This window comes from Zalophus californianus, chromosome 9, assembly GCF_009762305.2.
Source record: "Zalophus californianus isolate mZalCal1 chromosome 9, mZalCal1.pri.v2, whole genome shotgun sequence".
Lineage (NCBI taxonomy): Eukaryota > Metazoa > Chordata > Mammalia > Carnivora > Otariidae > Zalophus > Zalophus californianus.
The window spans coordinates 76,021,812-76,165,990 of record NC_045603.1 but is presented as its reverse complement, the minus strand read 5'-3'; the positions used below and the strand labels follow the sequence as shown (position 1 = coordinate 76,165,990).

Below are 144,179 nucleotides of genomic sequence, written 5' to 3'. Positions count from 1 at the left end.
GAAGCAAGATCTTGGTGTCAACCTCAGAAACGACCAAACATCTCCCTCTCCTGGCTGACATGTGCAACTGCTACTTCTTTATCAACCACAATGTTGGCCTCATCCCACTCCTGCCACCTCCTCGTTAAAAATCAAGATACTCAATCATCAAAGAATCCCCACTTTCTGACAGCACCCAATCCAGAGCAATCTTTACTCTACTGAACCATCCCCCATATCATCTAACAGAAGCCCGAATCCTAATATAAGCCCCTCCTAACTCCCTCTTATCTAGTTACTGCTAGGTTCCCAAGGTTTATAGTTACCTTTGCTACAGCAAGTAATAAACCCTACTTTATGTGACTACAGGTGTGAACCTGGTGGGCTGGTGGGCTTTAGCACAAGCCCGTAGTTCCCTAAGGGCACGGATTTAATGTTTCCCTGGGCTCCACCTGGTGGTTATATCTTGTAATGGCAGGAGCTTTTGCCCGGTCTGGTTCTGGAAAGGCTACCTCTTGGGTTGCTTGCTTCTTTCTGCTTAACACCCCCCCTCTCCTCTTTTTCTTCTTCTTAACCATCCCTCCACCACCCCCACCCCCCACCTTCTTCTCCTTCAAATTCCTCTGGAAAAGGCTTTATTTCCTTTGGGATACTGGAAATGGTTTACCATACTGAAGAGGTCTAACTTGGTTATCTTCAACTCACTTTTGCCAGCTGGGGAACCCAAAGTCTCCCTGCAGTTTCTTGACACACCAGAAAATGGAGGAGAGGTGTCAACAGAGACCTCTGTTGGTACCTTCAGATTCCATCTGTTGAATAGGAGACTCCAGAAGCATCTCTTCCCAGTTTACTTCTTAAGTTACATTTGGGGCCTTGAGATGAAGGAGTTAAATTATTGTTCTTACTAATACTCCCAAACACTAATCACAAGAGTCACAAAAAAATTTTGTGTAATGGGCAGAACATTGGCTCTAAATTAAAAGTTTTACTTTTGTTGAAACTTTCTTTTATTATCTATAGATAATGTCCTAGAGGGGCACCTTGGTGGCTTAGTCGGTTAAGCATCTGCCTTTGGCTCAGGTCATGATCCCAGGGTCCTGGGATTGGGTCTAGCTTTGCATTGGGCTCCCTGTTCAGTGGGGAGTCTGCTTCTCCCTCTGCCCCTCCCCCTGCTTGTGCACACTCTTTTTCTCTCAAATAAATAAAATCTTTAAAAAAATAAAAAGATAATGTCCTACATAAGAACACTCAGCTGTGGCCCCAACAAAATAATGACATATCTAGAACACTTTGTGTCACATAAATATAAGTTTATGATGTGGAAACTCAAATATACATGGTGTGACCATGGCAGAATAAAGACCATACCCACTCTATTCTGCAGCATGGTGATGAAAATGGATAACATTGTCATGTACTCGACTTCCATTACAATTACACTACATAAGATTTCTGAAATGTGATTGAGTACATTAATGCAGGTCTCTATGACACTGCTTTAGGTATTTCCTAAAGTAATAATCTCTTATGGTAAAATCAATATGATTTTTAATCACATTTGTATTTTTTCTAGATATTTTCAGGTTATTTTAGAAAATACAAAACCTATAGTATGTAATGAAATGATGGGTATTTTTAGTATATGATGTGATGTTTTCTAACAGGGCTTCAATGACCATTCATACCTGCACATCACTTTTAAAGTTCCGCAAATAATTCATTGATAAATACATTCTCATAAAAAAACTAAAATTCAGAAATATACAGAGTAAACAGTGAAAGTCACCCATCATTCTGGACCCCTCCCCCCAAAATCTCACTTCCCTAAAATAACCACTATTTCTATTTTTTTTTTTAAGATTTTATTTATTCATTTGAGAGAGAGCATGAGAGGGGGGAGGGTCCGAGGGAGAAGCAGACTCCCCGCCGAGCAGGGAGGCCGATGCGGGACCCGATCCCGGGACTCCAGGATCATGACCTGAGCCGAAGGCAGTCGCTCAACCAACTGAGCCACCCAGGCGCCCAGAATAACCACTATTTCTAGTTTTGTGAGCTTCCTTCCAGATCACTTGTTTTGCATGTATATCATGTATATGCACATGTTCAGTAGATAATAGTAAACATTTCTTCTGCACTGATATGTTTCAGATACATTGTTATCTTATTTAATCCATGCAGGGGAGGCAAAAATTTACCTCTCACCTCTAAGAGTTTTCCTCTGGGCCTGAGAATTAACTTGGCAAAGAGAGATTAACAGGAGAAAAGCACACATTTAACATAATTTTTATGTGACATGAGAGCCCTTATAAGGAAATGAAGAACCAAAGAAGTGGCAAAACCTAAATGCCTTTATACCAAGTTGAACAAAAAAGAAGCAGTTGTGAAAAAGCAACTAAATATACGGGGAGGCTAAATGAAGATAAGAATTATTTGGATGAGGTCTGTTTGTACAGAATTCTCTTGCCTTCAACTTCCTGCCTTTGATGATAAGAAGGTCGCTTTCATTTTGGTCTGGGTAGAGCATCTTCTATACAGGGTTTTTATCTTCTGCCATTAGGAAGAAAAAGGGGAGAGAGTGCTCTTCTTGTACCTACCTTGTTTTTAACGTGCTTTTAGCTCAGAATAACCCATATGCCAAAGTGGCCTATGTTGGGGTGACATATATGCCACCCTGCATCTTCATAACACCCTCCATCTTCACAACAACCGCGAAGCTGGTGCCATTATTTATCCATGGACAGATGACGAACTGGAGTCATAGAGGAGGTAACTACACTGTTCAAGTGGTACCACCGTAAATAATGAAACCAGATTTTGAACTAAGCTGTCTGTTCAGTGTCACAATCTCTCAACCACTACACTGTACTGTCTCCCAGTGGCAAGTTCAGTATCACCCAGCTGCTTTATGGTTTGCTAGCCACAGGAGTTGAGTTGGCCACATGTGTGTTCTGCGTAGATATTCAGTGCACAGATGATAACTGGGCAATTTTGAACCAGAGCTGAACCAGAGCTGAACCAGAGCTATTGGGATGCTTCCCTATAGTAACAAACACAAGAGGAACACAGTTAAAAATGTCGCTAGCTATAATTGCATCAAAAGGAATAACATTCCGAGGAATAAACTTAACCTAAGAGGTGAAAGATCTGTATTCTGAAAACGATAAAACTTTAATGAAAGAAATTGAAGGAGACACAAACAAATGGAAAGACATTCCATGCTCATGGATTGGAAGGACAAATATTGTTAAAATGTCTACACTCCCCAAAGCATTCTACATATTTAATGCAATCCCTATCAAAATACCATTTTCACAGAGCTAAAACAAACAATCCCAAAATTCACATGGAACCACAAAAGACCCCAAATAGCCAAAGCAATCCTGAAAAAGAAAAACAAAACTGGAGGCATCACAATTCCAGACTTCAAGTTATATCACAAAGCTGTAGCAACCAAAACAGTGTGGTACTGGAACAAAAATAAACACATAGATCAGTGGAACATAATAGAAAGTCCAGAAATAAACCCACAAATATATGGTCAATTAATCTTTGACAAAGGAGGCAAGAATATACGATGGGAAAAAGAAGTCTCTTCAACAAATGGTGTTGGGCACACTGGACAGCTGCATGCAAAATAATGAAACTGGACCACTTTCTTATACCATACACAAAAATAAACTCAATGTATTAAGGACTTAAATGTGAGACCTGAAACCATAAAAATGCTAGAAGAGAGCACAAGCAGTAATTTCTCTGACATTGGCCATAGCAATATTTTTCTATGTCTGTCTCCTGAGGCAAGGGAAACAAAAGCAAAAGTAAACTATTGGGGCTACATCAAAATAAAAGGCTTCTGCACAGCAAAGGAAACAACCAGTAAAACTGAAAGACAACCTATGGAATGGGAGAAGATATTTGCAAATGACATATCTGATAAAGGGGTAGTATCCAAAATATATAAAGAACTAATACTACTCAACACCAAAAAAACAAATAAGCCAATTAAAAATGGGCAGAAGGCATGAACAGACATTTCTCCAAAAAAGACATCCAGATGGCCAAAAGACACATGAAAAGATGCTCAACATCACTACTCATCAGGGAAATGCAAATCAAAACCACAATGAGACAGCACCTCACACCTGTCAGAATATCTAAAATAAAAAAGAAACAAGTGTTGGTGAGGATGTGGAGAAAAAGGAACTCTCATGCACTGTTGGTGGGAATGCAAACTGGTGGGGCCACTGTAGAAGGCAGTAGGGAGGTTATGATCCAGTAATCACACTATTGGATATTTACCTAAAGAATACAAAATGATCTTATGATCCAGTAATCACACTATTGGATATTTTATGATCCAGTAATCACACTATTGGATATTTACCTAAAGAATACAAAATGCTAATTCGATGGGATACATTTACTTCTATATTTATAGCAGCATTATTACAGTAGCCAAATTATGGAAATAACCCAAGTGCCTATCAATAGATGAATAGATAAAGAAGGTGAATACTATTCAACCATAAAAAAGAATGAAATTTGCCATTTGTAATGATGTGGATGTAGCTAGAGAGTATTATGTTAAGAGAAAAAAGTCAGTCAGAGAAAGACAAGTACCATATGATTTCACTCATGTATGGAATTTAAGAAACAAAACAAATGAACAAGGGAGGGGGAAAAAAGAGACAAACCAAAAAACAAACTTTAACTATAGAAAACAAACAGAGGGTTATTGGAGGGGAAGTGGGTGGGGGGATGGGTGAAATAGGTGATGGAAATTGGGAGTATACTTGTCTTTTTTTTTTTTTTAAAGATTTTATTTATTTATTTGAGAGAGAGAGAGCACGAGTCAGGGGGAGTGGGAGAGGGAGAAGCAGGGAGCCCAATGTGAGGCTCGATCCCAGGACCCTGGGATCATGACCTGAGCTGAAGGCAGACACTTAACCGACTGAGACACCCAGGCACCCTGGGAGTATACTTGTCTTGATAAGCACTGCGTAATATATGGCACTGTTGAACTGCTATGTTGTACACCTGAAACTAATGTAGTGCCGTATATTAATGATACTGGAATTAAAATATTACTCCTACTAACGTGCTGCCACTTGAAGCTACAAGTGCAGCCAGTCAAAGCCTTATGTGTTGTCAAAAACTGGGGTAGACTTCTCAATAAAATGGCAAGATTTCTTTTTTTTTAAAAAGATTTTATTTATTTGAGAGAGAGAGAATGAGAGAGAGACAGCACATGAGAGGGGGGAGGGTCAGAGGGAGAAGCAGACTCCCCACCGAGCAGGGAGCCTGATGTGGGACTCGATCCCGGGACTCCAGGATCATGACCTGAGCCGAAGGCAGTCGCTTAACCAACTGAGCCACCCAGGCGCCCAAAATGGCAAGATTTCTTTAGCTGTCATAGTTTGTTGGTTGGGTAAAATTAAATTTGGGAATATTTCATCACAACCACGTTCTTGCCACATTCCTGACTCCCAACTGGGTTCTTCCGATACTGTTCCAATTTATCAAGAGTGGGAAGAGTAAATTTATCCTTGAATTCCATTTTATACCCCCATCTCAGTTTCATCTATGTAATGAGGATAATCCTGGTCCTGTTCCTTCAGAAAATTGTGAGGATGATATTAGAGGACATTTAATCGAAGGCACTATACCAACCAGAAAGGTCTCGAAGTGACGACATCTGACTTGTGCCCCATAAATTCCTCTTGGGGCCGTGAAGGTGGATGAATTAGCTCTGTGCTTCAATTATTAAGAAACAATGAATGAGGGGCGCCTGGGTGGCTCAGTCGTTAGGCGTCTGCCTTTGGCTCACGTCATGATCCCAGGGTCCTGGGATTGAGTCCCACATCGGGCTCCTTGCTCAGCAAGGAGCCTGCTTCTCCCTCTCCCACTCCCCCTGCTTGTGTTCCTTCTCTCACTGTCTCTCTCTCTGTCAAATAAATAAATAAAATTAAAAAAAAAAAGAAACAGTGAATGAAAGCGATCAGACATGATTAGTGCTTTCCACAGAACATTCAAACAACACAGACTACCTCTGTAACTTCTTGTTATGAATAGCTGGCTGAAAAACCATAATGGTGGAATGCTATTCTTCTCTGCTACTGTAAGTGCATTCCCTCCTAGGGAGTACAGAGCAACAACAACAACAAAGCTGCATTAGGTACTTGGCACACAGTAAGCATTCAACTATCTATTCAAAGAATAAAAAGGAAATGCTAGTTCCAATCCCGCCCCAGTACATGGTGAGACATTTAAATTTATCAGTTTCCATAGCCATCAGTTTTTCTCACCTGAGAGGGAGAAAATAACATCTGTCATCTTTTTAGCCTCTCAGAGACGTCATGAGACGAAGATTATATATAAAGTATTTTATCTCAACGTATAGATTTAAGATATATACGTATGTTTTTCCCATTAAGGCGCACACAGGTGAGGTGAGTTATCAGCATGAGTGTGTCGCCCTGGCCATCAATGGGACCTGGCAGTCCTCAGGTCTAATGGTTAAGCAGGGAGGACCAAGCTCCCTAGCAGTATGTAGGGCAGGGAAATGTGTGTGAGAAGTGTGAAAAGGAACAACCCTGACGGGGAAGAGCATTCAGACCTGGGAGGACTCAGAAAGCGAATGGGAACTAGTTCATAAACACTGGAAAGAGGATCAGAGGCAAAGGACTCTTCAAAAGGTCAGCCTCAGCTGGAGGCAGGAGCCTGGCAATCAGTGGGAGCGAGGTGGCAAACAAGCTACTGCTGTTAGTCCTGGTGCAGGACTTAGCCACCCTTGTCCTGATTTACTGTTCCTCTCCAGCTTTTCTTGGAATGGTTTTGCTGACACGTGGAGATGAGGGTTAATGTCAGCCCTTAAGGGTGGTTACCATCAAATCATTCAGGGTTGCTTGTAGTTGTTGCCATGTTATTGTGTGTATTTATGGCCCTATCTGCTGCTGACAGGGAGTCATCCTTACAAATAAAGTAAATATTAACATGTTTATGTACATGGTATACCTTATGCAAATCCTATGAGTGGTGTCATAGAGATAACACATCTGGGAAGCGAAATAAATGCTTAAGTTGGCAATTTCTACCTGTGGTTCGGGTAGTGCCACTAGAGATCTCCATGTTACATTACTCAAATACTAATGTTCATTCATGGTTCTTCAGTGTTTGACTCTTCCCTATAGGCTACAGTTCTTTGTAATACTATTAAACTTAATGTCTATTAATTATTAAGTTTGTGTCAGATATAGGGGCGCTTGGGTGGCTCAGTCGGTTAAGCGGCCAACTCTTGATTTCGGCTCAGGTTATGATCTCAGGGTCCTGGGATTGAACCTGAGTTACAGGTCTCCATGCTCAGCAGGGACTCTACTTCAGGATTCTCTCTTCCTCTGCTCCTCCCCCCTCCTCTTTCTCTCACATAAATAAATAAACCTTAAAAAAGTTTTGTGCCAGATATCCATAACAATGAATAAAGAGTAGGAAGAATGTTGGCAGTATTTTAAGAACTTAAGGTTTCTGAATTCCTGGGAACTCTGATTTCTCATTCCTGAATCCCAAAGACAGTATCTGTCAGGAATTTGGAAACATTATTCTAGTTTAATGTTCTTTGTTACGTATAGGAAGGTTAAGGCTTTGCAACTGTGGAGATGCAAGAACCCACAGAGATTTCTAGGTTCTAACTGTAACGTGGTTGGAAGACTAAAGGTGAGAATGGTGGGGTGAGGGGAAGTAGGGTCAGTGTTCTTTGTCTATGGAGAGTGGTTTATAATTAAAATATTCTTCCAGTTTAAGTAAAATCTTACATAGATTAAAATGCTTATGTAGGTTAAAATGTTTTTGACAATGTCACAAGGAGGTAAAAGTTTTATTTAACTTCTCTCTGTTACTAGCAACTTTACAGAATCCGAGTAGGGGGCCTAGCCAGCTCAGTCAGAAGAGCAAGTGACTCTTGATCTTGGGGTCATGAGTTCAAGCCCCACGTTGGATGTAGAGATTATTAAAAAAATAAATAAATAAACTTTAAAAAAGTCACTAGAAATTTTACAGAATCCAAAAAGGTAGAATTGAAACAGAAAGATGAAACTGATATTATTGAAAATTCCTTTGTTGAGAAATAACGATTAATGACTGTGGCAAAGTCAGTTCCGAACCATTTCATGTTCCTTTTGAGCTCTGAGGAAGACTACATTTCCCAGCACCACTTGCATAAAATACCTCTCACAATCTTTCAGGCTGGCTTTCTTTCCATGTGCCCATGTGCATGGCTTGGAAGTGAAGGTTCCAGGATGACAGAGGTACATGATAGAAGGAGCACCAATCCCTGATATGCTGTTCAGAGAACAACTGCCTGCTGAACCCTCTGACCAGGAACACCACCATGCATGAGGAGCAAACTTTTATAGTGTTACGACCCTGAGAGTTCAGGGATATACAGTATGGTAAGTGACTATAAAATAAGGCACATTCATATGGTAGTATATATGGGATATTATAGGAAAATGTATTCCCCATACCTGGAAATAATGTACCCACTGGGAAATCAACCAACAAAGCTCACATTTAATAGATTAGGCTGCCATCTGTTAAAATAACTTCAATAACCCGACTTTAATGGCCCAAGAGCTCTTTCCATTAAACCGTGTGCCTCATTACTCCTATGCCCCCGTTGTTCATTATGATTTAATAAATGGCAACTTACTGTTTGTTGTGCAACAATCTCTTGGGAGCGTGGAAGTATAAGACTCACTCATCATGCCCTGCCAAAGTTGATTTTTGGATTGTTTGGCAAGAAGGACAAGACCCTGGAATGTGAGGTCCCCACCAGCTTTCTGCTCCGAGGAAGCCCTCCTTTAGCAGCCAGCTAGGCCCACCAGCCACAGTTTCTCATATAGGCCAGTTGTTGTTTTAAGTGGTTTAAAGTAACTTAGGGCTTAAGAAAGCAGATAGTCAGCAAGAGGAAACAGCCGAAAGGGAAAAGCATACTATTGAACAGCATTAATGAAAGAAAAGGGGGCCCCATACCCATCGTGCTGCAACAGTACATATCTTCACGACCAGCAGAGCCATGGAAACTGAGTGGGGCTGGATGGCTGCCATTTCCTTGGCTGGGAAGTTTGGTTTGGTCTAAAATCTGCCTCCCGTCTTGACATGAATAGCACTTACTCAGATAAATGTAAGTGCAACCGTTTATCTTATGTATTCATTTACTTATTTACTTATTTATTTGAAAGAGAGCATGCAGGAGCAGGGGGAGGGTCAGAGGGAGAGGGAGAAGCAGACTCCCGCCTGAGCTTGGAGCCCAAATGGGGCTTGATCCCAGGATTCCAGGATCATGACCTGAGCAGAAGTCAGATGCTTAACCAGCTGATCCACCCAGGCGCCCCCCGCCCCTCACCGTTTATCTAATTTAAACACATAAAAATCTAGGGTCAGATTCTTAGATTTGGTGTTTCAGAGTTCAAAAGATAAGATTATTTCCTCGGGCAGATAAAAGCCACAGGGCCACGCCAGAACTGGCATAATTCTACAGGCTCTTGAGAAAATGGAGCCTCTGTTACCCCCAAGACTACATTTAAAAACACGTGTACAAGGTATCTTAGTGACACAGTGAAAACCCAATTACATCCTGAATCTCTGGCAGTCTCTAGGTTACAAATGCTAGTCACAGCTGAATGAATGCATTAAAGAGCAGGTTGGTGTTTTCCTTCTACAACCGCCCTGGAAACGGCCCTTCCCCACTCCTAGCGCTTATTGCCAGGCAGTTATGAGCTGATGGCGCCCCCTGGTGGCCAGCGAGGGAAACCACAGGCACACATGCTTCTTGTTTTGTGCTTGCCGTCTCTTTCCTCTTGTACCTATGTACAGAATTTCTTTTTTTTTTTAAAGATCTTATTTATTTATTTATTTATTTGCTTGTTTGAAAGAGACAGAACCAAAATGGGTAGTCGAATTCTTTCTTTTTTTAAAGATTTTATTTATTTATTTGACAGAGAGAGACACAGCGAGAGAGGGAACACAAGTAGGGGGAGTGAGAGAGGGAGAAGCGGGCTTCCTGCCGAACAGGGAGCCCGATGCGGGGCTCGATCCCAGGACCCTGAGATCATGACCTGAGCCGAAGGCAGACGCTTAACGACTGAGCCACCCAGGCGCCCCGGGTAGTCGAATTCTTAATTTTATTTCACAGTCTTTAAATATATATTTCTAATAGTTGCCACATATTCTTTACTTTTCTTCTTTTCCTTCACAGGTGGATCAGTGGACATTTGATTGAGACTTAGGATTTGTTCCTTTGAAAGTCCTCTCTGTCTCAATTGTGTTCTACTTATGTAGTTTAGTATTTTCTTTATTTTTAAATGTTCTCACATTTTAAAGATTTTTTTCACATTTTAAAAATTAAAATAAGGGAAAACAAAACAGGGTATTAAATCACATGACAAACAGCATCAAAGAAAGATGGCATACTGTACTGTTGGCTGGCAGAAACCTCTGTAGAGTTGAAGTTGGCTTTGGTTCCAATATTTACCATGTAATGGTGCAGGTTTGAAATGTGCAGTGGTTGAAATTATGGAAGTCAAGAACTGCTGCAATGTATATATATTTTTTCTTTTTGGAGCCTCTAGCCTGCCCTTATTTCTGAATGCAGACTTAATTCCATTCCAGACAGTTTTTTCCTCCCACCTGTATACACATAGTTTTAAGGAAAATAGAACTTCTTTTGGTCCTCTTCTGTCTCCTTTAATTCCATGTACAGGTGCAAAACCACTTCTTCTTTTCTTTTTCTTTTTTTTAAAGATTTATTTATTTGAGAGAGAGAGAGAGTGAGGGCATGGGGGTGGGACAGGGCAGACAGGGGTGGGGGCAGAGTATCCCAAGCTGACTCCCTGCTGAGTGGGGAGTCCAAGGAGGGGGAGGGAGGCTCAATCTCAGGACCCTGAGATTATGACCTGAGCTGAAACCAAGAGCAGGATGCTTAACCGACTACACCACCCAGGTGCCCCGCAAAACTGCTTCTAATAGCAGCTGAAAACAAAAACCATATAAGTAGTGAATAAAATAAGACTTTCTAAAAGCTAGAGTGTCAACCTCTAAAACCTTTCAAGTACTCAGATGCTTCTCTTCCTCTTGTCAAAAATTTCTATATTCCTTTTCATCCTTTTAAAACTTTACCCTGTTTTTTTTTCAAGTGCCAACTTTCAAGATAAAGAAAAAGCTACTGATTATATTTTTAATCACCGTTCCATTTATTTTCTGTTATTACAATAGAATAGTCTTAAATTTGTTTTTAAAGTACAAACATGCAAGTCTTAAGTGATAGCATGGCATAACGAGCCTTTTGTTTGAAGGCCTGGGAACCAAGCATCATCTATTACAATGTTTCTGTGTAAAGATATACTCCAACTCCTGAAATAACAAACGGACGAGGACTTTCTGTGCTGAGTTTATAAAAATTCTAGCTGACTGATTCATGCAGGAATATAATGCTTATCGGTAGTTTAAATAATAATAATTACTATAAACATTTATTGAATGTTTCCTATGGTCAGGCCTTGCTTTAAGAAGCTTGTATGCATTGACTCATTTTTTTTTTAAGATTTTTTTATTTAGTTGAGAGCGAGAGAGCACAAGCTGGGTTGGGGGGGTGGAGAAGGGGTAAAGGGAGAGGGACAGGCAGGCTCCCCACTGATGGGGGAGCCGGGTACAGGGCTCCATCCCAGGACCCTGAGATCATGACCTGAGCCAAAGTCAGACACTTAACCAACTGAGCCACCCAGGCGCCCCTGCATTGACTCATTTAATCCTCACCACGACCCTATGACACAGGTACCTCTCACTCTCTCGCTTTATAGACAAGCACGTTGAAGCAGAGAGAGGCTAAGTTACTTCATCAAGCTCATAGAGCTAAGTGGTGGAAGAGTTTGACCTTAGAGCCACTGTGCTCTGCTCTTTTACAGAATTTATTTTGGAACATAGGCATATTTCAAAATCTCACTTTACTTCTGGGATTCCTATTAACGGTCCTTGAAGGCAGAGACCGAGTCTTACCCATTTTCGTTTCTCCTCCAGCCTCTACCCCTAGTAGATTCTCAGTAGAGTGTTGTTGACAACTGAGCTGGTTGGGGAGATCTCTCTAATGGTTATCATTCGCCGTCATACACAAGGTTTCTGTGCTTGCAGTATGCCCCCGAGGGACATGCCCGAGGAAATGTGAAAAACGTCAGTGCCATACGTGTTCATATAATCAAAGAAGCACTGGCACTGTCCCCAGCCCTCAGCCTCTGAGGATCACTGAGGGCTGAGGGTTGGGGACAGACTCTGTGAAAAGCTGCCTCCGAAGCAGACATGGCTCAACAGCAAGGCAGGACGCTAGAGTCCAGCAACTCTAATGATCTTCAGATGTTGTAGAAAAAATTGAGCCTCAGTGTGGGTGACATGAAAGTTTCTTTTCTGTTCCAACAGCCTAAGATTCCAGAACTGAGCATCATGTTCCTCTTCTGAACAGGCTGCTGCATAGATTAAAGGAAATACTTTCTGTAAAGGACATGAAGTGAAGTAACACGGGAGATACTAGGTCATGATTGTATCATCACTGCTAACAATGGCTGATTATGGACTTGTACATCTGAGTCTGCCTTTTGCAGACAGGGAAAGTTGGTGAGGATACCTGGCTGGCTTTCCATTTTTTTTTGTAACGCATAATTAAAATACAGAGTCCGTTTTTGCTCGGTGATGAGAACGCTTTTCCTTCACCTTCCCGATGGTCCTTATTTCGTGTACTTTATTTTCAGAGGCCATTAACATGTTGACAGGTACTAAACTGCCATCCTCATTTTGTTGCTCCTCTGATCACACGCCTACCAGGACTCTCAATTAAAATTCCTAATGGAATCCAAGCTTCTAAGTCCGGCCATTGAGACCCTCCACCAGCTGGCCCCCACCTTATCCTAATTTCATCTCCCACTCTCTGGCACCCGCGAATGCGCTTTATTCTCTCCAGAAAAAAGCATGTAAATTCTTGCCTTTCACTTTGTGCTTGAAATATCTTTCTCCTTTCTCATTACCAAGTCTAAATCCTGGAAGGCTAAGGGAATAAATCCTGGCGCACAGCTTTCTACGGGCACAGCTCCAGAACCAGACTGCCTGGGTTTGTCATCCCCGCTCCCCTGCCAATTATCGATGAGCCTCGAGCCTGCTACTTAGCTTCCCCATGCCTCCACGTCATTACCTTGAAAACAGAAGTCACAAGAGTTCCTACATTCTAGACTTATTCTGATGCTTAAAGGAGATGATTTAAGTAAAGAACTTAGAGCATTATCTGGTGGGTAGTGTGACCAAAGCATGTCCGCTCAGCTGGTATTGTTCATGTTGCCTTCTCGGACCTGAGCCTTTTCACAATAACAACTCCTTTTCCTAAATTCACATATTGTCTCTGCTCCTTCTTTGCCACATATTCACTCATTACACAAATATTTGTTGGGTGCCTGTTATGGGCCATGCAACGTTCTCAGTGTTGTAAACAAAACAGAGTCCCTGTCTTCGTGGAGCTTATATTCTAGTGTGGGAACACAAGCAGTGGGCAATTAAATAAGGAAGGCATATGGTTTGTCAGATGGTAATGAATACGATGGGGCAAAATTAGGGGAGGGACTGGGAATGCTGGGTGGGCATGGCGGTGTTACTTCATGTAGCGCGGTCGAGAAGACCCCGTGACAAGGGGACCCGTGAGCAGAGCTCTGATGGAAGCAAGGGGGAGTCTCGGCCGTCGGGGGTGGGGAGCGAATGGGCAGTGGGAATGCTTGCTTAGCTCATGGGGAGAGCAGGAGGCAGCCAAGGTGACTACATCGTCAACAGGGCAAGAGAAAGAGAGTTGGGGAGGTGACCTCAGAGTGAGGGCCTTAAAACCCATTGTAAAGACTTAGGCTTTTTTCTGTGGAGAAAATCGATTGGCACATACATGTCTTTTTCCCCCTGGTAACTATTTCCATCAGGTAACTCCTGTAACATCAGCTTTTCTGTCTGTACTGTTCTTCATTTTCCTCAATTTAAAACAAACTAAAGTGCAGTTACAAATTTAAGGATTTTGTCCGCTGGTTTGTGTCCCTCATCCAGCGTTCACACTAGTTTTCACCTTCCATTTCCACAGCAAGGACCTTGAAAACTTACGGTAAAATGCTTCCCGGGTCTTCCTGCAGCAGGATGGCCTCCCACCCAGCTCTAGTCGCTGCCCTGGTCAAGATCATCATCAGACACTTTAAAACATTTCTGTTCCTTGGCCTCTCTGCAGCATTTGGAACTGTTATTCTCCTTCTCCTTAGTTTCTAGGACACGACTCTGATTTTGTGCTTACTTCTCTCTCCTTCCTTTTCCATCCTGTGTCACTTACGACATATTTCCTCAGGGACATCATTTTACCAGTGAGGCCTTCCCTGACCCTTCTTATAAAACATTATTGTACCTCAACTCATTTTTCTCTAATCCTTTTATTCTGCTTTTTTCTTAGAAATTATCAGTAGCTGACATATATGCCTTTATGTCTTTATTATCTGTCTCCTCCATGAGAAGGAAGACTCCATTAGGACAAGGGTTTTGTTCTCAAAACAGGTGCCAAGATTGACCACAGGTAACTGAAACCACGGAAAATGAAATCCTGGATAAGGGGGGACCACTGTTATTCAAAAAATATATACTACAACAAATGGTAAGGGAGTTAAAAGGGGTACACCAGAAAATATCTACTTTACACACAGGAAGACAGTAATGGGAGAATGAAAGAGCAAAAGGGACATGAGACAGAAAACAAGTAGCAAAATGGAAGAAGTCCTTCCTTATCAGTATATATAAAATGTGAATGTATTTAAACTCCAATTAGAAGGCAGAGATGAGCAGAATGGATTTAAAAAAACCCATGATCTAAGTATATCCTGTCTGCAAGAGACTCACTTTAGATTCAAAGACATAAATCAGTTGAAAGGAAAGAATGGAAAATTATATTCCATGAAAAGAGTAAACAGAAGAGAGCTGGAGCAGCTAAAACAGTATGAGACAAAACAGACAGTTAAGACAAAAAGAGTTATGAGAAACAAAGAAGGACATTATATGATGACAAAAGGGTCAATCCATCAAGAATGTATTACAATTATATACACACTTAACAATGAAGCCACAAAATACATAAAGCAAAAACTGACAGAATTGAAAGGAGGTATAGAAAATATAATAAATGGAGATTTTATTAACCCACTTTCAGTAATAGAACAACTAGATGGGAGATAAAGAAGGAAACAGAAGACTTAAATGACACTATAAACCAACTAGATCTAACAGCTAGTGATAGAACACTATATCCAACAACAGCAGAAGACATGTTCTTCTCAAGTACACGTGGAACATTCTCCAGGATAGACAATATGCTAAGTAAAAAAACAAGTCTCAATAGGTTTAAAAGTTATTAAAATCATACAAAATATGTTCTCTAATCAAGTCCAAAAGATAAGTTGGGGCAACCGGATGGCTCAGTTGGTTGAACGTCCAACTCTTGATTTCGGCTTGGGTTGTGATCTCAGGATCATGAGATGGAGCCCCATGTTGGGCTCTGCATTCGTTATGCATGGAGTCTGCTGGAGATTCTCTCTCTCCCTCTCCCTCTGCCCCTCCCCCTACTCACACTTGGGAGCTCTAAATAAATAAATAAATAAAATCTTTTTTTTTTTGAGATTGTATTCATTTATTTGAGAGAGAGAGAGCTGGAGCTGGGGGCATGGGGGAGGAGGGGTGGAGGGGGAGGGAGAAGGAGAGGGAGAAGCAGATTCCTGGCTGAGCAAGGAGCCTGATGGGGGGCTTGATCCCAGGACCCTGGGATAATGACCTGAGCCAAAAGCAGATGCTTAACCAACTGAGCCACCCACGTGCCCCAATAAATAAAATCTTAAAAAAAAGATAAACCACGAGAATCCCTTCATAACTTTCATCCCAGAGACTTGGCATATTGAAAAGCCTATCGATGTTAAGACTGTTCTCGAACAGTACCAGGAGGAACTTTATCAGAAACGGAAGATGTCATGAAGGAGATCATTTTTCCAATAGCCTCAGACTACACAGTAGGTGGCTAGACAGGAGCAGCTTCTACACAAGACCATGGAAACAGGGCCTAGGCATACCAGGAGACATTGACTTGCACACCCTTCTTTTTCTCTTTTTCCTCCTTTTCTTGGCTTTATTTTCCGTTAGTTTTTTTTTTTTTTTGTAGGCTCCATGCCCCAGTGTGGAGCCCAACATAGGGCTTGAATTCACAACCCTGAGATCAAGACCTGAGCTAGGTCAAGAGTCAGGCACTTAAGGGACTGAGCCACCCAGGCACCCCTAGTTTAAAGCTTTTATTGCTAAAATCAAATAAAGTTTCCTTCCCTAATATTTGATACTTTGGGTAAATAAGGAGGATGAGCAAAGTGTTACACAAAACTGTTAATATCAAATTTCATTTCTCTACAGGCTTAGGACATGGATGAGATTTGTTTTCTCTCTTAACCCCAGGTGGGCCAGCTCAGAATTAACAGAATACCATAGACTGGGTGCCTTAGACAACAAACACATGTTTCTCACAGTTCTGGAGACTGGAAGGCTAAGATTGGGGTGTCACGTGATTGGCCTTTTGGTGAAGTATCTCTTCCTGCTTTACACATGGCCACCTTCACATGGTGGTGAGCAGAAAGAGAAGCAAACTCTCTTCTGTCTCTTCTTATAAGGGCACCAATTCCATTATGAGGGCTCTGCCCTGATGCCATAATTACCTCCCACAGGCCCCATCTCCAAATACCATCAACATGGGGAATTAGGGTTTCAACATATGAATTGGGTGGGGGGATAGAAACATGCAGATCGTAAGAGCCAGTATTAACAGGACTTAGAGGCACTGTTCAAGACCTTCAGATGAATCTCATGCTAATACTGTCTCCACAGTCATTCTCTATATTCTCCATTGTCCTACCACTCACTTGACAAATGACTGGAATTTAACCACAAAGGTAAAAAATCTTGGAGAGCCTTGATACTCATTCTTTTTTTTTTTTTTTTAAGATTTTATTTATTTATTTGACAGAGAGAGACACAGCGAGAGAGGGAACACAAGCAGGGGGAGTGGGAGAGGGAGAAGCAGGCCTCCCGCTGAGCAGGGAGCCTGATGTGGGGCTCGATCCCAGGACCCTGGGATCATGACCTGAGCCGAAGGCAGACGCTTAACGACTGAGCCACCCAGGCGCCCCAGCCTTGATACTTATTCTTACCAGAGTCCGAGATAGCAGTCTTCAGGAGTGATGTAGATCTAGTGAGCTAAAAAAAACCAAGACGGCCAAACCAAGATACGAAACTCGGGATCTCTGTTGACCAAGATGAGAGATTTTGAGACCCTAAAGACTAGACGTTTTCCCTTGAGGACCTGGCAGGTGTCTGTCCTGTGGCTCTTCTGCCTCACCGCTCTTGCACCGGTCTTCAGCCCCATCTGCTCCTCTCCATCACTCTAGGTAAAATCCAGATTGCTCAAGGTATGGCTGCTAAGCCTCCGAACAATTCCTTTAATCCAAAAACAGGCTGAACTTTGACAAACTCCTTTTGCTGAAGACATATAAAGCATTCCACTCTTTCCCTCTGAAGTGACAGCTCCTCTTGAGATTTCTCATGCCAGGCATTCTCTAATAAAAGCTCATGTTAAAATCTTGGGCTATTTTTTTTCCCCCTACATAAACAATAATTACACTTTCTAAACTGCCCTCTGGGGGAATGCCTGAGTTGCTTTTTGAAACACCACCGGAAAGTCTGATTAAGGGACAGATAAAGAAACAGAGCAGCTTATCAGGACCTAGAGGAGATAATTCAGAGGTTAACAGTGATGTCACGTGAATGAAAGAATGAAGAAATCTGAGAGCTGGAGCACAGAACAGAGTGGTTTCAGAATTATGGTTGAGGTCCACTGTCTGCCAGACTGTTGGGCTCCTGGTCATGCGTGTCTCTTGTAAAATAGACAGATTCCTGGGTTCCACCCCAAACCAGCTAAGTCAGCATCTCCAGGCCAGGGTCTGGGAAGTGGAATTTTTTAAGTGGCTCAGGTGGGTCTTCTCATCAGGGGAGTTTGGAATACATTGTTCTGGAATTGTGTTTGTAAATAGCACTGGCTCTGGGAGCTTTAAAAATGACAGCTCGCCGATTCCAGCCCGAGGATTCTGCACCTAAATGTATAACAAGGAGAGTGCATGCGTAATTTAAAACTCTTTTCCGGTGATCCCCGCTGATGGCACTGCCTTCCTGGGGTGCTTGTTGGAAATGCAGACTTTCAGGTACCTCCACGACCGGAACCAGAATCTGACCTTTAACAAGACTCCTAGCTGGTTGGTATGCATATCAAGGTTTGAGAAGCCCTGCCTTGGGGTACTCAGAGGTGTGGCTATTGTCACTCCCAACTTTATGTGGGACCAGGACAGGCCTCCTTCTGGAGGGGAGGCACCAGACCACCTGGGAGAAGGAGCCCACCACCCTCTCTAGGTTTTGGGGAATATTTCATTTAAACACTGATTTTGCTGATGAGAACATTGGAAATAGGCCAAGGCTCAGGATGCTGTGGAAGGAGAACTGAAGTGGGAGCAAGCGAAGTTTGGGGTTCAGAGTGTAGGGACTATGATATTGATGTAGGAAAGATAACCTTAGAGTTCAAAGCCGACGGCCAAGAAAGAATTCTTGAGAAGTCTTTGGTACGAAAAGGTGGTTTTATGAAAGCACAGGGGACAGGACCCGTGGGCAGAAAGAGCTGCACTGGGGTCAGGAGGAGCGGCCCGTTATATACTTTCAAGTTGGGAGGGGGTTAGGGATCGCGGAAATCTCTAAGGAATTTTGGAAGCAAGGTTTCCAGGACCTTGAGGGGGCTAGCTATTGTTGGGGAAGAGGTCATTTATTACCGTCCAATAAAACCTTAGTCATGAGACCGGGCAGACGTATATCGGTGGGCGATATGCTTGGGGGATGATTGCCAACACGTATCTTGGGGGGAGAGGGTTTAGAGATAAAGGAAGTTTCCAAAGGAATTTTTATATGTTAAAGTGGGCTTAACAGGGAATGGGGGTGGGGGGTCAGGCTAGGATTGCCTTTTGCCCTTAGCAAAGTGTCAACATCAAGGCAGTTGAGTCCCTAGAGGAATGTCACTCTGCCTGTTTCAAGGACTTGTCAATGGGCTGTAGGTAGTAAGGAAATTTAATACTTTTTCTTCTGCCTTTGTTTCCCACATCAATATGGCTAGAAGGAATGTTGGGGGAAGTCTCAAAACTGTAGTTGCAAACTGTTTCTCCTGAGGGCATATGCTAATGCGGGGCTGCCAGAAGGGGTTCCTGGCTGAGAACACTCAAGTTAGCCTTGGGGTCCCCACTGCTCTTAGGAAGACCCCTTTAGATCCCTAAGATCTGAACTTTAACCTCGGTAAGCAACGAGGACTTTGGCAAGGTACCAGTTCCTTTCAGCTTTATGATTTGGAAACTGGGAAGAAGAGACATTCTTTTCCTGTACTGAACATTAAAAACAAGTTCATTTTTAGTGTTTCATTTGTTTAAAACAAAAAAATGGCCTCAGAATGCAACACTCTTGTTTGCTGTCCTAAAGCTTTTCTGTATGATTTCATATCAGTCTGGGGTTTGGGGCTTCAGGGGGAAGGAAGACAATTCACAGGGAACTGGGAAGAACAAATGTTTGGTAAATAAATGTTCACCATGCCATGCAGAGAAGTCTTTCTGATGGAAAAATCCCTCTCTGGGAATAGCTCTCTTCCCAGTACAGGCCCCCTATCTAAATTCTTTTAGGCAGTTAAGGGAGAGGTCAAAAGCTCTTTTTGAGTCTGTTGGGCCTTGGTTGTCTTCAGCTGGAAATAATCTACACGGCAAACTGGGTACATTCTGGGGCGGCCTGCCCTGAACCCCATCACCTACCCTAGAGTCTAGCAATTCCACTCCTAGGTAACCTGAGAAATGTAAACATGTATCCACGAGAAGAGTCCTACAAGAATGTTCAAGCAGCTTCACAGCTTTGTCTATAATGACCCCAAACTGGAAACAACACGAATGTCAATAAGCAGAAAAAGAGATAAAGTCTGTTCACGCAGTGGAACACTACTACCGAATGACAGAAAGAGTGAAGTATCGCTGGCAGCAAGGGCATGGCGAATCTCAAAAACATTACCCTAAGAGTACATACTGTGTAATTCCATTTGTGTGGAACTCTAGAACAGGTAATACTAACCTCTGGTGAATAGACATCGAAACAGTGGTTGCCTAGAGGTGGGTGGGTGGACAGATGAGACTGGCCGACAAGGGGCAGGAGGAACTTGCTGGGGCAATGGGAATGTTCCGTATCTTGACAGGTGTGGGTCACATGCATGCATACATTTATCAGAACTCTCAGCAGGGCCACCTGGCTGGCTCAGTCGGTAGAGCATTTGAGTCTTGATCTTGGGGTTGTAAGTTCAAGCCCTACGTTGGGTGTGGAGATTCCTTAAAAATAAAATCTTAAAAAAAAACCCCAACACCTCTCATCAGACTAATTTGCTTGAGATTTGTGCATTTCAGTATATATGAATTAGAATTTCCCTTAATTAGAGGGAAAAAGAAAAAATGAAACAAATCCCTGTCCTTACCGCTAGTCCCTCTCCTCATCTTAGTTCAATAAGCAAAATAAGTGATGAATGCCTATGGAGCAAAGCCAAGCAGGGAAAGCAATTTTAAGTACAGTGGTCAGACCTTGTGGAGATAGTAGCATCTGAGGAGACTTAAAAGAGAGGAGGGCTTAAAAATCTGCAACAAGGGGCACCTGGGTGGCTCAGATGGTTAAGCATCTGCCTTGGGCTCGGGTCACAATCCCAGGGTCCTGGGATCGAGCCCCAGCATCGGGCTCCCTGCTCAGCGAGGAGCCTGCTTCTCCCTTGCCCTCTGCTTGTGCTCTCTCACTCTCTCTGTCAAATAAATAAGTAAAATCTTAAAAAAAAAAAAATCTGCAACAAAATACCAGAGAACTAATTGCAGCGGCATAGTGAGAGGATTATACACCAGGACTAAGTGGGATTTACCCCTGGAATGCAAGGATGATTCAACATACAAAAATTGATCACTGTAATATGCCACATTAACAGAATGAAAGGGGAGAACCACTTGATCATCTTAAGTGATGCAGAAAAACATTTGACAAAATTAAGGGAAATGAGGGGGGTTAGTGGTGCTCCTTGTCTGAGGGAAGACCATTCCAGGCTGGTGATGCAGCAAGTGTAAAGACCCTGAGGCAGGAAACAGCAAATGTGTTTGCAAACAGCAAGATGGCAGCAAGATGGTGGGTCTGGCATGTTGGAAAAGGTGTTGTTGAAGGGGCAAGTAGAAGGAGGGGGAGCCAGAGAAGGGTCCAGGCTTATGTGTGGGTTGAGGGGCTACTAGAGGGTATTCAGTGGGGCAGTGACATGACCTGACTTCCATTCCTTTTTTTTTTTTAAGAAAAGATATTTTTTCTTTTCTTTTCAAGATTTTATTTATCTGAGAGAGAGAGCAAACGAGAGAGAGCAGGTGGAGTGGCAGAGGGAGAAGCAGACTCCCCACTGAGCAGGGAGCCCGACATGGGATTCGATCCCAGAACCCTGGGATCACGACCCAAGCCTAAGGCGGACACCCAGCTGACTGAGCCATCCAGGCGCCCTTGACTTCCTGTTCAAAGGGGGGTTCTGCCTTTTCTATTGGGAACAGACCACAAGGAGCAAGGGTGGAATTGGAGGGGTTAGTTAGGAGGCTACTGCAATAATCCAGGTGACAGGTGATGGCAGCTTAGAGTAGAGCAGCAGTGCAGGTGGTGAGGAGTGCTCAGATGCTGGGTATATTTTGAAGGTATCGCTTATAGGATTTGCTGGTAGATTAGTTGTGGAGTGCGTGTGTGAGAGAGAGGCAGAGGGTGTCATGGATGACACCAACATTTTTTTTTTTTTTTGTAAGTAGGCTCCATGCCCAGCATGGAGCCCAACGTGGGGCTTGAAACTGAGCCCTGAGATCAAGACCTGAGCTGAGATCAAGAGTTGGACGCTTAACCAACTGAGTCACCCAGGAGCCCCAGCACAGAGTCTTTCTTAAACTTTAGACTTTATTACCAGGAATGAGTATTTCCACCGTATTTTACTACTGAACAAGCATGCCAGTGTGTGGTAACATTGTGGGTGAGAATCTGCTCTTTATCCAGAATTAAGTCTATTTCACAGTTTCAGGGTTTTTTGGGTTTCGTTTTGGTTTTTTGCTTTCACCATTTTAACTGACACACCTGGCCGATATTAAGCTAAATTATCACTAGATGGCACTGTAGCTTTAGTTGGCTGAAGATTGGCCAGCTCTGTAACAGCTCAATCCCTTTTATAGTAAACTGGTTTTAAAGGGCCTGCTGTCAGGATTTTTAGGCATGACTTAGTGACCTGGACAAGTTTGCCTCCTGAAGGAGCAGCAACTGCAAATCTCAGAGGAGGAACTGAAAAGAGGAAACCTACACATTCACAAAGACATGGTGCTACAGAATGGTTGCAAGGGTAGCTTGGTGGAGAGAAGCTAGAAGGAAGCTTAAGCTCTAGAAAACCCCAAACTTCATATTTCATTCAAAAGTGTGGGAAGAAACACATTCTGAGGTGGCAGAGGCAAATCTCACTTCCTTGGGTGCATTTTTTTTTTTTTTAAAGTAAAAAAATACCCAATGTGGGCCTTGAACTCACGACCCTGATATCAAGAGTCGCATGCTCTACAGACTGAGCCAGCCAGGCACCCCTCGTTAGGGGCAATTTATATGTTCTTTGCCTCTCAAGGCTGATTTTAATTAATTAATTAATTAATTAATTTTTTAAAAAAGTTTTTATTTATTTGACAGAAAAAGACCGAGAGGGGACACAAGCAGGGGGAGTGCGGGAGGGAGAAGCAGGCTTCCCGCCGAGCAGGGAGCCCGACCCCAGGGTCCCAGGATCATGACCTGAGCCACCCAGGCACACCTCAAGGCTGATTTTAAAACAAAAGTGAAGTGTCAATATTTTATTAGAAATATATTTACAAACTTATGTAATTTATATTGATAAACACTTAAAAATTATGTTATATTTATAAACAATCTCCTAAAGTGGCAAAAGAAGTTATGTTTTTCTCATCATTCCAGATAATTCCATTAACTTTGTTGAATTGTTCTTCCGGCACCGAGGAAAAACAAAGATACAAAGCCCCTATTTTTAGTGTGCCTGAATTGTGTAAGAACAGAAAAACAGTGCAGCAATTTGGATTTAAAGAGATACAATTTGAATAGAAGATGCATGGATGGCAAAGAAGCACATGAAAAGATGCTCAAACAACATGGATGAATCTCAAAATAAGCATGTTGAGTGAAAAACCAAGACAAAAAAAAGAGTACGTACTGTATAATTGCATTTATATAGAAATCTAGAAATTGCAAACTAATCTATAGTGACAGAGACCTGACCAGTGACTGCCTGGGGATGGAGGGGGGATGTGGGCAAGGACAGGAAGGAGGGGTAATACGGGGGGGGCGGGGGAGGGGGCACTGAATATGCTCACCCTCTTGATTTTGGTCATGGTTTCATGAGTGTATATATACATATCAAAACATCAGATTGGGGCCCCTGGGTGGCTCAGTCGGTTAAGCGCCTGCCTTCGGCCCAGGTCATGATCCCGGGGTCCTGGGATCGAGCCCGCGTCGGGCTCCCTGCTCAGTGGGGAGCCTGCTTCTCCCTCCCCCTGCTGCTCCCCCTGCTTGTGCGCTCTCTCGGACAAATACACATACAAAATCTTAAAAAAAACAAAACCCAAAAAACCCCCATCAGATTGTACACTTTAAATATGTGAAATTTATTGCATGTTAATTATACCTCAATAAAATTGTTAAAAATGAAATTTAAAAATGAGACACTAATACGTAATGTTTGTTAATTTACTCATTTATTTGCTTTTTCTTTCATTTAACAGAGTTTATTGAGTGTCTTAATTGTGCCAGAAGATAAAAGAGGAAAGAGATGGTCTGCTTCTACGTCTAGTAGAGGAGCCAGGCAATGGCAGCTCTGCATGATATTCTCGTTGGATGTACGCATAGGAAGCTGAGAAACTGTCAAGATTAGTGTGTGTGTTGGGGAAGGCTTTTCAGAGGGCCTTGACCCTGAGCTGAGTTCTGAAGGTTGAGGAGGGAGGATGGGTTGTTTATGTGGCAAAGGCTGCACCTTGCTGTCTTAACCAAGGCCTAGGGGAGAGAACAGGCCCTGAGGCAAAAATCATAAAGCTCAATTGATAGCTCAATTGTTATCAGACAGTTCACAAGTCTGCTTGGTACATGGGGGTCAAGTTTAATAAAAGCAAGACAGGTCTTTCTTTTAATTAAGAAAAAACAATACATCAACACCAAGCAACGACAGGAAAGAAAATCCAGGTCTATTTTTCATGGATTATCTGGTTTATCTTATAGGAATGTAAGGCCTTTTCTAGACTATAGAAATATAAAGTCCAGAAAACAACAACAACAACACATTTAAGTTGTACTGTAGAGAATGAGAGAGGAAGGTAGGATTGGAGAGAGACTAGTTAAAGGAATTCAGGGAAAGGATCATAGGGCAATAGCAGAAGGAACAGAAAGTGGATCGATTTTAAAATTATTAAAGTGGGGAGAGGACATTCAGCAGTCCCTTTAGCCTAGTTCCAAGTTTAGGTCAAGGTGTCTTCACTTTTTTGTCTTCTGCTGGAGTCCAGCTCCAGCAGGAAAGGGTTTCTTGAAGGAAAGGACGGCGTCGGCGAGTGAGGAGACACGGACACAGGATCAGGTTATAAGCATCTCCTCCTGATAGCCTCGGAGGGACTTTATTTATTCATTAGAATATCTCCTTGCTTTTCCATTCTTTCGTAACATGTGATTTTGTTTTTTACATTTTATCGCAACCATTTCGGATTTAAAAACAAAGGTGCTAAACAGAGCGTGACAGTGCGAGACAAAGCGTGACCTATCTGCTATTGTGCGCTAAAGCGAAAAAGTTATATTTTTACTCTTGCTCAAAGGTTTATCTAAAGTTTATTCTTTCTCCAAAGGCAGCTTACAATGTGTGCACCCTATCTTATCAAAGTACTTATTCCATTTCTATATGTTTTCGTCTCTTGTCCTTGCTCCATAGACACCACGGAGGATTACTCCTCTTAATCTTTACCCAGAGGCTGACAGATGATGCCTGCACCCTTTTTTCCTTTAATCTTATACCATTTGTTCATGTCCTCATTATCAACTCCATTATAAGGAATGGGAGGAGTAGGGGAAAGGAAGTTAATCCTACTCCAGGGCTTGCCTCGAGGGGCATACCAAAGGTGGCCTCCTATTTTGTATGCAACATAGGGAGGTCCCTGTACTGTGGGAATGACAAGAGATTTTCCTTTCCTAGAATCCTGATGTTTCAGAGGTGCCTGAGGAATCTCATTAATAGGAATTTTTACTGGGCCTGGATCCAACAACTCCCTTACAGATTGGAGGACATTGGGTATTTTTACTTCTTGGCCCATCGTCAGCCTTTTTGGAATCAGTTTCATTATGATTGCTTGCATAGGCATAACTAAATTTATAAATCATTTTATCATGAAACCCCAGAAAAAAATCCCATGATTATAAAGATTGCCGCAAATAAAATGAAAGGAAGTAGCAGGAGCCAGCTGTGGAGTCTCCTGATTTTTAGGATTGTCCCCCATACTTGGACTTTGTCAAACAGCATGAGTAGCTTGGCTCGCACCAGTCTTCGCATTATTAAATGCATCTTCAATGATGAGCACTTAGATTTTTACTGGAAACCCTCTTTTGTAAAAATGTTAGGCTTACCTCCTCTCCCTGGTGTCTTGGGCAATAACCGGGATGTTCTTGCTATTCACAGGGATAGAACACAGAAGCTAGTTAAAAACAACTCTTTGACAAATTGATCTTGAACATGGATTAAGGTTTATTGCTAGTAAGAGAATTGGAGTGTGCGGAAACGAGAAGTTATAGTTGAGAAAACAAAGGTTTACATAAGCAGCTAATTTTTTAAAAAAGTAGCCAGTTAATAAATACTGTTTTATTCACAGTCATATTAGTTTTTATAGAGGAAATCTAGGGCAGAGTGACTCAGAGATGGTAGGTGTGTATCCTACCTATCTAAAATAAGTAGTCATTCATGCAAGGAGCAAATGAGCAGGATGCATCTGGGGTTGTTAACTGGAATAACAAAGTTTCATTCCCTTCTAGTAGTTCCTAGAGGTTCCAGTTTACAGGGAAAATGGGAAACCCTGTAAATCCGAGGGCTGAAACGGAGAACATAAGCAACAAGCTCTAATTTTGAACAGGTGGCTGTCAGATCATTCCCCAAACTGCAGACTAAGATGCAGAAACATGATTTGCCTGTTTCTTAGTTCGGGTCAATTTTCTTTTTTCCCTTTGGCACACCTGAGCGGGTTTTAATTGTTGTCAGGTGGGGTGATGAGTCAATGTTGGAGATGTTGAGGGTTGGAAGATGGACATATGGGTCCAGAACTTGAGCGATATAGATTGCAAATAGATTTATATTGTACATTTATGAAAGTTATAAAAGAGAGGACATACATTATGATTTAAGTTCAGCTGAAGTTTAAATGTCATTAAGGGCTTATACTGTGTCTATTTTGCTCACCACTCTCTGCCCAGTGCCTAGAAGTGTGTGTAGGGGTTCTGAAGGAATTGCCCCAAGATGTGCCACTTTGGCCTGTGGATTATTTCTGAACTGAAAACAATCAAGGTACCAAACACTCAGGAAGAAACTGACCTCCCCCCCAACTGCCTGGAAGAATATAAATAGAGGACCTGCTCCAGAAGAAGTCTATCACCATAGACAACTACAGCATAATATGAACTAGGCGTGATAGGGAGGAATTTAGCAAAGTCTGTTTGTTACAATTCCTCTGTCCCATTGTTTCTGTGTGGCCCAGCAAACATTTACTCCTTTCATCTTCTGTGAATTACTTTCCTTCCCTTTGAAGTCCCAAACTCCCTTCTCTTTAGTTCAGGACGACATATAAACCTTTCTGTTTTTGCATCTCTTCTACACCTGGCATTCCCATAGGTACAAGGTTCAATTTGGTTTTCTCCTGTTGATGTGTTTCATGTCAATTTAATTCCAAGGTCAGCTGGAAGAAGCTTTGAAAGGCGGAGGAAGGGAAGGGAAACATTTTTCCTCTCCAACAAGTGACTGGCACAAAGCAAACCCTCCACAGTTTCACTGGATTTCGCAGAAATCAGTTTGACGGTCCCACGCTTCCAGAAAGAGGTCTAGGTGCCGCCTCCTTCGGAGGCCCTGCCCCTTTAAGGTAGGAAAAGGCCGACGGAGGCTGCTGGGAAGGAGGGCGGGGCGCGCGGTCTGGGCTCTGCATCCGGTAGGCGCGCGCCTGCCTGCCCGCGGGGGTCGGCGCGCCAGGTGCGGTTCTAAAGAATGCCGGGAAAGACGCACAAAGGCGAGTGCTTAGCTTCCCTGGGCGCTGTTAGCCCACCCTGGTGAGGACAAAAGGAGGCCTGTGCCTGCCCCTTTAAGACCGAGTCCCGTTCTCCTCGGAGGGAAATAACGTGGTCACGAACACTTTTGGAACTTACCTTTTTAACCCCTCTTCCTTCCTTGACAATTGATAACAGGTACCGAGTGCCCACCGCATGGTCCCATGTTCATAAAGGATGCTTCTTTGGTGTTGGGGTGAGAGGGGGAGGCGCCGGTCTAGACAACACGGTGTTCCAAACCAAAATCCTCTCATATTTGCTCTGCTGTATTTATAAGCTTGTGCGATTCAAGGGCTGACCCAACACTTCCTAAAGGAATTAGTCCAGGGAGAAGTGAGGCTGTTAAAGACCCTGGGATCCCGAGGGCACGATGGGGAGATGACACCCACTGAAAGCCTATCCTGAGTTCGCACGCAAGTGGCCTGACAGGCATTTTAGCCTGCCCTGTGTTTTGATATTTTAATTGATCACTTGCGTTTACAAGTGGGGGTTTTTGTGTGAATATCTGGATTATCTTGAGAAACTGGAAGATCTGGCAGCGTGTTCTTACCTGGAAGCAGTTTGCTGGCCCCTTTGCACTGCTCAGAAACAGAATCCAGGTCGCCACAGCCCCTCTGCTATAACCAGCGGCATCACTCATGGATCACCAGTCTGGCCCCTACTCTAAATATTTGGGTGGATGGATATAGGACTGTTTAAAACATTTATGCAGAACAGGTCAGAGGTCCCAAGTAACTGTGCATATTGTTTGTGTTTAAACTGCTGTTTCTTATTCTTTCTTGTTCTTATCAAGGTGTTTTTCTGTTGGAACAAGCCTTTTCGGCCCAGGCTTGGTAAAGATGAGTCATCAGAGATAATTTAGAGCAAGATATTTGCGAGTTGATATTTTTTATGACAATTAAATCCATAAAGTTTTAAGAAAAAATCTGAAGCTTGATTACACTGATGTGTACTCAGTATAATTTGTATGCCTTTGTCTACAGTTATAGTTTGGTAACCTCCACAACTCTTGGCAAGACTTCATAAAGGCCAGAACCGTGTTTGCCCTGGTAATAGCTCTACCTCACTGCTAGAGTCTAAGCTTCCCAAAGATGGAGACTTATTTTGTTCACAGTGCCTGCTTAAAGGTAAGTGGTTTACTAAATGTGTTAAAGAACTTTATTTTGTGTGTGTGTGTGTGTGAAAGAACTTTAAAGGTAAACCTTATTTCATGTAATAGGCATGTTCCCGAGGTTTTCTGTCAAAATCAAATGCGTGTATATTTGCTGTTCTAAGTTATTAAAAGGCTTTTGTTGTGAAAAGACTTCCTTTAAAAGGTTGGATTTTCCTAAGTTGATGCACCAACACTTCCATCTGAAATGGAAGCACTTGTGAATCATCTGCTACAGAGCTTACACTGTAATATTTTCTTCCTATGTAATGGGATTTGGAAGTGTGAGTGAACCTTGGAATTTTCAGTATTATTTGTTTTTAGAGACCCACGGATTCCAGTTGAGATCACCTTGGCAGCCGGGCCCTTCCTTCCTCACAAGGAGCAGCAGCTTTTATCAACAGCAACATTGACAGAACCTGTGTTTTGGACAAGGACCGATGGCTTCGAGCCTAGGTTGGAGAGCATGTGCACCATTTCCCATGAACCACTGTGGTGTCTTTCTGAAAGCTGTGAGAAGCAATGGCCTTTCCTTGTTTCCCTGGGGCCATTCCCCCTGGAGAGGAACTAGAAGCTTTTTGGACCCTGAGATGAAAGCTTTCCTGGAGGAGAACACTGAAGTCACCACCAGTGGCAGCCTCACCCCTGAAATCCAGTTGCGGCTTCTGACGCCCAGATGCAAGTTCTGGTGGCAAAAAGCTGACCTGTGGCCCTACAGTGAACCTTACTGGGCAATCTACTGGCCAGGAGGCCAGGCCCTGTCTAGGTATTGCCCTAACTGAAATGGGAAGCTTTAAGGCCCATACAGATCCTGTTTTCTGCAGATTCTTTTTTCAGCCCCTTCCAACTCTGTATTCTCCCTGCTCCTCACAAAAAACCAGAGTTAAATCCCCAAATTCTTGTTTTCTTAATTTGGAGCAGTTTATCAGTGTATTTCCCCAAATACAGTTCTCTCTCCAAAAGAAACCCTAGGATCACCTGTCATACTATGAATGATCTGGAAATTTCACAATATTCTCTGGTTCATGGTTCATAAGGTATGGCCAGTGCAGAGTTTCTAGATGGAACCTAAAGCCCTGGTCCTTTAGCTCTCCTAGTTTGATCTAGTAAATGTTGCTCCTCGAGCCTCACCCTCCGTCCCTCCCTGGAGCCTCACTTCTCTCAATTTCCCAAAGAATAAGATATGTGAGTGAGTGGGCCCCACAAGGATTCCCTCTTCTCCAGTGGCTTACTGACATCTCAGGTGAACTCTGGACTTGAATCTGTATTTTTTTAAAATTTTTTTTTTTCAAGTAAGCTCTATGCCCATTGTGGGGCTTGAACTCACAACCCTGAGATCAAGAGTTGCATGCTGTACCGACTGAGCCAGCCAGGTGTCCCGAATCTGCATTTTTAAGGTCTCCTCTTCCACCCCCTCCCCCGCCCTCACACAGCAAAAGTGTTCTTTAGGACATTCTCTCACACATTCATGCTATGCTTTTCATTAAAACACAGCTGCTGAGACAAAGGCAAGAGCTTTCAGCATTTCAGTCTGGTTTTTGCTCTTAGATTGGTAAATGATTAAACCTGCTTATACCTTAAGGGTATAGACTTCTGAAATGAAAAGGATAAGGACTTCTCGTTGGCAGGAATGGGATGGCCTAACAGAATTCATGGTGTATATAGTTTTATTTATTTATTTATTTTTTTTAACATATATTTTTTTAAAGATTTATTTATTTATTTATTTGAGAGAGAGAGAGATTGAGAGACAAACAGCATGAGAAGGGAAGGGCAGAGGGAGAGGTAGGCTCCCCGCAGAGCCGGGAGCCTGATGCGGGACTCGATCCCGGGACTCCGGGATCACGACCTGAGCCGAAGGCAGCCGCTTAACCACTGAGCCACCCAGGCGCCCCTATTGTATATAGTTTTAAATGCAAAAGAAATAAATGCATATGTAGAGCTTTTCAGAGAATCCTGAAGATTGGAAAGCTTTCTAAGTGTTATCAAACAATTCTGATTTTCTGGTTGTTGTTGCCAAATTTTCAAGCTTTATTCACTTACATCATACCTTAAAAATATTGACATTTTCAGTGACGTCTATTAAAGTGATTGTTTATCAACTTCAAATATAAATACAATCACAAGTACAATCACCCGCAGATGTGTTTTGTTGGGCCTTTATTTGTAAACTGAAAAAATCAGTTGCTAACATTTAAAACTTGGGACATTTCAAAAAAATAAAAATAAAACTTGGGAAATTTCATGTAAAGATGTCTGATTTTGAAAAACAGGAAAATCTGATAACAGGATTTCTGCATGGCAATAGTGAGCTGAAGATGGGTAGCAGCTTTCACTTTAGATGGGCCATGTACACCCCTACTTTGCCATAGTCCCGGATAGTCTTCACTTTCCAGTGGTAAGGTCAAGTGTCAGGGTTTATTATTTATTTCAGGGTTTCTCATCCGTCTTCAGTGTTTGATAACTATTTAGTCCTGGTCCAAATTGTTTGGTTGAACTGGACTTTGTACTTTACCAGAGAGGTCATTATAACAACATAAGCAGTAGGTAAAACCACTCTATGATGCACAATCAATCAGAAGGAGACAGTGAATTTTGGATCTAGTTTACTGAATCCTTATTATAGCAGTAATTTGTCAGTAAATATTCTTGGTGTGTGACCGTTTCTGGATCATAGTAAGTGCTCAGTATTTTAAAAAGACTTTTTTTTTGAAGTCTGCCTGGTTGGCTCAGTCATTAGAGGTTGTTCAACCCCTATGTTGGGTGTAGAGCTTAAAAAAAAAAGATGACTTTTTTTAATACCTCTTACTGACCTTCTCCCATCTCAGTGTTTCTTTGCTTTCTTTCCAAATTAGATATCTTCTGGATAATCCTGGTGTGGTTGGAGGGAAGTCTGTGTTAGATATTGGGAGCGGATGTGGAGCTGCAGCTATCGCTGCCAAGATGAGCGGGGCATCAAGGGTCCTGGCCAACGACATAGACCCTAGTAAGGATTTCATATTTAAAAATACTTAAAGCTCATCTTTATTTTCTTCCAGGATAAATATCTATAGATGCCTCAACATGATAGCTTATTTCCATGTATATTTTGTCATCTGATATTGTGAACTTCTGTTCAGTAGGACATTATCTGTGAGGAGCCTGTGAGGCCTGAATTGAAGTGCGTGTTTCTCCAGAGGATTTGTATTTATGTCTGTCGGATGTCCCAAAGTGTACCAAGCTGGGAGCACTTACTGTTAATTTCTGGGCGAGGGATTTCCTGAAATATGTAGGTTGTGTGTATTTGACCAAAACCCAAGTGAGGAGAGAGGCCTTGTGTTTTGTGGGAGAGTTTATTCCATTAAAACTTAAGGTGGGACAGGTCAGTTTTAATTTTTTCTGATTTTCTTTTAGTTTTCAATTTTACTGAGGATCTAGCTTTTATCCTTATTTTTTTGGGGGGGTGGAGAGGGGTAGAGGAAGAGGGAGAGAGAGAATCTTAAGTAGGCTCCACGCCCAGCATGTGAGCCCGATGCAGGGCTTGATTTCACAACTCTGAGATCATGACCTGAGCCAAAATCAAGTCAGAAGCTTAACGGACTGAGCCACCCAGCTGCCCTGAGATCCTTATTTTATACAGGGGTCTCAGTTCTAACTTGCCCGGTTGCTCAAGCCCAAGGCTTGTTTCCCTGGACAGCTATAATAAACCAAACCTCTTGGTTATTAGATCAGCAAATGTTCCTTAAAACCTCCACATTTCTAGGCATTTTGTATTATTTGTTTTGTTTTCAGGATATCCATTCATGCATTTGAAAATTGCAGTAAATAGTTTATATTGGTAGATACTTCTTTACCTAAAAAACAACTTTCAACAAAAGGGAAAAAATAGTTAGATTTTCTAAATTACTTAATCAATAGGGGATTAAAACTGCCTAGCATAAACCAGTTCATTATGTGCTTCTTAAAGTTGCAGGAATGGCTATCACACTGAATTGCGAGTTGAACCAACTGGATCCTTTTCCCATTTTAACCAAAAATATTTTGGATTTGGAACAAGATAAGTGGGACCTTATTGTGCTTGGAGATATGTTTTACGAAGAAGACCTTGCAGACAGTCTTCATCAATGGCTGAAGAATTGCTTTTGGACCCACAGAACTCGAGTCCTGATTGGTGACCCTGGACGACCCCAGTTCAGTGGACATAGCATTCAACATCAATTGCACAAAGTGGTAGAATATTCACTTCCAGAGCCTACTAGGAAGGAAAACAATGGACTGACAACAAGCACAGTATGGGATTTTCAGCCTTGAGTTGTCCAAGTGCTTCCAAGTGTGAATATAGTTATGTTTGGGTTTAACCCTAAAAGACCCTCCAGTTTAAAGCATGTAGTATCTTGTTTCCAAAAGCTGAAGTCTTAAAGTTTTGTCAGCCTTCGTCATGTAACTCGTTCTGCATTATGCCAAATATACAAATCTCTACCTGCAGTTTTCTGGTTTTGCTGCTGTAGGAATAGAATTCTAGAAGGCAACACCAAAATGGAAGCAACATGTAATTTAAGTAGTGGAGAGGAATGAGAAAGAAAATGAGAAAGCGAAGTCTGTTTCTGTAGTTGAGGACAACTCTATGATGGATCTTCAAATTAGACACAATACAAAATATAGAAGAGTAGTGTATTTCAAAAAATGACCTGTAAAGGTGAGAGCTGCCTGCATTTAGTGTGGTACAGAGTACATGGGCTTGGAGTCAGGCAACTATGTCACTTTCTAGTTGGGACTTTAGGCTAGTTAAGCTCTCTGAGCTTTAATTTCCTCCTCTATAAAACTGTAACAAACTTAATAAACCTCACCTCCAGGCTATTTTATTAAATGAAAGTATAAAGTGCCTCATACAGTATTTAGTACATAATAGGACCTCAAATGACAGTCATGGATAAAGATAAAGATTTTAGAATTTCCTATATACCGTGACACTTTCTGATGCCTCTTTATGGTTCACTAAGGTTAGCTAGAAATTGGTAATGCTACTATATGGCCCAGGTTGTCAGGATCTTATATATCAATAAAAACCCTACGAGATAAATGAGAATGTGAAGAAGAATATGTATAGTATACCACTATTTATAGATGAATGTATGAAAAGATGTATGTATGTACCTACATATGTATATACATATACATGTTTGCTTGCAACATATATAGCATATCCCTGAAAAGATAAACAAGTAACTGCTAATATGGTTGCCTTCTGAGAGGGTACCAGATAGCTGGTAGACTGGGGTGGGAGGGAGGCTTAGGTTTTACCTTTGGGTCTTATAATTCTGTACTGTAGATTTTCTATTCTCTAATTCAAAACTAAACACCAGCATTGTATGTGTTACAAGTGAAATATAAAATGCAGCCTTCCTAATGTACTCTTATGTTCTTATACACTGCTTAGGAATTGTTATAACATGTGCTTTATATATAAACTTTCTAATAATACACGCATGCTGTTGGGATTATGGTACCAGGGAAATGTGATCAGAGTTACAGTCATACAGCAGAAATGTGGATAAAGCAGTTAACGGGCAAGTTGTTGCTCAGATAGGAAAATAGGATACTTCGATGGGAGTCTGGGAGCTGGGGCTGCAGAGGATTTGGTGATTCTTGAACTTGGAAGTCAGAGTTTATTTCAGCCCAGTGAAACAACTCTTGTGCATCTAATTTCCGTTGGTCTGTTGGGTCTTAAACATTATCAACCTAAATTTTGATTCAGACTTGGTTAAGATTAATAGAAATTAAAGGTTACAATGGCACTGGATGATATTTGAGAGGAGAGTTTTTTTGACAATATCCTTTGAAAATTCAGAGTACTCTGCTGGTTATTGCCCTTCCCAGCAAGATAAGAAAGAGTAAATTATACTCGGGAGCACTGTGGAAATCAACTTGATGACACAAAGAGAAGATTTAAGTTTAAATATCTACAGACCCTGTTTCTGTTATCCTCTCTTGATGATTTATTAGGTGGGCACAAGGTCTCTGAGATATCCAAATGTTACTTAAGATATTTTAAAATCTCCCATGTATATAATGGTGAGTCTTGAATGACTTCATAGTTTAACAAACAGGTTTGTATTAAGACCATTCACATTTAAAGGGATTATTGATATAGCTGGATTAATTTCTACCGTATTTATAACTTTTCTATTTGTTGCCCTAGTTCCTTGTTTCTTTTTTGGTGTTCCACTCTTTTCCTGCCTTCTTTGGTTTTAGTTGAGCATTTTACATGCTTCCATTTTCTCTCCTCTCTTAGGATATTATACATGTTTAAAAAATTGTGTTTAGTGGTTGCCCTAGTATACACTTACAACTAGTCCAAGTCCACTTTCAAGTAATACTGTATCACTTCATGATTTTCAGTTTGTTCAGCTTTTATCTTATGAGGACGGGAGTGATGACTTCTAATCACTTTATAACATTAGACCGGAAACTGGAAGTACGGGCATTATTTTTCTTTATTTATTTTTCTCCTTTATTTATTTTTTTTGTGTTCATTCATTCAACAGATATTGGATGCTTGTTATGTACCAGATACTGTTCTAGGCACTGGGGAAGAAAAGACAAAAATTCCTGTCTTTATGAAGCTTATATTCTAGAGAGAGAGATAATAAAAACAGACAAGATGCCAGATGGTGATAGACGGTAAGGAGAAAAATAAAGAGGTCCAAGTGTGAGGTGAGGATGGTAGAGATGGGTAGGAATGGAGTACTGAAATTTTAAACAGAGATAGCTAATACAACCAGCAATCTAAAAGGGCAAGAATATTAAACTGCAAAGTGCTTTTAGGAAGATAATTCTTTACAGACCCTAAAAAGCTGACACTCTAGATCTTGAAAAGCTTGTTTCCCAAAAAGGGGGAAAAGCTACTGACTGTTTGACATTTACTATTAAATTTTATTGAATTTGTCTTTAGAAAAATTTCATAGGTGGAACAGGCCTTAGCCATGGTTTACATATATACCTATGTCTTACCTTTGAGGCCAATATATATATCTATACTATACATACACCGCATTTATAAAGTAATTAGTAGTGAGGTCAAGAAATAGAGTTGAATGTATAAACATTCTTCTAAACATGTAGAAGAAATTTACCATACCATACTTCCCTTCTTCTGTACTACATCGGAGTTAAAATAGGAAATCTTTAAAAAAGTCCCCCTGAGACAGGCTCATGGTACAGGCAATATACTGAATTTGGGATGGTTTAAGCATAGTATATATACTTAAGCATAGTATATATAACTGTGATTATAAAAGAGTAATGCAGTTCATTTGAAAACTAAGGTCCGTGTTTAGTTCACAATATGAAACTGACAGAGCTTTAGGAAACAGCCTCTATAATGATATTTTATATTTACTCATTCTTACACGTTCCTGAATGCAGTTGTTAAGGAGGAAATTTCATAGATGAATAGCATGTATTTGGGAAAAGTAGCCATGAAAATCAAGTAAGTGGCTGGGCAAGGGCCTCAGTAACATTCATATGCTAAATGGCTAAGGTGTATGATGTCCTGGGTTTATGACATTAAACTATTCTATTTCTTTGTTTTACTGAAATATTAAATTCTGTGAGGATTTACAGGCCTGATGTTCAGCTTTGCTTTTGGCCAATGAGCATTTAAATACTTAAGGAAGGTAGGGCCCAGAAAATAGCTAGGAAGGTAATTATGCTTTTAGAGACACTAAGAATTCTCCTAATGGTTATTCATGCTGGTAAATTTATCTTATGGCAGCTCAAATAGGTAGGTAGGAGAAGGAAATCTCCAGGAAAAACTGGTAATTTAAAACTTTGCTATTTAAGAAACAAACACAGTACTCCTCTCCCGCCCCTCCCCCCCATACATCAGAGGGCATGCTAGGCTTACCATGTCAAAAACAATGACTCCGCAAACAAACAGGATAATAGCACTATTACATGTTTAACGGTCTGTTAACTTCAAAGCAACAAGCACATTATCGGAGAGCCAATCTCTAAAACCATTGTTTCCTGGGAATGTAGTATGATCATTGCTTTGATAAGCTTTAATAAGCATTAGTAAACAGTCCATGTCACTTGCTTTAGTTTGTTGGGGCCTACTAATTGCTCCAGGACTTCTCGTGAATGATCTACAAAAGAAAACAATGATAATACATTAATTCACAATAATCAAAGATATTTAATATGTCCTCATGTATAAACTAGGGATGATAACCATGATACCTCATAGGGTTATTGAAAAGGTTAAAGGGGATGATATATAAAGAACTGCAACTAAAAACATTTAACTAGTGGTAACCCTCATTATGAGCTGCAATACACATACCACAGTAATACTTGTAAAAAAAAATAGGCATTCATTGTTTTCTCTGTAATTTAGTCTCAATTTCACCAGCCAGAGATTAAAGGTATAATTTCACCATTAACCTGTGTATGAACTCTCTCAGGGTCCTGGCAGGCAACAGACGTACTAACGTGGTGTGCCTGAACAGGGTTTAACACAGCGACTATGTACAACGGAGTGAGCAGGATTAAAGAAAGCCAGTAGGTGTGGTAAGACACTCTGGGAAGCTGCAACATGCCCAAAATGGTGAGGGCAGGGAGCAATTACTAGAATAGGACAACTTGACCTGGAGGTAAACATTTTCCATGTCACACAATACTATTATAAAGCATGATTTTTAATAGATAACTATTATATGAATTCATTATAATTTAACCAATGTATATTATTGGACATTTAGTGATTGCATTGAATCTGCAATCAATTTAGGGAGTATTGTCATGTTAATATTATCTTCTGATCTATGAACACAGACAGATGTCTTTCCATTTATTTAGATCTTGAATTTCTTTCAACAATTATTCTCAGTAGTGATTTTTAATATGGTTTAATATTTCTTTTGCCAAGTCAATTTTATAATGTCTTTTAAAAAATACGAGTTAAAGCAAAAATACTGATAAAATGTTACTACTTTAAAAATTATTCATAAGTTTACCAAGCTTGTTTAATAGATACAGACTATGTTGTATAAACAACAGCTCTTCAAATAGTCTTGGAATTTTCTAGTTTAGTGGTTGTTGGAGTTACAGATTTCACAAACCAATAGAAAAAAAGTGGGCCCAATATATGGTTTCTAAATTTTATTTTTATTTTTTAATTTTTTAAAAAATATTTATTTGAGAGAGATTGAGAGTGCAAGCACAAGCAGGGGGAGGCATCCAGGGCAGAGGGCAGAGGGAGAAGGAGACTCCCTGCTGAGCAGGGAACCTGATGTGGGACTCTGATCCCAGGACCCCGGGATCATGACCTGAGCTGAAGGCAGACACTTAATTGACTGAGCCACCCAGGCACCCTCTAAATTTTATTTTAAGCAAAACAAAAATAAGCCCAAACACCAAAACTTACTGTAAGCAGGAGAACCAGAGTGTATGGAAATGAAAAGCAATTATACTTCAAAAAACAAAGGTTTACATCAGCTAATTTTCAAAAATAGCAGCTCATAAGAGAACAAATACAGTCTTATTGTCAAAAATATCATTTATTACAGAGGAAATCCATTATATAGGAAATCTAGATTAAAGACAGATTTCAAATAAGTTGAAAGTAAAAGCGTGGACAAATGTCTATCATGGAAACCGTAACTATAACACAGGTGGAGTGGCTTTGCTAATAGCAGGTATAGGGGAATATTTCCCAACTCACTCTGTGAGACCAGTGTTACCCTGATGCTAAAGCCAAATAAAGACATCACACACATACTAAGCTACAGACCAATATCTCTTATGAATATGTACTCAAAAATCCTCAACAATACACTAGCAAATCAAATCTAGCAATATATAAAAAAACTTGTATGCCACGATCAACTGGGATTCGTCCCAGGAATGAAAGGTTGGTTTAACATCTGAAAATAAATTAATGTTAATACACTTTATTAGTTTCCTATTGGTACTGTGATAAATTACTACAACCTTATTGGATTAAAGCAACACAAATTTATTATTGTATAGTTTGGAGGTCAGAATTCCAACTTAGGCCTCATTGGGCTAAACTGAATCAGCACTCCTTTTTGGAGGCTCAAAGGGAAAGAATTCACCTCCTTGACTTTTCCAGCTTTTAGAGGCCACCACATTCCTTGCATGCCTCCATATTCAAAATGAACAACAGTAGACAGAGTCCTTCTCATGCTGCCAACTCTATGATTCTCCTTCTGCCTGCCTCTTCCCCTTATAAAGACCCTTATGATTACCCTGGACCCACCTGGATAATCCAGGATAATCTCCCTATTTTAAAGTCAACTGATTAGTTCCATTTGCAACCTTATGGAATATAACATATTCAGGTTCTAGGCATTAAAACGTGGAATCTTTGGGGTATTGTTCTGCCTATGACATATACCATATCAATAGAATAAAGGACAAAAACACATGATCATCTCAGTTGACACAGAAAATGCATTTGACAACACTCGTGGTAAAAACATTCAACAAACTAGGACTAGAAGGAAATTTCTTCAACCTAATAGTGTCTATGAAAGAACTAAAGTTTTAACATCATATTTCATGATGAAAGACTAATGTTTTCCCCCTACGATGAGAAACAAGGCAAGGATGTCTGCTCTTCCCACTTTTTTTTAAGATTATTTATTAGAGAGCATGCATATGTGCGCACAAGCTGGGAGGGTAGGGCAGAGGGAGAGGGAGAAGCAGATTCCCCACTGAGCAGGGACCCAGATCCCAGGACCCTGGGATCATGACCTGAGCTCAAGGCAGCTGCTTAACTGGCTGAGACACCCAGGCGCCCCTGTTCTTCCCCCCTTCTATTCAGCATTGCGTTGGAGGTTCCAGCCAAGGAAATGTGGGAAGAAAAAGAAATAAAAGGTATTCATGATGGAAGGAAAGAAGTGAAACTATCTTTATTTGTACATTATGTAATACATATAGAATGTCCTGTATAATTACAGAATGTCCTAGGGGATCCACTAAAAAATGAAAACTAGTAAGTGAGTTCAGCAAGGTTGCACAATACAGGATCAATATACAAAAGTCAAATGTATTTGTATACACTAGCAAAGAACAATCCAAAAATGAAATTAAGAAAAGAATTCCATTTACATTACCATCAAAAAGAATAAAATACTTAGGGATAAATTTACCAAGAGAAGTGAAAAACTTAGTCTGAAAACTACAAAACATTGTTGAAAGAAATTCAAGATCTAAATAAATGGAAAGACATCTGTCTGTGTTCATAGATCAGAAGATAATATTAACATGACAATACTCCCTAAATTGATTGCAGATTCAATGCAATCACTCCCAGAATCCCAGCTGTCTCTCTTTTTTTTCTTTAGAAATTGACAAGATAATCCTAATATGTATATGGGAATTCAAGAGACCCAGAATAACCAATACAATTTTAAAAAAGAAAAATAAAATCGGAAACTTATACTGCCCAATTTCATTTTAGTTGGTGTTTTTAGGATTATCTGGCATTTTTACTAATTATGAACATGTTATCAAACATACATACATATTTATTTTCTGACTGCATTTGTGTCATCCTTCTGTAGAAATTTATTATTGCACATAAAGAGGATGACATTTTTTCCTCCAGTAAACCATACAGTATATTTTTAGGTAATTTTAAAATTTTGATGCTAGATGGCAGTATTACATTACTCAAAGTCTCCTCAGGCACCTTTTTCTGGAGAAAATAGAGTATTTAGGATGGTGACTTTGAATAGTAGGAATAATCAATGCCTGTGAGTTTATAAAGAGAAACTGTGGGTTCTCTAAGTATTTAGTGATCCCTTTCCAGAACACTGTAGAAACTGTAGGGGAGGAAAAATAATTTTCCTTCTATCCTGAGTTCTTGGCTGAGACCCCACTATAATAAAAGACAGTTTATCAATATGCATGCTTCATGTATGCCTGAGAGATACCCAGGGAAAATGAGTAAACTCCCTGAGATGGCCCTAGCCACCACTTTACATACCATCTTCATCTAAAGACAAAAGAAAGATATTGGGGTGGGGCAGGGTGGGAAGGCATCAAATTATAGGAGGTTATTAGAAAAAGCACAGTAAAAAGTAAAGGTAAGGTTTGCTATACAGATTTTTGTTGGTGTAGTCTCCATTGACAAGATTCTCTTGTGATTTAGTCACCCTTTTCTTCCAAGTATAGAGAGGGAGATACTTACAAATGGAGATTTTTTCTTTATAAATGCAAATTTCTCTTACAAAAGGGTAACTCTGTTCCATATTCAGAGCTTCTCTAGTGTCTGCTGTTTCTCAAAAATAATCAACTCAACAAAGTCCTTATCCTGAAGAAGCATATTGGGGTGGCATATTCTGCCACCCTTCTAAACACAGACTCTGAAAAAGACTCAAAAAATCATCAGTACCAATCACACTGCTGTTGCTTGATGTCACTCTCCTATTTCCCTCCCTTTTCTAGTAACAGTTAAGCCACTAACACCAACAGTTCTAGGAAATTGCTCTGCTGGGGAAAGAATTAGAGATTGTGGATCAGATGACTTAGGTTTTTACTTCCAGTTCTATCAAGTATTTCCACTTAAGGTCATTCTCTGTTCCCTTATCCTTAAAACAAGGGTGTTGTGTAGATGAAGTCTAAGGAAGATTTTACCATCTCTCAAAATCCATGATTAATATAGATGGAGACCACTTTTTTAAAGAGATACATGGCAGGGCTTTTAGAGCACCAAGAAAAAGAAACTGTGGGAAACAGAAATTAACAAATTTTTTCAAATGATCAATTACATTTGTAATTTAGATATTTTTGTAGACTACACAGTGAAAAAAGTAATTTTTTCACTGTGTAGTCTACACAGATTTTTACAAAGAATGGTCAAAGTTCTAATGCTTCATTACAGTGTCTGGAATAAAGAAGTTCTGTGGCACGGAATTGATAATGAATAAATAATAATGAGGAAACAATAATATAGGATTTAGAAAAAGTAAAATACAAAATAATAAAAGAGTTGTCCTTTAAGCAAAGAATCAACTTTAATTAAAGGAAACTCAGAAGCAAACCACTTGGGTCTTAAAATAATGTTTGTTTTGGGTTCTAGGTGGTAAATCTTGACATATTTATCTTGACATATCTTGACAAATCTAGGAATCTAAGTAAAGAACTTCCTTGTGTAGTAATCAGGCTGAAACAAATCCTCACATATGCCTAAAATTTGGGTCAATTCAATCAAAAGTAGCAGATTTCCTGTTGGTTTTTCCTGCCTTTCAGTGTAAAACATAAATTAATTTAGTGCTGTCTTATTGCTTTATTGCCCTTTTAAAATCTAAACCTCCACGCCTGCAAATACTGTGAAACATGTTTAGATAATTATGAGAAACTGAAATGCCTGTCTGTTGTAGATTAGTAAAGGTGTGTGAGCTGAACTTACTGATAATCACTGCAGACATAACTGATTTAAAAAGAATTTAATAAGTTGTAAAATTATTTTTCTGCTTCTATAACATCTAGAAAAAGTACATTATGTCAAAGAACAAAATTCAGCCAAGTAAATTATAGGCTTTATTAATTGATTCATGAATCAGGCAGCATCCCATCTAGCAAGTAGAGGGAAGCTCTAAGGAGTTGTACAAAATAGATTTTTATAGGAAGGAGAGTAGGGCAAGAAGTTATTAGCAAAAGAAAAGTAGGGATTGGTTCAAACAAGGTCACCTTCTCATAGGGGGAAAGGCAAAGGGTCCTATTAGGTGGATTACCTCACCTTTCTTTGGCGGGATGAAGAGGGCCCATGTGATAGATTACCTTATTGGTCCTGAACAGAAAATTTTACATTGATTTTGGCGGGATGAAGAGGGCCCATGTGATAGATTACCTTATTGGTCCTGAACAGAAAATTTTACATTGATTGTCTTAAAATTTCACTCCTTGGAGAAACCAAAACTGCAGTTAAGTCTAAGTTTGCTCTACTGGGGCAAGTGGCTCTACTTTGGACCTGCAGTTTTCTTTCTAAAAAATTATAATTTACAATATTTTTAATAGCAGTTTAGTTTTTTTTTTTTCCCAAGATCTTATTTATTTGACACAGAGAGAGCACAAGCAGAGGGGAGTAGCAGGCAGAGGGAGAGGGATAAGGGGGCTCCCCGCCGGATGTGGGACTTGATCCCAGGACTCTAGGATCATGACCTGAGCCGAAGGCAGACGCTTAACCATCTGAGCCACCCACGTGCCCAATAGCAGTTTAGTTTTTATTTTCTTTTCTGCAGAAATAAAATCAGGTGTTTCAAACAGTTTCAACACCTGATTTATAATGTGGAGTTCTGTTTATAGTCTGACTTTAAGGTTAAGAAATTTAAAAAATACTTAGAATTATAGTAGAGAAGATAAACCTATTAATTTAGGGAATTTGAGGGGAAACTATAGTGACACTGTCAATTTGGGGGTGAGACTGCTTTGGGGATAACATTATAACTGAACATACTTATGTACATATATTTTTATGGAAAATAAATCATATTGTCTTATATAGTCATATATAAGCAACCACATAAATATATAAGCATGAGGAAAAATGTTATATAAGGTATCATGAAACAAGAAAAAACTTGCATTTACCGGGCCAACCTTGTAAATGAAATCATTTACCTTCTTTGGAGAAAAAAATAAATAAAAATTAAATATAAGGTGAATATATTATCCCATTTTATTTTCATTTAATGATGGTAGCAAAAATATACCATGGTAGTAGTGCTGACAGGAAAGGGGGAAGAGTAGAAATGATCTGGGTAGTTGAAAAACTTCAGCTTCTTCTCTTTATGAACCTTTTTTAATAAAGCAATGGTATATGAACTCTTCTGCATTATTATCAGATCTCTCTATTTTATGATTGACAATTACACACAAGGGCAAGTTGAGGTCCATAATAGTGTTCTGTGCTAAAGAAATTTTGGGAAGGGCGCCTGGGTGGCTCAGCTGGTTAAGCCACTGCCTTCGGCTCAGGTCATGATCCTGGAGTCCCGGGATCGAGTCCCGCATTGGACTCCCTGCTCAGCGGGGAGTCTGCTTCTCCCTCCGACCCTATCCCCTCTCATGTGCTCGCTCTCTCTCTCAAATAAATAAATAAAATCTTTAAAAAAAAAAAGAAATTTTGGGAAATGCTTGGAATAAGATAGTTAAACAAGTTTCTTAGCTATAGTATTTCTCAGACCCTTTGATAAATTAACATTCATTATAGTGGTATGCTGCATTTCCCAAACTTTTTGGACACACAAACGCTTTTAGTTCTGGGGTGTCTGGGTGGCTCAGTCGGTTAAGCATCCAACTCTTGGTTTCAGCTCAGGTCATGATCTCAGGGTCAGGAGATTGAGCCCTGCACTGGGCTTTGAACTCAGCATGGAGTCAGCTTGAGATTCTCTCCATCTCCCCCTCCCTCTGCCCCTCCCCCTGCTCATGCATGCTCTCTCTCTCTAAAATAAATAAATAAATAAAATCTAAAAAAAAAAAGCCACTTTTAGTTCTATGCTATTGTTGGGGAAGAAAAATATCCCTCTACCCTTTAAGATTCTTCTGGCTGCTGTCTGAATTAAACAGGAGATAGATTAACAGGAGAAAATCAAATTTAATTTGCATGTATGGAGGTGTCATAAATATGGGACCTAAGAAGTGACCAAGACAGACAGCTTTTATACTTTTTAGATGGAGAAACAAATTTTTTATGAACTGACAGGACAAAGAAAATTTATGTTTGGGAGCTTTAATTAATAAGGAATCCTAAACAGAATTGAGGCTGGGGTAGTAAATTAGTAAAAGTAACAAGGTTTGTTTATATAGACTTCCCCATCTCTGATGATAAGGATGTCTTTCTAGCTCCTGGTGCAGGGAGGGTACCTTTCACATAGGAGATTTGTTTCCTACTTTTGGGAGACAAAAGGTCAGAGTGTTCTTGCATTGGCTGTTTCTTAAGTAACTTTAATTCAAAATAATAAATATACTCCATAGCATATTTTGGGATGGCCTGCCCTAAGCTCCAACACTATACCTATGGTATTTTCTAGAACATGATAACATGTCACTGTAGTTAAGGGATTTCAGGGCAGATCAAGGAAAAAGATATGACCACAAGGTGGCAGTAGGACACAATAAGCTTCATTTAGGCTGCGCTTTGACAGATTTGCTTTCAGAAGTCCCTCACAACATGAGATCTTCCAAAGACAGCAATGTGTGTGTGTGTGTGTGTGTGTGTGTGTGTGTGTGTGTGTGTGTGTGTGTGTGTGTGTGTCTGGTGGGGGCACTACTGAGAAGGAAGGAGGGTAAAGGAATTCCCAGAGGACTGGAGAGGAGGTTTGTGTGTCATGATGTTGCTCAGCATCAAGATAAGGGAGTCTCTGGGTCAGAGAGCTCCAAAGGGCAAGAGTGGCTTGAGTGCAGTTTTCCAGGGTATGCAAAGCAGGCAGGCTCTAGATGCTAAAAATCTGCTTCTTTAGGCTGTATTTAAAATCATTGAATGAATAAAGATTTGATGCTGGTGGCTTTTTGAACAATAGTCCCAATCTGCTATGAAGAAATAAACTATGTAGGGGTGCCTGGATGGCTTAGCTGGTTAGGCATCTGCCTTCAGTTCAGGTCATGATCCTGGGGTCCTGGGATCAAGCCCCGCATTGGGCTCCTTGCTCAGCGGGGAGCCTGCTTCTCCCTCTCCTCTGTGGCTCCCCTGGCTTATGCTCTCTCTCTCTCAAATAAATAAAATCTTTAAAAAAGAAAAAAAAAGAAACTACATAGAGGCCATCTTTGGTTCATTTACATAGCAGTAACAGTTGGTAAATGCTGGCCTAGATAATCTTCTAGGTCAAAACTACTGTTATTCTATTCCAAGGATTTCAAACTCCTGTCATTTTAATGTGTACTTTCACTTCTAGTAAACCCACATGAAAACATAAGAAGTGATTTGAAAGGGATATTGTGTTCCTGCTCCAACTGCTAAAGTTAACTGATAATTATTCTTTACGGTAAAGCAATGGTTCTCAAAGTGTGGTCTGTAGATCCTATAGTCTGAGACCCTTTTAGGGTTGTGAGCTAAGATAGTCACTTTATTCATGGAACATCGTTTTTACTTGAAAGAACAGCTGACAACCTAAGGTTCTTCAGACTTGGGTACTTGTCAGACTGTTTTTTTAAAATTTAAAATAAATTAATTAACATATTGTGTATTATTAGTTTCAGAGGTAGAGTTTAGTGATTCATCAGTTGCATGTAACATCCACTGCGCATTACATCAAGTGCCCTCCTTAATGCCCATCACCAGTTACCCTGTCCCCCCACCCACCTCCCAGCCAGCACAGATTATTTCTTGAAAAAGAGCAAAATAAGCCTGTCACTTCAAAGAAAACAAATGTCAGAGTTTGTTGCCAATGATAAAATTTTAGCTTTCAAATGGATTTTGGAAAATTTGTATCTATCATTATGATCTTGACAACTACCCAATGGTGATATTAACAAATGTGATTGTTTTGCTATAATAAAATGTGTCGACATTGGAAAATCTATATTACTAAGAGAACCAATATTTTCCAAACTGCCAATGCATGACATTACAAAATCACGTATGGGTAAAAGATCCAATCAAAATACAAGACAGGCCAATGGATTGTAATGTGAGTGTATAAAAAGTTCATTGATATATTTTCGTCTTCCACACTGCAACTAACCTTTAAGAAATGACCGCTTACTGAGTTTGGGGGTAATATCAAAGAAGAGTGTCCACAGGGTAACCAGAAAGATAATGAAGGTAAAATTAGTAAAGGTTGATTTTTTTTTTTTTTTTTTTTTTTTAAAGATTTTATTTATTTATTCATGAAAGACAGAGAGAGAGAGAGAGAGAGGCAGAGGGAGAAGCAGGCTCCCAAGGAGCAGGGAGCCCGATGCGGGACTCGATCCCAGGACCCTGGGATCATGACCTGAGCTGAAGGCAGATGCTTAACCATCTGAGCCACCCAGGCACCCCAGTAAAGGTTGATTTTATAATATGTTGCCTAGTCAAGTTATCCGGAGACAAATATAATAGAACATTAAAATAGAACTATTTCAGCTAAGGTTCCAGGACTAGAGGTACCAGCTACTCTCTCATTCCAGTGAGATTCCAGACCTATATATGACTTGCAAATGCTTGGCTGAGATCTGATTTTGGAATCCATGGCACTTCATCCATTCAAAGATACAAAAGTGTTAAAGTGAGAAGGGATGGAGAGTTGGAAATTGAAGAAAGGATTTCTCTGAAAACAGCGGTGATTGGAGTTCTGGAATGAGGGCTGGAGGTGCTTGTTTTTCCATTCAAGCCCAGTGAAAGGAAACTCTAAGGAGATTGGTTGGAGAGTCTGATATGTCTCTTGGGCTTGGAGGACACAGGACACTAATATCAGATCCACATCTGAGAAAACTAAAGGGCAAAAGGCTATGGCGAGAGTCTCTGTAGCTAAAGAGAAGACTGAGGTTGGGATGTATCTGCACCCTTATTGCTTAAAGTATGTGTTTCCTGTGGAGGGATGAGGGCTCCCATGGGTTTGCCTTATATTTTGCTCATGAAAGGAACCCAACTAAGTTAGGAAACCTGAGCAGAAAGAGACTGAAGGTATATTGCTGGATGCCTGGGGAGAGGAGAAAATAGGAGCTACTAACCAGAAGAGACATGCTGGCTTGAATCAAGAGAACTGCAGATAGGAGATATATGCAATGATGAGGGGCTGGTAGGAAGTGGGCCCTGAAGAACCCCAAAAGTGCCCCACTTTTGGGAAAGGATGGATCATCTCACCCACAGGGCCTGGAGTGCTGAGCCTTGATCACACTAGCACTGGTCAAGTAAGACTTTTCCTTCCCTTACTTCTGTGCTTGCTTATCCCAGTCCCGCCCTGTACTAACATTGGTGGGATCAGAAACCATGGTGGGCAAGCTGGGGAAGGAAGAAGAGAAGTGAGGGATGGTAAAATACAGAAACCAACAATGTCCCCTTACCCACTGCAGCCAACTCTTAGCTGACTGGAGGAGCAAAAGCTTTAGCTTGAACTTGTTTGGACTACTGCATGGACCTAAGACATTTTAATTACTGAAACGAGAAGTTTCAGGGATACAGAATGGCAAGACATTTTAACTATCTGAGAATGGTAAGTCAATGGCACCTGAGATTTCATCTGGCAGTAGGGAAAAATTAGCCTCTTTAGAGCAGATTTGCAATAAAGTAGTGTGAAGAAAATAGAATCACTTTACGAGTACCCCTTGCTTGTTCAATATATTGATCAAACATAGCTCAGTGGATAGATTTACACAACTTGATTGGTATTCTGGAAAGATTATCAAAGATTGCTGTTATACAATCCATATACTGTGGTCTCCTCCAGCTTAAAATAAGAGCCTATTGGTTAGAATACAATTTTCTGCCTTGTTTGATGACCAGAAAACCTCTGCTTGCCTTCTCACAAACCCCACGAAAATATATGCCAGTACCAATCCCCTGCACTCAGTCCCATGAGTTTTTCTTGTTCTAAGTGATTTTTTAAAGATTATTATTACTAATTTTTATAGATAAAACCACTCACATGATAAAAATTCAAAAGGTACAAAGGGTGTATAATGCAGGATTTTCCTACTCTTGTCCCTCCACAATTTTCCCTGGAGGTAAGCACTGTTAACAGTTTCTTTATTTTTAAATAGGAGTTAACAGTTTCTAATGTCCTTTTTGACTTTAGTTTTTTGAGAAATGTCTTGGCCCAAAAGATTTAGTCTTCATTATAGATGCCACTGATACAAAATACAACCCGTTGAACACTTGGTTTACATTGACAGTCCATACATAAGAAAGAACAGAGGTTGTTAAGAGGATTTCTAGGATCATAACTCAACCTAGAGAGTAACTGTTTAGACTGTAATTAGAGAAATGAGCTGGAAGGACTGGACATCAGTGCTGACTTACAAGTCAGGTACAGGTTATACTGTGGTACGTGGCCCATTGCAGGTGTAATGCAAAAGGGTTGAGGTACTGTGGTTTCAGGACACAGTCATATATAGTATCATGGCTCTTTTTTCCCCACAATAATATAGTATCTTATTCATTATTTTATATAAATTGTGACACCAAAATGATATTTTTGCAATTTTAAAATTTATGTTCTTATATATCACTATTAGCTCTATTAGATTTTGTAAGTAAAATATTCTTTTAAAGATTATATTTTTATTTATTTGAAAGAGAGAGAGAGAGAGAGAGAGCATGAGTGGGGGAGGGGCAAAGAGAGAGGGAGAAGCAGACCCCCCAGTGAGCAAGGAGCCTGGCGTGGGGCTCGATCCCAGGACCCCGGGATCATGACCTGAGCTGAAGGCAGACGCTTAACCAACTGAGCCACCCAGGTGCCCCCTAAGTAATAACATATTTTTAAAGGTAAAATCTTTATGTTTTACTATCTTTAGTAGTCTTTTTTTTTTTAAAGTAGGCTCCACACTCCCATACCCAGCATGAAGCCCAACATGGGCTTGAATGCTTGAACTCACAACCTGAGGTGAAGACCTGAGCTGACATCAAAAGTTGGATGCTTAACCAACTGAGCGACCCAGGCGCCCCTCTTTTTTCTTTAAAAAAAGTTTTTTTTTTTTATTGGAGTACAGTTGACACACAATATTACATTAGTTTCAGGTGTACAACATAGTGTTTAACATCTCTCTATGTTATGCTATCCTCACCACAAATATAGCTACCATCTGTCACCATACAACATATCACTGGTTATATTCCCTATGCTGCACCTTTTATTTCAAGTATCATGGCTCTTACACAGACCACATGGGCTGTGACTACTTTGTTCTCCTTCAGCGAAGTATCACATTAGCCTAAGAATCTAAATTGTCCTGAATACGTTATGCTATGCTCACCACAAATGTAGCTACCATCTGTTACCATACAATATCATTGGCTATATTCCCTATGCTGCACCTTTTATTTCCAGTATCATGGCTCTTATACAGGCCAAATGGGCTGTGACTACTTTGTTCTCCTTCAGTGAAGTATCTATCACATTAGCCTAAGAGTCCAAATTGGTCTGAATCTCAATGGCTATAGTTTGATGAGATTAGAGTCAACAGGTCATTCAGCATATTTAATAGATGTAATATTTTAAGCTTGAATTTTTTTGTCTACATAAAACATCATGTTTATTATCAAGACCCCTACCATCATCATCATGACTAACATTTATTGAGCTTTCACTATGGACTAGCCACTATATAAAGTGCTGTCAGACAGTTATCATGACTAAGCTTATGAGGTAAGTACTGCTATTATACCCATCTTACAGATGAGGAAACTGAATAATGGAATGGGTTGAGTAGTTTACTTAAGGTAACACAGTTACTAAAAAATGAAGCCAGGATTTGAACCACCCAATCTATCATACTAACCTGTTATTAGGGGGCATCCATGGAAGAGTAATATACGTATCTGAGGACAGCAAGTGAGGACAGCTTCTACGGCCTCATCAGTCAGATTCACACAATGTCCCATATGAATCTCCTATTTAAAAATAAAGAAAGGATAGTCAAAAGAAAAAACAGATTTACGATGACAGCATGAAAAAGCTTGGGAACTACTCTGATACAAAAAGAACCAGGGGTGCCTGGCTGGCTCAGTTGGAGGAGCATGAGACTCTTGATCTTGGGGTCATGGGTCCGAGCCCCATGTTGGGCATAGAGATTACTCAAATAAATAAAACAAAAAACAACAAACAGAGCTGCCTGTGTGGCTCAGTTGTTTAAGCAGCTGCCTTCAGCTCAGGTCATGATCTCAGGGTCCTGGGATCAAGCCCCATGTTGTCAGGCTTTCTGCTCAGCGGGGAGGTCTGCTTCTCCCCCTCCCTCTCCCTCTGTGTGCACTCTCTCTCTCAAATACATAAAAAATCTTTAAATAACAAACAAAAAGAACCAAATATCTACTTGCAAGAAACATTCAATAGAAAGGACTAATGTAAGTATGCAGTAATTTGGAAAGTATAGATGATTTAAAAGTTAAGTGCCCAACCATATTATAAAGCAATATGGCAAAATCTATTAAAACTGAAGATGAATACTCCAGAACCCAACAGTTCTAATTGAAAATGTCCACTATACAGAGTAACTCTTGTTTATGTGCCCAAGGAAACAATTTATAAATGTGCTCATTTTAATACTATTTGTAATAGTAAAAAAGGAGATAATGGATAAAAAAATGGTGGTTTATTAATGGAACAGATAAAACAGTTAACATGAAAAATATCTACTTGTATTAATAGACATAAATCTCAAACATAATGTTAGTTCAGACACTTTGGAAAACAGTATGGTCTTATCTTTTTTTTTTTTTTTAAAGATTTTATTTATTTATTTGAGAGAGCGAGAATGAGAGAGAGAGAGCACATGAGAGGGGGGAGGGTCAGAGGGAGAAGCAGACTCCCCGCTGAGCAGGGAGCCCGATGTGGGACTCGATCCCGGGACTCCAGGATCATGACCTGAGCCGAAGGCAGTCGCTTAACCAACTGAGCCACCCAGGTGCCCCTGGTTTTATCTTTTAAAGCTAAATGTGTACTTACTATATGATAATCCCATTCCTAGGTGTTTACCCAAGATAAATGAAAATGTATGTCTACACAAAAGACTTGTATGCAAATTTCTATAGTAGTATTCATAACAGTCCAAAATTAGAACCACCCAAATGTCCATCAAATGGCACATTCACCAATTCTGAACAAACTGTGTCATATCCACACTATGAAATACTACTCAGCAAAATAAACAAATAAATAAAAGTAATGAAACAGTAACACATGCAACAACATAGATGAATTTCAAAAACATTTTGCTAAGTGAAAGAAGTAAAAGAGGGATGCCTGGATGGCTCAGATGGTTAAGTGCCTTTGGCTCAGGTCGTGATCCCAGGGTCCTGGGATCGAACCCCACATCGGGCTTCCTGCTGAGGAGGGAGCCTGCTTCTCCCTCTCCCTCTGCCTGCCACTCCCGCTGCTTGTACTCTCTCTCTGTCAAAATAAATAAAATCTTAAAAAAAAAAGTAAAAGAAAAAACTAAAAAACAAAAAAAATGGGCATTGCATGACTCCATTTATATGAAATTCTAGAAACTTTAAAACTATAATGCCAAAGTAAATCACTGGTTGCCTGGGGATGGAAGCAGGTAGAGAACTGATTGCAAAGGGATGGGAGAAAATGTTGTACGGTGACGGAAATATTTTATACCTAATTGTGGTGGTGGTTAAAGGCTGTATAATAATTACCAAAATTCATCAAACTGTACACTTAAAATGGGTAAACTTTATTGCATGCAAGTTATACCTTAATAAAGCTTAAAAAATTAAACATAATTTTGAGTGAAAAGCAAACTGTAATAGAACACATATAAAACTATTATGTGAAAGTTTAAAACATAAGACAATACAATATCTTGTTTATGGATCTATATCTATATGTGTCTATCCATATATAGGTAAAGTATACAAACATACAAAGAAAAATAAACAGGTGTCTTTATTTTTTATTTTTTTTTATAAAGATTTTATTTATTTATTTGAGAGAGAGAGAGAGAGAGAGCACAAGAGGGGTGGAGGCTCAGAGGGTGAAGCAGACTCCCTGCTAAGCAGGGAGCCTGATGTGGGACTCGATCCCGGGACTCCAGGATCATGACCTGAGCCGAAGGCAGTCGCCCAACCAACTGAGCCACCCAGGCGCCCTAAACAGGTGTCTTTAGACTGTGGTTACTTTGAAGGAAGAAAGGGAGAATAAATGTGCAGGGAGCTTTACATGTAACATATAATTTTTAATAAGGAACTAAAATAAGTACGGAAAATGTTAAAATTTAAGTGGCTGGTCCACGGTTTGTGTTATATTACTTTCTATCCTTTTTCATATGTTAGAAATATATATCCCTCGTTTTATGTCCTAATTAGGAATCCTTCTGCACTGGTGGTGGGAATGTAAAATGGTACAGCCACTGTGATAATAGTATGGCAGTTCCTTAAAAAATTAAACACAGCATTGCCATATAATCCAGCTATTTCACTTCTAGGTATATACCCAAAGAATTGAAAGGGGGGACTAGAACAGATTATTTGTATACCTATGCTCATAGCAGCAGTATTCACAATAGTGAATAGGTGGAAACAAGTATTGACAGATGAATGGATAAACAAAATGTTTATGTATATACATACACACATATAAGCATACATATATAGACACATACTTATATAAACATATACACATGTGTACATATATATATATATATGAATATACCATATATATACAATGAAATATTATGCGGTCTTAAAAGGAATGACATTCTTTTTTTTTTTTTTTAGATTTTAGTTATTTATTTGAGAGAAAGAGAGAGAGCACAAGCGGGAGGGAGGGGCAGGTGGAGAAGCAGACTCCCCGCTGAGCAGGGAGCCTGATGCGGGGCTCAATCCCAGGACCCTGGGATCATGACCTGAGCTGGAAGGCAGACACTTAACCAACTGAGCCACCCAGGCGCCCCAGGAATTAAATTCTGACACATGCAGGGACACAGATAAACCTTGAAAACATTAGGCTAAGTGATATAAGTCAGACGGAAAAGGACAAATATTATATGATCCACTTTTATGAGTTATCTAGAACAGGCAAATTCATAGAGACAGAAAGTAGAACAGAGGTAGCTAGAGGCTGAGGAGAAGGGGTAATGGGGAGATATTGTTTCATGGGTAACGAGTTTCAGTGTAGGATGAGGAAAATGTTCTGGAGATGGATTGTGGGTATGGCTTCACAACAGTGTGAATGTACTCAATTCTACTGAATTGAACACAAAAAATGGTTAAAGTGGTAAGTTTTCTGTTGTGTATATTTGACCACAATAAAAGACATTTTAAGAATTCTGGAAGTAAGATTTATCTAATAGTTGACATGTATATTTATGGTATTAATATTTTTTCCTCCTGAAAAGTTGATATTAAGTTGGTATACTATTATAATCAATCATATCTTACAAATAAAGGAAACCTGAGTATATTGAAAACTCATAAAAACTGAGGAAAAAAGCATCTTGTTATAAATTGGCAAACATGTCCTATGATATAAGTTGGCAAAGGCTACAGACAAAGAGATACAATTTGAGAACAGATGGAAGGAATAGCATTCAACATTTAAAATATATTAAGGCATAAAAAAGAGATTCAATCCTCGCAAAATTGTGAATTTACAACATAACCTTCATGGGAACCAATTTTACAATATGAATTTAGGACCTTAAAGTAGCCATACCTATTGATCCACTTTTTCTGTTTTGTGGAGTTCATTACAGCAATGGAAGAAAAAAGTATAAACCCCAACATATGATTATTTCTACTAGCTAAAAACTGAAAATAATCTGAATTACCAACAACAAAAAGGAAAGAAATGATACATCCTATGAACAGATTTTGTTCTCTGATGTACCAATGTCTAGAACATAGCAGGTACTTAATGAATATTTGTTGAATAAATGAAATTCTACAGGCAAACAAACTTTTAACCATGAAGATTATAGAAACTTATAAGTATGACCATAATATAAAGTTAATATGGTAACATTTATTGAGGGACTATCTCGTGCCTGGAACTTCAGTAACATATGGGGATAAAATGATGATAAAATGATGAACAAAATGGTCTCTGCCCACTGGGAACTCAGATCAACAGAAATTTCAGAAATAATCATGACATTCAATAAATGTTTTAATATGTTGTTTGTCAATCTTTAGGAGAGGTCCTTAGACTTTTTATTATTATTATTATTATTTTTTAAGATTTTATTTATTTATTTGTTAGAGAGAGAGAGAGAGTGCATAGGCAAAAGTGAGCGAGAGAGAGTGAGCAAGGGTACAAGCAGGGGGAGCTGCAGGCAGAGGGAGAAGCAGGCTCCCTGAAGAGCAAGGAGCCTGATGCAGGACTCGATCCCAGGGCACTGGGATTATGACCTGAGCCGAAGGCAGACACTTAACCGACTGAGCCACCCAGGCGTCCCGTTTTTTTTTTTTTTTATTATTATTATTAAGTAAACTCTACACCCAACATGGGCTCGAACTCATAACCCCGAGATCAAGAGTCGCACGCTCTACTGACTGAGCCAGCTGGGTGTCCTGAGGTCCTTGGACTTTCGACTGAATTTATTTTCAAATTATAAACAATTAAGCAACATCGATAATATAATTTCCAGGAACAGAACATATGAAAAGCAAGAGATTAAAACAGAGCACGTGATAAAAGGTAGGAACACATATGGTCCGCAAGAGAAAAGTCAGTAAAAAGATGAAAAAGTTTATCTTTCAATTTGAGCCAGAAATTGTGGTCACATAAATACTAGATGCTATGAGACAAAGGTTAAAGTATATTTACTCTGTTGAAGGAAGGAATTAAGTTCTAATAAAGTTTAGAAAGATTTCCATTGAAATGTTTTGGCACTTATAGAAATAAGATTTGGAAAATCGAAAAAAATAAAAAAATAAAATAATCGCCAGCACTTACTGGTAACTGAATCTTTTTCTTTTTTTTTCTTTTTTTAAAAGATTTTATTTATTTATTTGACAGAGAGAGCCACAGCGAGAGAGGAAACACAAGCAGGGGGAGTGGGAGAGGGAGAAGCAGGCCTCCCGCTGAGCAGGGAGCCCGATGTAGGACTCGATCCCAGGACCCTGGGATCATGACCTGAGCCAAAGGCAGACACTTAATGACTGAGCCACCCAGGCGCCCCTGCATCTTTTTCTAAGTCTGCTTAGGTTGGTAACCAGCTCCTAATTTTATAATACTGAAGTAAATACGTAGGTATGTTTCCTTTCACTGCATGACAACTAATTTCCTGGTGGTTTTATTAGGGAATGATAAACTGTGTTAACTGTTTGGGAACTTTATTAAAAATGATGATTATAAGATAATGTTATTGTAAGAATTAAATAACCTAATGAATATAAAGCAATAGTAAGTGTGGAGGCTGGACAGTGCTCAACAAATGTTAGTGTTTCAAACAGTAAACATTATGGCAGAGTTTATTGCCCCTACAGCTAGCATGCAATTTGGAATTTGGAACTCAGTATAAGAAAATATGGTAATTTCTTAATCAAAAGATTTGTAAAAATATATATACTATATGTACATACACATGCACACACATACATATAAGCAGGATTTAGATATAAAAAGATAAAAAAATTGTCTCTGGGCAATAACTCAAGGAGAAATATTTTGGCAAAAACATGGTACTGCTATTCTTTTATGATAGTTATTGCTAACATTTATAATTCATTTATAGCCTGTTTACTTCCAAAAAGAATTTAATGTGGCTGATTTTTTTTTAAGATTTTACTTATTTATTTGAGAGAGAGAGAGCATGAGCAGGAGGGAGGGGCAGAGGGAGAGAGAGAGAAGCAGACTCCCCCTGAGCAGGGAGCCCACCTGGGGCTCGATCCCAGGACACTGAGATCATGACCTGAGCAGAAGGCAGAGAGATGCTTAACCGACCGAGCCACCCAAGCACCCCTGATGTGGCTCATCATTGAAAAGCACATCTATATTATTATTATTATTATTATTTTAAGATTTTATTTATTTATTTGACAGAGAGAGACACAGGGAGAGAGGGAACACAGGTGGCGGAGTGGGAGAAGCAGGCTTCCAACTGAGCAAGGAGCCCGATGAGGGGCTCCATCCTAGGAACCTGGCTTCAGGACCCGAGCTGAAGGCAGACGCTTAATGACTGAGCCACCCAGGTGTCCCATGAAAAGCACATCTATATTAAATAAGACTAAAAACCTCACTATAAACTGGGAAAGGAGGAAACCAAAATCCTGGGATGAAAGGATTCTTAATATATTTAGAAGCAGGTTATAGATGCCACATCAGTCACTGAATGGAAGGCCTGAACACTAATTTAGGATCTTCTTAAATGTACAATGTGGCTGTTGGGGAGGAAAACCTTTTTCCTCTTATTAGGTTCTATCTTTGGGAGCCTGTGAATTAAAATGACAGACAGACAAGCAAGAGAAAAGGCAAGTTTGGTCACACACAAGCTCACAAAGAAAGTGGTTCAAAGAAATGGCTACAGTATAGAGTTTATAGATTATCTTCATAGGAGAAAGGGAGGGGGAGAAAGGACATTTAGAGAAAAACAGATGACTTTTAGGAAAAACAAAGTGGGCTTTTAGAGAGTAGATGGAAGGTGTGATAGTCTTGTGACAATTTTCTTTTATGTCATTGCTCATCTGACTCCTCCAGTGATAGGAGTGATCTTCCCTGGGATTGGGTAGTCTTTCTTGAAGGGGGTTTGATGGCAGCTGAATTCTTTTGGAAGGCTCTGTTTTAGGCAGATGGAGGGAGAGTGTTTCAGACAAAGCCTCTTTTTGCATCTGCTGATTCTTAAACATCTTTAGTTCAAAATAATTTTTTAAAAATATTTTATTTATTTATTTGATAGAGAGACACAGCGAGAGAGGGAACATAAACACGGGGAGTGGGAGAGGGAGAAGCAGGCTTCCTGCAGAGCAGGTAGCCCGATGTGGGGCTCAATCCCAAGACCCCAGGATCATGACCTGAGCTGAAGGCAGACGCTTAACGACTGAGCCACCCAGACATTCTAGCTCAAAATAATTTTTGTGTGACAGGTGTATTCTGGATCCCTGCATGTATATTAAGAAAGTAGGATGGCAAGCCACTAAGTAGGCCTGGTAATGAAAATTCTAAAGAATATCATTTTACATTGATGAACTTTCATAATCTTCACTATAATAAGATTATTCTTCAATGTGTTAGAAGCTAAAACTTCTGGAAAATGAGGACTTTCATTGGAAGTAAAATGGGTATTTATTTAAAGCATGCTTTACCTCCTAACTTTACCAGTTTTTCCTTACTCTGGAAATAACGAGGTAGAGGCAAAAACCAAACCAAACCAAACCAAAAACACGCCATGGAAACACCTAATTGATAATAAGGCACTGGTTGTTTTCTACATTCAAAAAACAATTTCTGAGGATAATATAAAAATTTAATTAGCATCAATTTTATAGAAATCTTAAAATTACCTCTAATTTCTTGGCACAAGATCCATTAACAAGCGCAACCACGCCATCGTCAGATACCTAAGCAAAGAGAACAATCAACATGGCACATAAATGGGAAAGAAGAAAGTAAAATTTTCCAAATATTATTAATCACTTATATATGGTTTTATTGCCTCCCATTCAGCAAACATGTGTTTTAGCCACACTTACCTTTTTCACCCTTACTTAAAATAATTGAGGGGATTGTGCCAAGTTATATTGCAGTTCTATAACCACTGAAGTATGAGGTGGTCAACAATTCCAACAAAAACCAAAAAAATTAATTATGTTCTTCTGATGAGTCATGGAAGTTCACTGGGCAAACACATACAGTCTTTATATTTCAAGTCTATATTTCATTTACCTGAGTAGCTGAAAAATCAACACACTGCAAAAATGGGCAGTTTTCTCCTAATGCATGTAAGGACACATCGGTAATACCTAAACAGCCACCTAAATCAATGATCTTTAGCAGCCGGCAGTTGAATGCAAGAGCAAGGACTCCTTCATCAGTGAGATTGCAGCATCTTTTCAAAGAAGCTTCATGCAGGTATGAACAAGAGGAAGCCACAGCTTTTATTCCTGAGGGAAAACAATTACGTATCAATGAGCTATATATGTATACATATGAGAAATGCGACTGATTTTCATTTTCGCAATCACCAGTATTGATATACCCAACTGTATGTTAGCCTTTTGCAAAGTAGTCCATCTCTGAGGATATACTTACCTTCCGGTGATGCTGTCATTATTAAAACTCTTTTGGAATATTTCAGGAATTGTCTACCATAGGCTGTAGTTTATGGCAAGCCTTTATTGTTGACAAGTAAATTTGCCCTTAGGAAATAGCCAAAAGTCATTCAGAATCAAATTAGGTCATTAAAATTTTTATGTATTTATTTATTTGACAGAGAGACACAGCGAGAGAGGGAACACAAGCAGGGGGAGTGGGAGAGGGAGAAACAGGCTTCCCGCTGAGCAGGGAGCCCGATGCGGGGCTCCATCCCAGGACCCTGGAATCATGACCTGAGCCGAAGGCAGACGCTTAACAACTGAGCCACCCAGGTGCCCCTCAAATTAGGTCATTAAATAATAGATGAATCTTTTTGTTACAACAAAAGTTTTAAAGTAATAAAGTTAATTTTCTTGTGGACTCTGAAGGGAAATCAAAAGTTAAATTGCCCAAATGTCTTAGGTGATAGTTTTCATGCTTATCCTTAGGAATCATACTTCTGTCTATTCTCTCTTCCGCTTTTGACTTTTAAATCCAGTTAAATTGATGTAAATGCACATTGGAGACTGGTACATGATAATGTGTCACAAAAATAAAAGAGTACTTTGCAGATCCTGGGCCCTTCAGTCATGCATAAACATTATAACAGTGTGAAAAGATAACTTTATGAGCAAAATACACAAAAGGGAAGATGGTGAATTCATGTGTAGGTCATTTTTACTCTTCTCCATATCTTAAGAAAGGACTTTTAATTAATTAATTAATTAAAATTAAAAAAGTTCTCCCTGAAAGAACTTTTGTTTTATTAGTGTCCAGCAATAAAGTTCTTTTTAGTGAGGCATTATTTGTGTAAATATTTAAAAACTTATGTTTCTTTGTAATATTATGAATAGCCTAACTTGCTAACCAAGATAATTGCAAAATACAGCAAACTACTCAAAACATTTTCCAGAAACCTAGCTAGCCAAATAAGTCCCTCTTTCCTATATTGAAGGAAAAGGTTAAAATCCTTTATTGATTAAGAAAAGGGTAAAAAATCCTCTAGTGTCACTGAAAAATGCAGTTTGGCTAGCTATAAAAAACTATGCATTGTAGGGGAAAAAATGTACAGCATAGGGAATACAGTCAATGGTATTGTAATAGTGCTGTATGATGACAGATGGAAGCTACACTTGTGCTGAGCACAGCAGAATGAATACAATTGTCTAATCACGAAGTTGTACACCTGAAACTAATATAACATTGTATGTCAAATCTACTCCGATAAAAAATTTTTTTAATTCAAAAAACATAAAAACAAAAAACAAGCTATCATTGTACAGACTGATAAGAGAGTGCCTAGTAAGTTTAATCTGATGATGATTTAACTTTCTGTGGTAATTTTGCATCAAGAAAGCTTTAACGAAGTATGAACTGCTAAATAGCAAACGAATGTCAAAGTGTTCTGAGCTCTCGTACATGGATGTCCATCCACATTTACTTTAAATATGTTTCAAAAAAATATGTTTCTCTCTCTCTCTTTTTAAAGATTTAGTTATGTATTTGAGGGGTGCCTGGGTGGCTCAGTCATTGGGTGTCTGCCTTTGGCTCAGGTCATGATCCCAGGGTCCTGGGATCGAGCCCCGCATCGGGCTCCCTCCTCAGCAGGAAGCCTGCTTCTCCCTCTCCCACTCCCCCTGCTTGTGTTCCCTCTCTCACTGTCTCTCTCTCTCTCTCTCTGTCACATAAATAAAATCTTAAAAAAAGATCTTTAAAAAAAAGATTTAGTTATGTATTTGAGAGAGAGAGAGAGAGAGCACGGGGGCTGGGAGGGCAGGTCAGAGGGAGAGGGAGAGAGAACCTCTAAGTAGACGCCTCACTAGTGTGGAGCTGGATGCAGGGTTTGATTTCATGACCCTGAGATCATGATCCTGAGCCAAAACCAAGAGTCAGATGCTTAACCCACTGCACCATCCAGGCGTGCCTACTTCAAATACGTTTAGATTACAAGTAGTGACTTACCCAGTGTATTTTTTAACTTACAGCAATGGTTATAAGCAGGAATTCTAATTTGGATTCTTTATCTTAGTTTGAATATTTTTATTGATAAATACAGTTTCTGTTTCTTCAACATCTTCATACTCACTTTTGACATATTAATTATACTAGATGGTGAACAGGAATCTACCAATTTATTCAGTGTTAATAAACATACCCTTTGAAGTTATGGAAATTCTGTTTTCTTTGGAGGAACTTAAATTTAATTTCTTTAGTTTTCTGCAGTTGCGCAGGTGCAGGAGAGCAGTGTCTGAAATATCACAGCTTCGCAGATCTAGAGTTTGGACTTCAGGATGTAAAATCTGTAAAAAATACATGATTTTGAAAACTTAATTTTTCCTATAAATATAAATGTTTCTTCCATGTTGAGTGTTTTGGTGGCCATGACAGACAAATGGTGGATGGAAAACAGAGCAAAGAATACAAAAACTTATCTGAGTGCAGACACATAAAACATAAAGCAGGAAGAAACAAGCCCACTTCCAACTGGAGGTATAGCTTCTAGTGCCCTCAAAGTCTTTACTGGGACACGTGGCATTGTTGACGTGGCTGGTACAGAGTAAGGACCCACTAGACCTGAGAAGCAGATTCAAGGTGCTGGCATGTGCTTATCTTTTTCCAGTAGTTCCTGACTGTTATTAGAGATCCTAGCTATGTGCCTCTACTCAGCAGGTATGAGTATTTAGTCTCTACATAATGAATGGTTATAGGATGTGAGTATTGCTTTTCTAGAACATTTATCTCCTTCATTCTTATTGGGAGCAAGTACAAACAAACCCAGTATTATTGAATATTTACTTCAGGGCAACTAATAGCAAATCGATTTCAAACTGTTCTGAGCTCTCTTCCTTGGCTCGCTCTTTCTTTTTTATTTTTTTAGAATGAGGGGGTGGGAAGGGGCAGAGGGAGAGGGAGGAAATCTTTTTATTTTTTAAGATTTTATTTATTTATTTATTTATTTGACAGAGAGGGACACAGTGAGAGAGGGAACACAAGCAGGGGGAGTGGGAGAGGGAGAAGCAGGGTTCCCGCCAAGCAGGGAGCCCAATGTGGGGCTCGATCCCAGGACCCTGGGATCATGACCTGAGCCGAAGGCAGATGCTTAACCACTGAGCCACCCGAAGCCCCAGGGAAAGAGAATCTTAAGCAAGCTGCTTTCTACTTTTTTCCAAAGTAGAAATTGCTTTACTTTTCTGAATAAAAGTGATGTACTATTGTAAAAGATTCAGACAATATAGAAAAGTTATAAAAATGATAAGAATAACTATTTCTATTTATTGAGCACTTACCAGGAAAGGTACTAAGTGTGTTATATACATTATGTCATTTAATATTCTGTCTCAAACACAGACACACCCCTGAAAGATTGGTCACTGCCATTTTATAAATCAGGGAATTGAGGCACCTGGAGCTTAAGTAGTAACATAAAGTACATAGTCAAAAAAAAAAAACAACAAAAAAAAAAGAAAAAAGCAGAGCTAGGATCGAAAACCAGGTCTTTCTAATTCTAAAGGCCATGCTTTTATCCACTATAACTAAAATTAAATCGGAGGGGGAGACGAACCATGAGAGACTATGGACTCTGAGAAACAAACTGAGGGTTCTAGAGGGGAGGGGGTGGGGGATGGGTTAGCCTGGTGATGGGTATTAAAGAGGGCAGGTACTGAATGGAGCACTGGGTGTTATACGCAAACAATGAATCATGGAACACTGCCTCAAAAACTAATGATGTAATGTATGGTGATTAACATAACATAATAATAAAATAAAATTAACCATAATACCAACACCCAGAGAAAAACATCTAATTTCTGATGTTTTTTGAGTTAAAAAAGAAAACTGAAGAAAAATGGGATCAGATTATATATACTTATAAGATGAGCACTTTTACAAAAACAATTTATTGTGGGTGCATTCTGTTCCATTTTATGCATGCACCATAACATGTTAAATGCATTCTACACTGACAAACGCTTCAGCTGAACCTTTAGGCTGATTTAGGAGGCAATATAGTATAGTGATTAAGAACATGTCTTCTGGAGGCAGACTGCCCGAGTTTGAACCCTATGAATATGATCAAGCTCTGGTTTTTCTATGTGTTTGTGGGCCTCAATGTCCTCATTATTAAAATGGGGATAATATTTTGTGAGAAGTAAAGATGTCTGGCTTATAAATATATGCTGTATATAACTGTCAACTGTTATTATAAATATTATGATAAGCATACTTGTGTGCTTTCCCTATTATTATTTTCTTGGGATTGATGTCAGAAGTAAATGGTAATTATATGAAGTGATGGAGATGTTAAATAACCCACTGTGGTAATCATTTTGCAATGTATAAATGCATCAAATCATCGCGTTATATTGTTTGCTTTAAACTTACACAATGTTATATGTCAATTATATCTCAATAAAACTCGAAAAATACTAGGACTAAAATTGTCGAGTCAATAGTAAGCACATTTTTAGAACTTTTGATAGTTAATGGCAAGCTGTCCTCCTAAAAGGTTTTTAATCAATTTATACTCCCATCAATAGGAGATAAAAGTGACTATTGCCCACACTATTGTCAACACTGGGTATTATTATTTTTTAAGTCTGCCAAACTGAAAGACAAACTGCGACTTTTATTACTAATGAGGTTAAATTTCCTTTTATATGTTAGTAGTGATTTATATATTTTCCTGTGAGTATTTCCTGATTCTTTGTTTTAGTATTGTTTTAATTTTTCTTAGTGGTTTGTAGGGATTCTTTATTTTTTTAATTTATTTAAAAAAATTTTTTAAAAGATTTTATTTATTTATTTGACATAGCGAGAGACAGCACAAGCAGGAAGAGCAGCAGAGGGAGAAGCAGGCTCCCTGCTGAGCAAGGAGCCCAATGCAGGACTTAATCCCAGGACCCTGGGATCATGACCTGAGCTGAAGGCAGAGGCTTAACCAACGGAGCCACCCAGGCATCCCTGTAGGGATTCTTTAAATTGTCAAGATAACAAACCTGTAGAATTGCATGTGTATTGCAAATATTTTTCCCAGTTTGTTACTTGACTTTGCTTCGTTTTTTTTCTTCTAGCTATAAGGAAGTTCATATTGTTATGTAATCAAATCCACCAATTTTCTTCTTCTTGGTTTCTAACTTTGGTGTCATGTTTAGAAAGGCCTCCTCCATCCAACTATAAAAAGATTTAGGAAATATTTGAAAGAGAGCCATCCAACTATGCATGCAACTTTGTAACAGATGTTAGATCTGGCTTTTTGAATAATTTCGTAAGTAGGACTTGTAAGGATGGAGATTTGAGGGAGAGCACAAAGAAATCATACTTCCGTTTTTTTCTGTCTCTTTCACTCCTTAGCCCTTTTCTATTCAGGTAAAATTAGGTTTAAATGAATATTAAGGATTGTCATAAAACAAAAATCTAGGTCCATTTCTGTATCAGTTAGGGAGGACGTTAGGTTTGAGGTTGGTGTTGAGGAGAATAACTACCATGACTTCCAGTGCTTTGATGAAACCTCAGATGCGAGGCCTTCTGGCCAAGCATCTGCGATTTCATATTGTTGGAGCGTTCGCTGTATCCCTGGGGGTTGCAGCTTTCTATAAGTTTGCTGTGGCCGAACCAAGAAAGAAGGCATATGCAGATTTCTACAGAAATTATGATTCCATGAAAGATTTTGAGGAGATGAAGAAGGCTGGTATCTTTCAGAGTGCAAAGTGATTTGGGAATGTAAAGAATTTCTTTGGGTTGAGTTCCATTGAAGTCTGTCACTGACCTGTGTTCTGAACTATGAAACACGAATACTGGCTTATGGAATAGTTTGTCTTGATAAATAAACAACTAACAAATAAAACAAAAACAAAAACAAAAACAAAAATCTAAGCCACTGCAATATAGGTTAATGGGTAAGAACAAAATGGGGCTGGTGGGGAACAGAAGAAAACCACCAGTTTTCTGTAGCGTCATAATGATTCTTCTGTGGACCACATACAAACTAGATACATCCACAGAACCACTGACAGTAAGAACCTGGGGATATTATTCTACCTCCATAGAGCTAAGCAGACTACAACACTAAAATGTCTATGTTCCAATGCAAGCTAAAATGAAGAAAACAAACCATTATAGGTACATCAGGTTAATGTTAGAAGAAACACAAATGGCACATCCAAGTGCAATTATAATGTGAGGTCACAGGGACAGTCATGTGCTAGAGTGCTATCATCAGATCCCTTTTGATCATAGGCTTTGGGCAGAATGTGTAGTAAAGTCAGCAACTGGTAGTTAGAACCAGAGTTTCTACAGTAGACTAGTCCAGTGTAGACTAGAGTCTTTGGCAGACAGTGATGATGGCTGCAAACCCATTTTACAGTTAAGAGAACTGAGGCTCAATGTCAGAAAGAGTGGCAAAGCTAGGATTTCAATTCAGGTTGGAGGGCCTTACTATACTTACTGCCTTATAGAACAGCCGATTTTAGCTTAGTTGTAGTGATTAGTATCAATTAGCAGGAATGAGTTCTCCAGAAGAGTGAGAAGAATTTAGAAGAGTGGCTTTTAACTGCTGATTGTTATCTATGAATTGATAAAATCAATTTAGTAGACTCTGATCAACATTTCTGTAAACTGAAATAAGACATAACAGAATAAAGTAGAAAATATCCAAGTGTACTGTACATAGTATGGTTACATGTGACTGTGGTTTGTGGACCAGAGTCATGATGCAGCATATAATTCTTACTGTGGTTTTTTTTTTCTTTTTGCCATTTGTGTATTCACCCTGCATTTTTATTTTTATTTCTCCAGCCTTATTGAGGTATAATTGATCAAAAAGCTTATAACTTTTTGAAAATGTAGAGATCAAGGGTGCTGGTATGATGAAGACAAGGGGAGCCTCTGAAAGAACGGTGAGAGATTTTTTAGCAACTATTACACATGAACATTTTGGTTATCTGGAGAAAAAAAAGAACCCCGATGTTTTGTTATATTTTAAAATTATAACTAAGCCTACTATATGGTATTGCTCCAAAAATCTGAAACCATATCTAACAGTAAAATATAATATGCTTGCTTTGCAATTGTACATACTCTTACCTCACTTATATTTGAATCTGTTATCTGCCCCTGGACACTCATTATTTTAATCAGTCTATCTTTTATGTTGGGAGGCAAAGGCTTAATGTCTGTGATGTATCTGGAAATGTTCTTCATGAAGCACCACAGGCATCTGAAATAAAAATACAATATAGTAAATTACATGGTACTGGTACCCATTCTTAATATTTACGCTGTTCTTCACATTGAGTCCTTTCATAAACAGGGTTTACATTTGTATCAGTATTTGCAACTAAAGCTTGCTAAGGTTCAAAAGCCTAGCATGCGCTCTGTTAGGCTGAGGCTCTTCCTTTACATTTTCTTCTCAGCATACCTCATTTACTAAAATGCATTCTAAATGACAAAAAAATTTCTTTCCTAAGTCAGTCTCTCTATTTCCTAAGACACAGTTACTACCAAGATTTCAGTTACATATTCCTAAATAAATATTGGATGAGGGCTTACTTATTGACAAGTTTTATCTATTTTTTTAAAAGATTTTATTTATTTATTCATGAGAGACAGAGTGAGAGAGAGAGAGAGAGAGAGAGAGAGAGAAGCAGAGGGAGAAGCAGGCTCCCCGCTGAGCAGAGAGCCCGATGCGGGACTCGATCCCAGGACCTGGGGATCATGACCTGAGCCGAAGGCAGACGCTTAACCATCTGAGCCACCCAGACGCCCAACAAGTTTTATCTATTAATCCAGCAAACTTTTCACTATTTTTCTTAAAAATTATGTGTATAATGAAATCATGAAAGAACTACATCCACAACGATTGCAGAAATGGTACAAATCATGGAGATAACAAACTTAGTGCCAGGATTGTATATATATATAAAGAAGAGTTACCAGAGGAGGCAGTAATCAAGGCCCATATGACCAACATATTTCCCATGTAGCCTGAAATTCCAACTATCTGAGAAACTCATACTTTAAACAAACATAAATCTTACTTAACTCTCTGACTACAACTACCTCCACATATATAATTTTACATTATATACATATACACAATACATTATATCCTATCCTTCCCCCTTCCATTAGATTAGTTCCTCCCACTAATATCTAGTGTATGTTATTTTTTTCTGTGCTTTTATACACATGCGCACGTGTGTGCACGTACACACACACAACACACACACACTAGCACATTTAAAGGGATGAGGGGGATCACTGTTTCCTAAAATGGCCTCACTGTATACTCACTTTTCTATACCCTCTTTCATTCAATAATATCTTACAGAATTCTTCAAAGCATCAAGTATAATTTTAATGCTCCCTTAATGGCCATATAATATTTCAGGGCATGGAGGATTTATTTAGTTATTCTCCTATTTATGAACATTCCACTGTTTCTAGGACATGTTAACATACGTTGTCAAATTGTTTTCTAGAAAGTCTGTGACACTTCATATTTCTATCAGCAGTACTGGAGTATCATATTCTTCTACATTCCTGAAGCAACAGGTTCATTTTATTTATTTTTCCATTTATTTCCGTTGTCTCCCCAATCCCACCCCCCTACCACTCCAGGAATCCATTCTAATGTCTAGTGTGTACCCTTTCGTTGTATGGGTCCTTTTAACATGCTTGTTGTATGTATTTCTAATTTATATATCTGGTATTTGTCATAGATTTGTTTAGTTTTTCACTCACCAGTGTTTTTAAGATCTACCTACTCTTTTTTTTTTAAAAGGCTACTTTATTTTTTAATTTTTTTTTTAAAGATTTGATTTATTTATTTGAGAGAGAGAGAATGAGAGATAGAGAGCACAGGAGGGAAGAGGGTCAGAGGGAGAAGCAGACTCCCTGCTCAGCAGGGAGCCCGATGTGGGACTCGATCCCGGGACTCCAGGATCATGACCTGAGCCAAAGGCAGTCGCTTAACCAACTGAGCCACCCAGGCGCCCTAAGATCTACCTACTCTTAAATGTTGGAAGATCTCATGTGTGAAAAGTGGTATCTTATTATTACTTTAATTTGTATTCCTCTAATTACTAGTAAATTTGACATCTTTTTATGAACTTGCTGGCTCTCCGGATGTGCTTTTCTCTAAATTGTCTATTCATATCCTTTGCCTATTTTGCTATTTTTTGACTTAAATTTTAAGAGTTGTTTTTGTGGCCAAATATATGACTGAATTTGTATTTGTTCCACAAATATTCAGAGAATATATATTCTCTAAGAGATGTAATGTTCTATTATACATGTATGTCTAAATCTCTCTCTCCATACAAGTATATGTATATGTACACAAATACATTATGTGAATATATGTGATTGTTTGATAGTATTTAATTCTTCTGTTATTTTTCTACCAAATTTGTAGAATTCTTTTTTTTTTAAAGATTTTATTTCTTTATTTGAGAGAGAGAGAGCGAGCATGAGCAGAGGGGAGGAGCGGGGGGGAGGAAGAGGGAGAGAATCTCCAGCAGACTCTGCACTGAGCATGGAGCCTGACACAGGGCTCAATCTCACGACCCTGAGATCATGACCTGAGATGAAACCAAGAGTCGGACGCTTAACTGACTGAGCCACCCAGGTGCCCCTATTTGTAGAATTCTTAATTTATAATACTTGTATTTTGAAATCAAGTTTTACTTTCATTTCTACTCGTTTTTGCTTTTTGTACATTACTGTTTTATAATGAAAAAATTCAAAAATATGTAAAAATAAAATAGGATGACATAAAACCCATGCAGCATAAGTCTAGAATTTTAAAATTTATTATTTATCATATTGTGTCAGATATATTTCTTAAGACATAAAACATTTCACGCTTGATCTTAGCCAAAAGGCCGAAAAGTCATAAGAAATAAAACATTTCAGATAAAAATAAAGCCTTGTTTGTACAGCAGACACCCTATTGACCAGGGAGCCTGATGCGGGGTTCAATCCCAAAACTCTGGGATCATGATCTGAGCTGAAGGCAGATACTTAGCTGACTGAGCCACCCAGGCACCCTCTTTTGCTAACATGTTTACAAGACTCATCTGCAGTATTGCAGATAGGTATAATTTGTTCATTTTAATTTTCCATTTGTTCATGTCTATTTTCAATGCTGTGTACTCTTCCATTGTGTGAACAATTTATCTTTTCTATTGTTGCTGTACAGTTGGGTGGTTTATAATTTATAATTTATTATTATTATTATGAATAATATTCATATGAATTCTCTTGGACAGGTCTTTAGGTGCATGTGTGCTTGTGCTTTGATCAAGTATATATCTAGGAGCAGAATTACTTGCTGATAAGGTATGCATATGTTTAGCTTAATGCCAAATGCCAAACAGTTTTCTGAAGTGATTGTACTGATTCCTGGAATCCATATCCTTGCCAACACTCGGCATTGTCAGTTTTTAAATTTTAGCCAATTTATGAATATATGGTAGCAGTGCAATGTGATTTTAAGTTTCAGTCCCTTATTATTAATTAATTTGAGCATGTTTGTATTTCTTTATTGTTCATTTGGATGGTCTCTTGAGGAGTATCTGTTCAAGTATCCTGCCAAGCTTTCTTTTGGGTCTATGTTTTACTTACTGATATGTAGGAGTTCCTCTTATATTCTGGATATGAGCTTTCTGTTGGTTATATATGTTACAAATATATTCTCGCATTCTGTGGTTTGCCTTTTCATTCTCTTAATCATGTCTTATGTTGAAGAGAAGTATAATCTAATGCAGCCCAATATATTAATGTTTTCTTTATGGTAAGTTTCTTCCGGGTTCTGTTTATGAACTCTTTCACTGTCCTAAGTTCATGAAGATATTCTGCTATGTTTTCTTCTACAAAAAATTCACTAAACGTATTGTTTTACCTTTCACTTAAAAACAATTTTTTTTTAAATTAACTATACTCTATGCCCATTGTGGGGCTCAAACTCACAACCCTGAGACCAAGAGTTGCATGTTCTACTGACTGAGACAGCCAGGTGCCCCTACTTTTCGCTTTTTGACTTAAAAACTACTGGAATTGATTGTTGCAATTGTAAAGAACTATGTAGAATCTGAGAGTTTACCCCACTTACAAGCTTACAAGTGAGCCTATTACCAATTCATGAATGCTGGCAGAAGACCCAGAAATTCCTGGGTCATAGAAAAAGGGCTTTATTACTCACGACAAGAGCAGTAGCCAGAGCTTCACATTTATGTAGGTTCCCCACGCCCTGTAAGTCATAGAGTGTAATGTAGGTAGGGCCCAGATGAATGCTTGCTTATGCGGTGGGTTGTATTGCAGGAGAAAACACCGAGCTTGGGTGATTCACAACTTTTATGGTAAACTGAAGCAAGTCTGCTCTGTTTTTGAAGGAGACAATATTTGCTGCACAAACAACCCTGAGAAATGCCCTAGGTAGAGTAGTCAAGGCCCTACATTCTTGGCATACCCATAAAGTTCATGGCAGATTGCCTCTCCCAACATCTACCCAACACGTTCTTGGCTGAACTCAAATATTTATGTAAGTGTACCACTCTGTCAGCTACTCTAATTAATTTGATCAACAAAGGCAGAAACCAAATCTGTTCACTTTGTCTCTTAAAGCATTTAATTAAGGCTACTATCAATAGTATTCCAAGTACAGGATAAGGCCAATCTGCAGTAATGACCTCGACAGCACCCCCAGGGTCCCAGACTCAGTTAACTGTGAATAAGTATGGAAGGGTGGGGAGGACCAGTAAGTCTCATTTTATTTATTTATTTTTTATTATTTTTTTTTTTTTAGTAAGTCTCATTTTAGATAGACAGGATGTAGTCCAATCTATCATCCACTACGAAACATGCAAAGGAATTTAGATTGTTATTTCAATGACTACATTTTTCTTTTGTAGGACTTCTAATTAAAAAAAAAAATCTGGGGCGCCTGGGTGGCTCAGTTAGTTAAGCATCTACCTTTGGCTCAGGTTGTGATCCCAGGGTGCTGGCATGGAGCCCCACATCAGGCTCCCTGCTCAGTGGGGAGTCTGTTTATCCCTCTTCTTCTGCCCCTCCTCCCTGCTTGTGCTTTCTCTCATTCTCTCTCAAATAAATAAAATCTTAAAAAAAATCTATTATCTGTATTCTCTTAAGGACAACTGTTTCTCTGTTTTTGAATCTGTCCATTTGTTTTAAAATACCTTTCAAACTGTTCTATTATTTGTAGTTCTTAAAGTGTCAATTCTCCTCTATTTTCTGCTGAATCTCTTTCGTGCCATTTTTTTGTAAGTTTTTTTTTTAATTCTTTAATCTCCAGCACACTCCCCGCTGAGCCTGATGTGGGGCTGGATGCAGGGCTCCAGGCAGGGCTCAACCTCACAACTCTGAGGTCATGACCTCAGCTGAAATCAAGCGTGGGTCCCTTAACCAACTGAGCCATCCAAACACAACCCCCCTGCCTTTTTAAGTTTTTACTGTTAACTCTTTTACACAAGTAATTTTTCATGAGAGTCCTGTGTTCTTTGTGTGAAGCCATCCCCATAGTGAAGGGTTGGGTTTTCTCTGCTTAAGGACCCTGTGTTTGGTTGGGCTTCAGTAACAAAATACCAGAGTGGCAGGCTCATAAACATGAGAAATTTAATCCTCACAGTGGTGGATGCTATAAGTCTGAGATCAGAGTGCTAGCATGGTTGAATAAAGGGTCCTGTTCCTGGTTCATATTCAGTGCCCTCTGTATGTGTCCTCACATAGTGGAAGGGGCCACAGATTTCTGTGGAAATTTTAAAAGGGCACTAATCCCAATCATGAGGGCTCTACCCTTATGATTTAAATACCTCCAAAAGCCCCCACCTACATATATCATCACCTTTGGGGGTTAGGATTTTAACATGTGAATTTGGGGCTTACAAAAACATTCAGCCTGTAGCACATCCTATGAGTATTCACAAGTTCCAAAGCAAAGTTAATGTTATTTATTTATCTTGAGGATTCTGTAACATATTCACAGTGAAAATTCAAACCATACACCTGTGCATAATAAAGGCATGAAAGACCAGTTTTTCAACAGGAATTCCACTTTTGGCTGGGACTCTACATCCTTGTCAGTGGATGTGGGTTGCTCTGGGGGTGGGGCATGTGTGACCTCAAGCTAGGTGGCTCTGCAGCAGGGGTAGATTCTGAAGGAGCTGAGTAATGCAAGCTATCTGTTGACCATTCTCTCCATGGGTGGGCAGCAAGTCCTTCTCTGAAGAGTGATCTGAGTGGCATATCTCTATGGCTAGCACTCTCATTTTCCAAAACTATCTTTCATTTAGATGTTTATACATTTTAAGTAATTCATACTGAACGGACTACATGGCATAATAAAGGGTAATAAGTTTAGACTCTCCCAGCTCTCATTCTCTTCTACTCTTTTAGGATATTGAAATCAGATATTCCATTATCAACAGACATTTATATCATTTATTCTAAAAGTTAAAAGCTTAACGAAAAAAACTCCCAATTTTTTGGTAATGGCTTTATTAAGATATAATTGACATAATATCAGTGTTTTTTGGTATATCCAGAGAGTTGTGCATTCATCATCACTATCTAATTCCAGAACATTTTCATTATTCTAAAAATAAATCTTGTACCCATTAGCAGTCAGCTGATAATCTCTCCTATCTCCCACCAATCTACTCTGTTTCTCTAGATTAGCCTGCAGTACACATCCACTTAAACGGAATCATAATAATATATGGTCTCTTGTTACTGGCTTCTTTTACTTAGCGTAACATTTTTAAGTTCTTCCATTTCAATTATTGTACTTTTTCAATTCCAGAATTTCCATTAGGTTCTTTTATTATATACAATTGCTATCTCTTTACTGCTATTGTCTATTTGATGAGACACTGTCATCATACCTTCTTTTTCTTTTTTGAAATCAAGGTGAAATTCATAAAATATAATTAATTAAAGTGTACAATTTAGTGGCATTTTGTACATTTACAATGTGCAACTACCGCCTCTATCTAGTTATAAAACATTTATATTAGCTCAAGAGAAAATGTGTACCTATTAAGGAGTCAGTCCCTATTCCTCTCTCCACTGGGTATCTGGCAACTACTAACTTGCTCTCTGTTGCTATGGATTTATCTATTTCAGTTATTTCATATAAATGAATTCATACAATATGTGGCCTTTTGTGTCTGGCTTCATCCACTTAGCATAATGTTTCCAAGGTTCACCCATGTTGTTCCATGTATCAATACTTTATTCCTTTTTAATGGCTGAATGATATTTCATTATATGGATATACCACATTTATTTTTTATTATTTTTTAAAGAAATATTTTATTTATTTATTTGACAGAGAGAGACACAGTGAGAGCAGGAACACAAGCAGGGGGAGTGGGAGAGAGAGAAGCAGGCCTTCCGTGGAGCAGGGAGCCTGACGTGGGGCTCAATCCCAGGACCCTGGGATCGTGACCTGAGCCGAAGGCAGACGCTGAACGACTGAGCCACCCAGGTGCCCCTGATATAGCATATTTATCTAAAAGATTTTATTTTTAAGTAATCTCTACACCCAATGTGGAGCTTGAACTCAAAACCTGGAGATCAAGAGTCACATGCTCTACTGACCAAGCCAGTCAGGTGCCCTCCACATTTTAATGATCATTGGTGATGGACATTTTGTTTTTTTCCACTTTTTAGCTATTGTGAATACTGCTGCTATGAACATGTATGTACTAGTATTTATTTGAGTATCTAGTTTCAGTTCTTTTGGGTATATACCTGGGAGTGAAATTGCTGGGTAATAATGAAAATTCCATGTTTAACTTTTTTTTTTTTAAAGATTTTATTTATTTATTTATTTGACAGAGAGAGAGAGAGATACAAGCAGGGGGATTGGCAGGCAGAAGGAGAGGGAGAAGCAATCTCCCCGCTGATCAGGGAGCCTGATGTGGGGCTCGATCCCAGGACCCTGAGATCATGACCTGAGTGGAAGGCAGACGCTTAACCAACTGAATCACCCAGGCATCCCTCAATATTTAACTTCTTAAGGAACTGCCAAGCAGTTTTCTCCTTTACTTAATATATGTCTTCCTTTAATTCTTTGAATACGTTTATAATAGTTTCTCTGAAATCTTGCTAAGTCCAACATCTGGGTCCTCTCTAAGGAAGTTTCTGTTGCCTATTTTTTTCTGTGTATGAGTCAAACTTTCTGTTTGTCCTGAAATTTTTTTGTTGAAAACGGGACAGTTTAGATAATAAAATGTAGAAACTTTGGATATTGATCCACACATTTGTGATTATTTGTTTGTTTAGTGACATGGCTGGACTATTTTAGTGAAGTCTATTTCCCTCACTATATGCAACCTCTGATTTGCTTCTTAGTGGGCACCGCTTGGACATAAGTATTGTTCCCGTGGGATGTCAGTGGTTTTGGTAGGGCTCTCTGTGACTCAGCCGAAGGCTGTCAACCTTCCCTCCTTACAGATTAATTGCTCTCATGTTTTCAACAATGTGTGGGGTACTTTTTGCTCCACAATGTCATCCAATCATTTTGGACTCCTTTGTGGGATTCGTTTCTGAGATCAGTGTTTAAGGTTTGTTCTAAGGGCAGGCTCTTGTTAGATGTCCCTTTCCCTGGTTCTTCTCTCTGGTAAATTTCTTTTCCCATTTCACCATTCAGCCATTAAAAAGGAATAAAGTATTGATACATGCCTACGGTTTAGCTTGCATCTCACAGGTAGCTCTCAGACTCTTTGTTAACACTTAGATTTGAACTTCCTTCACCCTCCGTTTCAAATAAAATCATTTTCTTGACAGCTTTAGAATTGTTTTGCAGCCTGTCTTTCTTCTTGGGAAGAATCTCTAAGCTACAATTTCAGAGCTGGGAACAAGGGTGATGATACGCTTCTCTCTGAGTGAAAACCCTACTTTCAGAGCAGAGTGCTGGGTGGTAGCCTCTGGTCTTCTTGTTGCCTCTTCTAGGATGGAACCTCTACCCACGAATGAGCTGGGATAAGGGAGATCAGCCTCCCAGTATTCTCAGCATGCCATGCTGAGACAGGACCTGTGCTCCGTAAGTGTGAGCTAGGTGGAGGGAGCAATCCCCCAACCACTGACCATACTCACCCAAAATTTAGCCTGTGAACAAGTACCTAGGGAGGAGTGTGACAAGAAATGCTGGCATCCTGTTTCTTCCAGGAAAATACTGAAGCCCTTGACTAGGAACTGGGGGGGAGAGGTAGCTCCATCACCTTAGCCATACCCACCTGGAGTGGAGGTATAGTTCAAATGCCACAGACTTGTTGTTCTTATTGAGTTTTAAAAGATTATCTTGAATGAATGTTTTTTTCATTTGCTGTCTGCCCTTAGGAGGATTTCCAGAGACTTTAAGCAGTTGGTTTTGTTTTATAATTTTCAACTTTTATGCTTATTTTACTGGGGAGCAGGTCTGTGCAGCTCCTCATACTTCCTTTTCGGTAAGTCTTCCAAATAGCATCAATCTTCTCATCCATTTAACACCTGTATCCCATTAATAAGAAATACGGTGACTCCTTTTCTTTCAGATATGTACTTGGGCTCTTTTCAAATGAGTTGGTCTTTTTAAGTTTGCTTCCTTTTCAGTGCAAGGTCTTTCTATCCCAACTGATTCTACAACAATTCTTGGAAAGAAATGGTGAGAGAGAGACAGACATACTCATGTATTTTTAAAAATCCATATAATTGCTAAATTGTTTTAAAAATTGAGGTGAGATAGTTTCCCAACTTCTGGCTGGTGGTCACAGGCCTTTCACACTTCCATAGGTATGCTCAGAAGGTAAGGTCCCAACTGCTCTTTATTTGGGCCGTTTGTTTGTAGCAAACAGTTCTGAGAGATAAGGTATTGTCTCCCTCCAAGACAAAGGGCAAGTCTGCTTATTGCTTGTTATAAAACTGTGTATTCCTCAAACTCAGTGGTTTTTTCCCCTGTAATATACCGATTGTGCAGGCATCCATCTGAGCCCTCTGTGTCATCCTCATTGGATTTGGGGGAGAAGGGCAACTGAGGCAAACTGCTCATGTGGCTTGCTGTGTTGTAACAAAGTCCTTTGTCTCTAGCCCAGAAATCTTGTGTCTTCTGCCATTGTCAAACAATATGAACAGTAACAGTCTCATCAAGTAAAATCAAATCCTAGATGAAACAATTTTGTGATGAGAATGGGATGCTGATGGAAACATAGGTTTATGGAAGAGGGAGGAGAAAAGTTCTGTGGGCCAGGTCTGGGGATATGAGACTCCTTGAGATCTAGTAGCAAATGCTCTCCCCATTTACAGCAATTTGTGCTCTAACCCAAAGTGATATTTTAAAAAAAATGGCCCTTTTCCACCTCTAGTCAATGTGATATGGGAAACAAAGGCAGAAGAAAAATTATTAAATTTCCTTACTACCTATAGCCCATTGACAAGTCCTTGAAACAGGCAGAGTGACATTCCTCTAGGGACTCAACTGCCTAGATGTTGACACTTTGCTAAGGGCAAAAGGCAATCCTAGCCTGACCCCCCACCCCCTGGATCCCATAAGCCCACTTTAACATATAAAAATTCTTTTGGAAACTTCCTTTATATCTAAACCCCCCAAGATACGTGTTGGCAATCATCCCCCAAGCATATGGCCCACTGATATACGTCTGAAGGGTCTCATGACTAAGGTTTTATTAGATGGTAATAAATGACCTTTTTCCCAACAATAGCTAGTCCCCTCAAGGTCCTGGAAACCTTGCTTCCAAAATTCCTCAGAGACTTATGCTATCACTAACCGCCTCCCAACTTGAAAGCATATAATGGGCCGCTCCTCATGACCACAGTGCAGCTCTTTCTGCCCACGGGTCCTGTCCCCTGTGCTTTCATAAAACCACCTTTTCATACCAAAGACATGTCAAGAATTCTTTCTTGGCTGTCAGCTTTCAATCCTAACATCTTTCCTACATCACTTACTGCTTACTCTACAATGGCAGAGTCCCCAGATTCAGTGTTTCTTTCCTCTAACGCACCTCACAGCTTGATTAGACATTCATTTCGGCCCTCTGTGTTACTCTTGTGGAATGCAACCCATTGCTTGTGTTGGCATCCATCTGAGCCCTTTGTGTTGCTGCTGTGTGTCTTGGAGGTCAAGAGGAAGTGACATAAACATGCTAATGCTCATACTGCTTGCTGTGCAATGAATAATAAAGTCCATTGTGCCTTTGATCCAAGAGCCTTTGTTCTACCAGCATCCACGAAACAAAACCAGGCTAAAAAAATGTATTAGCTTATAAGAAGGGTAAAATCAGATTCTATACTGACAGTCATTCCCCTTATATTTTCCTTTACGCAGATTTCAGCTATATTTCAAATGTTTCCCCTTTCCCCACAATGCCATCCTTTTTTTCTGCTCCATCTTTCTTCCTAGTCTTTTTCATCTGGGCCCTTTAGGGTCCTCTTCTCCGAACTCAGCTGTCCAGCCTGTGCCATGTATTCTCCACAGTAAATGCCTTCCTCTTTTTGCTCCAGTTCCCTCCAGCAGCAACATCAGGGAGCTGGGACAGAAATAAATTCAGTATTTTGAAAAATACTGCTATGAGAACTATTAAATGGCTCATGAAGACTCTCCAAAAGTCTGTTGGTCAAACAAAGAAAGTTTATTAAATTTACTGCAGCAAGGATTTAACAGGGTTTTGGTAGTGTCTCAATAGGGGAAAGCTACGCAAAAGTACATTCAGGTTTCTCCCTCCAAGATGGGGAGTGGGTTAATATTAGGCAAAATTTGTGACCTAATAGTGTAAGACTGATGGATACAGGGTCTCAAAGCAGGTCTTGGTGAACAATCTATCCTGATAAACATAATGTTTGCTTTAATAATCAAAATGTTTGTCCTAATAACCAAACATTTGTTTAGATAAACAGATGGCAAAAATTTCCTGGCGCAAGTTATATTGACATAAGCTATCTCAGTTTTCAGTCCCATCGGTTGACACAGGTGGTCTAAGTTCTCAAGACAAAAATGAAAACTGGCCAGCTAAAACTTAACAAAATCTTCAAAAGCTGTAAAAAAAAAAAAAAAAAAGGTGGGGTTGGCGGGTGGGGTGAGATAGACATCTCATCTGATAGGAATTGCTCCAAATTTTATAGTTAAAAGAAACAACTTATTTATATTTAACCCATCAGTTATATGATGAATTAATGTAACAAAGAAATGATTTTTGGCATAATACAAATGTTGCATAAAATTTGGTCCTTGGTCACCTTTTCTTCTCCCCATATTCTCTCCCTTAAACTTAGCAATGGCTTCATCTATCATCTGTTAGGAATTTACTCCTAATTTTAGACTCAATCCTTGATCTCTCTTTCATATTTCTATCTGCCTGTCTGATATTTCTAATGGATGTTCTGATTCATTTTTCTCATAAGACACTTACTTCTCCATGATTATCTAATGTTAATCACCATTTTCCTGGTCAACAAAGCTGAAAACTTTAATTTTTGCTTTTTCCCTTTCCTTGGTCCTTCTATTTAAAACTATTCACCATATCCCAGATCCAAAGAATTCTCTAAGGCAGTGCTTCAAAGTGCTAGTCAGTGAGGAGATTCAAGGATGTAAACCAAGCAGTTTCCTGCATGGAGAAGTCCCATCCTCTGGACTAAACAGTGCACTCAGTAAAAGAGTTGATTGTTATTCTGGATCAAGCTCCTTACCTTGTTACATCCCAGAAATAGCTTGCTGACCAGCTGCCAACCTGAACATAACTTTTCCCAAAAGGATTAGGAAATATGAGTCTCAAGCCAAATATGGACCCTCTGGGGGACAACACTCTAGTATGACAATGAAGGTCATGTGTTCATTTATTTGCTTTAATTTTTTAAAAAGATTTTATTTATTTATTTGACAGGGAGAGCACAAGCAGGTAGAGTGGCAGGCAGAGGGAGAGGGAGAAGCAGGCTCCCCACTGAGCTGAGAGCCTGACATGGGGCGCAATCCCAGGACCCTGGGATCATGACCTGAGCCAAAGGCAGACATTTAACCAACTGAACCACCCAGGCACCCCAATCTTTTTGCTTTATTTCCAAGTTCTGGATAATTTTTCTTAAGGTATTATTCTGTTTCCTCTTTTTTTTCACTAAGCACTATGTTTTATTTATTATAATTTTTCTTAAGGTATTATTCTGTTTCCTCTTTTTTTTCACTAAGCACTATGTTTTGTTTATTTTATGTTAGTGGTTTATTTATCAAGTTGTTTGTTTATCTTTATTTGGCCACAGCCAAACTTATAGAAAGATGCAACCCCCAGGGGTACAGTGAATGCTCCAACAATATGAAATCACAGATGCTTGGCCAGAAGGCCTCGTATCTGAGGTTCTGTCAAAGCACTGGAAGTCATGGTAGTTATTCTCCTCAACACCAACCTCAAACCTAATGTCCTTGCTAACTCATTAAGCACTATATTTTATTTTAAGATTTTATTCATTTGAGAGAAAGAGTGTGCGTGCATGTGTGCAGGCAGGGAGGGGAGCAGAGACAGAATCTCAAGCAGACTCCACGCCATCAAGTGTGGGGCTGGTCTCTGGACCTGATGGGGGTGGGTGGGAGGGTTTGAGTGTGTATGGGGGGGCGGGGCAGACATGGGGTGGGATGTGGGGCTGCATCCCACAACCTGTGAGATCATGACCTGAGCCCAAACCTGAGTCCGAAGCTTAATGGACTGAGCCACCCAGTCACCCCAGCATTATGTCTTAAAGTTCCATCCATATACATCTACTCTCCACTTCCCCAACAGCTGCATAATACTCGATGGCACCTCTCCCAGTGATAGACATTCCAATTTTCTGTCACCACAATGGAATTCTGCAATGAATATCTTCATACATGTCTCCTAGTTTGGGCTCTCCTTACCTCTTTCCAAGATTCTGCAACAGCTTCCTAAGTGTCTCTTTATTCCCAACTTCTCCCTAATTCAAATCTCTCTCTACTCCCAGCACAGTTCCAAAACCTTTAATAGCTCCCATTGCTACAGAATTCAACACTGTTATATCATTCTGGTACCCAAAGTTCTACTCCTAATTACATGGTTTTATGTCATACTACTCTGCTATTCATATTGTATTCTCCAGCCAAACTGAAATGCTACTTTCTGGTGAAATACTGCTTTCTGGTCTTCTCCCATATTTCTAACTTTCCTGCTTGTCAAGCCTTAGTCCTTATTATTCCACTCCTTTTTGGATGCATTTCCTTCCATTTCCAATTGTCAGATGCTACCAATCTTCAAATACAACCCCCTTTACAAAGCCTTCTCCTAATCTTGTATATTCTTTTCCTCATCAGAAGTTTCAAAACACTTTGTTAATCCCTCTTTTGTGCTATTATTACTTATATTATAGCTATTTATATATTTGCCTAATGCTAGTTCCATAAGACTGTACCTGCTTTATGCTAGTTATTTCCCACAATCATCAGCATAGGGCTTCATATGCCAAATGTGCACTTTACGTGCTTACCTGAATATTGAGCAACTCCTAAAAATAAGGAACTGTGGCTATGAAGAGATAAAAGACTTGATTCTGGCCACAGAAGTTCAGAGGATCATTTGTATGGATGCATCAGGGAAGTGTCAGGATGAAGACAGGAATTAAAAGACAGGAATTCAGCTAGGCTTTAGTCTGTCTTCCTAACTTGCACTCTTAACTATTTCTCCAACTGTTTTTACTGACAAAGAAAATCCTATTTGGATTAGGCATAAAATTTAAGCCAAGAATGAAAGCAAGATACTTTTCTCAGGACTCTAAACAAGCCTGAATTATACATAGGAGAATCAACAGATTTCTCTTATAAAAAGTGACTGTGGGGGCACCTGGGTGTCTCAGTTGGTTAAGCATCTGCCTTCAGCTCAGGTCATGATCCCAGGGTCCTGGGATGGAGCCCTGAATCAGGCTCCCTGCTCAGAGGGGACTCTGCTTCTCCCTTTCCCTCTGCCTACCCCCCACCCCGCTCATGCTGTTTCTTGAGCATGCACTCTCTTGATCTCAAATAAATAAAATCTTAAAAAAAAAACCCAAAACACGTGACCGTGGACTGAGGGCCAGAAGTTTATGAGATATAATGCAAAGGTTACATCTCAGTGATTTCAAAAGCACTCAGCAGATTAAGATAATTGTTCTCCTCAGCCTTAATTTTTACATGGCAATATTTTAAATGTAATATTAATGAACTGAAAGCTCCTGGAAAGAAGCAATTGCCACTGTAATGGCAACTTCCAGCACAATATCTCATGTGAAATAATTAATAACAATAACTAACACTTAGTGGTGCTTATTACTTGCTAGTGTTAAAATAAAATAACATGGAGACCAGGCTTGAAAATCCCTCAAGCAGACAAAACCAGCTAGGTCATATAAGTGAAACTTAATCTAGCTTATATCATGATTGTAAGAGAAACTTAACCTAGGTTATTTCTTGCAACTGTCTCTGATAATGATAAATAACACTCAAATCATCTTCCTAAAGTAGTATAAGAGAATCACTTTTAACCAATCCCCTGCCATCTATAAACTCCCATTTAAAAAAAAAATTAATTCCAGTATCTTTAACAGTGTTATATTAGTTTCAGATGTACAATTCAATAATTCTATACATTACTCACTGCTCATCATGATAAGTGTACTCTTTAATCCCCTTCACTTATTACCCATCTCCCCCTGCAACCCACTGCCCCTCTGGTAACCATCAGTTTGTTCTCTATATTTAAGAATCTGTTGCTTGGTTTGTCTCTCTCTTTTTCCTTTGCTCATTTGTTTTGTTTCTTAAATTCCATGTATGAGTGAAATCATATGGTATTTGTCATTCTCTGACTGACTTATTTCACTTAGCATTACATTCTCTGGCTCCATCCATGTTGTTGCAAATGGCAAGATTTCATTCTTTTTTTATGGCTGAATAATATCCCAGTGCGTGTGTGTGCGCATGAGCATGTGTGTGTGTGTGTTTCACGTCTTCTTTATCCATTCATCTATCAGTGGACACTTGGGTTGCTTCCACAATTTGGCTATTGAAAATAATGCTGCAGTACACATAGGGGTACACAAACCTGTACCCCTGAAACAAATAATACATTATATGTTAATTAAAAAAAAGGAAGAAAAAAATAAACATAGGGGTATATATATCTTTTTGAATTAGTGTTTTTGTATTCTTTGGGTAAATACCCAGTAGTGAAATTATTGGATCATACAGTAATCCTATTTTTAACTTTTTGAGGAAACTTCATATTGTGTAAATTCCTCTTATAAAAAAACAACTGTAAAGATTAAACAACTTTCTCATTCTCACTTCATAAGCCATCCTGTAATTACATGCCTCTGAGATTCTAACCACTTCTGGTTTGAAGTCTCCCTGTTTGCTAACAATTTGTTGCTCATTCAGTAAAATATTCATATCAAGTAAAACTCTCTGAATTTTATTTTGACAGTTTTTGGTGTCAGAAGTGGGATCCAAAGATGACCACCGCCCCCCCCCACCCCCGGCCCCAGCTCAGCCCCAAGGCCAGTGAGTAACCAGGTGCCAACACCCATGAAGCCCATTGCACACTTTCTTATCAACCATGGAATTCCAGGGTAAGTCTTTCTCAGATTCAAACTCTACTCCCTTTGTGTTGACCTTTCTGGTTTTACTAAGCAACCTTTGTTGAAGGTTTTCAGTAAGTCACACTATTCTGTTCAAAAGAGGGGGAAATGTGTGATATTCTCTGTTTTGGAACAGCTGTTGAAAAACAGTACCCCTGATAATTAAGATTTCCTAGGGAATCTAAGGCAAAGATGGTTTCTACCTGGTCCAAAACTCAGACCAGGATCTTATGCCTTTTTGGAAAAATGGGTGAACTTTACAAAGAATAATTGGAACTGCAGTGACCATTTTGGGAAAATCATTAACTTAGATAAAATAGTCCACCTTAGGGGCACCTTTTAAAAAAGAGGATCACAAATTACTTAAAAACAATAAATGCATTCATTAGTTGGTATGCCAAAGTATTTAAAAGACAAGATGACTCCAAAAATAGCTTCTCTAAAGAATTCTTATAGCACACAAGTAAAAAAGTTGTGGTAAAAAGCTTAAATCATCTGAGCAGATAACCTTAAATTATTCTATCTGCCAGAAACACAATTTGGGTCCCGCTATTCTTTTGAGTTTTGTATTACTGTACCTGACACACAGCTAAAATTTTTAAACGAAAGCTATAAAATCTCTGTTTACAACCGTCTATATATCAATGTATATGTGTCTATGTATGTATGTTATGCATATGTGATTTTCAAAAAGAGCTCTATTTAATTGGCTTAAAGAAATATGAATACTTAAATAAGTTAAGTATTCTTAAAACTCTCAGAAATGTAGAAACTAACCCAAATGCTTTTCAAGTTCATAAGATCTGGGATAATCTTCAGTGCATAAAAACTTTGCAAATAGTTTAAATGTGTTGATTTAATTAAAACAGGCATGTCTTCTTAGTAGTCAACATTAAACATAATGCCAATATACAATCTTTCCTACCTGGGTTTACTAGTCAAATAAGCTGATGCTATCTTTGTTACAAAATTTGTAAGCAAGAAAAACCAAAGATGTTAGTTAGGTATTTAATATTTAATCCAAGCGTAATTATTAAAAACAAATAAATTAAGATTAAATAAGATGATGGATATTCATCTAATGTAGATGAATGAAATGAAATGAAATGTAGATCATTTCCAAATAGATAATATACTGAAACATTAATTGTTAAACATATGTTTAAGTTTATTTACTTTTGAGGTGCCTGGGTGGCTCAGTCATGAAGCGTGTGCCTTCGGCTTAGGTCATGGTCCCAGGGTCCTGGGATTGAGCCCCACATCGGGCTCCCTGCTCTGCGGGAAGCCTGCTTCTCCCTCTCCCACTCCCCCTGCTTGTGTTCCCTCTCTTGCTGTGTCTCTCTCTGTCAAATAAATAAAATCTTAAAAAAAAAAGTTTATTTACTTTTGGCAGCTTAATTTTTATAAAGAGACAAAAATACTTGGATCTATTTTTAAACATGTCTTTTGCCACATTAAAAAAATGTACTATGAAGAAGCACATGTCTCTAAAAAATATACTTTCTTATAATTAAGTGTTCATAAATTTGCTAATCTACTACAAGATGCTGATGTATGCCAGATGTTTACAACTGCCTTCTTCCTAGTTTTCATTGGAAAATAAAGGTTACTAACAGTTAAAATTTATAATCCATATATAAAAATAAGCCTACTAAAACAAGAGTAAAAGAAAACAACTATGTATACAAAGTATGAGAGGAGAATAGGATGCGTTTTTTATATGAAGAGTACACAAAGAATATAGGATGTGTTCTTATTAAGGAAAAAAAGAGTAATCTTGTCCTAAAGTAAAATGGTTATCCCAGAATGAGAAAGAAAAAAGGAATAAGACAAAAATCTAAATGGATACAGAAAGTTGCAGGCTTGTGAAGAAATTCCATGCTGCATGGTCAAAGTTAGCTAAAATTAAAGTGATTTATTTATAAAATTTTCCAAAACTGAGTTGAATAATACACTAATACAAAACCACAGTTTAATTTTCTCCCTGTTAAAAGGACAAAGTTTCTTAGATTGTTAGTCTGCTCTTAATAAGAGATTATGAAAGGTTTTTCTTTACCTTCTGTGTATTTTGTCTAGGAAACAAAGATTCAATGTCTTAATGAAAATAATTTCCTGTGTTTCACTTTGTCTTTATCAGGTTTTTGATTGCTTAGGAAAACAATCTTTTCAATATTAAAAGAGCTAAGTTTTTTTTTTTTTTAAGATTTTATTTATTTGACAGAGAGAGACACAGCGAGAGAGGGGTGAGTGGGAGAGGGAGAAGCAGGCTTCCTGCGGAGCAGGGAGCCCAATGCGGCGCTTGATCCCAGAACCCCAGGATCACGACCTGAGCCTAAGGCAGACGCTTAACAACTGAGCCACCCAGGTGCCCCAGAGCTAAGGTATTTTTAACAACTATGTACTTTCTGTATTTGCTTTTGAAGTCTTTTTGTTGCTTTGGTTAAACAGATAACTAAGTATTATTTCACAATGACCTGTGATCCTATTTAATTAAGTGGTGTTTTGTTTTGTTTTGAGAGGGAGGAGGAGGGGGAGAGTGAGAGAGAGAATCTTAAGCAGGCTCCATGCCCAGCACAGAGCTGGATATGGGGCTCGATCGCTCAACCCTGAGATCATGACCTGAGCCGAAATCAAAGAGTAGGAGGCTTAACTGACTGTGTCCTCAGGTGCCCCTAATCAAGTGACTGAAACCTTTTGACTTTTACAAACTTCTCAAAATCAAATTTTAAATGAAGTCTTTTTGACTTCGAACTAACTTTGGGGTATTCCCAAGGCTCCCTGGAAGATCTATTTTTTTTCTCTCCTTATAAAAATGGAGACATTGAACTATAAATTTCTCAAATGTTAAATTGCATGGGAAACATTATCAAGTAAAGGGGAAGCTTAATCTTCTTAGATTGTATTTGTATGGATATATGTTATTAATATAAGTGTTCCAGAAATTGCATAGAACTTCTAGGAATCTGATATGCCCTGATAAAATGTTATCAGTTATTTTTAAATGTTGTATGCCACAGGAATAGCCAAACTTACCTGTCAATCACATCATTTTTTTTTTTACAGTGAACTCTTTAACCAAGGCTATTTTTAAGTCTTTTGTCATTCACAGACAGTTATTGTTTTACACTTAATTCTTCTATGAAAGCATTTATAATCAACTACAGGCCAGAATGCTTTGTTTTCAAGGAGATTCATGGAAAAGACACTGACATATACTCTAGAATAGAAGTTTCTGATAATTTTAAGATCGTACGACTTAACTAGGTAAGAATTTCTAGCATGCTATGGAGAAACTGATTGATCCATAATACTGCTAACCCAAGAGCAAGAAAACAAGAATTGTTTGTTCACGGGACTAAACTAATGGAGATGATTATAATTTTTATGACATTGTTTGCAACATTTTTGGTTCTTTACTCTTTTACTCTCCAAATTTAAAGAACCCCTTTTCTCCTATCAAGCCACTATAGAACTTATAACAATTTGGTAAACTTTTGTAAACAAAAACTAAACATTTATCTTTTTCTCCCTACCTGATCCCTTCAGAATTCAAAACAAAACAACAACAAAAAACCCTTATTGGGTGTACTTATTTTCATGGCAGTATAGGTATTTGCATAAATTTAACAAGAATTTATTCTCTTTGTAACAGGACACAATTGGACAAGCCCTTGGCTTGGCTTCTTGGCCTGAAGAGGTGTTTAAACATCTAATCTGAGATTTCTAATTACCAGATAGTTTTTAAGAAGCTAAGGTTTGATTTGTGGAGCCAATAAAACCCTTTGAGTTACCAGAGCTTGGACTGGAATATCATATTTGAAAATGTGCATAAAATCACTATTCTGCTGCACTTATATAAATAACAAGCTGAATTTAATGAGACTAAACTTACTTTACAATTTTATTGTGATTATCTTTGGTAAAAACGAAGTGACTATAAGAGAGAAAAGCTGTTTCAATAGAAAACTATAGTATACCTATTATCAGATTCTTGTCCTGTTCATTATCTTTGAGGTTTTGTTATCTATCTGTAAACTGAACTGGTCCTGAATTCTTCCAGTTTCCTCCAACACCTGGCTACAGCTTTCCAAACTAACATTTCCAATTTCTCTCACCATTCTGACTTGGAATAAAAACTAAAATTGCCCCTTAACCCAAGCCCTACAACCTAAAGCCAGACAACTTGATATAAACCTCAGAGATATCACCACAACAGATCATGTACAGACAACCTTAGTGCTTATTTCTATACAGGCCACTCAGAGAGTTCACCAGAACACCCAATGACATCATCAAAGTCATTCAAAACGGCAAATCAGGAAAATCCAACAGATTGAAACTGCCATCCTCACTCCACTATCTAAAGATGTTTTGTGCTCAAATCTAGAAATTTTCTTGACTGGCTGCTCTTCAGATTCAGAAACTGAGTTTGTAATTCGCTCCAACGATTAATTTTTATCCTTCTTTTGTTTCCATAGAAATGCCTGTTTGCTCACACTGTATAGAGGCCCAACTTAGATGGAGGCTCTCCTATAACACTCCTGAAATAAGACATCCTCATGTTTATCCTAAGTAATCATAACATGATTCAATAGTGTGAGGCACTAATACAATATTAAAAAACTTACTTTCCACCAGGTCTAAGAAGCATTCTGTGATCCATTCCAAAAAAAGACATTAGAACTTAGAGATTTAGTTTATTAGAAAAGACACGAACAAAAGACTGCTTTTAAATCTCAGAGGGATCTCTTCTGCAAAATCCCTACAATTACAGCAAAAATCTATAAACTCTCTAGCCAGAGTTATATTAGACAATTGCACAGCCTTAGACACCCTAACCACTTAATAAGGAGATGCATATGCTCTAACTGGTTAAAGAAATTTTTTTCCATGTTAATAAATTAGGAATAATTACCCCCAATTTAAAAGATCTTAAAGATCAGATGTCACTCTTTCATCAAATAGGTGATACTTCTTTCACTGATTTATTTGGTTGGTTAAATCTTGGCTCCTGGGAATCTCTGCTTCCAGGAATTTTTCAATCCTTGTCTGTTACTTCCCTCATAGTCATCATATTAACCTTGCTAGTTATAGGAGTGCCAACAACACTGACTCCATCTTTGGCCCTCCATTTTGTTTATACTCATGCAATGACCTCCCTCAGGGCTACACGTTCCAGGCCACTTGGACGTTAATGTATGCCCTGACCAGAATGCAGGAAGGCTTACTCTGATCTTCCCTCAAGTGGCGTACAGAAGGCACACTTCAGATAACTAGGAGAGATGACTGGTGCACAAAAAGTGCCACTTTAGATAACCAGGAGAGATGACTGGTGCACAGATGGCGCCACTTTAGATAACCCCCCCTTGACCGCATCACAATGCCCCTTGCTCTATAAAAGCTGTAGCTTAAGGTTTGGACTGGGTGGAGAAGAACTGCATAGCACCTGGATCATTTATCCACTGGCTCCCCCTTGTCAGTAGGTTACATTGGCTTGCTCCATTTTTGGCTTTCCAAGTGCCTACTCAGTCTGCAGGATACTTTACTGTACCTCCCCCACCTTCTAACACTAGTGCACTGTATCCTCTCAAGAGTTTTAAATGCCTTTCAGCAGCCACTCACACACCAAATGATATCCATCAGGATTACACAATTCAAAGAACTCAATAATCCTACTGCCCATGCCTACAATGACTATACAACTGTTTGTAATGGCAACTGCATGACCATACAACCCAAAGACTACATCAACAGTGGTAGTGAGAGTAATAGCCTATTGGCTCACACTTTCAGCTTGCTTGCCGAGGGAATGACCAAAAGGGGGTTAATTTTTTAGATAAAATAAAATGGAGACCACGCTTGAAAATCCCCTAAGCAGACCAAACCAGTTAGATCATATAAGTAAACATAATCTGGTTTATTTCATGAACGTAAGTGAAATTTAACAAGTTATTTCTTGTAAATCCCTCTGATAACCATAAACAAAACTTAAATCATCTCCCTAAAATAGTGTAAGATAATTACTTTAAACCAATCCCTCGCAGTTCTTTAAATTGTGGTACCAATCATTGTAATAACCAATCACTGTAAAGGTTAAACAAACCTAGTTATTCTCAGTTTATAAGCCATCTTGCAAAGACATGCCTCTGAGATTCTCGTTTCTCCCTAAAATATTTATTATCAAATAAAGCTCCTTGAAATTTCTTTTGACACTAGGCATCCTTCTAAGGACTTTACATACGTTAAATTTATTCCTCACTATAACTCTATGAGATAGGTACTGTTGTTAAACTAATTTGATAGATCAAGAACTCAGGCACAGAGGTTAAGTTACTCTCCATGGTCACACAGCTGGTGAATGGGACTGGGAGCGGAACCCTGTAATCGCAACCAAGCAATCAAGGAGCCGTGCTGCCTCGAAGAATCAGTACCTATCCCAGTTACAGGAACTGGTGGAACTTTGCTGAAGGCTTCTGAGAGCCACATCTAGTGTTTTGTTTTGTTCCATCAAGGCTTTCAGCTCCCGTCAGAAACAGGCCACTGCCAGGAATTGCCTGGGCATCAAGCTGTCAAGGCTGACTAAGAGTTCGGACACCCATCTGGGGGCGCCCAGGGCGGACAGCGGGACAAACCTGCCTAGCAGCCCACTTGACACAACTGTCCTCTACGAGGAGACAACAAATCAGGAACTCAGAAACAGAAACACCAGCGGGGCCTCTTCAAAGGTCCAGAGCTGGGAAGGGGCGGGGAGGGAGAGCAAGCACAGGGCTCGGCTGGGGCGGGGCGAAGGGGAGGCGGGGACAGGGTGGACTCACAGATCCAGAAGCTGACTGACCCGCCGCGAGCTAGGCATCGCGGCCGCCCAAGAGAGCCTCTTCCGTGGTCCCAGGGCCGCCCAAACGGAGCCAGAGACCGTCCGTCAACTCCTGCCCCCCGCGCGACGCGTAGGCCCTCGTGACGTCACACGGCTTCTTCCGGTGACCGGGACGCAGCCACGCTCGGGACTACGGAGGGAAAGAAGAGAAGGGAGGTGATAAAATGTAGAGTAGCCCTAAACTCGGTGAGGCGCGACGGGAGTTGTAGTTTCTCCAACTCGCGGGCTCCGTTTACGGGCGGTTTCCCAGGAGTTGAAACCCCGCGCGCAGCCTCGCTGGGCACACCTCCAGTGGCGCTGTGCTTAGAAGCCGCTGCACTTACTGTAGGGACGTATTTGATGCTGGTCCGTGCACTTGGCGACACATACCGGAGACTCCCTTGGAAATGGACTCCATTAACGTGAAACGGAGCGTTTTAGAGCAACCAGGAGTGACCGCTGTTTACCGAGCATTTTCTCTGAAGCACTTACGGAGCTACGTGCTCTCAATTAACTACATTCATTTAATCCTGTGAAGTCGAGATTATTTAGCCTTATTTTACAGATGAGGACACTACATGCCAACAAAAAAGCTCAGTAAGAATTTCATCATGGGGGGGAGGGGCATCTGTTCAAATCAGAAAGGATTTTAAAGAAGGGGCACCCTTTCCCAGGTGGAATTCTTTCTCTTTGGTTATGCTGCAGAGTGCCGGCTATTTTTTAGTGTTTTTCGTTCTTCCTTGTGGATTGATTTGTTGTTTATGTGTCTGTCTTCCTTTTATAAGCTGAAAGTTGGAACCCAGTTTTGTTCATCTTTTCAGGATGCTGCTTATTCAGGCAATACACATTTATCAAGCACTGAAGGAGGGTAGAGACAGTGCTGGTGCTGAGGATTCCGTGGTGAACACATGCACCAGACCAGTAGAAGGACAATTAAATAAACTGTTAAATGCTAAGATGAAGTTAATGCTATGCGAGCATCCATGGAGGAGTAGGGGGAGCAGTTCAGAGAAAAAACTGTGGTCTCTTAGGGACTGCAGACAGTTCAGGGTGGTGGCTACAAGGGGGAGTGGTGAGAGTTGAATGTAGAGCAGGAGTTGGCAAACTTTTTCTGTGGAGGGCCAGATAGTAAAGATTGTAGAGTTTTGTAGGCCATACTGTCTTGGTCACAGCTACTCATCTTGTAGCTCAAAAGAAGCCATAGACAGTATGAATGAGTGGACCTGTGTTCCAATAACGTTTTCTTTTTTTTTTTTTTAAGATTTTATTTATTTATTTGACAGAGAGAGACAGCGAGAGAGGGAACACAAGCAGGGGGAGTGGGAAAGGGAGAAGCAGGCTTCCTGCCAAGCAGGGAACCCAATGCGGGGCTTGATCCCAGGACCCTGAGATCATGCCCCGAGCCGAAGGCAGTCACTTAACCAACTGAGCCACCCAGGTGCCCCCTCCAATAACATTTTTTTGTAGTTTTCACTGTCATGAAATACTCATGTTTTGGTTTTTCAACCATTTAAAACTAAAAGCTTGACGTTGCAAACTACAAAAACGAGCAGTGGGCTGGATTTGGCTGGCTGGTGGTAGGTCTGTCCTCTTCTGATCAGAAAGCTAAAATGGGGCCTAATGATCTGTGTTATGTTAAACAATTTAGGCTTTGTCTGTAGGACTTTGGGTGGAGTCATAGGTAGGTTTTAAGCAAGGACAGGGCATGCATAGGAAAAATGAGTTTTAGAAAGAACTCTAGCTGTGAAGTGTTCAAAGAACTGTAGAGGTCACAGGTGGAGACCAGATAGGAGTCCTTTGATGATAGCCTGAGCTAAAGTAGTAACAATGGAATGGATAAACAGATTCAAGAGATAATGGAAGTTGAACTGATAGGATTTAGAGATTGGTGGGGGTCAGGGAAAGTGAAGAGTCAAGATGAATTTTAGGCTTTGGGTTCGGAGAATTGGGTGGCATATGATGGTGCCATTTATTGAGCTGACAGGATTGCAAGAGTTTTTTGAAGAGAGGAGGAAAGTATTTAAATGTTGGACATGTGGCTTTTGAGGTATCTATGGAAAATGAAGGCATGGAGGTATAGATCTGCAAATTGTGCTGGTTTGCTTTTAAAGAAGAGATTGAATAGCAGTGATAATGCATGCATTTACTTATTGATACAGTAATTCTTTAGAAGAATCCTCTGCTGTTCTGGGAGCCATTTAGACCTTGGAAGACCATGGGAGAGCTTGACAGAGCAGATAAGGGTAGGACTTCATAGTCCTTCCTATCCGTTGAGTGCTGCACAGCTGTCCATCTGGGTCTTCCCACTGATTACTTGATTCTTCAAGGAAAATACAGGCCATGGCCCCATTATTATGAGATGTTCAGCTTTGGGTGCCAGTATTCTTCTCAGTAGTCAAAGGAAGTCATCACAACTGTTTTTTTTTTTTCTTTTAAGAAAATTATAATGAGGTAAAATGACAAATTCCTAGTTACTTCTAGCCAATTATTTTATTTTTTTAAATTTTTATTTATTTTTTAAAAAGATTTTATTCATTTATTTGACAGAGAGAGGGAGAGCACAAGCAGGCAGAGGGAGAGGGAGAAGCAGGCTTCCCGCTGAGCAGAGAGCCTGACATGGGGCTTGATCCCAGGGTCCTGGGATCATGACCTGAGCAGAAGGCAGACACTTAACCAACTGAGCCACCCAGGTGCCCCTCTAGCCAATTATTTTAAAGGTCGAAGATGTGTACATGATATCACAATTCTTAGGACTACTTTTTTTTTTCTTCAAAGATTTATTTATTTTGGAGAGAGCTAGTGGGAGGGTCAGCTATACATAGAGTGAGAACAAGTCCTAGGAGGGGTAGCTGAGAACAGCAATTGACACTGAGAAGAAACAGCCAAAGAGGTAGGGAAAAAAAAACAGTGGGGTGCTACAGAAGAGAAACATGACCAAAACTGTCACATGCTGAAGAGAAATCAAGTAAGATAACACCTGAAGGTGGTTTAGCCAGAAGAAGGTCATCAAGGGTGTTTGAGGTGGTGATGGAGGATGCATTCTGATTGTGATGGCAGGAATGAATGGGAAGTAAGGAAATGAACACACAAGTAGCCCAACTCTCATTTACAATACATACTTGTTCAAAGGAATTGCTGCTTCTATTAAGACACTAGGCACAGAAGAAAAGGAGATTGTAAAAGTGTATAGCTCTACTTTATGGAAGGTAAAATGGGATAACTCAGAACTGTTATTTATGGACCTTCTAGCTGTCAAACGTGGTAAATACTTAAAGGATCTCATGTAGTCATCAATCGAGTCTGAGATATGCTATCTTATAGATGAAGGTGAGGTTTACCTAAATAAATAGGTGTGTCAGATTCCAAAGACCATGCTGTTTCTACTTTATTTGGGTGTTCAGGAGAGAGGTTTATGGTACATCTAAGATCTTCAATATAACTTGCAAAGCCCCTTTTCAAAAAGTTACTAGATTTTTCAAGATGGTGATAGCAGAGCATTAAACCAAGGCAGGACCCTGTACGACAGCACCAGTGAGTGGTCCACCCATGAAGCTGGCCTTGGTGTATACAGGACTTCCCAAGAAAATCAGTTTCAGCTAGTGACTATTCAGTAACTTTGTCAAAATAAAATTCAGAGACAAATGTGAACACCGGGAAACTTTTTTAAAAAAATCCAAGTTCAGTTGACATATATATTAGTTTCAGGTGTACAACATGGTGATTCGACAGTTATATATATTATGAAATGCTCATCATGATAAAGTATAGTTACCATACCAAGTGATTATATTATCGACTATATTCTCTATGCAGTATTTTTCATCCCTGTGGCTTCTTTTGTAACTGCAGGTTTGTACCTCTTCATCCTCTTTACCTATTTTGCATTTTAGGAAAACATTTTCACTAGCAGTTCAGAAGTAGTGGCTCATCCCATAGAAGAGGAGGCTTTTATAGCTCTGATGATATGGCAGATATTTATAGCTCAGATATGGCAGCTGACAGTTCAGATTGGATAAGAACAAGATGTTCCTGTCTTTTTGTAAGGAAAACAGGATGTTCTTATTTTTGTGGCTTATCTCAAGAGGCAAAGCTTTCAGGATTTCCTGTTAGTCAATGCTTTTAGGAGTTTCCTGTTATTCATGGTTTATCTTGGAATGCAAGGTTATTAGGAATAAAAGTCTTTTCTGGTGTACGGTAAGTGATTTGTGGACAGTGCCAGGCTAAGGGCAAGATGTCATGTTCCCATTCTCCCCTCTTTGCTTGCTGTGCCCTCTTTATTGTAGTTTCCTCTAGCTCGGAACCTCCTCCATTTCCTATCCTAGCTACCATATAAAAAAAACCTATAGTTTGTTTCTCTGGGCAGGTTATATAAGAATAATAAGCAACATTACTTACCTTAAATCATGCCATTTATTCCTAGTGTGTTTGTGTATGTGTAGAAAAATACATAATAAAGGTCTACAGGTAAAATGAAGTATATCTTATGCAATATATATATACGTATGTATATATATGCACACACACATAATTGACCCTTGGACAAAATGGGTTTGAACTGCACAGGTCTACTTATATAGATTTTTTTTTTAGTACATTACTGCAAATGCATTTCCTCTTATGATTTTCTTTCTTTCTTTTTTAAAGATTTTATTTATTTATTTGGCAGAGAGAGAGACAGCGAGAGAGGGAACACAAGCATGGGGAGTGGAAGAGGGAGAAGCAGACTTCCCACCGAGCAGGGAGCCCGATGCAGGGCTCGATCCCAGGACCCTGGGATCATGACCTGAGCTGAAGGCAGTCGCTTAACCAACTGAGCCACCCAGGCACCCCATCTCTTATGATTTTCTTAATATTTTTTTCTCTCTAGCTTACTTTATTGTAAGAAAATAGTATAAAATATATATAACATACAAAATATATGTTGACTTTATGTTTTGGTAAGGCTTCCTTAACAGTAGACTATTAATAATTAAGTTTTGGAGGAGTCAAAAGTTATATGTGGATTTTCGACTGTGTAGGGGTTTGGGGCCCCTAGGTGAACTATGTGTGTGTGTGTGTGTGTGTGTGTAATGAATCTTGGGTCATTTATTAAGAATGTGTGTGCATACAAATAGATAGCAATAAATTGTTGTTCAAATCATCTTTACATGTCATGTCTCAAAATAAAAGAACAGGCTATGAGTTAGGTTCTTCACTTTTAAACCATACTGCTTATATTTAGATTCAAAATAGCCATTTCTCTTCTTCTTCTTTTTTTTTTAAGATTTATTTATTTGAGAGAGAGAGAGTAAGAGCATGTGTGAGTGAGCAGGGGCTTGGGGGGCAGAGGGAGAGAGAGAGAGAATCCCAAGCAGACTCTCTGCTAAGCGTGGAGCCTGACATGGGCCTTGATCCCAGGACCCCAAGATCATGACCTGAGCCGAAATCAAGAGTCAGATGCTTAACCAACTGACCACCCAGGCACCCCAGCAATTGCTCTTCTAATATTAATTTTCAGCTCAGTATAACCTATACATTATCATCTACTACTGACCCCAAATCATTTCATTTGGGTATTGTTAGTGTCCAGACTAGGTGCAAGATGGAACCACTTATGCTAAGCCCACATCAGCAAACTGGAATTTAAGTTTCTATGCTTGGCTGTTCCAGAAAAAGCAGGCCTTGGCCAACCAATCAGTGCTTGCCTGCCCAGCACGAGTCATCTGACCTGGCTCTAAGACTCTCCTTTGCTCCATATAGGGGAAGTAATCCTGCTTTGACTGATCAGCAAATGCCGAGTATAACTTCCTTGTTCCTTCTCACTTTGGTCTGTAAACATTTCTTGCCTTGTATGGCTCTTTAGAGCTCTTTTCTATCTGCTAGACGAGATGTTGCCCCATTTATGAATTGCTGAATAAAACCTACTAGATCAGTAAATTGTGGAAAATTTTCTGTTAACTATCAAGGATAATTGTGAACAACTACGAAGTGGTTAGAATAATACCTTGCACACAGTGAGTATTTTACAACTTCTAACTCATTTCACTGTTAAAGAAACCCTCACTGATAGATATTTTTACTATTATCATACCCATTTTCCAGACAAGGAAACTGAGGCCCAAAGATATTAAGAAACATGCCCAAGTTCATGTGGCTAGTCAGTGGTAGAGCTGGGATTTGAAGGCAAACAGTTAGGCTGCAGAGCTGGGTTCTTAAACAATACTATATGGTTGCCCCTACAACGTTTAAAATAAAAATTCTTGATGGTTCCTGATAATCATAAAATACAGTTACCAGAGATTTAAAAACTAAAGGATATCTTAGCTATGATTTATTCCAACATCTTAATTTTGCAGTTTAGGCAACTGTGTTTCAGAAAAGTTCGCTGATTTCTCAAGATTTCTGAGCAAAGATGGGACTAGACTATATTTACCAATCCCATGTCCGGTACATTTTCTAAACCTAATCTTTAGGTTATAACTCTGTAGGAGCTGAAAACAAACAGAATAAAGAGAAGCCAAATGAGTGACTATTATCCTACTATGTGTGGGTTATTTCCAAGTGGGAATGTCCTTAATTCGTTTCAATGTGAAAATGACACGTTCTTTTTATATCTCATATCATGTCTTACTCCAAATTGGAAAAAACAGTGCCCATGCTCATGAATTCTTGTGCATTGTTAAAATTTTCCATTGATTAAACCCTTGATTTAATTTGAGGCATAAAATGTATGACTCAGGATTGTTGCAGGAAATAGCTGGGCAAGTTCAAACAGGTTAGGCAAGGAGATATTAATAGAGGCTGTTTATAAAGGTGTGAGCAGAATTAAAGGAAAGCAGGGGTAAGGGTGGTTTAATACCCTTAGACTAGCAAAAACAGGAAGCCCTTACCTCTCCTAGTCCTGAAAGCCGGGAAGGGAACAGTTACCAAAACCAGGAGAAAGTGGCCATAGGTGAGGCCACCTAGATAAGGAGCTATAGCTTTTGGGTCAATAAAGGAACATAGTCCACCTGTGGCAACCCAGCTGGGAGGGATCCTGGAAGAATAAATATTCTAAACCCATTCTCCATCCCTTTTTGATCTGGTGCCTCTGCTTAGAGTTTCAACCTACCCAGAAGTTAGGGGTCAAGAAATCCCAGTTTGTGCTGTCCATAAAAGTCACCCTCTTAAAGCCCAAAGTAGAGAAGGATAGAGTGGAAAATAACCGATTCATAAGCCACTGGTTTTTAGATAAAATAATTAAATATCATGAACATTTTGAAAATTAATAAGTAATAGCTCGGCGGGACGCCTGGGTGGCTCAGTCGTTAAGTGTCTGCCTTCGGCTCAGGTCATGATCTCAGGGTCCTGGGATGGAGCCCCGCATCGGGCTCCCTGCTCTGCGGGAGGCCTGCTTCTCCCTCTCCCACTCCCCCTGCTTATGTTCCCTCTTTTGCTGTCTCTCTGTCAAATAAATAAATAAAATCTTAAAAAAAAAAGTAATAGCTCAGTCTGAGCCAAAGTAGTAATTATTATAGTTTTATAACTGAGAGGGATGGCAACTGTGGTCTTTCATCAAGATTCTGAGAGCCTGAGCAATGACAGCTTAAGCCCTGTCTTTTTCTAGTTAGCTACATTGGTTATTTTTATTTTTATAAAGTTATGCAATTCCTAACACATTTATTGGTCATTTGCTGTGGAATCAAATGCTTGGCATTTCTGTTGGATAGACTTTAAAAGTCCATTAATAACAGTTATTCAAATAAGTATTTAATGCCTATTACGTGCCAGGCAGGATATATCAGTAAATAAACATGTCCTCTTGGAGTTTACATTTTAGTGTAAGAGCGAGAAAACAAGCATACGAACAAAAAAATATGTGGAGATAAGGACTATAAGAACAAGATAGGATGGCGGACAAAGGGGTACTAAGGAGAAAGGGAGAAGGAGGGGGAGAGACGGAGAGGGATTAGTTTTGCTCTGGTGGTCAAGGAAGACATCTTTAAGGCTGTAGCATTTTTGCCGAGACTTGTTAAAAGACAAACTAAATTTTAAGTTTATTCAAGCAAAAATTGATTGGAATTAGGTGCTGCCAAACCAAATGTAGCTATGAGCGCTAAGCCAACAGAATTCAGAGGAAAGACTTATATACACAAAGTGCAGAAGCAGAGAAAGGAAAGTATTTGATTGGCTATATATTGAAGTCTAGTTGGCTTTTTGTGATTGGTTATCTTAGCGTTTTTTTGTTTGTGTTTTTTTTTTAAAGATTTTATTTATTTATTTATTTGACAGAGAGAGACACAGGGAGAGAGGGAACACAAGCAGGGGGAGTGGGAGAGGGAGAAGCAGGCTTCCCGCCGAGCAGGGAGCCCGTTGCGGGGCTCGATCCCAGGACCCTGGGACCATGACCTGAGCCGAAGGCAGATGCCTAACGAGACTCTTAAATCTCAAAACCATGGAGACTGCATGTGGCTAAGAGCTTGGGCTCTACCCTCAGAGTCTGAACTCTTATTTTTGCCTAAGGTGAGTGTAATATTGTGATTTATAATAATAATAAAATATAAAAATATATATTTGATATATGTTTGTGATTTATAATAATAAAATACATATATACATGTATTATATATATAAAATATGTTTGTGATTTATAATAATAAATGTGGTCTGCATCTTGTTCTGGTACAGAGCTCTTAAAACTCTTGGAATTTCCTAAGAGCAATGGGAGCAGCTTTTGTTTGTTACAGTATTTGGTCTTTTCTCCTTGGTTCCTGAAATAGCTCCAGAGCCTTAAAGGTGAAAGGAATATGTCATGTTATTCATAACAAGCCCCTTTCAACCACACCTGAATTTATGTTAATGCAGTAACTTTTGGAAAGCCCATAAGGATGGGCGCTAGTTGCCAGGGGAACTAACCTGATTGGAAGGTTGGAACTTTCAGTGCCACCCTCCATCTCTGGGGAGGGGAGAGGGGCTGGAGGTTAAATCAATCACCGGTTGCCAGTGATTTAGCCAATCATGCCTGCATATGAAACCTTCATAAAAACTCAAAAGAACAGGTTTAGAGAGCTGGATTGGTGAACACATGGAGATTTGGGGAGGGTGGTACACCCAGAGAGAACATGGAAACTCCATGCTCCTTCTCCCAAAACTTACCCTATGCGTTTCTAACATCTGGCTGTTCTGAGTTATATTCTTTTATGATAAATTGGAATCTAGTAAGTAAAATGTTTTCCTGAGTTCTGTGAGCTGCTCTACCAAAGTAATTGAACCCAAGAGGGAGTTCATGGGAATTTCCATTTTAGAGCCAGTAGGTCAGAAGCATAGGTGACGACCTGGACTTGTGATTGGCATCAGATGTGAGTGTGGGAGGGGATTTGTGAGCCTTTAACCTGTGGGATCTGGTGCTATCTCCAGGTAGATGATGTCAGAACTGCGTTAAATTGTAGGACACCCAGCTGGTGCTGCAGAATTGCCTGATGTGTAGATAACCCAGACATCTGGTGTCAGAAATGAAGTAGTGTACAGATGGTCCCCAACTTAAAATGGTTCAATTTATGATTTTTCAACATTATGGTGGTGTGAAAGCAATATGCATTCAGTAGAAACCGTACCTCAAGTTTTGAATTTTGTTCTTTTTCCAGGCTAGCAGTATGTGACACCATCTCATTTGTGATGCTGGGCAGTGGCGATGGGCCACAGCTCCCAGTCAGCCACGATTATGAAGGTAAATAACTGATACACTTACAACCAGCCATTCTGTTTTCACTTTCAGCACAGTATTCAATAAATTACATAGATATTCAACACTTTATTATAGAATAGGCTTTGCGTTAGATGATTTTGCCCAACTATAGGCTAACGTAAGGGTTCTGGGCATGTTTAAGGCAGGCTCGGCCAAGCTATGATGTTCGGTAAGTTAGGCGTATTAAATGCATCTTCGACTCATGACATTTTCAACTCACCATAGTTTTGTCAGGATGTAACCCCATAATAAGTTGAGGAAGTTATATAGCAGTGGAATATTGAGAGTAGAGGAGAAACACATGGAAGTGAGCTTTCCTTGGACTGAGTCACTTAACTCTTTGGTAATTCAATTTCTTCACTTGTAAAATAAGGATAGTAATACAGTATTTTATGCAAAATCCATGAGGACAGTGTGTCTGAGAATTTCTAAATTTCAGGATCTTAGAATGCTATCATGATGTGAATACCAGATAACATGAGACACTCCCATGGGGCTCTAGGGCAAATCAAACATTAATATTTCTGCATTGAAAGGTATTATGGTGGACAGACTCTTAAAGTGGTCCCACAATTCCCACTTCCTGGTGTTCACTCCCTTATGTGATCCTTTCCCTTCAAGTATGGGCAAAACTTGTGCTTGCTTCTAACTGAAAATTTGGTAAAGATAATAGGATGTCTGTGATTACATACACATGATTATGTGATTATGTCACATACGATTGTAGTATCCATCTTGCTGGAGTCTCAGTCTTTCTTCCTCCTACCCTTCATTCTTGCTGGCTTTGAGGAAGATAATGACCATGGTAGGGGATGCCACACAGCAATGAATATGGATGGGCAGCCTCTAAGAGCTGAGGGCAGCCTCTGGCTGACAGGCCGCAAACAAAACAAAACATACACACACAAAAACAAAAACCGAACTGAAGCCCTCAGTCCTATCACCTCAGGGAAATGAATTCTGCCAATAACATGAGTGAGCTTGGAAGTGGATCTTTCCCCATTGAACTCAGGGGAGAATGCAGCCCCAGCTAACACCTTGATTGAAGCCTTGTGAGACCCTAAGCAGAGGAACTGGTTTGGACTTAGAGATAGGGATGCCTGGGTGGCTCAGATGCCTTCGGCTCAGGTCATAATCCCAGGGTCCTGGGATCGAGTCCCGCATTTTGGGCTCCTTGCTCAGCCGGGAGCCTGCTTCTCCCTCTCCTGCTCTTCCTCCTGCTTGTGTGCTTGCTCTTTCTCTCTCTTTCTGACAAATAAATAAATAAAATCTTAAAAAAAAAAGAAACAGTAAATGTCTGTTGGTTTAAGTCACTAAGTTTGTAGTAATATTGTTGCACAGCAATAGTAAACTAATAAATGTATGGATATTCATACCTTTTTTCCTGATTTTTAAAATTTATAAATAAAAAACATTATAAATAATCTAAGACTGATGAATCATAGACCTGTACCTCTGAAACAAATAATACATTATATGTTAAAAAAGAAAAAGACAGTAGGAAGGGAAAAATGAAGGGGGAAAATTGGGGGGGGACGAACCATGAGACACTATGGGCTCCGAGAAACAAACGGAGGGTTCTAGAGGGGAGGGGGTGGGGGGGTGGGTTAGCCTGGTGATGGGTATTAAAGAGGGCATGTATTGAACGGAGCACTCGGTGTTATATGCAGACAATGAATCATGGAACACTACATCAAAAACTAATGAAACATGGTGACTAACATAATAAAATAAAATAAAAAAACATTATAAGTAATCTAAAGAGCCTCACATCTGTTCAAGACAAATTTTGCCACCAGAAACATCTGGGCAGCAAATACAGGAAAAGTCTGTTGGTTTTCAGTCTTTTGGGCTTCCAAATTAAGATAAGGAAGTGTAGACTTGTATCATATAACCTTATAAGGTTGCTGGGGGATGGAAAAAAATACTATGTGTTAAGGGGTTTGGGATAGGATTTAGCACATAGGAAGTACTCCATAAATATTGGCCATAATTATGATTAGAATCAGAGCTCCTGGGGCAGGTCAGCCTCTCTGCTGCTTTTCTTTGCAAGTTACTTCTCAGTTTCCCTATCTCTAACAGGAGGGCCTCTGAGAGGACCCCAGAGTTGGGGGAATAACTCCTGTTTATTGAGTCCCTATTATGAGGAGGCTTGGGCTGGGTGCTCAGTGAGCTGTAATGTGAATTGCTTCTGAGTGAAAAGGCATATGGTCTGCTTGTGGCCTTACTGCTGAAGAGGTGCACAATCCTAGGGAAAAGGCTTCTTGCTGAGTCTTAATTTCTTGATCTGTCAAATGGGGCTGGCTGATCCCTCCCACCTGAATATGTGCGAGGAGAGGTATGACAAGTGTACTCATTTTAGACTGAAGGATATTTTGTTTTTAATATCATTTGAGGGGAAGAACATATGCAAGGATCTGCCTGACCTTTCCTTATATACACAAAGAAAATGCTCCCAACCCTAATACTAAACCCCACCTCCACCCCTGCACAGAAAACAGAGTGGCTCCTTGTCTTTTGCCTGGTATTCTGTGCAGTTGGAGTGAGGACTGCAGGTTTCCACCTGCCCCACCACCATACCCACCCTCTGCATCTCTTATTTCTTATGCAATAATGACCTGTGTCATTCGTCATTACCCAGCTCCCCCACTAGACTATAGGTTCATGAGGGCAGCCCAGTGCCCTGCATGCACCTCAGTAAACATGGAATCAACGAAAACAGGAAGAGGAGTAAAAAGATTACTAGGTAAACAGGAGGGTGAGACACTTCAATCAGGACACTTACTGATGAAAGCCCCAGGGATGATCAGAGTAGTCAAATTTGGATATATTTTGAAGGTTGAACCAATAGACTTGCTGAAGGATTAGAAGTGAGGGAAAGAGAGAAATCAAGGCATTGTTCATTCATTCATGTTTAACTAATAATTATTGGCTATTGACTAGATACTAGGTACTATTTAAGATGCTTTAGGTACAGTAGCAAATAAGAGAAGGGCCCTGATGTTCTTATGTTCTAATTGATGGAGACAAGTAATAAACCAGATATTACACAGAATGTTAAGTACTAAGAAGAAAATAAAAGAGGGCAATGTAACAGATTATTAGGTAGGATATATTTGGCTGAAAACCCAACTCAAAATGTCTTTAGCATTAAGATTTTTATCTCATTGGAAAAGTCAGAGTTGGATTGTTCAACGGTTGGTTACTCGGTGACTCAATGACATAATGACTCCAGCTTAGCATTTCTGTGATTCTCAAGTTTTCTTCTCATGCTTGTAAGATGACCCTACAGTTCTAAGCAATATATCCTCCCACTAAGGTATAGGCAGGGAAAATCTGTTTTTTTCTCACATCTCTCTCTTTTTTGAAATCTAAATTCAGTTAGCCAATATATGGCAGATTTAGTGTTCAATAATTTATCAGTGTGTATAACACCCAGTGCTCATCATATCACGTGCCTTCCTTAATGCCCATCACCCAGTTACCCCATCCTCCCACCCACTTCCCCTACAACAACTTTCAGTTTGTTTCCTATAGTTAAGAGTCTCTCATGGTTTTTTCCCTCTCCGATTACTTCCCATTCAGTTTTCCCTCTCTTCCCCTATGATCCTCTGTGCTGTTTCTTATATTCCACATATGAGTGAAACCCTATGATATTTGTCTTTCTCTGAGTTATTTCACTCAGCATAATACCCTCTAGTTACATCCACGTCCATGTAAATGGTAAGTATTCATCCTTTCTAATGGCTGGCTAATATCCCATTGTGTATATATATATATATATATATATATATATATATATATATATATACCACATCTTCTTTATCCATTCATCTTTTGATGGACATCTCGACTCTTTCCACAGTTTGGCTATTGTGGACATTGCTGCTATGAATATTGGGGTGCAGGTGCCCCTTCAGATCACTACATTTGTATCTTTGGGGTAAATACCTAGTAGTGCAATTGCTGGGTCATAGGGTAGCTCTATTTTTAACCTCTTTTTTTTTTTTTAAGATTTTATTTATTTGACAGAGAGAGAGAGAGTGAGAGCACAAACTGGGAGACAGAGGGAGAGGGAGAAGCAGGCTCTCTGCTGAGAAGGGAGCCCATTGCGGGGCTTGAAGCCAGGACCCTGGGATCATGACCTGAGCTGAAGGCAGATGCTTAACCAACTGGGACACTGAGGCACCCCTATTTTTAACTTCTTGAGGAACCTCCATACCATTTTCCACAGTGGCTGCACCAGCTTGCATTCCCACCAACAGCGTAAGAGGGTTCCCCTGTCTCCACATCCTTGCCAACATCTGTTGTTTCCTGACTTGTTAATTTTAGCCATTCTGACCATGTGAGGTGGTATCTCATTGTGGTTTTGATTTGTATTTCCCTGATGTCAAGTGATGTGGAGCATTTTTTCATGAGTCTGTTGGCCATTTGTATGTCTTCTTTGGAGAAATGTCTGTTCATGTCTTCTGCCCATTTCTTGACTGGATTATTTGTTTTTTGGGTGTTGAGTTTGATAAGTTCTTTATAGATCTTGGATACTAGTTCTTCATCTGATATGTCATTTGCAAACATCTTCTCACATTTTGTAGGTTGCCTTTTAGTTTTGTTGACTGTTTCCTTTGTTGTGCAGAAGGGTTTTATCTTGATGAAGTCCCAATAGTTCATTTTTGCTTTTGTTTCCCTTGCCTTTCTAGCAAGAAGTTGCTATGGCCAAGATCACCGAGATTGCTGCCTGTGTTCTCCTCTAGGATTTTGATGGATTTCTATCTCAGATTTAGGTCTTTCATACATTTTCAGTTTATCTTTGTGTTGGTGTAAGAAAATGGTCCAGTTTCATTCTTCTACATGTGGCTGTCCAGTTTTCCCAGCACCATTTATTGAAGGGACAGTCCCTTTTCCCATTGGATACTTTCCTGTTTTGTTGAAGGTTAGTTGACCATAGAGTTTAGGGTCCATTTCTGGGCTCTCTATTCTGTTCCATTAATCTATGTGTCTATTTTTTTGCCAGTACCATACTGTCTTGATGATTACAGCTTTGTAATAGAGCTTGAAATCTGGCATTGTGATGCCCCCAGCTTTGGTTTTCTTTTTCAACATACCTCTGGCTATTCAGGGTCTTTTCTGGTTCCATACAAATTTTAGGATTATTTGTTCCAGTTCTGTGAAAATGTCAATGGCATTTTGATAGGGATTGCATAGAATGTGTAGATTGCTCTGGGTATCATAGACATCTAAAAAGTATTTATTCCAATTCATGAGCATGGAATGTTTTTCTATTTTTTGTGTTTTCCTCAATTTCTTTCGTAAGTGTTCTGTAGCTTTTAGAGTACAGATCCTTTACCTCTTTGGTTAGGTTTATTCCTAGGTATCTTATGGTTTTTGGTGCAATTGTAAATGGGATTGATTCCTTAATTTTTCTTTCTTCTATCTCATTATTAGTGTATAGAAATGCAACAGATTTCTGTGCATTGATTTTATATCCTGCCACTGCTGAATTGCTGTATGAGTTCTAGCAATTTTGAGGTGGAGTCTTTTGGGTTTTCCACATAAAGTATCATGTCATCTGCAAAAAGTGAAAGTTTGACTTCTTTGCTGACTCAGATGCCTTTTATTTCTTTTTGTTGTCTGATTGCTGAGGCTAGGACTTCTAGTACTATGTTGAACAACAGTGGTGAGAGTGGGCATGTGTCATGTTCCTGACCTTAGAGGAAATGCTCTCATTTTTCCCCATTGAGAATGATATTCACTATGGGCTTTTTGTATATGGCTTTTATGATATTGAGGTATGTTCATCGGGGATATTGGTCTGCAATTCTCCTTTATCAATGGGGTCTTTGTCTGGTTTTGGGATCAAGGTAATGCTGGCCCCATAGAAGGGGTTGGGAGTTTTCCTTCCATTCTATTTTTTGTTTTTTTGTTTTTTTTTTTTAAGATTTTATTTATTTATTTGACAGAGAGAGAGACAGCGAGAGCAGGAACACAAGCAGGGGGAGTGGGAGAGGGAGAGCTCCCCGCAGAGCAGGGAGCCCGATGTGGGACTCGATCCCAGGACCCTGGGATCATGACCTGAGCCGAAGGCAGATGCTTAACGACTGAGCCACCCAGGCGCCCCATTTCTATTTTTTGAAAGAGCTTCAGAAGAATAGGTATTCATTCTTCTTTAAATGTTTGGTAGAATTCCCCTGGGAAGCCATCTGGCCCTGGACTCTTCTTTGTTGGGAGATTTTTGATTACTGCTTCAGTTACCTTGCTGGTTATGGGTCTGTTCAGGTTTCCTGTTTCTTCCTGTTTCAGTTTTGGTAGTTTATAAATTTCCAGGAATGCATCCATTCCTCCTAGAGTGCCTAATCTGTTGGCGAATAGTTGTTCATAATATGTTCTTATGACTATTTGTGTTTCTTCAGTGTTAGTTGTGATCTCTCCTCTTTCATTCATGATTTTATTAATTTGGATCTTTTCTCTTTTCTTTTTGATAAGTCTGGCCAGGGGTTTATCAATCTTATTAATTCTTTCAAAGAACCAGCTTCTAGTTTCATTGATCTGTTCTACTGTTGTTCTGGTTTCAATTTCATTGATTTCTGCTCTAATCTTTATTATTTCTCTTCTCCTGCCAGGTTTAGGCTTTATTTGCTGTTCTTTCTCCAGTTCCATTAGATGTAAGTTTAGCTTGTGTATTTGAGACTTTTCTAATGTTTTGAAGAAGGCTTGTATTGCTCTGTACTTCCCTCTTAGGACTGCCTTTGCTGCATCCCAAAGGTTTTGAACAGCTGTGTTTTCATTTTCATTTGTTTCCATGAATTTTTAAAATTCTTCTTTAATTTCCTTGTTGACCCATTCATTCTTTAGTAGGATGCTCTTTAACCTCCAAGTGTTTGAGTTCCTTCCAAATTTCCTCTTGTGACTGAGTTCAAGTTTCAAAACACTGTGGTCTGAAAATATGCAGGGAATGGTCCCAGTCTTTTGGTATTGGTTGAGACGTGATTTGTAACCTAGTATGTGATCTATTCTGGAGAATGTTTCATGTGCACTCGAGAAGAATATATATTCTGTTGCTTTAAGATGGAATGCTCTGAATATATTTGTAAAGTCCATGTGGTCCAGTGTGTCATTCAAAGCCCTTGTTTCCTTGTTGATCTTCTGCTCAGATGGTCTGTCCATTGCCATGAGTGTGGTGTTAAAGTCCCCAACTATTATTGTATTATTATCAATGTGTTTCTTTAATTTTGTTATTAATTGGTTTATATAATTTGCTGCTCCTGTGTTAGGAGCATAAATATTTATAATTGTTAGATCATCTTGTTGGATAGACACCTTAATTATGATATAGTGTCCCTCTTCATCCCTTACTACAGTCTTTCATTTAAAATCTAATTTGTCTGATATGAGGATTGCTATTCCAGCTTTCTTTTGAGGTCCATTAGCATGATAAATGGTTCTCCACCCCATCACTTTCAATCTGGAGGTGTCTTTGGGTCTAAAATGAGTCTCTTGTAGAGAGCATATGCATGGGTCTTTCTTTCTTTCTTTTTAAAGATTTTATGTATTTATTTGATATATATAGAGAGAGCACAGGCAGGGGGATTGGCAGGCAGAGGAAGAGGGAGAAGCAGGCTCCCTGCTGAGCAAGGAGCCCAATGTAGGGCTTGATCCCAGGACCCTGGGATCATGACCTGAGCTGAAGGCTGACACTTAACTGACTGAGCCACCCAGGTGCTCAAGATCTTGCTTTTTTATCCAATCTGATACCCTGTGTCTTTTGATTAGAGCATTTAGCCCATTTACATTCAGAGTAACTATTGAAAGATATGAATTTAGTGCTATTGTATTACCTGTAAAGTCCCTGTTTCTATAGATTGTCTCTGTTTCTTTCTGGTTTCTGTTACTTTTGGGCTCTCTCTTTGCTTACAGGATACTTTAATATTTCTTGCAGGGTTGGTTTAGCAGTCACAAGTTCTTTTAGTTTCTGTGTACTAGAAGCTGTTTATCTCTCCTTCCATTCTGAATGACAGCCTTGCTGGATAAAGTATTCTTGGCTGCATGTTTTTCTCATTTAGTTCACTGAATATATCATGCCATCCCTTTCTGGCCTGCCAGGTCTCTGTGGATAGGTCTGCTGCCAGCCTAATGTTTCTACTCCTGTAGGTTAAGAACCTCTTGTCTCAAGCTGCTTTCAGGATTTTCTCTTTATCTCTGAAATATGCAAGCTTCACTATTATATGTTGGGATGTTGATCTATTTTTTTTTTTTTTTTTTTTGAGAGGGGTCCTCTTTACCTCTTGGATTTGAAAGCCTGTTTTCTTCCCCAGATTAGGGAAGTTTTCAACTGTGATTTGCTGAAATATACCTTTTGCCCTTCTCTCCCTTTCTTCTTCCTCAGGGACCCCAGTAATTCTAATATAGTTTCATTTTATGGTATCGCTGGTTTCACGAAGCCTCCCCTCATGATCCATTAGTTGTTTTTCTCTCTTTTCCTCAGCTTCCTTCCTTTCCATCAACTTGTCTTCTGTGTCACTCTTTCTTCTGCCCCATTTACCCTAGCTGTTGGAGCATCCAATTTAGACTGCATCTCAGTTAAAGCATTTTTAATTTTGGCCTGATGAGATTTTATTTCTGCACTAAGAGATTCTCTAGTGTCTTTTATGCCTTTTTCAAGCCCAGCTAGTAACTTTATAATCATTATCCTGAATTCCAGCTCTGACATTTTCCTTGTATCCATATCAATTAGACCTGTGGCAGAGTATTACCTCTGGTTCTTTCTTTTGTTGTGAATTCCTCCTTCTAGTCATTTTGCCCAGAGAAGAATGGATGAATGAAGCAAAATAAAAAACATCAACCATGTCCCAAATGAAATATACACTAGACAAATCCAAAGAGATCAGAAACTAAAAAATAAAAGAAAAAGAAAAAAAGGGGGGGTAGAGAATATAATCCAGGTAGACAAAACAGGGTGATCCACTTGGTCCTGGGCGTATTTTGGTATCTTTGTTAAAAGACACTATATCCCAAAATTGTAAAGAAAGCAAAACTTATATATATAGAAAAAAAAATTGAATACAATGAAAGGAAGTAAAAAATGAAGAATATATCTATAAAATGTAAATGTAAAAAAATTAAAGTTAAAAGAAGACTTAAAAACAAAGAGTTGATAAAATAAGAAACTAGTTGAAAAGGAAAAAAGAAAGAAAAAGAAAATTTTAAACTGAAAGATAAACTAATCATGAGAAAAAACCTCGAATTCTATACACTATTTTCCCCTAGTGCTGGAGTTTTGCAGTCCTGTGTGCTCCGTAAACTTGGTATTTGCCTGCTGTTCCAGCTGGTCTTCTGGGGGAGGGGACTGCTGTGCTGATTCTCAGATGTCTTTGCCTGGGCAGAGTTACACTGCCCCTTTCCAGGGGGCTGGGCTCAGTGTAAGCTGCTACTGGTTGCTGTATGTGGCTTTTGTTCCCTGAAGGTTTTCCATGCCTCTTTAGAGGATGAAAATAAAAATGGCCATACCCTGATCTCCAGCCCCAGGGCTGAAAGATCGTGGCCCCTGCCTTCAGTAAACCCACAGGGATAAGTGGTCTTCACTTTTGTGAGTGCCAAACTCTGTAGACTCCTGCAGTTCACACCCACACTGATCCTCCTGGGGGAAGGCAGAGGGTCACAGTGCTTCTGTCCTTTGCAGGGCCCCCACATGGAGAGCCATCACCTGGTCATGCACACTCCCATGACATCCCTCTGGGGAGAAGGTGGAGGGTCACCGCTTTTCTGTCCTTTGCAGGGCCCCTGCATGGAGAGCTGTCTCCCAATCATGCCAGGGTTTGCGGTTTATGGCAAACAGAGCTGATAACCCCCTCCTGGGCTTGCTGACCCTAACTGGTTTCCCCACTCCAATGCTTGGGAACTCTGCAGGCTCAGGCACTCCTGTTCTGTGACCCTGGGGATCCTGAGACTGTACTGTCCCACCTAGGATTCTGCCCCCCTTCACCACCTGAGTACCTTTCAGGCAGGGACATCTCTCACTGGAGCAGATTTCTAAAGGTTCTGATTTTGCTCTCCAGGGCTATATCACTTTCCATTAGCCGACTTACAGAGGCTCCCTCCGCCTGCCATTTATCTTCCAAAATATTCCCTCAGGTTCACTTCTCCACACTTCCTACCTTGCAAAAAGTGGTTGCTTTTCTATTTGTATAATTCTAGCAATTCTTTTCTTATATCTGAGATTGAATTCATAGGTGTTCAGAATGATTTGATAGTTATCTAGCTAAATTCAAGGGACCAGATGAAACGAGGCCCCCTACTCTTCCACCATCTTGCCTCCCTCCAGCCTCACATCTCTCTTTCAAGATCACAGAAATCTTCTCCTAAAAGAACCCTCCACTGTATCCTTAGTATTATAGCACATACCATTACTAAAGCATCCTTGCCAAGGGGAATGAGACATCATCTTTGGCCTAGATCAGTCATGATTTATCCCTTGGGGTTGGGCATGGGCCTGACCACCCTTGTAGCATGTAGGTACTGGACACCTGAACAAAATCATGATTCTGTTAAAGGGATGAGGAGGAGAGAGGGAATGACCATAAGCAACAGACACCGTCATCCACAGAGAGGCAGGCAATAATTAAAAAGGGGTACCGTAGAGATGGTAATGCCTGCTTGAGTCTTGTCAGGAAGTAGTTATCAGTCTTAGGAAGTCTGGGGACTAGCCCTCCAGGTGTAAAGAAGAGCAATGCACTGCTTATGAGTATGAATACAGGGTTTCTTTTTGGGGTGATGAAAATGTTCTAAAATTGATTGTGGTGATGGTTGCACACCATCTGTGAATATACTAAAATCTATCAAATTATATACTTTAAATGGGTGAATTATTTGGCATATGAATGATATCTCAAAGATGTTATTTTTTAAAAACAGTAAATGCAATGCCTTGAGACTAGACAAACTTAGTATGAATCACAAAAATGGTTTGATTCACTGGGTCAGATTCAGTGGAAAATTCTTGTAGCCAACCTTAGTTACAGTTCATCCATTCACAAAGGGTATGAAACTCAGTTTCAGAACTTTTAATAAAAGGTAGAGAAATACCCTGTATTTCAGGTGTGATATTCCCTGTTGGTGTTTCTTTCCCAGGAATGCAGTTTTCCTAAGCTTCAATCCACTCAGCATGTGTGCCTTCCAACAGACCTGCAGCCGCTAGTAGGTGGAATCTTATCTTATCTGAGGGGCTTCTTCTATGACTTACAGGGAGATGTTGCATTCTCCTTATGTATAACATCTGGTCTACTAATTAAGCTGATAATTTTCCTTGGATACAGCTTTAACAATAGATATTACCCAACTTAGTTTCTGTCTTCTCTTTTGTGGCTGAGATTTGCTGTTTTGGGATTGGTTTGTTTGTTTTAGTTTTACCACAATTACAAGAAAGCATTTAAAAAATTATTTTAAGATTATTGAACTATAATTGACATACAATGTTATATTAGTTTCAGGTGTAAAACATACTGATTCAACAATTTTATATATTACAAGAAAGCATTTTTATCAGAGCTAGTGCTATGCACCTTGCAGCTGGGCCTTTCTAACACTCTGCAGAGGTGCAAATGAGCATTTGTCAAGAACTGGCACTTGTCCAAAGCTGTACAAGGGAGGGAGCTCAAGTCCATCTCATATACATAATTGAGGAACAAAAAGAAGGCCAGTGTTGCTGGAGTTTAGAGAAGGAGATAGGACAAAGAGGTAGGCAGGGACTAGATCATATAGGGCCTTGATGATCATGAGAGATTAGATTTTACAGCTAAATGTAATTGGGAGCCACTGGAAGTCTTTAAACAAGGACATGACAAAATATGATAGGTATTTTAAACAGATCAATTTGGAGCCATAAATTTGGGGGAAATACCTGCTACACAAATAACTAAAGAAGACTAGTATCTAGAGTATAAAACATATGCCTACAGATCAATATAATAAAGACAAAAAACACAATTGGAAAATCAGCAAAATACTTGAGGCAGCAGTTCCCCAAAGAGGAAATCCAGATGTCAATAAACGTGTGAAAAATATTCAAGCTCATTAATCAACCTGGAAAATATATACTAAAACCACAATAAAATACCCATATAAGCCACTAGATAGGTAAAAGTAAGAAAAAATTCTGATATTACCAAATAACTTTGACAATAGTAATGCAAACTCATCCTCTTGCGGTCAGTATTAAATTGATATAACCATTTTGGAAAATAGAAGGTATACATCTTTTTTATTTTATTTTATTTTATTTTATTTTATTTTATTTTATTTTATTTTATTTTATTTATTTGTGAGAGGAGGCAGAGGGAAGGAATCAGAGAGAATCTCAGGCAGGCTCCACACTGAGTGTGGATCCTGATGTGGGGCTCCATTTCACGACTGCGAGATCATGACCTGAGCCAAAACCAAGAGTCAGATGCTTAACTGACTGAGCCATCCAGGCGCCCCCATGTTTATTAAGACAGTCCAATATCTATATTCATATATATCTGTATATCTCACATATATATATATCTTAGAATCTTGCATGTTAGTATCAGGAGACATGTATATTAGAATGTTCACTGCAGCACTAGTAATAACTGAAAATATCCCAAAGTCCATAAATCATATAATCTAATGGTACTAATTATGGTCTATTATATTATGAAATTTTATACAGAGCTCCAGCTCTATCCATCAGCATCAGCTCATGAACATAATATTGAGCAAAAAGAAGCAAGTCACAAAAGAATACATATAATGGGATTCCATTTATATAATTTCAAATTGATAAAATGAAACTATATTATTTAGGCATGTATACACGTGGTAAAATGGAAGTAAGACAAGAGAATGATTAAAAAAAAAAAGATTGTGGGGGCGCCTGGGTGGCTCAGTCATTAAGTGTCTGCCTTCGGCTCAGGTCATGATCCCAGAGTCCTGGGATCGAGCCCCGCATCGGCTCCCTGCTCTGTGGGAAGCCTGCTTCTCCTTCTCCCACTCCCCCTGCTTGTGTTCCCTCTCTTGCTGTGTGTCTCTCTGTCCAATAAATAAATAAAATCTTTAAAAAAAAAAAGATTTGTGTTCATCTCAATAGGAAGGGAGGAGATGTGAGCAGGAGGCAGCCTTATGAGGTACTAAAAGTGTACCATTTCTATGAAGCACAAAACTTTTTAATTTTGATGAAGCTCAGTTTATCTATTTTTTTTTCCTTTGTTGCTTGTGCTTTTGGTGTTATACTTAAAAAGTCCTTCTTGGGGCACCTGGGTGGTTCAGTTGGTTAAGTGTTCCACTCTTGATTTTGGCTAAGGTCATGATCTCACAGTCCTAAGATCGAGCCCCACATCAGTCTCTGCTCAGTGGGGAGTCTGCTTGGGATTTTCTTTCTTTCTGTCCCTCCCCTGCTCATGCACACTCTCTCTCTCAGAAATAAATAAATAAAATCTAAAAAAAAAAAAAAATCCTTCCCAAATCTACAGACACAAGTATTTACTCCTATGTTTTCTTCAAAGAGTTTTATAGTTTTGGTTCTTACATTCAGATCTTTAGTCCATTCTGAGTTAATTTTTTGTATATAGTGTGAGATAGAGGGTCCAATATCATTCTTTTGCAGATAATGTTCCATTTCTAAACCTGTGTGTGATACATTGATATTTACTATATAATATGTTGTATATACTCTTCCATATGTGAAATATATTTCATAGATTTAAAAATACAATAGGAAATAATTGCTGGGAACTGTGTGGAGTGCCCTGTCTATGGAGAATATGTTATAGTGAAATGAAAGACAAATCAGCAACACCAGTTGGAATGTCTTACGGGGTTTTTGACTGAAGTAACGGGATAGATGGTGGTGCCATTAACTGGGACAGCAATGAATGCAGAAGGAAAAAGGTTTTGGGGGGGAGAAACAAAATTATCTGAAGGATATGTTAAGTTTGAGGAGCTTTTCAACATCTACGTGGGGAAGTCAAAAAGGCAATCTGATATATGAATCTGGAGTTTAATGTGGAAAGTGGGTCCACAGGTATACACTTGTGAGTCTGTGGCATACAGCTGTCATAAAGCTATGGAACTGGCTGAGATTATACAGGGAGACAGTGTAGACACAGGAGGGAAGAGCATCGAGGACTTGCGTAGAGTGTTAATAATTAGAAGGTAGGCAGAGGAAGCAGTGCGTCCTCCCAAGGAGACTGAGAAGGAGCAGCCAGTGAGGAAGGAAGGGAACAAAGAGTACGATTTCAGGAAATCTTAGAGAAGAAAGTGTTTCAAAGAGAAAGGAATTGTCGGATACTGCTGAGATCAACTATGATTTAGGCAGAGAACTAATTATTAGATTTGGCAAAGTGAAGATGGTCAGCAAATTTGATAAGAGATATTTTGTGGAGGAAGCAGGCAAAAACCTGATTGGCTTTACACAGCACATTGGGCAATTGAACACTCTGACCACCATTCAGTTTGATCACTTTCTTCTTTTTTACAGTTTCTTTAAAAAAATACCAGGAGGCATGTCATCATTGGCCACCAATTCTTCTTTATAAAGCAGAGCATGTATTCCTTGTTATGTGTAGCTAGCCAGTATCAGAACTGAACCCATCATACATTTTCAGTCCATGTTATGGCTCACAAAATAGTGATTATCTAAAAAAAAAAAAAAGTTCTCCTGAAGCCCTGGATTTTAGTAATGAGCAGAACAAAAAGTCCTCTAGCACTTCTCCTTATGCCACGTATATGCAAGAACTGATTCATTTTCTAGACATTAGTGATTAGTAGCTTCATGCAACTCTAAATAAAATATTTGCTAGCATGAGCACAGAACAGTAATTCCTCTTTCACATTAAATGCCATTGACGTTATGCAATGTCAAATAAGTTGACAATGGAATTTTGCCAGTAGTTTGTTTTGCTTTCTCTGAGCGTATTTTCGACAACTTTCCAGCTAGTTTTTACAAACATTTTGACAACAGTGAGAACTACCCCATTTAGTATACAAGGAACACAACTCTGAATAAAATATTGATAGTTTTGGTCTCTTTCTGATTTTAGCAAAAATAATTATTTAATCTGTACTATATTGTTTTGTTTTAGTAATGAAAAATTTAATTGGTTTACTGTAGGTTACAGTGTTATGTTAGAAATTGAAATCAAAGCATCATTAATTTCTTGCCAAAACTTGACAAAGTTTCTTAGAAGATAGCACAGTGTGAAAAAAATAACTGCATTGCTAATTTTCAGATATTCACCATCACACTTCATATATTTTTTACTTGTTTCTGTGAAATTATCACATTTACTATCTAAATGTGATAATTATCTAAAAACAGGGGTCCTATTCATTTTTTATATTTATGACATTCTGAATTTTAATATTTACATTACTATTTTCATCATTATATTTTTGCTGTAGTGCTTCGAAAATTCTTAATAACATTTCTTCAAACATTGGAGACATAAGACCACACAATAGTAACAACACAAAAATTAAAGTGTTGTGGAAATATTTTAAATCGAGATGAACTATACCCGATGATTGAATATTAGTGGAGACAAATTGCCAAGCACTGTTCTTATAGTTCATGTGATATTTTCAAAAATGATGTTATCAGAGAGAATGTAGCAGGACTTATTATTTGAAGACAGTAGTGTAAAGTTAGCATTTTTCCTTTTGGAGGCTAAATCACCTAAAAGTAAAGAGTAGAATAAGAAAAAGTATGAGACAAATCCTTAAATTACAAGATAAGTGGATGGGAGTGAGAGTATTGGAGGATGTTAAGATTGCAGATTTTAGAAAGATCTCATTAGATTTAGGGTTTCAGATTGGCTTGGTGTCAGGGTTACGGTTAAGTAGCAAAATATACTGCTTAAAAGTTAAGGGCACAGCTTAAGTCTCTTGTATAGAGCCTAAATATCTCATTTCAAAGGCAGGAATGCAATTCACAGGTTGGTTGCAGGAGCTTCCCTGGATCAACATGGTTCCAAGAAGCAGAGAAAGTATAGCAACGTATGTATCACATATTGGAGTTGTAGTTGCAGAAAACAGTCGCATCTGTGACAGTGGGGGAGAAGAGAGACTTTGCATTGTGAACATCCCTGTAGTGGCCTATCTCCATTGCCTGGGGAAAAGTCAAACAAACTCCCACACAAAATACTAGGTCATAAGCAAGATTCCTGTTGGCTTGGAAAACAGTGTAGATAGCCAGAGTAACAGGAAGCTGCCTGGCTTTGGGAAGCCAGGAAGAGCAGTGCTGGCCTGAGGAAATATTCCTATAGCAATACAATTGTTGTGGGTACCAGCCCTTGGAAGGGCAGGCAAGCTGTACCTGGGACACTCTAAGCCAAAGCCCCAAAGAGGACTGAAGCAGTCTTGGTTACTGACAGAAATAGAAACAAACATTGTCTGGAGGAGATCTCTCCAAATTTGGTCCAGAGGACTCTGACAGATTTATGATTAGGCAATGAACTCAGAAACAAGATTGCCAAACACACAAGAAGGCAATAACCATGAGTGAGAGTCAGCAGAAACAAAGAACAGATTTAGATTCCCTACAAATTTCAAGGATTGGAATTATAATTATATACATACAACATAAAACAGCTATGTGTGAACTGTTTAAGTAAACATGCACTTTAAAAAGTGATCATTCAATTAGAAACATCCAGGAATTTTCAGAAACATTTTGGGAACAATCCAAAAGAAACCAGAAGTAAAAAATACAGTTATTGGCAGCAAAAACAAACAAACAACTGTCAAGGGGTTAACTAGATTAGATAACTCAAGTGAGAATTTGCAAACCAGAAGATATATCTGAAGAACTGATCCAGAAAGTAGTAAAGAGAAACAAGAAAATGGAAAATGTGAAAAAAGAAAAAGCTTAAAAGATATGTTGTCAACGTCTAGTGCGTTGGGGTCCCTGGGTAAGGGTTGTGAAAGAACCAGGACAGGGGATGCAGAGCAAAGGCAGCACTTGCAACTGCATGCTGTCGTTTATTTTCCACACAGCTATATACTTGCAGCAATCAGATAAACATAACAATGTGTACTTTCAGTACATAATGGGATTAAACTAACATCCTTGAAGAAAGATACATTAAAGAATTCTCTCAGCCACCCTTCCTCTGGAGACAGCATGTTCTTGTCTTAAGAAGGAACACCTCTAATCTAGGCAAGAGCCACTTCCTGCTGATCCAGGCATTCAGAACTTGCAACTTGAGATAAGGGGAAGAGAACATTTTCTCTTCCTGGCCCAGGCCTGCCTGGCTGTCCTTAATCTCACTGCAGTCCTTAAATGACCCTGGCCTGCAAGGGGCCTACAAGCGTATACCATCTCAATATGTAAGATGGAATGACAAGATCTAACACTTAGAGTTCCACATAGAAAGAATAATGAGAAAGGAGGAGAGGCAATATATATAGAGATAATGGCTGTGAATTTTTCAGAACTGATGAAAAAGCGTAAATCTATAGGTCTTAAAAGCAAAGAAGAAAAAAATACTAAAAATATAATTCAAGAAAAGAATCATAGAAATAGACTTGAGTCTGAAAACAGTATAAAAAGGCAAATGTTACTTTACAAAATAGTCCCACATGATCAACACCAATATATGTCTTCATAAAATTACTAGATTTCAAAAATTAACATTCTTTGAAAGTTAAATCACTTATAATGAGAAAAACAGGCTGACTTCATATTTTTCCACAATATTATTTCCTAGAAGACATTGTAGATAGAGCAATACAGTCAAGGAAAGAGGTATGACCCAGCAATTGTATATCCAGTCGAACTGTTGTGTAAGTAAAAAGGCAAAGAGTTCTGAAAACACAAAATCCTAGGGATAATGTTTCTATTAACTCATTTGAAGATTCTGCCATTGGACAAATTTTATCGAATGATAGATGACTAGAAAGCATAAGGTAGATAGCATTAAGGGCTGTTGACAAATAGGATTAAAACAAAAACAAGGGGCACCTGGGTATTTCAGTCGTTAATCCTCTGCCTTCAGCTCAGGTTGTGATCCCAGGGTCCTGGGATCAAGCCCCGCATCAGGCTCCCTTCTCATCGGGAAGCCTGCTTCTCCCTCTCCCACTCCCCCTGATTGTGTTCCCTCTCTCGCTGTGTCTCTCTCTGTCAAATAAATAAAATCTTTAAAAACACAAAACAAAAACAAAAACAAATATGGGCATTATTTTTACTAAACAGAAAGCTAAACATTAAGAAAGATAATATAATTAATTAAAATTGGAAAGTTGTGGAGAGAAAGGAGAGGTAGAAGGATGAAGCAAGCTACTAATCTATTGCTTAGAATTGGACATTTATAATCTAAAGAAAGAAAGGATTAGATCTTAGACAAAAATACAAATTGTTATAATCATCAGAAGAATTGTGCATATAACCAAGCAAAATCCCACACAGGAAATCATTTTTTAATCTGAAAAGCATGAATCATAACACAATATAATATGACATAACCATGACTAAGCATATCTTTCATATCAATAATTGTAAATAATTGTAATAATTATAAACGAGTTAAACTCAGGGGGAAAAATCAGATTGGATACAAAACAAAAATAATTCTCCACTGTAAAGAAAGAGAAACTTAACTAGGAGAAGAAAAAGCATTAAATAAGAAAGGGCACTTCATATGCAAAAGAGTGCAATTCATAGACATAACAGTTAGGGATATCTACATACAAATAACTTAGCATCAGGTTAAGCATAGTCCTTAAGCAAAAGTTAAGGTCTATACAGAGAAGTAGACAGAAGCACATTAGTGGCAGGGTACTTCAATTCACCCCTCCAGTCCATGACAGATAAAGCATATAAAGAAACAAATAAGGATATAATGGACTTAAATAACATGATACAGTAGAGTTAATTGGTATATGTCAAATTCTGTAATTCTGAAATCAGAAAAAATACCTATTTATGTTCCTAATTAAGAAGGAAACCTCAATAAATTCCAAAAAGAAAAAAAAAAACCCCAGTACAGATAACTTTCTCTAGTAGCAATACAATAAAACTAGAAGGCAACAAAAGCCCCACTTGGAAATACAATATCTTGGGTTAAACAGCTCTTGGGCCCAAGGGAAAATGGAATTGCAGCTATTTGGGTAAAACAATAATAAAAACAGTACATATTGGAACCTATGTCATATTGCTAAAGCAGTGTTCAGGGCAAACATATTTTAAATACTTTTGTAATATGTCACAATTTGCTTAAAATAGCTAGGGATTGTACTAGGGGATTCCAAAAACCTACTATATATGTAAATATCCTATTTAGTAAGCAAAAACCACTAGCAACAAAATTAAAATTCAAAAATCAATGAAGTTCTAGAAATCAAAGTATCTTTCAAACTCTTATGGTGTCAAAACAAAAATGTGAGTCTGGACATTACCAAGGCAAGAGTTTATTAAGGGGGACTACTGCAATAGAGAGATACTCAAAACCTAAGCAGAAACATCTCTGAGAAGAAGTGGGCAAGCAAAAGTTTTATATGCAGAGACCATGGGACAGGTGGCAGAGGAAAGAGGAAGGGGTATACTAAAATTGCAAGGGGGGTTGGGTCTTGAACTTAACGAACTGTGTCGTATATTGTAAAAGCGGGAAGATCAAGGCAGGACATTTTAGTTGGTGGTTAGGCACATGGGTGGAGTTTGGGTCTGAGATGGAGCAAAGAAGTTACAATACAGAAAGTTTGCATAAAGTTCAGGGTCTAGGCATCCCTTAGCAAACTAAAGTTATGTCAAGCATTAAGTTTGACCAGTTTTGTAACTGGCTATCAGTGCCTGCTTAAATGATTTTGTTTTCTAAGTGGATATAAATTGCATATACTTCAGGTCATGCTACACAAATATATCCTAGAATATAGCTTAATAAATACTCCAAACTAGGTCTTATTCACAGGTGAATAAATTACAAAGCAGCTAGAAAATTTCACCATATTAACTAATAAGAAAGAATGAAAACAAATGAAGTAAGCATCCAAATGAAATTAAACAAAGATCAGCAAAATAAATCTAAGAAAACAGAGGGGATTAAAAAGATATAAGTAGAAACTACTTAATTATAAAATAGAAAATGGTAGAATGAAGTAACCCAAGAGCTGGTTGCTTGAAAAAAAAAAAGATAAACTGTTAAGTGAGTTAATTAAGAAAAAAAAGCACAAATTTACTTGATGCAGTAGTTTGGAAATTCTAGATAAAATGAATTTGTTTTTAAGAAGCTATAATATACCAAAACTGATCTCAAAAGAAACTGAAAGTGTAAACAAATCAATTACTGTGAAAGAAAGTATAAAGAGCTTTCCCACACAATCAAAGCACTTTTTATAAGTTGTTATGTTGCAACTTTAAGGAACAGATAATTCCAAAATTTAAGCTATTCCAGCACATACAGAAAGAAAGAAACCTCCCAAATTCTTTATATGAAGCAAGAATAATTTTGATACTAAATCTGACAAAGATGATAGGGAAAAGAAATGTCCATTAATTTCACTTATAAATATTGATGAAATAATACTAAATAAAATATTAGGAAAAGGAAACCTGCAATATCTTAAAAGAATAACATGACAAAATGGGATGTATTTCAGGAATACAAAGGTGATTAAATATTAGGGCATATATTTTATGAATAGATACAAAGAGATCAACTCTACAGACTTTGAAACAGAATTTGATAAAAATTTAAAAGATACTTTTGAGTCAAAGATGTTTATAAGAGAGTAAGAATAGAATACACTACCTTAACATAAATCTGTTTTAACCCCCAGGCCAGCTTATGTTCAATAGGAAAATATTAGAAGCACTCCCATTAACAAACTGTTAAAAAAATGACTATTTCCACTAATATTTTCCTAGCTAATGCAATTATCTTTTTTTTTTTAAAGATTTTATTTATTTGACACAGAGAGAGAGTGAGAGAGAGAGAGCACAAGCAGGGAGAGTGGCAGGCAGGCAGAGGGAGAGGGAGAAGCAGGCTCTCTGCTGAGCAAGGAACCCGATGTGGGGCTGGATCCCAGAACCCTGGGATCATGACCTGAGCCGAAGGCAGCCACTTAACCAACTGAGTCACCCAGGCACCCCGCTAATGCAATTATCTTTATAATTTGGGGAAAAATTAGAAGTTAAAAAATATTGGAAATAAATAGGTTTGCTCCCATCACTTCTATTCAACGTTGTACTAGAGGTTCTAGCCAAGGCAATTAGGCAAGAAAATGAAATTAAAGGCATCTAGATTAAAAAAGAAGTAAAACTATTTCTATATGCAGATGACATAATTTTATATATAGAAAATCCTGAAGATTCCACAAATCCATTAGGGCTAATAAATGAGTTTAGCAATGTTGCAGAGATATAGATCAATATACAAAAACAGTTGTATTTATATATATTAGTAATAACAATCCAAAACTGAAGAAGACAATTCCATTTACAGTGGTATTAAAAAAAATAAAATACTTAAAATAAATTTAACAAAAGAAGTGGATGGCTCATAGTGAAAAAACAAAACACCATTGAAAGAAATTACAGAAGACTGGAATTGAAATGATACCCATGTTTATAGATTGGAATATCTAATATTGTTAAGATGACAATACTCCCCCAAATTAATCTGCCAATTCAATACAATTCCTGTCAAAATTCCAATTGCCTGTTTCCAGAAATGGAAAAGCTGGTCCTCAAGTTCACAGAGAATTGCAAGATGCCCTAAGGGGTAAAACAATCTTAAAAATAAAGCACAATATTCCAGTTATAAAATAAATAAGATACAGGGATATAATATACTTCATAGGGAATATAGCCAATAATACTGTTAAGATTTGGTATGGTGACGGACTTATTGTGGTAACTATTTTGTAATGTATATAAATATCAAATCATTATGTTGTACACCTGAAACTAATACAATATTGTATGTCAATTATTCTTTAATAAAGACTATTTCAGATGTATAACAACAAAAAAAAGTGTAAAGTTAGAACACACAATTCCCCATTTTGAAGTTACTTTAGAGTGAGAGTATTCAAGACTGTGTGGTACTGGCATAAGGACAGACATCTAGATGAATGGAATGAATTGAGAGTCCAGAAAAAAACCCATATACTTATGGTAAAATGATTTTCAATAAGGCTGTCAAGACAATTCAGTGGGGGGAAGTAATAGTCTCTAATGAACAGTTCTAGGGCAATTGGAATTTACAAACAAATTTAAAACCCCATTATCATATGCTGTATACAAAAATTAACTGAAAATGGATCAACACCTAGATACAGGAGCTAAATCTTACAAGAAAACATAGATAAAAATCTCTATGGCCTTGCATTAGACAGTGGTTTCTTAGATATGGCACCAAAAGCATAAGCAATGAAAGAAAAAAATAGATACATTGGACTTCACGAAAATTAAAAAATTTTGTGCTTCAAGGACATTACCGAGAAAGTGAAAAGACAACCAAATGGGATAAAGTATTCACAAGTGTATAGAAGAGTGTATAGCCTAAATTATGTGTATAAAAAGATCAGAGGTGTGTGTATGTGTTTGTATGTGTGTGTTTTCTTATATATTGTAAAATATCTCTGGAAGGATACATAACAAACTAATCAGTATTAGCTAGGGGATGTGGTTGGAAGAATGTTTACTGTTTATCCTTTGACCTTTTTCAATTTTTTTTTTCATTTTTAAATTTTTTAAGTAATCGCCCCACCCAACATTGGGCTCAAACTCCCAACCCCAAGATCAAGAGTTGCATGCTCTACCGATTGAGCCAGCTAGGCACCCCATCCTTTTTCAACTTTGAATCATGAAAACCATATCTATTTTTAATATAATAAACTAAAAACATAAGAGGATTTCTGTAAAAGAAGTAATTAATCTTAACTTCACATTTATGAACTGTGTGTGAACAAAATTATTTCTTTGCTTTCTCCCCTGAAATGGCCAAACTTTTTGACCACTCTTTGAGCAGTATTGCCCTAGAACTTTAAACATTAAGATCCCAAAGAGTCTACCACAGTTGGGCTCAATATCTGTATCTCTATTACCTTAGGACTAGGTATCATATTCTCATACCAGAAATCAAATGGGATCTTATTTAGAGAAATTTAGTTCATAGTTAAATTCAATTAATACTTGTTGAAAACCTATTGTGTGACATAATTTGTTATGGAGAGATGAATGTATCATGGCTACCATTCTCATGAAGCCCACAACCATGCTAAAATACCAAACTATAATTAACCATATAAAATATATTTCAAAGACACCAGCAACACGTAGCAACCGGTTAAAATAGGCTTATTGTAACACCTCTGTGCCTAAGTTTACATCTGAAAAGATATACATAAAATTGTTATTAGAAATTACCCCTGGCAGGTGGGATTGGTAGGAAGGAGATGGAGGACTTGTACTTCTTTAAATACTTAAAAAATGAAGATGGTGGAATCGTGAGTGATTTTATTTAGTTTTAGGGTTTTTGTTTTTCAAATATAGGAACAAATCAAGAGTTTTAAACAACCACATAAAGTTATTTCTTCACATAATCAAAACAAATTCTCCTATTTCTCTCTTTCCCAACTCCTTCACTTAAGTTAGTATGAAAACCTGGCACTTTGTGTTTTCTTTGACCCTTGTTAAATTAAGAATGTACAATACACTAAAGGATAAGATCATCACCCAAAATGTGAAACCTAGAAACTGAACTTATTGCTTACTTAGGTAAGGGAAATCTATGCTGATCAGACAGTCTCACTGAGCAGTGCAAATAGAGGTTTTATGGGAAGTGTTGTTTTGGGACGTACTGGTGACTGAGGCAGGAGTAGTTGAAAATCAGCCTTAGAAACACATGTCATAAAAGCCTGTATCCTGTTCCTGAGGTGTGTTTACTGGAGTAAACTGTCACTGATCAATTAAATAGGTTTAAAACCAGCTTTGGTCTTTGTTACCATGGCTATAAAAATATTAGTCTTTTCCTAGGTTCCTGGGGATTTTTTTTTATTATTATTCTCAAAAAATAAGTTATGTCTCTTTTTGCCTGCCCTTGCTTTGAAAACTAGAGGGGTCTTTCACTGAAAGGAAACAATTTCCTTAGACTAATCATAATTTGTTATTAAAAGGTCTTAATAGAGCTTATTCATTTTCTATTGCTGCAGTAACAGATTACTGCAAATTTAGTGGCTTAAACAACACGAATTTATTATTTTATAGTTTGGTAGGTTACAAGTCTGACACAGGCCTCACTAGGCTAAAATTAAGGTGTTGGAAGGGCTGCATTCCTTCTGGAGGCTCTGGAGAAGAATGTTTCTTCTTCCAGCTTATAGGGGTTGCCCACATTCCATGCCTCACGGCCTCCCTCCTCCTTCAAAGCCAGCAACACAGCATTCCTCTGACTTGGCTTCTGTTGTCACATCTTTCTCCAATCCTTCTTTCTGCCTCCCTCTTTCCCTTATAAGGACTTTTATGATCACATTGGGTCCAGCTGGATAATCCAGGACCCTCCGCAGATCTGGTGATAGAAGGTCCAAGATTGGTATGGTAGCTCCACAACGCCATCAACTGACCCCTTCTGTCTTGCCGTATACATAGTTCGCAATGACTGTAAGTCTCAAGCATCATGCATGTGTTCCAGGCAAGAAGAATGAAGTGGAAGAGACAGTACCGGAAAAATGCAGTTTACGTCTCATTTGCCAGAACTGAGTCATGGGGGCCACCTCTACCTGCAAGGCAATCTGAGAAGGTACATTAGCTTTCTTGCATCTCTAAAAAGGGAAGGAGAATGGAAATCAGTGTTGGAATGAGGGATAGCTGCGCTAACCTCCTGATTGACTGCCACAACTAAGTGAACTTAACAAGGAACTTTGTCCAGTTACTGAAGAGCAGGTACCAGGTGCTAGAATTTTAGTGGACTACTTGCTGCACGTGTTGTAGGATCCCTGGTGACACTCTCCTCCACTCCAGAGGGCTCAGGCACAAGAGATGAAGTTGAACCCCGGGCAGACAGCTTCACATTAGGGCAGCCCCCTCTTTCTATTCCCCACCTGTGTGTAATCCCATGCTTCTTGTACGGTCTCTTTGGGAGTAAATGCCAAGTCACATGCCTGCCTCCCAGTGCAGCTGCAACTCATTAGTCAGAGATTTCACAATGAATGCTTCTGGAAACCAGGTGCAATCTGACCTGTTAACATTCCACATTTATCTTACTTTGCTACATTCTGGTGAGCAGGGTGGCCAGAAGGCAAATCTAAGGTCGTATCCCCGGGGTCCCTGGGTCTGATGTATGAGTTCATGCCAGCTGAAAACCCTTTTCTTGCAGGAACCGGGTACCTAAAATATAGTGTCCCTTTCTTCCTCTTGAATTAAGAATCGGTTGAAAGAGATACAAAATCAGACAAATGAAGGTCAAACTGTCACCTTAATAAAGCTGACTGGAAGACATGGCCAAGTGGGTGCTGTCATACTTTTCCCAGACTTATCCAGTAGTTACTGGTACAGTTGAACAACACAGGCTTCCCAGTAGAATACAGGCCCATGAGAGGAAAACTGACACACTCTCTGCAAAACACAGGTCTAGAAATGGTGGGGGAAGGGCTGAGCTGTTTATTCTCCCCAACTCATGTGTCCAAGGAGGCTCTCCTATTCCCCTGGGGAGGACTAAAGGAAGGGTGGAGAGAGGCTGTGATTCTCAGCTTTCCAGGAAGTTTGAGGTCACCCAGGTTACAAATGAGCACCAGGTTAGAGAACCATTTTGGTCTCCCTTAAGTTATTGCATATGGAAACACAAGGGGTGGAGATGACTGTTCTTCCCTATAGCTAGGAAAGTTCATTTGGTGTTTGTGTGTGTTGTTTTTCTTTTTAATTAAACTTTATTTTGAGATAATGATAGATACATACACAATTATAAAAAATAATACAGAGACATCTCACATCGCCTTTATCTGGCTTTCTCCAGTGGTAACATTTTGCAGAACTATAGTACAGTATCACAACCAGCATATGGACACTGATACACTCAAGGTACAGATTATTTCCATCAATACAAGGATCCTTCAGGTTGCCCTTTTATACCCACACTCATTCTTGCCCCCCACACTCCAGAAAGGTTCATTTTAATGTGCTCTGCTCTTTTTGTAAATGGCAGATTTCCTCTGATGTTTTCCTTTTAATACAAAGCAAATAGAGACACCTGCTTTCAATTTCTTTTTATCAGTAGGACTGTCGTTAGGCAACAAAAACTTAACACCTCTAGGCTTGTGTTAACGCTCTTTCTGTTTGAGAGAATTACCTGGAATCATAAAACAGTTCTTTGGGGAAAGGTGTATGGGTAGAAAAATAAGTTAATTCATAAAATATTCTTCAGACATTCTTCATTTAGTTTGCAAATACCATGATCAATATAGTTTTCGTTTTTCCTTTGTTCAACATAAAGTCATAAAATCTCTGGAGCAGATTTTATTTTTTAGATGGCTATGGCAGTGAACTGTCTTCTTCCTGCTTAAGTTTTCAAGAACCAAATAATTAGTATGCTTCTGACTGCCCCAGAAACTCAAAGACAACTGGAACTTTATTTGTTCTTTCGTGACCCTTCATGACATACCTCAGCTTCTCAGGACATGTCTCTCACTTGGTTTACATCATAGAATTTCTGGCATCATCTCAGAAGACTCCCAGAAATGCCCACACCTCACCTGTTTTAGCACCCTGTCCCTCCAGTTCTCCCAGTTTTGAAGGCCCTTTCTAGCCTCACTTACATCCCAAGCTTGGAGGCACATTCATTGTTATTGGCATCTTTCTCAGCTCTCTCACATTCTTACTCTCCTGCCACCTGTACTGTCACCCCCCGACCAACAGTCTACCTTCTCCATTTCTATTAGGAGGCAACTTGGCAAAGAACATACCATATTGGGTTTTACATGGGACAAATACAGATTTGGATCTCAATTCTGCTCTTTTGTCTGCAGCGGACATTTATTAATCTTTGCTCACCATCATCCAACCCCTTTTCTTTTGACAACAGCACTACAATTCTCCTTTAGTGAATTACCTGCCCAACCCTCCAGGCTTGGAGGCAGCTCTCCTAACTAAGCATATGACCCTTGCTAGGGCAGTTTCTCTCTCTTTCAAATTGGACTCTGGAATGGAGTGACCCGAAGACATTAAGTGATTTACATGGGCATCTCTCTGTTTCTACTACTGAGACCTGGGAAGATGTTTTGTCCTTTACATACTGGTCATTAGCCTCTTCTTTGTTTTGATAGCTTGCACATATCCTCCCAGTGAAATTTCTTTTATCTCCTGTTAGCCAGAGTAATTTTCTATTGTTTGCAACCACAAAACCCTAACGAACTAGCTGCGGAAGCTAATATTAGTGAATTAAATTCTGTATAATCAAGAAAAATTACATTTACATATATGGATGCCATGAGCATTAAATGTGAAAACAAACCGAATGGTTCTGGCATATAATAGCCACAATAAATCCATGATGTGTAAAAAAAAAAATCCATGACCTCTAAACTCAGGTGAACCTCCAACAGAGCTTGGCAATCTTTTTATTTGTTCTGGGTCATCTGCTTCTCCAAAATTCCCTCAGCAGATTTTATAAACATTTACAATTTTCTTCACCCTGACCATTTAACCTCCCCCTCAAGCTCAACAGCTTGTCTTAAGCATAACAGGAGAATGTCAAGGAGACAGAGGTACCAGGTTTGCAGAACCTTGGAAGGTTTTATTGACCTTGTGATTCATGCCAGTGTTGTGATGTCTCAAACCTAGCTTGTGAGAATAAACTTTTGAAAAACCATGTATAATCAAAACCATCCCAAATTTACAACGTTGATTACAACAATGGTAAGATTCTCCTTACCATTACCTACATCCTATAAGTGTTTGTAATACTTGGAGTAATTCAGTGTTTCTTTTGCATATATGTACCAGTGTTATATGCAGAGTTAGACTGGGCAGATTGATGGAGTGAGGTTGTATTCTGCTCTGCTGCCGAAATTCTTCCTCCTGAGTTGACGATGTTGGACTTGAAGGTCATATCTGGTAGCTTCCTCTTCTGACTGTGGGTTTCTGGTACGCTGTGAAGTTAGTACTATTCAGTCTTTGAACAACTGTCAGGATCAGAATGCTTCTGGTTTGTCCTGGTACTAGAGATGCTATTTGAAATTTTTTGTGCCTTCTTCCCAGTCAATCATCAGAACATCAAGATTACATGTGGCTACAAATAATTAATGTGATAAGGGATGAAAATTATGTCTTTTTTTAAATTGAAGTGTAATTATTTGTTCTTCCAGTCCATGAGCATGGAACGTTTTTCCATTTCTTTGTGTCTTCCTCAGTTTCTTTCATGACTATTTTATAGTTTTCTGAGTACAGATCCTTTGCCTCTTAGGTTAGATTTATTCCTAGGTATCTTATGGTTTTGGGTGCAATTATAAATGGGATCGACTCCTTAATTTCTCTTTCTTCTGTCTTCTTGTTGGTGTATAGGAATGCCACTGATTTCTGTGCATTGATTTTATATCCTGCTACTTTACTGAATTCCTGTATGAGTTCTAGCAGTTTTGGGGTGGAATCTCTTGGGTTTTCCACATAAAGTATCATATCATCTGCAAACAGTGAGAGTTTGACTTCTTCTTTGCCAATTCGGATGCTTTTTATTTCTTTTTGTTGTCTGATTGCTGTGGCTAGGACTTCTAGTACTATGTTGAATAGCAGTGGTGATAATGGACATCCCTGCCGTGTTCCTGACCTTAGGGGGAAAGCTCTCAGTTTTTCCCCATTGAGAATGATACTGGCTTGGGTTTTTCATAGATGGCTTTTATGATATTGAGGTATATACCCTCTATCCCTGTACTCTGAAGAGTTTTGATCAAGAAAGGATGCTGTACTTTGTCAAATGCTTTTTCTGCATCTCTTGAGAGGATCATATGGTTCTTGTTCTTTCTTTTATTAATGTATTGTATCACATTGATTGATTTGCAGTTGTTGAACCAACCTTGCAGCCCAGGGATAAATCCCACTTGGTCATGGTGAATAATCCTTTTAATGTACTGTTAGATCCTATTGGCTAGTATTTTGGTGAGAATTTTTTCATCCATGCTCATCAAGGATATTGGTCTGTAATTCTCCTTTTTGATGGGGTCTTTGTCTGGTTTTGGGATCAAGGCAATGGTGGCCTCATAAAATGAGTTTGGAAGTTTTCCTTCCATTTCTATTTTTTGGAACAGTTTCAGAAGAAAAGGTATTAATTCTTCTTTAAATGTTTGGTAGAATTCCTCTGGGAAGCCATCTGGCCCTGGGCTTTTGTTGGGAGGTTTTTAATTACTTCTTCAATTTCCTTAGTGGTTATAGGTCTATTCAGGTTTTCTGTTTCTTCCTGGTTCAGTTTTGGTAGTTTATACATCTCTAGGAATGCATCCATTTCTTCCAGATTATCTAATTTGCTGGCGTATAGTTGCTCATAATATGTTCTTATAATTGTTTGTATTTCTTTGGTGATCTCTCCTCTTTCATTCATGATTTTATTTATTTGGGTCCTTTCTCTTTTCTTTTTGAGAAGTCTGGCCAGGGGTTTGTCAGTCTTGTTAATTCTTTCAAAGAATGAGCTCCTAGTTTTGTTGATCTGTTCTACTGATCTTTTGGTTTCTAGTTCATTGATTTCTGCTCTGATCTTTATTATTTCTCTTCTCCTGCTGGGTTTAGGCTTTATTTGCTGTTCTTTCTCCAGCTCCTTTAGGTTTAGGGTTAGGTTGTGTATTTGAGACCTTTCTTGTTTCTTGAGAAAGGCTTGTATTGCTATATACTTTCCTCTTAGGACTGCCTTTGCTGCATCCCAAAGATTTTGGAACAGTTGTGTTTTCATTTTCATTTGCTTCCATGAATTTTTTAAATTCTTCTTTAATTTCCTGGTTGACCCATTCATTCTTTAGTAGGATGCTCTTTAGCCTCCATGTATTTGAGTTCTTTCTGACTTTCTTCTTGTGATTGAGTTCTAGTTTCAAAGCATTGTGGTCTGAAAATATGCAGGGAATGATCCCAATCTTTTGGTACCAGTTGAGACCTGATTTGTGACCTAGGATGTGATCTATTCTGGAGAATGTTCCATGGGCACTAGAGAAGAATGTGTATTCTATTGCTTTGGGATGGAATGTTCTGAATATATCTGTGAAGGCCATTTGGTCCAGTGTGTCATGTAAAGTCTTTATTTCCTTGTTGATCTTTTGCTTAGATGATCTGTCCATTTCAGTGAGGGGGGTGTTAAAGTCCCCCACTATTATTGTATTGTTGTTGATATGTTTCTTTGCTTTTGTTATTAACTGGCTTATGTAATTGGCTGTTCCCATGTTAGGGGCATAGATATTTACAATTGTTAGATCTTCTTGTTGGATAGACCCTTTAAGTATGATATAGTGTCCTTCCTCATCTCTTATTGTAGTCTTTGGTTTAAAATCTAATTTGTCTGATATAAGGATTGCCACCCCAGCTTTCTTTTGGTGTCCATTAGCATGGTAAATGGTTTTCCACCCCCTCACTTTCAATCTGGGGGTGTCTTTGGGTCTAAAATGAGTTTCCTACAGACAGCATATCGATGGGTCTTGTTTTTATATCCAATCTGATACCCTGTGTCTTTTGATTGGAGCATTTAGCCCATTTACATTCAGGGTAACTATTGAAAGATATGAATATAGTGCCATTGTATTACCTGTAAGGTTACTGTTTTGTATTGTCTGTGTTCCTTTCTGGTCTATGTGACATTGTGAAGATGCCAATGCTACCTAGAGCAATCTGCACATACAATGCAATCCCTATCAAAATGCCATCAACTTTTTTCAAAGAAACGGAACAAATAATCCTAAAATTTGTATGGAACCAGAGAAGACCCCAAATAGCCAGAAGAATGTTGAAAAAGAAAAGCAAAGCTGGTGCCATCACAATTCCAGACTTCAAGCTCTATTACAAAGCTGTAATCATAAAGACAGTATGGTACTGGCACAAAAACAGACACATAGATCAGTGGAACAGAATAGAGAGCCCAGAAATGGACCCTCAACTCTATGGTCAACTCATCTTTGACAAAGCAGGCAAGAATGTCCAATGGAAAAAAGTCTCTTCAACAAACAGTGTTGGGAAAATTGGACAGCCACATGCAGAAGAATGAAACTGGACCATTTCCTTACACCACACACAAAAATAGACTCAAAATGGTTGAAAGACCTAAATGTGAGACAGGAGTCCATCAAAATCCTAAAGGAGAACATAGGCAGCAACCTCTTCAACCTCAGCCCAGCAGCTTCTTCCTGGAAACATCGCCAAAGGCAAGGGAAGCAAGGGCAAAGATGAACTATTGGGACTTCATCAAGATAAAAAGCTTTTGCACAGCAAAAGAAACAGTCAACAAAACCAAAAGACAACCGACAGAATGGGAGAAGATATTTGCAAATGACATATCAGATAAAGGGCTAGTATCCAAAATCTATAAGGAACTTATCAATCTCAACACCCAAAGAACAAATGATCCAATTAAGAAATGGGCAGAAGATATGAACAGACATTTTTCCAAAGAAGACGTACAAATAGCCAACAGACACATGAAAAAGTGCTCAACATTGCTCAACATCAGGGAAATCCAAATCAAAACCTCAATGAGATACCACCTCACACCAGTCAGAATGGCTAAAATTAACAAGTCAGGAAACGACAGTTGTTGGTGGGGATGTGGAGAAAGGGGAACCCTCCTACACTGTTGGTGGGAATGCAAGCTGGTACAGCCACTCTGGAAAACAGTATGGAGGTTCCTCAGAAAGTTGAAAATAGAGCTACCCTACGACCCAGCAATTGCACTACTGGGTATTTACCCCAAAGATACAAATGTAGGGATCCGAAGGGGTATGTGCACCCTGATGTTTATAGCAGCAATGTCCACAATAGCCAAACTGTGGAAAGAGCCAAGATGTCCATCGACAGATGAATGGATAAAGATGAAGTGGTATATATACACAATGGAATATTATGCAGCCATCAAAAGGAACGAAATCTTGCCTTTTGCAATGACATGGATGGAACTGGAGGCTATTATGCTGAGCGAAATAAGTTAATCAGAGAAAGACATGTATCATATGATCTCACTGATACAAGGAATTCTTTTTTTTTTTAAAGATTTTATTTATTTATTTGAGAGAGAGAGAATGAGAGATAGAGAGCACAAGAGGGAAGAGGGTCCGAGGGAGAAGCAGACTCCCTGCTGAGCAGGGAGCCCGATGCGGGACTTGATCCCGGGACTCCAGGATCATGACCTGAGCCAAAGGCAGTCGCTTAACCAACTGAGCCACCCAGGCGCCCACAAGGAATTCTTAATCTCAGGAAACAAACTGAGGGTTGCTGGAGTGGTGGGGGGAGGGAGGGATGAGGTGCCTGGGTGACAGACATTGGGGAGGGTGTGTGCTATGGTGAGCACTGTGAATTGTGTAAGACTGTTGAATCACAGACCTGTACCTCTGAAGCAAATAATACATTATATGTTAAAAAAAAAAAAGAAGCTAGCAGGAAGGGAAAAATGAAGGGGGGGAATCGGAGGGGGAGATGAACCATGAGAGATTATGGACTCTGAGAAACAAACTGGGGGTTCTAGCAGAGAGGAGGGTGGGGGGATGTGTTAGCCTGGTGATGGGTATTAAGGAGGGCATGTACTGAATGGAGCAGTGGGTGTTATATGCAAACAATGAATCATGGAACACTACATCAAAAACTAATGATGTAATGTATGGTGATTAACATAACATAATAAAATATAAAAAATTTAAAAAATTGAAGTATAATTAACATACAGTGCTGTATTAGTTTTAGGTGTACAATATAATGACTCAACAATTCTATATATTTCTTAGCACTCATCAAGGTAAGTGTCCTGGTAATCCCCTTTGTCTATTTTACCTGTTAATTATGTCTTAGTTACAAGAGTCTATAAAGCATTCTCAAAATGCTAAAAATACAAGCATATCAGTATAAAACAGTACCAGCCATAAATTTATGCAATCCCAGTAAATAAAAAGTAGCACTGTGAGATGAAGGAAACTTGACTAACTTGCAAAGGTGGTTTCAGGGTATCTAGAACCAAGCCTTGTACTTTTTTCATTGATTTCTAGATAAAGTGGCTCTTCTTATATATTTTTTCTTTCCCTCCTTCCCCCCCCCACTTTGCCCTTCCTTTCCCTTCTCTTCCTTTCCCTTCCTTTCTTCTTCTCTGCCTTTTCTCCTTAAGTAATCTAGTACTAGCATTAAATTTGTTAGACATGGAATTTCCTCAGTACATATGTTTCATATTTTCTTTCTATTTAATATTTCATTTTATTTTACAATCCCCCCCCCACTGAAGTTTTTCAGTGTTTAGATATTTTCCCCTGGATGAAAGCTGTGTTTTTCTTGTGATCCCTGATCAGTTTTATTTTATCTTATTTTTTTCCTGATCAGTTTTATACCTTAGAAGAACAGTAGCACTGCTGTCTGGTATCTGGCAGTCTCTTTGACTAGATGACCTACAGAGATGGTTTCATTAGCCTTAGAATGAGGCTCTGGAGCCTCCAAGAGGTAGAGAAATTCTGGGTGCTCAGTCTCAATGCCAGTGATTTCCCTGGCAAAAATAAGGTTTGTGGCTCGAATAAAAGGAAACACCGACCCACCTGACATCTAGCTTTGCTCCTGAGGAGGGGCACATACCGACAGGGAAATGTGAAAAGCTCCTGATCTTGTAGGTGTATGAACAGCAGGCTGCTGCCCGGGACCCTTGACTGGGCATCATGACATTACTGAGCCTGATAAGCTCCTGCTCACAGTGCATTTACGTGGTACAAGTGTGAGGAGAGCAGGCGTAGCTGCAGTAGCAACATGTGTGTCTGTGCTAACAACACACTGTGGGATGGGGCTCAGAACGTGGTCTCATGACAGTACGTTAGGAGGGGTTTAGGTCTGAAACCCTGAACATTCCAGGGAGAGGTTGGTCTTAGTTGAACAATATGTCCAGGGGGACAGAATGTGGCAAGATTCTGGGAGTCTTGGCACAGCTACCAAGAAATATCTGAAGGAGGTGCTGACAGGTAGGAGTTGACTATGAGGCTGGGTGTAGCTCTTGCTTTTACCAATCTCTGCATAAACTGATGATGAAGGTGAGCTCTCTGCTCTTCTTTATGTTGAACTAAAATGATGAATAATGGCTGGGTAGACCATATTGGTGGCTCCTTCTAGGAAGAAGAGGAAAGAGAGGGAAACCCTCTTGCTGGGATCACACTCCATCATGCCTTTGCACTAGAGGTTGTACCAGATGGATGAAACTCTTTTGGATTATCTCCAGGTTTCCTTCAGAATATTTTTTTAAAATTTCCCCTCCCAATTAGTAGTTCTCAGAAGTAATTGATCCCCTCGACCTGAGCCAACATATCTACCTATTGAGAAACCTGTGGGGCTGTCACACTACTAAGCCAGGAGTCGGTTATAATGGTATGGAGTTCAAGAAAGAGAACAAATCTGGAGATTTAGATTTGGCAGTTGGCAGCATATAGATGGCAGCTAAAGCCACTGGAATAGAAAAAATACAGGGAGAATGTTTAGAATAATAAGAAAAAAGAGGTAAGGGTTGAATTGTGGAGAATGCCAGTACTTACAGGGAGGTAAAGAAAGAATATCAGCAATGGAAGCTGAGGAATAGTCACAAAAGGGTTAGGACAAGAGCCAGGGAGGAATGGTGTTACAGTGGCCCAGGGAAAAGAGATTCATGGAAATCAAACGCTGCAGAGATTAAGTAAGGGCTGAAAATGTATTGGAATTTTAAACCAAGAACTCCTTGCAACATTCCAGTGACCTGGGGACCGCAGCTCCACTGGAAAGTTTACTGTGGGCCAAAGAAATGGGAGGTGAGGAAGTGGAAGCGTGTATGGACTTTTCTTTCAGAAATTCAACCATGGAGACAGCGTGGGTAACTAGAGCTGAACTAGGAAGAGCATTTCAGAAGGGTTTTGTTTTTTCTTTTTCTCCCCAAGAAGGTATAGAAGTGGAGCTTCAGAGTACAGTTTAGAGTATCTAGAACCAAGATAGGGGAAGACCTAGTAAGGAGGAAGTAGTTTAAGTTGAAAGAGCAAAAGGGTGATGGGAGTGGGAGAAGGTAGTAAAGGATACAAGGGAAGGGTGGTAGCCAGACTCCAAGATGTCGCCCAATGAGCCCTGCTTCCCGGTATTCACACACTGGGGTCATCTCCTCCCAGGTCGTACCAGGGGTGGTCTTTGTGACTGATTGAATACAACAAAAGTGATGCTATGTCACTTCTGAGATGAGGTCATAAAAGACACTGTAGCTTTCATCTTGGTGCCTTCTTTCTCTCTCATCATTCGCTCTGGGGGAGGCTGGCTGCCATTTCATAAGCAATCTTATGGAAAGGCACACCTGGTGAGGGACTGAGGCTTCTTGCCGAGAACCAAGTGCCGAGCTGGGAAGGGGATCCTCCAGCTCAGGTAAGCCTTCATATCACTGCATCTGGCTGACATCTTGGCTGTAACCTCATGAGATATTCAGAATCCCAGATTCTTCATCATTTGAAATGGTGTGAAATAATAAATGTTTATGGTTTTAAGATGCTAAGTCTCAAGTAATTTGCTATGCAGTGTCTGGGAGGAAGAGGTGTTCCTCAACCCTGTGAAGGTCCCTGGCTGGGTCTGAAAATTAAACAGACAAAGACAGATTAGCAGGAGAAAAGTACAAACTGAATACAAGTTTTATGTGACACAGGGGCCTTCTTAAGGAAATGAAGACCCAAAGAAACAGACCTAGTACTTTTATGCTAGTTTTGAAGAGTGCATTGCTGTGGAGGAATATGATAGATTAAGGAGTATGAGGTAATTGTAGTAACACACTTAGCAAGGCCTGTTTGTTTGGATTCTTCTTGGTGTCCTTTTGTCCTGGAGATAATGATGCTCTTTCCACCACATATAGGGAGGGCACCTCTCACATGAGGGTTTTATGACCTGATTCAAGGCAGAAGTGTAGGAGGAAGGTCAGAGTGATCTTCCTGCTTCTGCTTGTTTTCTCAAACTTTGGGATAGTGTGTTCTGAACCCCATCAGCATAAATAGATAAATAATACAGGAGGGAACGGCTTTGCGCAGGAGGATGTTCTCTGCTTCCTCGGAGACGTTATCAAGTTGGGTCATTTTTATAAGTTCTTGTTCTTTAAGCTTATTCTTGGTATCTTGAAATATTTTAAATTCTAACTTACAACTAGACTTTAATCATTTTTATTGCTCAAAAAAAAACCCCAAAAAACAAAACACCCCACATCAGAATCTCCTACTTTTTGTAACATCCCACTCAAAGTTGTCTATGATACCTCTTAGCTGATATCCATTTAATAATTCATTTGATAAATATTTATTATGTGACATTGTTATAAACTTTAGAGAAAGCAGTGTTGCTTTTAAAGTGATTAGTAGAGTGACAACGAGCTATTTGCTAGTATATCCAAATTACCCACCCATACTGAACAAAGCAGTATGGGTATAAGCATAAAAGCATGAACAAATGTCCAAATAGTATATGTGAGAAGTCAGTAATGCAAGCAGAAAAAAATGACACCTACAAAGAACCCATGCATGCATGAAGAACAATCTGAGAATGTAGCAAATCAAAGTTGTGTTCAAAGCAAAAATCATGTTTGCATGACGAACAGTGGAGTATCAGTTAAGACAAATGATACCCTTGATCATAGAACAATGAGAAATTCTTCCTGCAAGTGGGTGTAACTGCCAAATGGGATCATATAAAAGAAATACGAAGGGGAAACTGATTTTGAGGTTAGAACCAGGTGGAACTGAAGCTGTTTCTTGAAGTTCTGCCTCAGGTCATCCACGAGAGTTGTGCCCCCCTTCTACCCATTTATGATAAGTATAAGATTCATGCATAAAAAATTATTCTGTTGGTGGATGTGACTTATTGCATAATGAACTTGTGAATTTGCAGTCATTTCCATTATCTATCTCAGAACTTTACTCTTGTATTCATTTAGGAAGGACTTACCTGCAAACCATTGTGCAAAGTTTAATGAAAGACAGTGTTTTTTTTCCTTAACGAAAGAGTTTTTCTTTTATCACTAGCTCCTTTGTTGTATTTTGGGTTTTCCTAGGTTGGAGTAGGCTGGACCACAGTGAGAGCCTGGAGCTTGACCAGGTCACGGGCCTGGGCAAAGGTGGCAAGATTAACAGGCCCTGCTGTCAGAACACAGAAGGGTCTAACAAGGTGGACATAGTTTTCATGGTTTCCCATTAATACTCTGTAGGAAAAATTACAGTACTTGGAAGTGGAAGACCTTGATTTGAATTCTGATTTTACTATTTAGTAGCTGTGTGATACTGAGACGAACCTCCCTGAGTCTCAATGTCTCCTCCACAAAGTAGAGCTAAAAAAACCCTGCCATTATTACATTTGATTTTTTTCTTAAAAGTCAAATAGCCTTGTATCAAATATATGTGAAGCTATTTTTAAAGCTATAAACATATTATTTTTATTGTTGATACTGTTACCATTTCTTCTTATCTTGAATTTTTATGTTCTTGGCAAAAGCTCAGATGGTCTTGAGTGCAACTTGAGAAAGGCTAATAGCTAATGCTGAAAAAAAGAAAACAAAACCACTGTCTTTTAAACAAAATTATTAACACATTTGAAATTAATTTTTGAGTCAAAAAATAATGCCTACAAGTCTACATTACTGGAAAATATTGAATATTTCTATGAGATTGCAAGGACTTTGTATTTAGCACCCTAGAAGAAGATCTATTTTCCCAACACGAAAAAGCTAACCTAGGGGTGCCTGCGTGGCTCAGTTTGTTAAATGTCCGACTCTTCATCTCAGGTCTTGATCTCAGGGTCCTGAGTTCAGGCCCTGCATTGGGCTCTATAATGGGTGTGGAGCCTACTTTAAAACAAAACAAAACAAAACAAAACAAAACAAAAAACACTAACCTATTAGCATTTGCTATTACAAATAGTTGTCACAAAAACAAAACAATGGAGGTTTAATTTATTGATTTTGTAAAAGGTGAGTCCCTAGGATATTAAAACAATTGTTTTTTTCTAATTATAAACATAACATGTTCATTGTAGAAAATTTGGAAACTGCATATAAATATAAAGAAGAGAATTATTAGAACTCATAATCACATTACTCAAAGATAGTCACTGTTAAATTTTTGTATCATTTTTCCAATTCCCTTCTCCCTCTTTTTGGCTTTTTTCCCCACGTATTTTTAATTATAAGCAGTACTATTGCATTAAATAATCTTTCAAAACATGATTTTTATTATTGTAGTCTAGCATTGTTTCTTTGCATGTAAAATTTGTTTTTTTTTTAACTTTTTAAAAAAAATCTGAATTTGTTTCAAAGGTAAATCTTTTTTTCTCCAAGTATTTTCCTAAGGACCTAGGTTCAAACCTTGCATTACTCTGAACTCCTTCACTTTTTCCTTGTGGGAAGTCATCTGAATCGACTCAATTCTGAATCAAATCTGAATTCTAGCACTGAATCCTAAGAATTCTTTCTATCCAACTATCATCGGCCTAGGCCAGGCTCTTGTTTCCTCTGCTCTAGACTATTAAAGTAGTTTTCTTACTGGTCTCCTTCTTTCTAGTCTGTTTTCTCTGTAATTCATTTTACAAGCCTCTTTAGAGATTTTTTTTTTAAGATTTTATTTTATTTCTTTGACAGAGAGAGAGAACGTGAGAGAGGGAACACAAACAGGGGCAGAGGGAGAGGGAGAAGCAGGCTTCCTGCTGAGCAGGGAGCCCATGCAGGGCTCGATCCCAGGACCCTGGGATCATGACCCAAGCCGAAGGCAGATGCTTAACGACTGAGCCACCCAGGTGCCCCTACAAACCTCTTTAATGCATCGTTACACTGCTCAAAAATATTGACTGTTTCTACATTCTATAGCAGAGGTTGCAAAGTGGAGCTCCAGGGCTGGATATGGTCTGCAAATTTTATTGCTTTGCAATGTTTTGAACATTGTTTTTTTAATTAGTTGGAATCTTTTAGGTGGGTCGTATGCTTCACTGACTTATGTAACTTGCCAAGGAAAGCTGAACAGATTTTGCATTGTATAACTCCAGGGGGCACTGTGTACATAGCACCCCCTACAGTTGTGCAGTGCACAACCTGTACTATTACAGGTCTACCCTGTGGCCTGGCTAAAACCTCTGGACGTTTGATGCCCTACACTCTAGTCTATACAATATGGCAAAGAAAACTGATGTCTTGTCTAACCCTGTCCACAGTAATGACTAATCAAGCCCATCCTGTGCCAAAGCCTAGAAAAGGCTGACGTTTCTAAAAACATTGCGCTCTAAGATGAGTCTTAAAAAAACAGGAATATTCTAAAAAGCCTTGAAGTCTAAGATAAGCCATAAAGTTGTTTTTTATTTCAAACACAGAAACATTTTGTTTTTCTTTTTTATCAAAATGGACCCCAAAGTTATCCAATCAGAATTACTGACTACCATAGAACAAACTGAATTATCGCCTGACCTTGTGATTTTTTATTCAAAGGCTTCTATTTTCTTGATTAGGTGAGCCAGTTCTGCACTAACTTGTCTCCTTTGCAAATGCAAGTTAAAACTCTGCTCAGTTCTTGAATTTGTGTCTGAGATTTGCAGAATAAAGTTCCTTTAATCCTAATTCTAAACTCTTTACAGCGTGGATCCTATATCCCCAAAGTTTTCTCTTTTGCATGAAAATTCAAACAGACTAATTGACAAACTAATTTCCCCCCAACATAACCTTCACAATGCTTTTGTCGCTTTTTTCCTTCCCCTTATCCTTTGTTCTCCTTTTCCTGTCCTCTTAACGCATGTCACTTTTGTTCAACACCATTTTAATCTCACTGCCCTTGCAAAGCTTCTTTTGCCGCCTTAGTTTCCATCTGTTTTTCTCAGGACTCTTTCTACCCTTATTGACTACCTTATCATTTATTTGACACTATGTGAATCCTTTTGTATGTGCATTTTTAAATATTTTTATCTTTCTTCTTATTTTAAAAGTAAAACTTGTTCAATTTAAAATACAGAAAACACAAAGGAGTGAAATGAAACGAAACACTTGTCCTAAGACAATAAATACAAAAGGAAAAAAAACCACCCTAGTTGAGTATTTGTATAATCTTGGGACGGGGAAGGACCATCTAGTTTGGTGCTAAAAATATAAACTTTGAATTTATAAACAGTAATTTGCCTTTATAAAAGTGTTACCTTCCTACATGGTATTTGTTCCATGGAGTAAAACATCAGGTTTCTTTTTTGTTAGGTGAGTTTCAATTTCAGAGGAGACTGATCTCCTTGAACAGAGGTAAAAATGGACAGCCTTTCCAGACCTTGATTCATAGCAGCACATCTCTCTATAAAGCACTTGTGCTGTCGTCCAGATAAGAGTAAAAAGGTGTAGAACGTTGACACTTAGAATAGCAACTATTCGTATCACCAGAGCCTTTGGTTCTAGACAGAGTTTGGACAGTTCCGGCAAGAAAATAATGGAAAATTTGTGATTTCTGGGAACGAAACTACTAAACAGCAGATGGGAGTTATTCGCTCTTGTTTTAGTCTTAGAGCTAGAGAGAAGCTGTTGGACTAGTCATTAATACTTTTGACATCTGAAGAAATTGACCTTATTTTCCAAAAGCCAAAAGAAGGAGTTTTCCCCCCACCCCCCAAGGAAAATATAGTAAAATCTCTAAGTAATGAGTAACAAATAAAGCACCTTTAAACTACCACGAGTCACCAGTCTGTGTTCCAATCTGTTGAGTGGGTGAGGTCCGAGTACAGCTTGGAAAGTTCCCTGCTTCCATAATCTCTATGCATGCTCTCTATCCCTCGTCTCAGATGCCTTTTGGGGTTTTCATCTTTTATTATAAACAATTGAGTTCCCCCCCTCAAACATATGGAAAGTGTAAATCAAGGCTTCTTTAGTAAATTGTGTTTTATTTATTTATTTATGTAAATGATTACATATTTATCTAAAATAAATATGTAATCTAAGTAGAGAATGGTGGACTTATTATGCAAATACAAGAAAGCCTTGAAAAAGTCCCTTAGCTGTTCCTTACAGATCCAGTACGTTGGGGTTTAGAGATAGCAAATTGGTTGGGTTGAGAAGGATGGTGGATGGATCCCAGTGTCACAGGGATAGATCCCAGTGTCACAGGGATAGATCCCAGTGTCACAGGGATTAGTGTGGGGCTAGTTCTTTGAGAAAAAGTCATTTTTCACATCAAAGGATATATGCGGGAGTTTATTAAAATTATCAAGTCACTAATGCCAAACCAAACCTCCTTTTGTTACTGACCCCCTTCCAAATGAATTGTGAGCCCTAAGCCCAAGCTTATAAAAATTCTGGAGATGGCACTGCCTTAAACCTTTCTGGCAAATATATGTTCACCCTTATTTCCATCCTACCCTCCTTCAGAAGGCAGAGGTATGTATTGAAAGAAAGAAAATAATAATGACATTTATTAAGCACTTCATATGTGTTGGACACTATTTTGCCTGCTTTATATTTAATAACATATTTACTCTTCTCAACACCTTAGGAGGTATATGCTGTATATCCTCTTATTTTGCAGGTGAGGAGACTGAGCTTTGGAGAGGTTAATTTACAACACCTGTTGTTTCTTGTGTTGTTAATTTTAGCCATTCTGACAGGTGTGAGGTAGTATCTCATTGTGGTTTTGATTTGTATTTCCCTAATGATGAGTGATGTTGAGCATCTTCTCATGTGTCTTTTGGCCATCTGGATGTCTTCTTTAGAAAAATGTGTATTCATGTCAGGACCAACATTTTAAAATAAAGTCCTATGCTAATTGTGCTCTGGTTAATTTTTTTCCACATTAATTTCCTCAGCTACATGGCTAGGAAATAGTAGAGCTGAGATTGAGACCCTCCTCATTTAACAGCTATACTATATTGGTAATTTTCCATTTTTAAAAGTTTGTTAAGAATGAGTTTATTTGCAAACTGAAATGCCATTTCTCAGAGAAGTGATCTCATGGTCTGAAGCCAGCTCTTTAGGGTGTTATAACCACCCCGAACTGCTATAAATGGAGGAAACAAAGCAATAGCGAAAGAAGAGATTGGAATTGAGTGAATGAAGGAAGTAGGTAGGTATTGGTAGAGTGACCATAAAATTTATTGTCCAACTAGGAGATTTTGGAGAGTGAAAGAGTTACGATTAATATTTATTATTCTAGGACAGTAGGCATAAATGGGGACTATTCTGGACACACCAGTACATATCTTCATGCTACGTGTAGATCACAGCTGAATGACTTTGAGCTAGTCTTCTTTAACCTGCTTGAGCCTCAATTTCTTCATTGTAAATGGGAGTGTTGACACCTAACTCAAGGGGGCAGTAGTGAGAACGAAATGAGAGAAGGGTGCACACTTGAATTTGTAAAGTACCATATAAATATAACATTTTAAAATGGTTATTACTAATATTACTGACCTGAACCATCACACTGTGTGTGAATACATGTGTGTGAATATATAGTTTTTATTGAGGTAAAATTGACATATAACATTATATTAGTTTTAGGTGTATAACATAATGACTTAATATTTGTATATATTGGGAAATGATCACCACAAGAAGCCTAGTTCACATCCTCCACTGTATATTAAATGTTGATTTATGTTGCTCTTCTCTTTGATACTCTCCCTGTCAGGATAGTTTCTTTTTGCAACTATAGTAAGAGGCAGAGAAAGCAAACAAAGCAGTAAGAGGCCATAGGCATTCCATCCCCTTGCCAGGGCACACAAACTACTTAGAGAATAAGTTCTGTTTCATTTCAGAAAAAAAACAAAAACAAAAACAAAAAAACAACTTTGTTTTTACTGAAGTATAAAATGAATCAATGTTGTTAGGTCAAACATCAAATTTATAAACACAAACCCCAATCACTAATAGAGGAAGGTTCATGGATGATCAGTACCCACAAAGTTCTTGAGCCCAAGTCTTGGTTTTTATTTTATTTACAATCTAAAATCTGTGCTCAGGATATCTTTTTTTTAAGATTTTATTTATTTATTTGACAGAGCACAGCGAGAGAGGGAACACAAGCAGCGGGAGTGGGAGAGGGAGAAGCAGGCTTCCCGCTGAACAGGGAGCCTGATGTGGGCCTCGATCCCAGGACCCTGGGATCATGACCCAAGCCGAAGGCAGACGCTTAACGACTGAGCCACCCAGGCACCCCGTGCTCAGGTTATCTTATCCTTAATCTACTGTTACATCTCCCCCAGATCTTCCTCCAAGGTGGCACCAATTAGACCAATGTTCTGCTCAACTCTTATTGAGGATTTACGTCATTTTTCATTATAATGTTCTCCTCAGGAGAAGGCTCATCTCCTTGGTAACCAGAGCATGCCTGGGGAGTCCTGCTTTGTGGACTCCCTTGGCCAGCTTCTAATATGTTCTTGGCTTACTTGGTAAGTAAGGTCTGGCAGTCTCAAGTCTGAAGCCAAATTTGGTCTTCATTCTCTTATCTCTTAGCTGAGAGCCAGGTATGCAACTTCATTCTTCTTTATTGCTGACCGGGGTAATTTTCCCTTAGAACTGAAAATCCTCCAGATACCCATATCTATATAACCCTGTTCGCCATTGTCCAAGGCTTTTAACCAAATATAATTGTTATTTATGATTCTATGTGTATTTCTTACATTCCATTATGATTCATTCATTCACATTTTCAACAAATGTTTATTGAGCACCTAGTATATGACAGGCATTGGTTTACGTGTAGGGATAATACAGGGTGAAAACTAAGTTTTTGCTCTCAGGGAGTTTACATTTAATTTGGGAACACAAAAAACAACAAATAAATAGATATTATATCAAATAGTAATAGGTGCTATGGAGAAAAATAAGAGCAAGGGGGATTAGGCAGTCCTGGGGCGGGGTGGCAGAAATACAAAATAGTATATAGGGTGGTCAGGGAAAGCTTCACCATGAAGGTGATGGCATGTAAATAGAGACCTGAATGAAGTAAAGGAGGAAGTGATATGGCAATATGGCTGTGATGAAAGAGTATTCCAAACAGAAGGAAAAGCAAGTGCATTCTTATGATGAGCACTGGGTGTTGTATGTAAGTGATGAATCACTGAATTCCACTCCTGAAACCAATATTGCCCTGTATATTCACTAACTGAATTTAAATAAAATTTTGAAAGAAAAAAAGGAAAAATACATGCAAAGGTCCTGAGGTAGAAGCATGCTTGCATTCAGCAAACAAAAAGGAAGCCAGTATAGCTGCAGCTGAGGGACCAATGGGAAGAATAAAAGGAGATGAGGCCAGGTAGCTAGGGCTAGGTGTTGGTTGTCAAATCATGAGTGACATAGGATGTCATTGCAGTCTTTCAGCCAAAGTGTGATATGATCTGGCTTGCATTTTTAACAGTGTGAAGAACAGATACAGAGAAGTATAGAGATTAACTAGAAAGTTATTGCAATAATCTGGGCAAGAAATGATGATGGTTTAGAACACAGTAGTAGCAGTGATATGCTATGAGATAGTTAGTTACATTTAGAATTTAAAGCCAATATAGGGATGCCTGGGTGGCTCAGTTGGTTAATCATCTGCCTTCAGCTCAGGTCATGATCCCAGGGTCCTGGGATCGATCCCTGCTCAGTGGGGAGCCTGCTTCTCCCTCTACCTGCTGGTCCCCCTGCTTATGCTCTCTCTCTAACAAATAAATAAAATCTTAAAAATAAAAATAAAGCCAATTTAATTTGTTAAAGGATGTAGAGTTTGAGAGAAAGACATCAAAGATGACTCCATTTTTGCCCTAAACATGTAAGAGAAATTTTTCTTCACTGAGCTGGATAATGCTATACGAAGGGTAGGATTTTTTTTTTCCAGTTGAGGCCTATTTGAGTTGTTTCCAGGTTTTTTTTTTTTTAAGATTTTATTTACTTATTTGAGAGAGAGAGAGAATGAGAGATAGAAAGCACGAGAGGGAAAGAGGGTCAGAGGGAGAAGCAGACTCCCTGCTGAGCAGGAAGCCCGATGTGGGACTCGATCCAGGGACTCCAGGATCATGACCTGAGCCGAAGGCAGTCGCTTAACCAACTGAGCCACCCAGGCGCCCCTGGGGGTTTCCAGGTTTTGATGATTATGAATAAAGCTGCTTTAAACACATACAGCTTTTTGTGTGAACATAAATTTTATTACCTTAAGATAAATATGCTAAGTGTATGTTTAACTTTAAAAGAAACTGCCAAAGAGTTTTCCAAATTGGCTATCCTATTCTGCATTCTCACCAGCAATGCCTAAGAATTCCAGTTACTTGGAGTCCTCACAAGCACTTGGTATTGTCAGCTTTTTGTGTGTGTGTGTGTGTGTGTGTGTGTG

General features: G+C 39.0%; 2 protein-coding genes and 1 long non-coding RNA gene across 5 annotated transcripts; 2 read left to right on the top strand and 1 right to left on the bottom strand.

Annotated features, from left to right (window-relative positions):
* The first annotated feature begins 27,409 nt into the window (after positions 1-27,409).
* ETFBKMT (electron transfer flavoprotein subunit beta lysine methyltransferase) lies at positions 27,410-34,469 on the top strand. 3 transcript variants are annotated; one of them, XM_027595486.2, is made up of 5 exons: positions 27,410-27,543; positions 28,524-28,667; positions 29,015-29,456; positions 31,546-31,676; positions 32,637-34,469. In XM_027595486.2, the coding sequence occupies exons 3-5, from the start codon at positions 29,131-29,133 to the stop codon at positions 32,978-32,980; spliced, it is 801 nt and encodes a 266-aa protein (XP_027451287.1). In that variant the 5' UTR covers positions 27,410-27,543; positions 28,524-28,667; positions 29,015-29,130; the 3' UTR covers positions 32,981-34,469. The 3 variants fall into 3 exon arrangements, with proteins under 3 accessions (XP_027451287.1, XP_027451288.1, XP_027451289.1); XM_027595487.2 differs by lacking the exon at positions 27,410-27,543 and adding an exon at positions 27,545-27,678; XM_027595488.2 differs by lacking the exon at positions 27,410-27,543 and adding an exon at positions 28,234-28,257.
* A 2,141-nt stretch (positions 34,470-36,610) lies between these two features.
* On the bottom strand, positions 36,611-89,185 carry AMN1 (antagonist of mitotic exit network 1 homolog). The gene is made up of 7 exons (XM_027595490.2): positions 89,004-89,185; positions 65,653-65,785; positions 60,725-60,869; positions 58,162-58,379; positions 57,780-57,836; positions 50,114-50,225; positions 36,611-36,816 (listed from the first exon to the last, which is right to left on the bottom strand). Exons 1-7 carry the CDS (start codon positions 89,039-89,041, stop codon positions 36,743-36,745), a joined length of 777 nt encoding a protein of 258 aa, XP_027451291.1. The 5' UTR covers positions 89,042-89,185; the 3' UTR covers positions 36,611-36,742.
* Positions 89,186-96,466: 7,281 nt separating this feature from the next.
* Positions 96,467-123,488, top strand: LOC113923020. Its single transcript, XR_003520143.1, has 4 exons — positions 96,467-97,522; positions 98,644-98,726; positions 109,866-109,931; positions 123,380-123,488. It is a non-coding gene; the product is annotated as an uncharacterized LOC113923020 (long non-coding RNA).
* Positions 123,489-144,179: the final 20,691 nt, after the last annotated feature.

What these genes read in the sequence shown, in the direction of transcription:
- ETFBKMT (XM_027595486.2), top strand. Translation starts at nt 29,131, where the DNA reads ATGGCTTCGAGCCTAGGTTGGAGAGCATGTGCACCATTTCCCATGAAC. An exon ending in GGAGGCCAGGCCCTGTCTAG is followed by an intron (nt 29,457 to 31,545) that starts GTATTGCCCTAA and finishes TTTCCAAATTAG; the next exon opens with ATATCTTCTGGATAATCCTG. An exon ending in GGCCAACGACATAGACCCTA is followed by an intron (nt 31,677 to 32,636) that starts GTAAGGATTTCA and finishes TGCTTCTTAAAG; the next exon opens with TTGCAGGAATGGCTATCACA.
- AMN1 (XM_027595490.2), bottom strand. Translation starts at nt 89,041, where the DNA reads ATGCCTAGCTCGCGGCGGGTCAGTCAGCTTCTGGATCT. An exon ending in CAGATTCAAATATAAGTGAG is followed by an intron (nt 60,870 to 65,652) that starts GTAAGAGTATGT and finishes TATTTTTTACAG; the next exon opens with ATTTTACATCCTGAAGTCCA. An exon ending in TTGATTTTTCAGCTACTCAG is followed by an intron (nt 57,837 to 58,161) that starts GTAAATGAAATA and finishes CTCTTTGCTTAG; the next exon opens with GTATCTGACGATGGCGTGGT.